The sequence below is a fragment of the Larimichthys crocea genome, chromosome X (assembly GCF_000972845.2).
Source record: "Larimichthys crocea isolate SSNF chromosome X, L_crocea_2.0, whole genome shotgun sequence".
Taxonomy (NCBI): Eukaryota; Metazoa; Chordata; class Actinopteri; family Sciaenidae; genus Larimichthys; species Larimichthys crocea.
In genome coordinates this window covers 26,394,897-26,519,133 of record NC_040020.1, presented here as the reverse complement: position 1 = coordinate 26,519,133, position 124,237 = coordinate 26,394,897, and the positions used below count along the sequence as shown (strand labels likewise).

Genomic DNA, 124,237 nt, shown 5'->3' with positions numbered 1-124,237 from the left:
AAGTCATATGGTGCAAGAATAGATGTACAGGGCAGGATTACACATCAGTGTAGCATCAACATGATTTAAAATCTGTAACTTTATGGCAGAAAAGTTACATAATGTTGCTTGCAAAAGTACAGAATTTACTGTAATGTAATGTAGTATCAGCATGTTCTTTAAGTGTCAAAAGCATGTACTGTTACATAGTGTGTCTTAACACACTACTCTGAACTACTGTCTGATAAATGTAGTGTGGAAAAAGGTACACTACAATATCCCCTTTGAAATGTGCAAAGTTATATAAAGTAGCCTTAAATACAGTACCTGAGTAAATGTACTCAGTTACTTTCCACCAGCGCTCAAACCTGATTAAATGTCCCTATAGTTCCATGAACCCACCTGAGCCTCTGATCACAGCTCGCAGCCTTGTGATTGCACCAGTGGTCACAAGCTGCGTGTGTGTCGTGCGCGCGTCCTGAGGTTTACACGTGAGCGCGCCTTGTCCACCTGGACCAATCACGTACGAGGAAGCTCACAACACCGCCGTCTGCTGCTGCTGGTGTCTGACTGTCTCTGCACTGTGTGTGCTGCAGCTCGAGCAGGACACCGGCGGCTCACCTGACCGACTGATAACCTGAAACACACACGTAGATTTTCTCCTCTGAAAAGTATCGACCCACTAACTCCAAACGGTGTCGGAGCTCAGTACGTGTCCCGACGAGCTCCTCTCATCCCTCCGGTAAGTGAAGCAGAACGGTACCGCCGCATCATGCTGTGGTGATGGTGTGTGTGTGTGTATGTGTGTGTGTGTGGGGATGTGAAATATGTAACTCTGCTGTGGAAAGTCATCGTGGCGTGAGAGTGGAGTCTGTGCATGAGTGCATGGACATTTACACAAAGCAAGGTGCATTTAACCTTCCTGCTACTGTTTGAGGCTCTGAGGTGACAACAGAAGGTGTCCTGCAATGCAGTTAATGTCCAAAAATTACATCATTATTAACATTTAGTGTAGTTTGAGGCCTGAATCTGTTGCTCTGCTGTATGTTGACAAGGAAAAAATAGCTTGTTCTTACTGTTTTAAAGATTTAATTAAAAAATCTCCATTGGATATTTCTACTAGAGAGCTCCAAATGTGACACAATGAAGATTTTTGGATAAATAGGTTTAAAATATGTATATTCAATATAAATATTAACCTTTGTGTTTGTCTGAAAACCTTTTCCTTCTCATCCAACCAACCACATTTTAATGTAAAAAGAGTAACAGCTAAAAATGTATGTTTTTTTTTTTACCACAATAATACTTTTTATAGTCAATGTACTTATATAAGTAGTTGGTTAAGTAGTAGTTATTTCATGAAGTATACCATTCATACACATAATTAAATATTTCTAGTTGTCATTTTTTGCAAATGTCTAAAGCCTTTACATTTAGCTGAATTGTCAGTTTACCTACTTGCATGCTCCTTAAATATTGTATATAGGCTGGATATAGTTTGACATTTTCTGATATTAGTGCTGCTACTCTATGTTTTCATGTTCACTAACAATCTCGTACTTTACTTGATACGTAATATAAACATGATTTCTTAAAAATACGTTGTTTCATTGAACAAAGTTAGACTTAAATTTAAAATGGCTATTAACAGAACTGTTAAAAACTTTAATTCAGGAACTCTCTTTGACCAAATAATAAGTAAACAAAACAGTTTTGTGATATGGATTTCTGGGTGCCCTGTGTATTTAGTGGACATTAGTAGATTTCAGGAGTAAGAAGCAGTGTTTGGTGGTTGTTGTGGCTTCACTAACAGAACTTGCTGCCCCATCCCCAGACCTTTTAGTTCAGCATGTATGGCTTTATAACTCTGCCCCTGTTGGTTTTGTTCTGCGCCTCAGATCCCGGCCTTCTTGGCTTTTGTACACTATTATACATGCTGAGATGAATTAGAGGGCAATCCATTCAAGTGTTGGGAACAATACCCCCACGGAAAAAAAGAGTTTCTCCCCGGGTCAGGTCAAGGGAGAGGGCGGTGTCACCCCCCGGTTGCTGTGGAAGCCGAGAGTAACATGGAAAACTCAATTCTCTGACGTCATCTTGAGGAGGAAGATGTTGGGGGGCTTGATTTATTTCTGTGGGAGCACGGAGGGGCTGAATAGTTGTTGCCAACTTGGGTCAACTCAAGTGATCTTTATTGCCTGAAAATCTGCCCTCGTTTTATAAATTCAGTTTCAGTCTGCAATGACAAACGGGTAAAAAATAAAAAACACAACAGAGGAGGAAAGAAAGGAGGAAGAAAATTAAAGCGTCCTTGTTTGCATGCCTTTCTCTTGTGTCACGCCCCAAACCCCCCACGTTACCACCCAAGTCTCTCAGCTACAATCTGTCCAATACAGAAAAACAAATCAGCAAGTTTTTTTTTAGAAAAACTGACACCTTTTCCAGGACTAAAATAACAACACATATATAACTTCTGCAGATGTTGTCTCGAAGAGTATTGTTTTGGGGATTTACGAGCATTGCTTTGTGGCTCCTGTGTTGTTTAGTGAGGGTCTGTAATGTGATCCGTGCACATGCATTGCTTGTAAGTAATGTTTCACGGGTATTAAAGTGTATTCTAATGAAGCCTGCTGTGTCTCCAGGCCCTTGGGCAAACACTTTTCCCCACTGCCATGTAAACATGTTTGCATTTCCTCCACGTTTCCCTGATGTTGTCTCTATGGTGACCTGAACACCTGCTTTATTCGTCACATTTATGTGTCATAATAACCTGCACCGTACTCAGGATCTGTTGGTTTAAGCCAGCTGTTAAGCCGAGTTTAAACTAAATCATACAGTGCGTGCGTTATTGTGCTCGAAATGCTGCGATTAATCTGTAAGCCTCTGTTGCAGACGTTGGTTTAGTGCTGCACAAGACCGTGAAAGCCAGCGAGATTTGCCTACAGCTCGTCTTGGCACCGGGATCAGATTGCTGAAGCAACAATTGGATAGCAGAGCCAGAGGTGTGAGAGAGACAGTGGTCTGCTGCAGGCCAGACACCGATCACCTGTTAACAAAAGAACAAACAGAAGTAGATTCAAAGCTCTGGTTTTGATCCATAGTACCGTAGATGGTGTATTCTGTCTCATCTCATCCCTCCTTCTTGTCATTACCTCGCCTGAGTGGGTTTAGTTTCACCTGGTTTACTTTTTCTCTGGGTGTGTAACGCCTTTGTATTTTTTATTAGGAGATTCAGTGTTTGTTTTGTGATCTGAAGTGTTGTATGCTTCTGGAAAATGCTCTCTGGAGTACGTTTGAAACTGCTTTGTCACTGTATGGGATAGTATTGTTTTATTAGAAGTTAGTTATAAGGATAAACTCCTCTATGTAACTGTCTGTCATTTTATATTCTCCACCAACTCATGATCCGGCTCTTTAGCAGCTAAATGCTTCACCGTTCTCTGTCATTTGGTTTGTTGGTTTGTTGGAGCAGCTTTAACACTCTGAAGCCAGTTAGAATAAAATATTTTTACCTCTTCTCATGATATGATTGTGATTTATTCTTGATAGATTAAGTGTATCTCTTCCAAACATATACGTTTATAAGTAAAGTAAAAATTAAACCACAATTAACCTGATGTGTATAAATAGGAATAAAAAGAGGAATGTGTCTGAAACAAAATTATTCCAACTTTATGGGCAACAGTGTACGACAGTCCTGTGATAGATTGTACGGTTTATAAGGTTGTGCAGCTCAGATTTAGTTTAAACTGTTGTAGAGAGGTGTTAGTTCAACTTTATGATCGTTTTGGAGGATGCATTACTGAATATATTAGAAACACAGCAGTTTAGTTACCAAGGTATATAGCAAAATTTCTGTCAATTTCCAAATATATGCTGTATATGCATTCTATATATCATCATGCCTAACTCAAATTTTTTTAAGGGACTAAGTAATGTTTATTTCTTTGACCTGCATATTATTATATACATCAAATAACTGAATCTGAATGAATGACAGGTGTTTCAGATGGCAGCACAACTTAAAATATAAAATGAAGCAACTCCAGCACTTACTGATGGTACATTTATGAAAAACAAGCAGTAAGCAGTAAGTGAGACATTTTTGTATTCGAGTTGTTTAGTCTATAAAATGTAATAACAAGATGATGTCTTCAAATAGCTTGTTTTGTTTGACCAACAGACCAAAACTGAAGAAAGGCAAATTGTCACATCCCACATCACATCTGAGAAGCTGTAAACAGCTAAATATTTGCATTTTTGTCTAATAAATGGCTATTTATCTATTCTATTTGATCAAAGTTGTCAATCAATTTGTCAGTTAATCCTGTAATTGTTTCCTCAGTACTGGAAATGCTCTCTGATTTGTCATTATAGCAGTCATTGTGTATATACAGTGGTCCCGCATTTATCGCGGGGGATACGTTCTAAAAATAACCCGCAATAAACGAAATCCGCAAAGTGAGTTTTACAATTATTATACATGTTTTAAGGCCGTAAAACCCCTAACCACACACTTTTATACACCTTTTTACACGCATTTTGTACAGTACTCCCTTAGTTAATCAGGACGCAGAACACATGTGCGGTTCTCCCTTAGCCAATTTAGGATGCAGAACAAAATGCGCGTTCATACTGTACAGTACGCTGTAAAAAAAAAAAAAAGCATGCAAAATTACACTAAAAAAATCCACGAAACAGCGAGATTTCTTTTTGTATCGTGTTGGATCGTATCAGTCCTGTTTCATAAACAATATGTGGCTCTGAATTATCAGCTGCTTACCAAAAATATTTTAATGAGTGGGGCGTTCAAGAACATTTTTCTGCTTGGTCAGTTGTTAAGAGGATCAGCACAGAGTCCTTGTTTATGTGAATCAGATTTAAAAGGCTCTACTGTTGGTTATATGATTAGATGAATTCCCTCTTCAGTTACAGGTTAGCTGACAGGGGTGATATAACCTGTGTTACAGATGTAGTCATTCATATTAGTCTTAGCAGAAGCCTGTTTAAACAGTCATTGACAGATCAGGCGTGCGTGCTCTGCAAACTGGCAGCTTTAATCTTCCAAATCAGAAAACCTCGATTGAGACACGGGCTGTTATTACCAGATTTATGCTAAGCTCGGGAGATGTGTTGTGTTGGGGGCTCTCGTATCTGCACACAGTCTTTATAAAATCCTTCGTTCTCTGACACTGCAGGTGTTTGCGTGACAGTAAGAGGCACAGTGAAGCGACTGCAGTGACAAGACAAATTTTCTCCATCTCTATTAGCTTGTTCTCCAGCAACAGAACAACAGTATTTATGATCTGGTGCTGCACCCTATCTCTTATGATTTAGAGCTGACGTAAGCTATAATATGATTCGTGACAGTGTTGGCAATCCTTTTGTCTTGGCAATCTCCAGCTTTTAATTCCAATATGTCCCTTATCATTAATAATTTCTGCATACTTTCAACAGAAAGTAATGATGCACTCGTACTGGCTTCTTCTAATAAATGCCCAGTTAGACATAATTTATGTCTCAGCAGTCTGCGGGCTATCACACAATGTTAAAAAAACAAAAGAGGGTTTTAATGGGCTGTGTTTTTGTTGTATAGATTTCCCTGATAGATCTGTTTGAGATCAGCCTGTTAATGATTAAAGAGGATGGTCATTCAATAACTGTGGCTGTTGGTTAAGTAAATAAAGCATCAGATAGAAAAGTGTGAGTGAGTGAGTGAGGAAATAACTTTTTCCTCACTCACATATATGTTCTTGGTAGTATACTTCTTTGAAATCGATAGCACCGTCACTCCTTTGACAGGAAGCTCAGTCAGTAGATGATACAATAGGATGCAGCTCAGTTTCATGACTCATTAAACAGGATTCAACGTGCAGCAGAACACAATGCCATAATTATTTGACGAGATCATTAATCAGTACTTAAAGTGCCCTAAATAGCCGACTAAGTATTTTGTACTTTCCGGACTGTACTACACAACCCAGAAACCCACATTGCTGTTATAAGGACTCATGGATACATGTCGGGTTCAGTCACGCTAATTGCACAAGTTAACCACAAATACTTTTGCTCTTTATATAAAGAGTGAAGTTACTGTTTCTGCCAACTTAATTAGAAAGTTATCCAGTTATCTAAAACAATAAAAAGTACCTACTGGGTAATTTGTTTTAATCCCTTCATGGAGTGAAAATGTAACACTTCAGTATTTGTCAGTCAATTGCAGAAAAAAAGCCACATAATTGGGGTTGTGAGGTTAATAATTGAGCTGCTTATAAAACTTTTTGAATTAAAAAGGCACTACTGTCACCTCCAGCTGACAGATTTCCTCTCATACTGAACGGGACATTGATGTAGAGAGACATGAAAGGGAGATTGCAATCTAATTATAGCAACGTTTGTGAATTGTGGGCCAGTTTTTGAGTCAAGCTAGAGGAACACCAGGGACAGTTTTTAAGTGGATTTAAATGCCATGCTGAAAATCAAGCAGGACTCCATTGTTTTTTTGTTTTTGTTTTTATCAAATTTAGAGGACAGTGCACTGCAGACTTTAAATAGATGATGTTTGCAGGAGACACTTCACTTTTTAGGGAACATTTCTGCTTCTTAACATCAGCAAAAATAAGAATATTAACCTGTCGGGGACCAGCAGCTGTCTTTAAACGTGATGGAAAGATCCATGTTTTCAGTATTCCTGGTTTAGTTTCACATGGCATGAGGGGCCACGAAATGTACCTTGACCTCATTAGGAATTATATTCCTCTCTCTAGACAAATAACACCATGTAATAATCTCCTTCAAACCGATTTTGCAGATTTGAGAGTGAACAGTTTTGTTCAAGCCACGTTAATCCTCCATGCAAAGCCTGCCGTGTCACACATGGCTGTTTGTTTTAAAGGTTGTTGGCTTTCATTGTGTATTAAATTAGGGATGGTTAAGAGGGAGGGGGGGGCAAAAGTTAAAAGATAAGCAGACATATTGGAGTGAGTAGAGGAACTAAAGGAGACACAGATGATGAGGATTATGTGATCTGACAACTTGTGGACAGAGTACTGACATGTTAATTGATATATTCGCTCATCCGGAGGCCAAATCTTGATCACTTTTTGTTAAGGGAGTAGAGCTGAAAATATTTGAACTCATTGATCTTTTAAAGTTGATTATCAGATGAGCTAAGTAAGCATTTTGCCTCCCACTCACAGGCCTAGAAATCACAGGTCTTGAACTTTGAATACAGGCCTTGAAAAGTCTTGAATTTGCTCAAAAACTTTACTTATTTACTTAGAGATATTTCATCTAGTCTGTTGTAGGCAGTAAAATGTTTTGTATGATTTATGTTTGTATGTGATTGCAGATCAAGTAATACTAGAATCTATTTATTTTGCCCTTCAAGAACATGTTGTCTCCTGCATTATAAATATTTAACTAAATCATAAATCTACACAGGTGACTCGCGTCTGGGTCAGCATCATTGAGTGGCTATCCGCTCAGGACCTCAGCAGTTGGGCTGGACGAGGTGTTACTTTATTCATGGGCACATGAATAATTTAATTTATCAGGTTCTGCCAAGGTTCACTCAAAAAATACAGACATAACGGTACCAAGCGCTCAATCTTTGAAAATATTTGATAAATCCAGGATTTCCTGAATAATAGGCTTATTGTTCAAAGCGTTTCCCAGCGACTTTTTCTGCTGTGTCCTGTTCCCGTGTTGTTACAAAACCACTGGCACAAGGTGATAAATGGCCTGCAGTTCATCAGATATTTGATATTTAGTTTGTAACTTAAGTGTGTTTATGTCTCAATAACACAAACTGTATATAATAGTTTTGTGTTAAAGAGATTTTTACATAGAAGTGACATAACTTTATTTGATTATGGTGCATTTTGTCTGAGGATGAGGCTGGAGGCTTTATGTAAGAGAGCAGATTTATACAGCTTGAATACATTAGCGATGCTGCTGCAGTCTATCACCTTCTGCTACATCTGAATGATGAATGCAGTCCTGCTGCTGTTGCCAAGAACCGCTGTACTGTAAATGTTTCTGTTTGCTACACGCACCTAAAAGGTGTCATTTCATATCGTCTGCCTGTGAAAAGAGCATATTTGGCAGCACGGTCCTTTTGTCTTTGGTATCTGGGCAGTAGTAGCCAGGGCAGTGTGTGTGTGTGTGTGTGTCTTTTGCTGAGGATATGCTCAACCCACAGTCTATTGTGTGTCCTCCCCATTGTACACAAGGCATGGAAATCAGAGAGATAAGCCAGCACTGAGTTCCCAAGTCATCAGGTCCTTTTCATATACAAAGTCCCAGAAAGCATACAGAGCTGCTGACACACACAATCAAAGTGGTAAAACACACTCAGTGTGTGTATATTTGTTGTACAGTTATACTTTAATCAGTTCATTTAATTTATTTGTGCCCTTTAAATACTGATTGTGATTGTGAAATGACAGCCTTGCAGAGATCCCCCTTAAGAACCATAAACAGAGCCTTGACATTTGTGTAGTGGTGGAGGGGCGAAGTGGTACGAACTCCAATGAGAGGAGACAGACAGGCAGGCACTTTAAATACCTCTCAGCCAGGATTATCATTGGTTGACAGGACAGCCCCCAAAAGCAAGAGGCTAAGGCCCAGTTATGATTTTTAAAAAAATAAAATGATTGTTTCTTGGTCGCTAAAAGCTTCATTAGTCAAGTTGATCGACAACAAATTTGATAATTGTTCAGCTCATTTCTAAAAGCAGCTCTGTGAGATTGCATAGCATGGTGCTTCAAACTAAACACTTCCATTAACCTCATAATCATAACTGTAAGCTCGGCATGTTGAAGTTTAACAGGTGTAATGTTTACCATGTCGTGCCATCTTACAAGCAATGCTAACATCCGCTACTTGGCACTGTGCACAAAGTACAGCTGAGGCTGATGGGACGGTCATGAGTTTTGCAGATATTAGGTCATAAATCAAAGTATGAGCTGGAGGATGGCGCTAGATAAACAGCCAAACAAAGTTATGGCAATTTATCTTCAGGGCATTTCATGGCAATCCATCCAATGCTTGTCAAGATGTTTCATTATGAACTACGAGAGGAAACATCAGGGGACCAACAGAGTTATTTAGGTTCATCCTCTGTGACACATTAAAGATTTTTTTCCTGTGAAGCCAATTTTTTTTGTGAGATAATGAAAATGCCCAAGATTGTTTACTGATTATGCTACAGTCATGATGAGTACAAGAAAACTGCTCCTGTCACCGACTTCCCTCTCACCACAGTTTGGACGAGTAGAGATCTAAGGTGGTCGGAGGGATCAAAAACAAACATGTCTGACAGCGACATCCCACTGAGCCCTACGCAAAACTTCCTTCTGCTAACGAGCGTTCCCATGGTAATGATGATGGAGCAGGATTCGCCAAATTCCTCGTGAACGCACTCCTTTGCCCCTACGGTGTGAGTGAAAGACCTTAGCTCTGTGGGGTGTTCACTGACCCTCAGGAAATTGAACTGGAAGTTAACAACAGGGGATTATTATAACAGGCAGTGGCGCCTTGACCTTCAGCATTACACATTTGTGACTGAGAGCGGATTTTATTTGTTTTGGACTTGGTGGCTCCCTGCGTGCTTGTTGACAGGTACCTCCGGTTGAAATCCCTTTAAGCTTTGCAGAATGGATTTTTAATAGAACAAGGGGGAAAAAAAGTCAGGGGTCTTATTATGTAACTAAAGATGGATGACAAATAAAAGAAAAACACAAAATGCTGCCATCAGTGCAATCCAAGTCTCTAGACCTCTACTGAAATCTCACATTGATGTTTGAATAAGTTGGGATCTGATGACCCTTCACGCCCTCTGTGGAAGCATCTGCGTAAACTCATTTAACTGTCTGTATGTTTCCTAAAAGACGTAAAATAAGCTTCTGGACTTCAATGGTTTCAACATTGCATAAAGTTTCTCTACGAGTTCTGACCAGCTCCACCAGAGGGGAAATAAATCTTATCCTGTTAATCAGTGTGCAACCCCAGATAAGAGGTTTTCAGAGAATTTGGACCTAGATCTAGAACATACCTAACTGAAATCAACGTGCATTAACTAATTTTCAAAAAGAAAGAGCTGTGATCCAAAAGAACAAGTTCAAAAAAGTTGTTTCCATTTTGTTTTACCACCCTTTTTCCTTTTAACTAGTTCTTCATGCAAGAACGAGACATAAACAGCTGATAACAACTCCACTTGGGTTTTAGACATATCTACATTAAAGCCGCAACGATTATTGTGCTGATCAACAGAAAACTGATATATACTGATATTAAGTAATACCATGCACTAAAAACTTTGGTTTTTCTTACTCTAATATTATAGTACTTTAACGGGATATCTTTGGGTTTTGGACTGTTGGTTGGACAGAGCAAAAGATTCAAACGCTGAACTGACTATTCAAGAAAATGGTCAGTAGATTAGTCACTAATGAAAATAACATATAATATTAGTTGCAGTCAGATCCAAGACACACACTAATAGAAAGGGACCCTACCAAGACCCAATTAGTCTGATATATTTGTCTCTAGTTTTGACCTTTGTTGAAGTCTCAGTCACTAGGGCATAAGTGGACCCATCAGAACCTCTACCTCAGATCTGTCTTGCGACCCGTTGGGAGAGGTCCCAACCCCCACTGCCTTAGAAGACCATTATTCATGTTAACTTTGACCTCTGCTGCTAACAATCAAAGACAATTACAGTGGGTGGGGTGTTCCTTGTCACTAATGAAGACTGATGGGATGCCTCAGGGTCGACGACAGGTGGACTCTGTAGATGAAGCTCCACAATCGGTCTGTGTTCTTTCATGGCAGCAGGTGGATGTGTGGAGTCTGGAAACTTTCTAACACAGTGTTCTTTCTCTCCCTCAGGTCCTCTTTGTATAGTGTTACTGTGACAGATGTGCTTCCTCCTCTGTAAATCATGTTAGGCAGCCAGTTAACAGCCTTGTTGGTTAGTTGTTGCCCCTGAAATATAATTAAATGAATGTGAAATGCCACAAATCAGTCACCGTCACAGGGGTGATTTCTTAAAAGAGGCAGGATTAATGTAGAAGAGCACACTAACATAATGCTGAAATGCTCGTTGGACTATTTCTTAACCTCTTATGGCATTGAACATAATAAATATAAGAGGAAGTGAGGCAGCAAACCGTTTAACTCCTTTTGTCCCTCAGTTTTCTTCATAGCGGTAACGTGTTAGTGTAGTCGTGTTTGAAGGAGATGACTCTGTGTGAGGTCAGTTGTTCTCACAGTCTTATGAATAAGACATGAGTGACGTGTGGTCCAGCTCTGGAGACGGGACAGCTGAGCATGCAGGGTGATGCTGGCAACATGAGGCCATTTGTGACGTCTGCTTTATTAATTAGTAATAATCTCTGGGTATCAGGTGGACAATTAAGACTGCTAACTAATGGAGTGGGGATTACCACTAAGATGTTACTAGGAAGCAGAGAGTTGATTCTAGAAATCACCTGGAAGAGATATTTCTTATTATTAGAATCTGAACAAAAGCTCTGACTGATGTTGAAGCCAATTCGCTTGCCCTGAAACCAAATTCTTTCCGCTAAGGTGCTGGAAGTAACGTATTATCACCCCCGCATCAACACGCATGCTTTTGATTTATCTCCTGTTTTTTGTCAGAAGCACCATTCATTTCTTTGTTCAGGAGAAGAAGAAGGGTATCAGATCACTGTAGCCATGTCAACTGTGGCAGTGACTGATGTGTTGTCCTGAAACACAACCAGTTTCCCTCCAGCTGAGAGCCACAGTCGATTTGACAAAGACAGAGAGAGGAGGGAAGGGGTCACGGATGTATTAGTATAACATGGAAGAGCTGGGCGACTTGAGTACTTCCTTTCCTTCTGGTCCGTGTTTTGAAGACTGGTTGGGTTTTCCCCATACTCATGTATCAGTCCATCAATAACCTCTTAGTGTACGTGTTAAATAAATTATCCTCTGGTGTTTTTCAAAGACTAGAAGTTGAAACTGACGTTTTCTCAACAATTATTCAATAGAGCTACACTGATAAATCAAAGGGGCTGATATATGCTTATAGAGATCAGCAGAAATGTGTCTTTCATGTCAATCTTGTGTAATAAAGTAATAATCAGACCACAGAGAATGTCTTTCTCCATTATCCATTTTCTGGATATCCGCTGGCTACATCACAAGCCCTGAAACACTCAACAGTTTGCCCCCAGAGGCTAAATTGTTGTCAGATGATAGCTGATAGATTCCAAGATTCTCCATCTGTCCGCCCCTCACAGTGAGCTGTCAGCTGAGTTTTGCAGGTGCTATAATGCAGTTGAAGAGCTGTAGTACTGCATTTGAGTGAATCTGAAGTCCTCCCAGGCATAAAGCAACTTAAGGACTAACCAATGCATTTGTGGAAATGTCTGTTTATGAGCTGGGTATTAAATGTCTTCTTCAGTTGAAAGTTGGATTCATTCAACTTTTTTCTGGTGTGGTGTGTTGATTTGTTAATGGTGTTGCTACACAACAGGCTCTTCCTTATGGCAACAGATGATGCCGAGCTGAATACATGAGAGACTGCCGGTTGCTTTACACAGAGCTACAGTTAGTACTGAATGCTGATCGGTCATTGGCCTCTGATTTAAATCAGGAGATCTGGATGCGTTGTTGCTTTTCGCTTGACTGGAGTTCACCTGTGAAGAGTTAAAGGTAGAGTCAGTCATACTAAAGTTAGTGACTGTTGAGTCTCATTTCCAGGGTGTGTAAGATTAAGGAGAGTATAATTGATTATAATATTCATTAGTATGTTTTCATTAGTGTATAATGACCTGAAAATAAGTATCACTGTGTTTCCGTTACCTTGAAATGAGCCCTCTATATCTAAAGAGAGAGCGTGTCCTCTTCAATGGAGGCTGCTATGTTGAACCGCCATTTTTCTACAGTAGCCCTGATCAGACAAAGCAAACACTGGCTCTAGATGTGCCTGAGTTTTACCTACATGCTGGATGGTAGGAGAGGGTGAGGCCTGGGAAAGTATTCATTGCAATCTGCAACTTCACTGCCACTAGGTGCCTCTAAATCTGACACACCGGACCTTTAAATAAGAGATAAAGGACACCACAGTTGGCGTTCATTCATTCCCAGGTCATCAAATCAAACACTTTGAGTTGGTGGCTTGAAAATAGTTGATTGTTGAGTCTCATTCCTAGCACGACCATGCCACTTTGTTGGTTCCCCATTTTTAACCGTATTTGATCCCACCTTTTGAATTAATTGAATGAAACCAGAAATAATTGAACACATTTGATTTAAATTTAACATTTTTATTTATTTGAAAAAATCTTCTATGAAATCTATGAAAAACCTTTTTCACCTTGTGGCCAATGAGTGTCCACCTGATGCAAGAGCAACTGCACCACAGGAGATGTTGAAAGTCATATGATTGTATTATATTATATTATCTTTCTTAACGGCCCTCGACATGAGAACTTCTTCCGAATGACAATGATACCAAACTGTGTAACAGAAGCTAAGCTGCGTTGGGTGTAATCTCTCTGACTGTTACACACCCCACAGCCTGACTTCAAAGACCTTCAAAAAGAGAAAAAAACAGGATTTGCCATTTCCTCATTGTGAGCCCCTTTGACTGGGTACCCCTTCTCTTTTGATCTGTCACACCCCTTAATTTCCCCTAATTTCAGATTGTCCACGACAACATGCATGACTACCTCTGTATAATCCTGTCCTGTGTTGTTTTTGTTGCTCTCGTAGCCCCATGGCCATCACCACCCGCAGCCTCCTCCCCCTGGGAGATAACCTTCAAAGCTTCTGCTCGGCACAATGGATGACCAGCTGAGTGATGGAGATGGACATGCAGAATCAAAGACATGCTCCCTTCATTGTGACTAGATGAAGGGACGTCTACCTTCTTCCAGCAGTGAGGGGACGTACACTGCAGAGTTTTGATGTTCTTCAGAGCGAAAGAAAACAAATTAGCTCTTTGGAAACCATTTTGAAAATCGGATATATTCAGTTTGCGGACCATACTCTCTCAGCATAGAGCTCATATGCTGACTGTTTATCCCTGTGATGCTTGTTATGAGTTGTCCATCCTCAACCAATGAGCCAGAGAGCTGCAGCAGCGAGGGAAGCAGCTGCACCACTTCCTCCAACATCACCTCCGACCCATCCTCTATGTCTGGACACACTCACGACACCCTACCTTCCCTCAGCGATGCCCCCGACACCTCTAAGCACCGAGCTCCCCCACCTCCTCCCCTGCCGCCCCCACCTCCAGGAGCACCCCCGCCGCCTCCGCCCCCATTTAGCAACCACAACGCGAGGAAGAAGCGCCGCGTGCGCAGCTTCTTCTGGAAGCCGATACCGGAGGAGAAGGTACGGGGAAAGCCCAACATCTGGACGCTGGCGGTGCGGCAGCAGCAGTACCAGATCGACGTTCGCTCGGTGGAGGAGTTGTTCGGGCAGCAGGAGGATGCTGGGACAGGGTTACGTGGGTCGACGCCAGCTAGTGGAAACTCATCTCGTGTTTCCAGATCCTGCTCGTTCAAGGAGAGCAGCAAGGATGAGGTGAGTCTGTTACTGACACAAGCAACACTGTAAAACTTAAGAAGATGGTGATTATACATCAATCCTCTTAAGATTAAAGTGGCCTTTTGTTTGGGGTGTCATTATATTCAACACACAGGACTTGCCAATATGAATATTTTTTCATCTGCAGTATTATGTAACCATTATTAAATCCGGTAATCTCATTGACACATGACGAACAAAGCCAGTCACACAAAAGCACTTACAAAACAGCATCAGGAACAATCAGAGGAAAGTTTAAACAGTTTAAATTCAACCAATGGAATGAGAGGAAGTTTTAAAGTCCTTTGTTGTTTGATTCATGTGGTGCAAAGCTGTGGACAGCAGCCTCCCCAAGTTCAGCGTTTCCTCGTGGGCTATCAAGATTCATCCAGATCTGATCTAGCTCTGTGATGAACTGGCAACTTGTCCAGAGTGTACCCCGCCTCTCACCCTCAGTCAACTGTGATAGGCTCCAGCCCCCAGCGATTACAGAAAATGGACGGATGGAGATCTGATCTGATGAACAGTCATTTTTAAATCTGAGAGGACATCAGATATACTGAAGCAGCTTTAGTAGGAGACATTTATGAACAAAACTTAGAAGAACTTATTTCCAGTCTACAGTTCTCTTCTTGTTGTTCGTGTGGACCAGATTACTTTTTCAATATTTATCTCCTGTAATGAACCGCAGGGCACAAAAACAAACTGCACCATGTTGTTTTAAAGCAGAAATAGCAGCTTCTAAGTGCAGGATGCCATATACTCTAAAGATGGAGATAATTCAGATCCAGAAGTGTCCTTATTTGTGTTCGATGCTGACATTTTCACAGAATTGCTGAACCTGAGGAGTCTTAATGATGGTCATTAGACAAAAAAACAGAAATCTTGCAGACTGTCATTGACAATCAGGGTTCAGGTCTGAATAGAATTCTGATGAGGATCTAAAAACTGAAACGTTTGTTGTCATTACATGCTCAGGTTCAGAAAGCTTGATTGGTAGAAATATAGAGTCTCGATGCCTGCAAACTCTTACAGCCACTGTCATTGTTTGGCAAATATGTTACCTCAAATCCTGAACACACCACAGACGGGATTAGAAAGCCCCAGATTCGTAACCAACTTACCATACATAAACTCTATGTATTAAGATATCCCTGCAGGGGCAAGTCAGGTAGCGGTGCTCAGTTACAGCTTTTCTTTGAGTGTGAAAAAATTATTTGTGTTCATAAACAGGACAAAAGCATTCTTGCATCATTACAGACTCCTGTAAAGTAACATTACCTATGTGAGGTGCAGGGGACTCATATCACAGAATATCTCACCTACGTGTCCCCACAATGAACTGACTGCAGCTGCTCAAACCTGGTCAGCCTGAGGAACGGTGCCACCATTTGTGCTCACAGGAACATACTGTATTATATATCCAGAGAAAATCAGCAAATCTTCACACCGTAGAGGTCGGAGCTAGAAAATATTGGACTTAAACAGTACATTTTTCTATCAATATTTTTACTGATTCATTTTCCGTCAGTCAACTAATCATTTAAGCTCTCTATGTGTATATCTGGGGGTTTCTTTGCTCGTGCTCCTCCACCTCGTCTGTACTCATTTGATTCAAACCACAGAAGTGTGTACTTGCTATTTAAAAGCTGTAATTAGGTCTTGTGAGGGAGCCTTTTTAAACATGTACCTGTCGCCGGTTCAAGGAAGGAGGTACAAGCCAGTTTTAATGAGGGACACGTAAACCACGTATGAGGCTCAGTGGAATTTCAGTGTCCCATAGGGTGACGGTGGTGGGTTGAGCAGGTAACCCAAGCGACAACAACAACCGGGAGCGGTTATAGGAAAGGAGGAGTGTGGGTACATGTGTGTGTTTTCATTGCACTACAGCACAGTCGTGTGTCACTCATGATGTCTTGTCTCTTCATTGTTTTTTTTTTGTTTGTTTTTTTCAGATCAGCATTCTTGACTCCAAGAGGGGGATGAATGTGGGTATTTTCCTGAAGCAGTTCAAGAAGTAAGTCTTCCGCCTGCTTCACTACTGGCTTGCATAAAGCTCAGTGGAGTCTGTGACAAATAAAAGTTGCAAAAACCAACATAAAATGTTTAGGAGAGCCGCCAGAACAGCTTTGGATGCATCTCGGTTCAGGTTATCCAAGTCCCTAGAGTCGAATAAGACTTTGGTCTGGTGTTTGGTGATGGTAATGGAGAGTGCACAGTAGCACACAGAAGCCACGTCATACAAACAGAGAAAGCAGCAGCAGTCAAGGTACTGCTGCTGTGCTGAGTCAAGCTGCAAATGTGATACAAGTTGAGTTGAGTCATGTCGATGATGGGAAATGGCACAGAGAGGTGTGTCAGATCAGAAAAATCCAGCACCCTCTGTCCTTCACTTGTCCTTACTTTATGAAAAATAAGTGACAGCACTGACATGTTGTTGATAAAGTGAGTGAACAATCAATCTGTCTGGATGCACCCGTGTTCTGTTTCCCACTTAAGCTGCTTACCCTGCTGGCATGTGGCCTTGCATAGTCCAGGTGTTTTGATGTGTGTCACCACGCTGCCAGTGTCTGCTTCTATTCACTGAGATGAGAACTGGTGGTTCACATCATTTTCATAATCATCATATAATTTTCAGTTTGTTTCTCTACTCATTTATTCGTTTATCACCCGGCTGCAGTACAGTATATTTATGATGCTTCTGTGGGACGCTGCAATGAAGTCTTACAGTCTGAATTACGAGGTCACAACAGTGAGGAATAAGCTGTCTGCACCACTGAGGAGAGATTTGGCCACAGTTTTCTCGATAGCTCTAAGTGATCCCAAGATACTTTTAAAGCTCAGGAGAGATGCGAATAACAGAAACAAATAGAAGAGTTTTTTTCTTATCCAACTTCATGTGCCAGATTTGATTATAGTGTGTTTTAGCTGTCCACACTGCTCTCCCAGAGATAGAGGCCCACACTGTTTGAGTGCCTGACTGGGGAAATATCCATTTAAAACTTTTTAAATTATTAAGAAATCTGTGTCAGCTACTCTAAAAAGGCCTCTGCAGCTCATCATTCTTTATAGTTAATTATTTTAGGAAATCTAAACGAGATGTGTTTGACCGGACTCAGCATTGTGTTAGTCGTCTGGAGCAGAGTACAAAAAGTGTGTTAGGTGTCTGTTTTGCATGACGGTGTATTTGCATGGCTCCCCACTGTATTTCAATGACATTTGACTGCCAGCCTTACAGTCGGATACGAGTATGAGCAATGACCTCATCACAGATAGTCATTATTTTTGTGTGTGTGCCTTTTTCACGTCAACGCCAGTATGTATTCATCCTCTGTCCTGTATATATTATCATAAATTAACGTGTTAATTTCAATGAATTAAACAGAAAAAAAATAACGCAGATGAATCGGGGCTGCGTAGGAAACTTAAGCCCACTCTCCAGCACAGTAGGTCACTCGTTGCCATCCGGCATTAAATAAAAAAGGAAGAATCAGGCTGCGTGGTGCCTGCTGGTGCCACCTTTGAGTCGGGAAAATGCTCCTCCCACACCTGCTCTGTAAGCATGTGGAGGCAACACCTGATGCTAGTGTTAACAGAGAACACAAATGTAATGTTTGTAACAGATACTTTCTAACACAGATGCCCGTCATCTGTGCTAAAGGTTCAGTTGAGCTAGTTTCACGTCTATCCAAGCCTTGGAAGTGTACTATAAACTGTAAATTACCTGAGATTGTCTATGCAGAAAATGAACAGGAATAAAAGACCCGTTCACTTTCTTTGTTAACAATGACGTTGACTGACAGCTGGAGCTCTTCCAAGGCTGTGATGGGCCTGAAACCATCTCAGTTTTATTTCACTTGAACACTTGAACACTAAATGTCTTATCCTCTCTTACATGGTTTGCAAATGTAATTTTATTTTATAAGCAGACATTAATCATACAGCAGTCATTAAATGTAAACATACATGAAACTTTTATATAGTGACAAACATATTTTCATGCCGTACTACCAAAAGTATTGCTTTACTGTTACAATGACCATGATCTCCGCCTGCAGTGATGCAGACAGAATTTGATCCAATTCAACAAACTGTGGCCTCAAGACTTGAATAAACATGTATCTGATACAGTCAGTTAGTAATATAAGCCTCGTAATGGTGGTATTTATTACAGGACTACTGTGCTGGGTTGCATTATATTGTAAAGTGTCAGTTTACTGGATATTGTCCACGAAGAGGAAGGTTTTCTAATAGTCGTCTTTTATAGTAGTGATGTAATTGGGAATTGTGTTGCACTACAGACACTAGAGGTGATGAGACATGATTGAGGGGAAGCAAGTATTACAAGGAGAGCACCTGTGCCATTCATCATCGAGCCTAATTGAAATAAACTGTTTATCTTCCAGGTCCAACCGCTCTATTGTTGAAGACATACGACATGGGGAAGGAAAGATTTACGGAGCGGAGCTGCTCAAGGACCTGCTGAAACTCCTGCCTGACGCAGAGGAGGTCTGTGTGGCTTTCACCAAAACTCAATGATAAATGACGGTGAACGTAGATAGTAAACAATAGAGCTTCCTCTTTCTCTTATTTTCACAACAGATCAAGAAACTTCGGGCGTTTAAAGGAGACCCAGACAAGCTGACACTGGTAGATTCCTTTATGTACCTCCTGATCCAGGTGCCCCAGTAAGTTCATTTCAATGGCGTGAACATAATGTTGTTTTAGTCAGGGAAATGTTTGACAGTCATTGAACTAAGAAATAATTTGCTCTGTCCGTGGTTTTATAACTTTGTGTGGACAAATTTGCATTTTGTGGGAGTTTTCCAACGACCTTATGCTGTTCTCCTCATTCTCACGTATTCCTATAAAAGTGTTGTGTTCATACGTATTTATTTTTCTGTGACAGTGCCCATTTACTGACGATTTAATGTACCAAAGTTTGCATAGGTTGAGTAATTGGACCTCTGCACTCTCTTTCCAAAGAGTTAACATGACCCTAAAGTAGTATTTGTGTAATAGAAAAGATACAATGACGGTGAGATTAGTATGATGGGGAAGTAATACAATGATCTGTCTAAAAAATACTACTCTCTGAGAGTATTCAATTAAAATACTTTTTAAATGAAAAGATATGTCAACTTATGCATGTGTCTGTGCATGTTGTTTCCCCATCTGTCATTTAGAACATTTAACAGTATAATATTTAGACTTCTCTGCAGTCTTAACTAGTTATTTAAAATAAGTCAGGGATTCATGATTTATGTGATCACAGATTTAACTACTCTTCTTCTTCTCTGACAGGTTTGAGATTCGGATCGAGGCCATAGTCCTCCGCGAAGAGTTCTTCCCTTCCTCTGCTGTAATGAGCCACGAGATCGATGTCGTTCGAGTCGCCACTAAAGGTAATAACACGCGGGCTCGGCTACCTCCGCACACGCACACACATACACACACATGGTCACACGTGCTTAGACAGGTGACCCGGATATTTGAGCTGTCAGCGGCGCTGAACAAAAAGTAGGAATGTGTCACCTGAGATACAGCGATGTGGGGACAGAATGGAAAGACAAGGCTGCGTCATCTTTGTATATGTGTATATATGTAAATGATACATTATTTAACTTACTATAAAAGTTTCAAATTATGGCTAATTTTGTTTCATTTCAGTGCTGCGTATTACCTCAGCTTCTATATCCATATCTATCATGCTGCTTCAGAGTTTTTTAATTTGTATTAAATATGTGCATGTGTCACTTACAGTAAAATAACAAACAGAGCACACGTGCCTGTATCCACATCCCCAAACTTATTCTGGAAGTTCTCTCTGTGCTGACCCAAGAAACTTTGAGAAATATTGAAGTGTTTTTGTCACTTGAACTTGTGTCATTTTAGCTGAGTCACACCATCTCACCTCTCTGTCCCTTATTGGATTCTTCTTTAAACCCTCTCCTACAGCACTGTGACCTTTTCACTGCATTGCAGAGGTGTCAGTTAAACACCGCATTGGACAAATTAAGTCGAACCTTTAATGACACCGTTCAATGAAAACTTTCAACAGTGTGTAACATTTATCCTGACTGTTTTTAATTTAAAAAAAAGACCACATGGTCAAAATGCAGAAAGATAATAGCTCTGTGTCCTGGTGGTAACTGGAAGTGAAGTATCGTCCTGATGGTATCTGCTTTATTCTTTAATTGAGTTCATATTGATCCTGCAGAGCTGATGAGCTGCGAGGAGCTTCATGCCATTCTGCATTTGGTGCTGCAGGCCGGAAATATCATGAACGCTGTAAGTCCAACGCTTATGTTCACTTAATACATTAATATCACTCTCTGTAATGTCTGGGTTAAAGGATTAGGCTGTACTTATATATTTAAGACAATGTTTGTGTGTGGCACCCGAGCCATTTCATTCCTATGACAAAAATCTTTAAAAAAACAAACATAATGTTATCAAAGTAATTTCCTTAACATGCTGGGCTCTGTACTTTTTGAACTATTATTTCTCAAACGCTGCGTTTGGTTGAAACATTTAGCTTAGATGGGTGTAAGGCCGGGAAACAATTAGCTTGGCTCTGTCCCAAGAAAATACAACAACCTGAACCCTAACCTGCTTTTTCTAACCTCACCCAGAGGCAGGCTAGCTGTTTCCCCCTTCCTCCAGTCGCCATGCTAAATTAAGCCAATAGGCTCCTTGCTCTTGTTTCATACTTAAGCAGCAAATAAGCATATTTATTAAATGTTGGTCTATTACTTTAAACACACAGAAGAATACTCTTTACTCGTTAGTAAATGAAATACTTGATTGATTGGTTGATTTCAGTCTTTTCATGGGATTTGTTATCAATAAAAATATATAGATACATCTATATTCACTTATGTCTATGCGGTTCTCAGGGTGGCTACGCAGGCAACGCTGTGGGCTTCAAGCTCTCATCCCTCCTCTCATTGGCTGACACTAAGGCCAACAAACCTGGGATGAACCTGCTGCACTTTGTCGCTATGGTGAGGGAATGCTTCAGTTATACAATATGATGCTCACAATACCCCGAAGACCTGTACTGTCATATGTAATCCAATACAACACAGCAAAGTGGGGCAAGAGAGTTAGATCCACCTTTTTCTGACACAGTGTCAGCATAAAATTTACTTGTTGTTGTTGAAAGCTTCACATGACTGTTTATTTGTTGAAATTATTATTATTGTTGATTGTTGTTGTTGTTGCATAAAGTCAAATTTCTCATGCATATACTTTTTATTTTATAATAATAATGATAATATAAGGTTCTCTGGTGTTTTTGAATACTAAATGCATGCTATGTCTATGAGATGCACTGAATTGAAGTAATTTACTGTGCTTGGAGACATTAATGAGGTATTACTAGCATAACTAGACAGTGATTTACTCCTGTAGTCTTTCCTGTTTACTGCAGTTAAATCACACCAAACTTAAAATGTGTGAAATAAAGTGGAGCCATTAAAGTCAGCCACAAAGCATTTTATATAAATCTTTCACAGCAGTGGTGCTTGAGTAAACTGCGTCCAGATACTAAGACCACAGGAGGGCAGGTGGACAGCAGATGGTGACAGGAAACCGAAAAGAGAGGCTGGCCAAGCACTTACATAACCAAACAAAGAGTTGTCCTTCACAGTGCAACGATGCCACTTTACTGTGCACGGTAACGAACGTTTGGATTTGTCTCTCTGCACAGGAGGCAAAGAAAAAAGACGAGAAGCTGCTCAAGTTTCCAGAGAAACTTCATGATGTGCAGAGGGCATCCAGGTAAACTGTTGACGTTTTTTAGACACAGTTGTAAATGTAGTGATGCCAAATTCCCTGAAAGAGAATGATCAGTTGCACGTTTATGATGCAAATGTGGTACTTCAGAAAGTTTCAGGTTTATTTGTCATGTGCAGGTTAGCACAGGGCCAACAATACAGTGCAGGACAAAAGGAACCAACTTTTTTGAAAACTAGTTATTCATACATTTTAAGTGTGTAGTTCATTTATGTTTTACTTTAGTGTTCTGTAAACAACCATTTGAGCTTTAATAATTTTTATTAATTGCTGAATTGACAACCACATCCAGCCTCATTACCCTAGCTGACGTCTAACTTCAGTGCAGTACTTTAAGGGGTCATTTTCAGAGCGCAGTGTGATGCTGGTAGCTGTCAGGATCTGTCAGCTTCACAAGGTCATCTCTGTGTGGAGTCAGTACAGCTCCTGCACCAGAGAGAGCCAAGATTACTCCTCCCTCCCTCCCTACCTCCCTCCCTCAGGATATGTGAATGCATTTTCTCACAGTTGTCCTATCTCCACCTTTTAACGGATGACAGTCTGACACTGCATTCAGCAAAATACTGTCAAATCTCGTCATGCTCTTTAGGATCAGTATAATTACATATGTAATCACCAAAATTGTCTCTAAGCACATTTTCTTCCTGCTGTAATGTTTTTTTTTTATGTAGAATCTCAGTGGAAAACATCGAGCTGGAGTTTTCCTCCTTATACGTTCGCATTAAAACCCTGGAGGAGAAGGTTCAAGGAGACCAGGAGCTCCTGCGGCAGCTGGAGCCCTTTCTGCAGGTGAAGCAGCAGTAGTTATGTAACACATTACACACACACACACACACACACGCACACACAGAAAGTTGGATCCAAGCCACTGTACATTTCTGCTGACTCTAGTGCTTTATAGATAATGACATCCATAAAAGTGTATACCGTTTTTATGGATAAGAAATGTGTTCTTCTGATGTCTCAGAGTTCAGCAGAGACGCTTCAGGACCTGAAGAGACGCAGGCTGGAACTGCGCAAAGAAGGAAACACCCTCATCGATTTCTTCTGTGAAGACAAGGACACTTTTAAGCTGGACGAGTGCTTCCGAATCTTTCAGGACTTCTGCATCAAGTTCAAGAAAGCTGTCAAGGTCAGTTTTAGTAAAAGGATAATTCTGGTTTATTTAAGACTTTTGGGCCTCATTGTACTCACCAAGTTGATGCTGAGATCTTGAAACTTATCACTAAAAAGAAGTCAGGCTGGGCAGGAAACACAAGACAGTTACACAGGATTTAAAGAAACGTCCAAGTTTATTTGGAAAAGAATATTAGTTGTAAAATTATTATCCAAACAGACTTCCTGATCTAATTTTGACCTGTAGTTTATTGGGAAATGAGGGATTTTGAAATTTTTAAAACATTTCGTGTGCGGCCACTTAGTGGTTTAAACACTGACTAAAGTGTTTGCTTATTTACAACCTGCTCACGTTTCTCAGCCAGTCAGACGTAGATGGAGTGATACCCAGATCACCCACACATACAACGGTCAGTGTCGGTGTAGTGCTCCTTTGTAGCTGCTTGTTTTCCGTCCGTTGGATCATAGCTGTTGAAACCGGACTGTTCACAACTAAAAGTTTGAAATAAGACAACAGGAATCCCAGTTGTAAAAAATATATTAATTTATTTATGGTTAATACTTGATGAATATAATATATCATGTCATTTTCTTCCACCCATTGCCTCCAAATTACTGGGAGAAGCTCCACTTGTTGTTGGACCACTGATCCGGAGAACCGAGCTTTCCAGTCTGGTTATGATAACTGATCTAGGCTTTCCTCCGTTTTATTTTGGTGGGTTCTGTCCATTTCTGTCAAAACACTGTGTTGTTTCGAGGATTACATCCACAAAAACATTCGACTAAAATAGGAAAGCAAGTTTTGCATGCTCCATTACTTTGGTGAATACAATGACCATAAAAATATGCTACAAAAACAAAACTACAAAAGTAAGACACACTTTGAAATATCCATTCTGATATTAGTGAATTCAGGGATAAATAACGACACTTGAAATGAAATCACCTCATCTGATTTGATATTACCATCATTTATTTGTGTCCCTGTCTCTAAACTTTTCTCCACCTTCCTCTTTTTCTCAGGACAACGCGGACCGCGAGTTAAAGGAAGCAGCCAGGCAGCGTCGTCTCAGAGAGTTGGAGGAAAAGCGTTTTGCTTGGTCCAGTGCAGATCAGAGTGCCGTATTTGGTCGGAGCAGCAGCGAGAACGACGTGGAGATGCTCACCAAGGAAGGCCTGCTTGACTTCTTCCAGCAGAGGGCTCAGAGTCCACACAGCCCGCTGGGACGCTCTTCCAGCGCCCGCCGCCACCGTCACACCATGACCTCCATAGCGGACCGAGAACTCCAAGGATATCTTGAGCTATTTGGAGGCACCGGGAATCCCACTGACTATTCCAAGTTTAACAGCCTACCTCGGTCAGGCCGCACCATCCAGCGGAAGACGACACCCTGGATCTCAGCCCAGGACGACAACCGCGAGCTGGACTGCGACAGAAAGGTGACGTCTCCACGTGCAGAAACTGAGCCAATCAGCCCGCTGGCCAGGTTTTCCTCTTCCGCGCTAAATGATAATGATCCATACAACAACAACAATATTTACTCATCTGTGTCAGAGAGCAGCACTCTGCCTCGCTCCTTTTGTGTCTTTCAGAAGCCCGCCCATCTTCCCAACCCAACAATTAGCGGCCACATGAATGTTAGTGTGGAGAAGCACACTTTAGTTCGAGGTCCTCAAGCTTTTGACCTGCCGAGTCCAAACAATAACAGTAATCATATGCACTTTGTCAACCAGGGGGATGTTGTGGTGACTGATTTGGACAGAGAGAGACGGTCACCTCCCATAAGTCTGGACAACCTCCTACATGGTAAAGATTTAGAAAGAGGAGGAACTCCTAAGGCAGCCTGGGAAGGGAAATTAGATCCTCCCACACAGGGTGGAGTCTCTCCTGAGAGAGAGAAAGAAGAAGAGGACAACAGTACAATTTCATCAACAACCTGTGACACACCCCTACCACTAGACACCTCTGTATCCAATAAGAAACCAGTGTTTTATATACTAGATTGCACAGAAACAGACTGCTCTGTCACCCTGGATTACTCTGAGGTGGAAAGCTCGTCTCTAACCAAAGAGGGACATTTCAGAATGACTGACTCCAGCAAAGATCAGGAGAGCCAGCAAGATCCAAGCTCTCTGTCCTCTAATTTGGAATCCATGTCTCCCAACGACCAGTCTGTTTCAACCAATGAGCTTTCAGCGCCGAAATCTGTGGACGCGACATCCATGACTCCGTCTGTCACGGAGGAGTGGGACACAGAGAGCTGTGACACCGCTGAGGGAAAACAAGTTGTGGAAACAGATGCACAGAGAACCAGCAGAAAACCAGTGCACGCAAAGGGCAAAGCTAACAAAGCGCCCAAGTCCACCACAGGTCGTGGTGTGCGAACGCTGACCAGCAACGAGAGCCAAGGCATGCGCAAAGTTGTGCCCATTAGTAAGCTTACAAGGACAGGTATCAGCAAGAAAACAGAGGCACATGACAGCGGAGAGTCACGCCGGCCTCTCCGTGACCAGAGCACCCCAGCGAGAGGAAGGAGCGAGAAGACCACAAGACCTCTTCGACACTCCAGTCTGCCTCCTGATGAGTCAAAAGCTCAGAAGGGAAGCGTCCTGGGCGGCATTTCCAGATGGGCACGTGATTCAATGCCGAGAAAGGCTTCCATCCACAAGCCAAGCGCCAAACCCCTGAGGAACATCCCCAAAGCTGCACCCGAGGAGAAGATGTGCCGCTCTACCATGAGAGCCCTGGCACAGGCACAGGCCCAAGCTCAGGACCAGGCTCAAGTTCAGGCCCAAGCTCAGACCGCAACTTCCTCTGAGAACAGCAGCACTCACACACTCACTGGAAAAAGCCCCTCTAGTGTCCCCGGCTTTGCTCGCAACACTGTAGCTTCAACTTCCAGGACTTCCAAGAAGGAGCTGGCCGCCCCATCTGTCCCCTCCACCCCTTCTCGTAGCCCTTCGCTTCTAGCTCGACAAACCCCGGCAAAGCAGAACAGGTTGTCACCCACAGTTCAAACTAGTGAGGAGCGGCCACAAGGAACAAACCTGCGCCGGGTGCAAAGTGTGAAAGCAGCCAGTCGCAGCGCCTACCGCAGCGAGACTCCCCCGCCACCTTCAACACGTGAAAATATCCGTAAGACTAGTAGCTTTTCTGAAAGGTCTGTCCCGTCTAGAGACTCGGCGATGCCCAGCAGAGGCGCTAAACCAGGCTGGAAATGAAACAAACCTAGTGTAGAAACAGAGACCTCCTCCCTGAGTTTGATGTAAATTGATATTTGCTCTTCTTACCTATCTACAGCGCAGACTTTTCCTCTCATATCATGCAAAAGACAGGAAAAAAAAAACTTCAAGCTATCTCACCTTGTAAGGTTCCTCCAGTAGCTGACTCTGTATCAGGTTTATGATTTGCAAAGAGCAAGATGCAATGAACTGCTCCACGTGTTCTTGTTTTGTTTATACAAAAAGCTTTTTTTCTTTTAACTAAACTGACAAATGGCAAATTTGTGTTATTTTTACACAGGAGCCCCTTTGCCTGCTTAGCTGTCTTATGTATTGTAAATGCTAGTGTCTGTGATGATGTTGACGTTGAACACGACTGACTATATGATGCTGCTAATTAGCTCTGACAATTTGAGACCGAGTTTCAGTGTCTTTTTCATTCAGGGTTACAGGTTTTGTTGTACCTTAACTTGCTGCTGTTACGGTGTCTTTTAGTTTTGTTGCATCTCTGCTCTGTTTGCTTTTTTTTTGGTTCTTTTGCTTGGTACCTCAGAGAGATCGCAGTGGCCTTGAACCAGCAGAAAAAATCGAATATGTTCATTTGGCTCTGCATGAAGAAGATGTAGACGAAATCCGAAATTTCAGTTTTCATTTCAATTGGTTTCAAACCGCAATGTCACTTTTTACAAATTCCTGATATATTAATATTACTACAATATATAAAGTCACAGATTATACGCCAGTGTATACCAACCGTGGTACTTGTTGTACCTTGTGTATGTGTCAGTAGTTTGTAGATGTGTTAGAACTCCTCCATAACGTCGTGGAGTAGACGTGCACGTAGGAAACGTTTCCTGTATACTGTAGGCTAATGCACGATCAATGCTCATGCTTTGAGAGAAAAGCATTGAACGCATCTGAAACAACACGGAAATAATCATCAGCCATGTGATTATTTTGACAGTCTGGTCTAATTTTTCTACTGTGAATGTAGCCATCTCATATTTTCTCTAGGCCTGCACCTTTCTAGACAAGGTTAAATTGCAACAATTGCTCTAACTGGTCATAATTCAGTGCCAGATTGTGCTTCTCATATATTGTCTTAATAACACTCAGTGCTGTTTTAAAGGTATTTCCAGAATCCTCAAAGACTTTCTAAACACGTGGAGAAAAAAGATTCACTCTGCTGTATGATGAAAAAGATTTTCAGCCATATTTCCTATGCAGATAGCTTGAAATTACATATGTCGTTGCTCTTTTTGTATGGCACAAGAACAAACACTCAATTTTGTATGGGAATATAAAATAAAACACCGATATGGACAAAAATAAAACAATAATATACTGTTTATAATATAATAAACAAAGTATTTACAGTAGGCTGACGCTATTCAGCCACTGACAGTTTATGCAGGAGGCAGGTTTATTCCTAACAAGAAGATTATTTACTGTTGACTGTTGTTGAATCCTCAAGATCCAGAGCTAATTTGGTGGAAAGTGGTAATCCTGATCCACACGTCTCTTCCTAATTATTCTCGTTTGGGCCCATAATTGCTGTATTTCTTATCACTCTGCCACCCAAACTATTGAAAACTAATCATAAATTACATTACAGCATAATCGTAGTTTATTTTTAATCAACCCAGATGGTTTAAAGAGTCTTTGAGGATCCTTGAAATACCTTCAAAACACCTGGAACTGTTTTTAAACGACCTTCTTTCAAAAATCACTGATTTATCACCATATATAAAAAGTGATGCGTATCTACATGACTTGAATGAAACAGGGATACATGAGAGGCACAGACTGCGGTTAAATTGAGTCCTGTTGAGTCCCGACCATTTCACACCACTTGCCTTCCAAACTGCATTGTGCCATTGCCTTGATGGCAACAACACTCACAACAGTGCATTGCCTTAAAGCTTAATGTAGCCGATCCATCACCAGTAGAAACTCCTTGATTGTAAAAGGAAAGTAGACGTTTTCCTACATTCCATCACACTGAACTGAAACAGTGACTCCGCTGGTTAGTGACTCACTTTGTACATAATGTAAAGACATAGTATTTTTCTGACTATCAATATGTTTACATAGCATTAAAAAAAATGAAGGGTAAGAGAGTGAAGTATGTGAGCACACAGACATTTTGAAATGCTCCATATGGTCTGACGTTGAGAGCTCTGACGGTGTGTTGACATGCTGTGGGTGTCTTCCTGTTCCTTGTAATGCAAATGAAGGTGATGAACAGATGACACAAAAGACCCAGTGTGACATGCAACCGTGTGTGTGGCCTGCACCAAGCCTAAATTTAGATTTTCACAAGAGTATCAAGCAAAGTAATGGAGGGGTTGCAACTAAACATGAATATTTTCTTAGTTAAATCATTTTAAAGTCAAAATTTAGTTTTTAAAAAAGTTCATCACAGAGCCAAAAATGTTTGTTTTATCCAACTATCTGTCCAGACCCAAAGATTTCCACTTAACAATCAAAAATGTGTTTTTAACACAATTGCTTACGTGAGTACTTTTGTCAAAATCAGATTGATAACCCAGTATGTCATCTAATTCACCTAGAAAGTAAAGACGTTAGGACTGGCAGGGCTATGGCTCATGAAATCTCACTCCCACACAGCCTAAAATAAAGATGTGTTTAACTTTTGAAACAATCCTTTTAACGTGATTGGAAGTTCTGGATAAAGCTGGACCTTGAGTTTTTACTTTAAGGGTTTTTACCCTTCTGTAAACTTAAAACTACAGACATTATTAAAAATCGTGTCCTCTTTTAGTATAAACCTGATAACAGACAGTCAAAAAATGTTGAATTGTTGAATCAGCTGCTGTTTATTTACATTTGCATTATTAAAAAAGGACACACCATCTTATTTTGAAACTGCAGCAGCTGTAGAGATGCTGCCCTCCCAGCCTGAACACAATTTATACAAAGTCTCAGTCTCCTGCTCTCCTGTCTGTCCTCCTTTGTGTATCCCACAATGCCCCCTGCTGCCATCTTTTTAACAACCCCCTAAGCATCACAATGGCTGGCCTTTACATTTCATCTGACCAGCCTACAGCTGAAGAGCTGCTGTGGAATTTGAATACTTCACTCGCCCGTTTCACCACAACTTCCTTGTTGCTGGGTGGTTACCGTAGTAACAGTCTAAACATCAATTACTATTACTTACTTACTTAAAAACGCCCTGTAAACTTAAAAGGTCAATGCCGTCTGTAAACTTTTGTCGCATTACAAGCCTTAGAAAAGCCTAAACTGGTATTGTTTCGTGTCACTCTACCAAACCTGCTCACGACATGTGACTTTATGTTATTTAGAGTGAATCTTGTGGCTTTTTTTTAATCATTACCTGCTGAATCTCTAGTTGTACTGTATTTATTGCATCAATTGATCTTTCACCAAATGATTAAATGAGTCTGGCATTAATTTCCCCAACAATGTCTTTTGTACACTGGAAATGAATCATCAATGTGTGCTTTTTTTTCTCTCTCTCTCTCTCTTTTTCTTTTTTACTTTGTGATGGAAATCTTGACGTGTCTGCTGTAGTTTTCAGACTTGAGGTAAATAGGTCCTCCACTGCTCTGCTTGGTCTTTTACAATTTGAAGTCTCACAATGAAAAAGGAAAAAAAGACTGATCACCACGTCGATCACCTCTGATCACTAGACCACAGGGCTGCAAATTGTGACGATAACCCTACTGCAGTTTATATTTCTGATGATGACATCTAAGAAATAAAATAAATCACATGTTGCTGTGTAAACTGAAAACTTGTTCCTGGTGTTTCATTAAACTGAGTGACTGAATGGATGCTGTTGTGTGAAGTAGCTGGTTTATTCTTGAGGCCACGATGTGGAAACTGAGTGGGTAGTGATGGCAATTTATCATTCAGATTACCATCAACTGTGTATATGATCTGAGTTTAAACAGGCACATTTTATATTTTGCAGAAAATATTAAAAGAAAGGGAACAAGGAGTATTTGACCTGAAACAAATGCACAGTTATTCATAACGAAACACTCCTGGCAGCAAATCAAAAGCTCTTTTACTGGTGAATCTGCAGACTTTAAGTGTTCCACCTCAGCCTGTAAACCACTAGAGTGCAGCAGAGTATCTCGTCCATCCTCAGCCTGTCCTCTTACTGGGTTTAATATACTATTATACTGTATGTTATGTCAAGCAAGGTTTCTATGTAACTAAAATAAGCATGATGGGATTAGCAGAGGGTCCTGTGAATGGCTACATGATTGAACATTTAGGCATTTAGTTGACGCTTTTATCCAAAGCAACTTAGAAAGAAGGGAAATAATCAAAGTACAGTGTGACGAGGACATGTTAGCACAGCAATAAGTACTACTGGCATAGAATCAAGTGACGATCTAGAAGTGGGAACGCATGTTGATGATTGCAATAAAAGTTTGATGTTGAAATGATAACTAGAGGGCCTTCCAGAGTAAAACAGTTATTAGGAAGACTGCTTTTAATCGTGTAGTGTCTTGTTTGTACAGTAACCAGGAGATTCACAGATGCTGACAGACAGATATTTACTGTGAGACACATTTGTGATCATAAAACAGCAAATATGCCTCAGACTTTTTCTTAGAGTAGGTCTTATTGTACAGAAATGTTGGCTTTGAACCTTTTGTGTATCACAATGTGGGTGCTGCATACAGCGGTAGAATGTAGGTAAGTATATTAACTCAAGTACTGTACTTAAGTACTTTACTTGATTATTTCCATGTTATGAAAAAGGTACTTTAATGATCACACACCGTGGAAAAGGCCTCCGTTTTCTTTTTTGTAGAGAAACAGACAATAGGTTCCTGGAGAAAAAAAATGTCACGTAATATAAACAATGGTTTTATGCTCAGATTTTATAGATGTGTAATCATTTGAGCCAACAACAATGAACATTTGGGCAGTCAGTAAATTTCATCAGACAGAAAGCTGAGCTCAGTTTACTCTCTTTGTCTGCTGACGACCTCCCAAGAGAAACAAAAGTGAACCTGAAGGAACATTTCCTGTCTGTTCTTATTTTATCATAACTGCTACATACACTTGGACCCACTGTTACTATAAAAGCCAGGTTTAATAGGAGAAAGATTCTTTGGAAATCACGCATACTGGAGTAAGACATGTCCAGCATGGCTAAATTCTGGATATACTCTGTCTGGCATGAGATGTCAAACCGCTCGTGACTTGGCACATTTATTTCTAGTTCAAAATTGCTGAAGCCATGTGCAAGGGATTATGCTCCTCCTCAATCCCTCCTTATCCTGCAGCTCAGCCTAACACCTGAGGAGTAGGATCTCTACTTTCACTCTGTTGCTTGCTGCAGGAGGTAGTGACGCCGGGTCTTCTTATTTTTAGATGTCATTCATGGTTAGTGAGAAAAGGTTTCATGTGTCTTTGTTTGGGATTTTTTTGATGGATCAAAGAGGAGTTTAAGGATGTTCTCCTGCTCAAATACGTCAGACACCAAAGTGGACAGGAAGGAGGTCTCTGCAACATCCCTAGAAAGAGTGAGTCACAAGTTTTTGCTTTTTATGAGCCATTTTCAGTGCATGTTTTGCTACAGCAAGTGGTTTGGAGCACATTTCAAATCTCCCAGCACTGAATGTTTGTATATTTGCAGCTGATTTTCTCTGACACCAGGCATTGAAAGCAAAAAAAATGAAACTGTAGGACGAAAATGAATCTGTGACCTTTTAAACACATGTCTTTGTCATGCAATCTTGAGTTCATGTGAGTTCTTAAGAGATGGTTTACTCTTACACCTCATCACTTTAAAGGACACAATGTCACTACCGATTGTTCTCACTGAATCCCTCTGACCTTTAACGAACGCAGTATACGCACACACATGTGTGCTACAGCCTCTGCAACACGCTGGGATTTCATTTCATCCTACTACTGTATATCTACAGGAGATTATCAGTGTGACATAAACAAAGGGCCACTGAGATTAGCAGCCAGTCCAAACACAACTGCCTCTTTGTATCCAGACTGTAGAGCAAAAAATCCAACACAAACACACACTTGGAAATGCTCAGTGTCTTTTTTTTGTGAGAACTTGAGGGTAAAACAAATAATCGTTATTTGTCAGTGTGCAGAAGAGAAAAGCTTTTCCAATGTGGCTGCTGCTGACGTCCACTTCTTCCTCCTGTCTTCAGCTCTACATGACATGAACACATGGTGAAAGTCAAACCACTGAAGTGACCTGACAGACGCAGGGAGACAAGACCGGAGAGAAAACTGGAGGAAACAGACATGGGGTGAGACACACTCTGGATTAATGTGATAAACTGCTTCCTTTTCCTGTTTGGATGTTACTTTTTATATATTAGGTCACACTTCTATGCTGAACTCTTTCTTTATGTAGCTTGCTAATATTAGAGCTGAAACAATTGATATTTTAAGCAAAAGATTAATCTGCAACTGTTTGATAACCGAGTAATCATTTTTGCTAGACAAATGTAATAATTCGATGCTTTTTGATGTCAGATCTTTAGGGTTTTATAGACTGTTTTTGCTATTTCTTTACATCATATAGGATTCAAGGATTCAAGGATTCAAGGAGTTTTATTTGTCATTACAACACATGTAAACATGGGATGAAACGAAAATTGGTTTCCCCTGGTCCCGGAGCAGCCCAATATCAAATATAAAATAAATGTAATAATTCGATGCTTTTTGATGTCAGATCTTTAGGGTTTTATAGACTGTTTTTGCTATTTCTTTACATCATATAGGATTCAAGGATTCAAGGATTCAAGGAGTTTTATTTGTCATTACAACACATGTAAACATGGGATGAAACGAAAATTGGTTTCCCCTGGTCCCGGAGCAGCCCAATATCAAATATAAAAAGTAAATTAAATATAGACCAAACAGTCATGAAAATAATCAAAAGATGAGACAATAATTGAAATAATTGCTAGCTGCAGCATTAATATTCAGATTTACAATCACATTCTGGTTGATTTAGTCCACGCGTCATCATTGCTGTTATTAAAGCAACACTTACTGCATCAAAATGGTTTCTGAAGGCACAAAGCTGCGTTCAAGCTCGACTGTTAAGTGCCAGTGTTCAGCCTGAAGACTGGGTGCTCAATTTATTCAGCTGGTTATTGGATTTTTAAAAGGTTCTGAGACACAAAAGATATTTTTAGAATTTAAAAAGCCAAGGATCATAGACATAAGCCAGGGGTGGAAGAAGTATTCAGATATTTTACTTAAGGCAACACTACACTGCAGAAATACACAATTAAGTGCTGCATTTAAAGTCTAACTTAAGCAGATGTACCATTAAGCAGAGGGTCCCATTTCAGAATTATATATTATATGTATTATTTCAGTGGATTACAAATAGAGGTGCATTAATATCTAAGCATCATTTTAATGTCACAGCTGGTAAAGGTGGAGCTAATTTGAACTACTTCATATACTAAAGGAAAGCATGCCATGAAGATATCATTTATTTATATTTTGTATCAATATTTGAAATCAAATAAATGTGGCGTGTAGTTCAATGATAAAGTTGCATAACATGGAAATACTCAAGTAAAGTACAAGTATTTCAAAATTGTATTAAAGTACAGTACCTGAGTAAAATGTGCTTAGCTACATTCCACCTCTCTGATGCTTATTTGTTGTTTTACATCCACAAACGTGTCCCACAGTAAATATCTGTCTGTCATCATCAGCGAATCTCCTGGTTGCTGTACAAACAAGACACTGAACATTTAACAGCAGCCTTCCTAATAACTGTTTCCCTCTGGAGAAGCCCTCTAATTATCACTTCCACATCAAACGTTTATTGCAATTTAGCCTTCAACATAAGTTCAATCAAAACAGAAGCATGAATGAGACAAAAGAAGTTGGTCAATTATTCAAGCAGCAATTCACAGGCCTCTCTGCTAATCCCATCATGCTCTACTGGACTAATGGCAGCAGCAGGTGCAGGCAGCTGTGACCAGTGCAGGATGAAATTATGGTAAAACTGACTAAACTAAATATTTAGGTTTTTTTATTTTTTAAGAATTAGCTCAGCGTAAGATCTGGAGATTTTCTGACTGTGTTTACATGTTTCTTCATCTAAATCGCCCCCTTGACATCTGAAGTTTGATAATGAATATTGATGTTTTTGCAGCCAACTTCATGATGTTTGTCTTTAATTCTCAAAACCACTTGTGCACTTTCTTCTTAGAGCTTTTTCGACGTGAAGTTTGAGTTTTGAAGCGTTACCTGTTTAGCTGTTTGAAAAAACAAGAGGTGGGACGCTGAAACAAACGGAAATCTTTGCAACGAGTTTGTGATTGTGCACTGCATGCTAAGCAGGTGCCCTTTGACTGTGGCACACACACACACAGTGCATTGGTTTTCTAAAATACTTGTGAGGCCTTCAGATGCATCAAGATCAACCCTGACCCTCCCCCCACATCCAATACACAGCAGACAATAAACCTCATACCGCCTTTTTTTCTATCGCACAAAATCTTTAATGGAAAAGGAATGCAAATAACTTGTTTCTGTCTTTCTTTTCTTCTTTTTTCTTTCTTTCTTTCTTTTTTTTTAATCTCAAAAGAGTCTTTCATCGGCTTCTGCATAATGTAGGGTTGTCATGGCAACATCCTCCCTCATAAGAAGGGAGGGGCCTGACTGGAAACCAGTTAATGCTCTTGCTGGGATGTCCCATCAGGAGCAGAAGCTGGTGTTACACTTAAAATATTTACAGTTTTTATCCTTTTAAAGAGGTTTTTGTTTTTCTTGTTTATAGCTGATACTCTTTAATGTCATTTATCTATTCTAAACATCAAGATGCATTTACTTAAAGCGAAAGTTGGACATTTTGGAGAAGTACAGCGTATTTGCTTTTTGAAGAATTAGATAATTAGATAGACAAATTAGATCAGCCTGTTAAATATTAGGACAGTAAAGACTGGAAATGGGGAGGACACAGCTTTAGCCTGACTAAAGAGGTAAGAGGTGAAGATCAACAGACGGAGGTCAGAGATGCAAACAAGGCTAAACATCCAACTTCAGTGGTGAAAACGGGGAAAAGAAACCTTATATCAGTATGCTGACTTTCAAAACAGCACAAGTAGGCAAAAGGAAAAACATCATAAAAGCACTCAAAGTCACATAAAAATAAAGCTTCGACTGTAAATATGATTACAATATATGACATGAATATCAAATAAAATCAATGAATTTTATCTGTACAGTAAAGAAAAGTCACCAAAAATGTACCAGAATAACAATAATGAACACAGGGCAAACATTTAGCTATCACTACTCATTAAACTTCAGTTTCCCTTATTTAATCTTATCTTATATTCATAAAAAAAATTCCTGCATCCAAAGTTTATTTAAAAACCATTTCATTTTTGAACATGGCTTCCAACATAGTTCAAGTCTTTCTTAAGTATCATCACACATGACAGGACACAAAACAGCTTGTATAACCACAGTAGGGAAAAATAGAAATAATGCATGAATACCAAGGCTATTTTTACACGTGGATGTAATATTGATGATTTTTTTTTTTTTTTTTTTTTGGACTGGTATTAACTCTAACTGCATCCGGCTGCCGTTGCCTTTCCCTTTTATTGTCGGCGGATCCCTTTAAATGAGGTGGACGTGAGCTGTAGCGGCTCTGTGTGCAGCTTTTAGTTCTGGTTTATGCAGAGCAGCAAACAGGGACGGTGCATGCAGAGGAGAAACGATCACAGCGAATCAAACAGGGGGGAAAGTCCTGCAAACATCAGCGCTCATCTGATACATCCGCATGCGTCATTGTAGTTTCCCCAAAAAATCACATTTTAGGTGAGTGAATCGGAACTTCCTGCGTGTTTTTGGCTGAGATTGAATGATTGTTCACACTTTGATTCTGTGTGAGACTTCTGGATCAAGCATGCATGCATGTAATCATATAAAGTGCATGAGTCCAGACGTGGCTGTGTGTTGATTTATGTGTGCTGTGGGAAAAAAAACTTCAGTAATCAATTTATACATAACAGCAGGTTTATTCCCAAGACAAATCTGCAGCAGGGTCATGTTTGTGTCAGCATCTTGAATCTGTAAAAAAAAAACTTGAATGGACCTCTCTGAGGAGTTATGACTCACTGCTTCATAGTTTCATGTTTATAATAAATATTCAGGCTTGCTTGTCAGTCAGAGTGCTTCGGCTCCCAGATTATATGTGGAAAGAGTGAATTTAGCTGCCGCTGTGTTTTCTTGCACTTTATACAGATATATTTAGTTCTCTGTGCATATTTTATTATTTCTAGTTGAATTCATGAGTAGGTGCAGTTAGATTTGGAACTTCTTCACAGCAAAGGTTGGACGTGTCAAACAAATGAAATAACATAATTACTTAATGCATTGCAGCCGAAATAATTGATGGAATGGAGTCATAATTAATGTGCTTTTTCTAAATATGACAGGTCAAAATATCTCTTATGAAAAAAGTCTGTGGATCTGATTTATTTGGGAACAATTAAGAAAGAAAACTAACATATAGAATACAAGCAGTACATTTATTTTTCATTTGCACAGCAGAAACTAAAGAGAAATATTCCATTCATGATCTTGATAATTCAGTAAATTCAGCTAGTCTTGTTGTTGTGGTGTGTAGGATTTAGTCGCATCTAGGGGTGTCGTTGCTGATTGCAACCCTTCGCCTCGCCCTCTCCTTCCTAGCACAAAGGAGAAACTACAGTCACCACAAAACACACAAAAAACTAAAAAGGCCCCATCGAACCAAGTTTAGTTTGTCCATCCTGGGCTGTGATAGAAACACAGTGGTTCAACGGTTGTCTCTCTTTGTCAACGGTTCAACAAGAGCCAATATTGTTTTCCTATGAAAGGATGGCGAAGGAATGACACGTCCTACTGTCTGATTGGCCTCTAATCGGCTAGTAGTCATTGTGTTGGTTGGTTGGGTTGGTCAGGTTTAGACATGAGGAGTGTGATTGGTTAGGGGTCAAGAAATAATTTGAAATTTGGGTAAATACATTTTCAACAAACGTGGATGTAACATGCGGTTTAGTGAAGTATGCGTTGTATCTCATTGTTTAAAGGAGCAGTGCGCAGGATTTAGCAGCATCGAGCATTGTAGTTCCTGATTGCATAATGTTGCCTTGCCCTCTTTTTCATAGCATAAAACTACAGTGGCTGCAAATTGCATAAAAAGACATTCCCTATCTAAAGCCAGTGTTTAGTTTGTCCATTCTGGGCAACTGTAGAAACATGGTGGACTGTGTGGAAATGGACCCACATCGTCATTATAAAAAGCTAATTTTAAGGTAACAAAACCCCAAAAATTCTTATTTTCAGGAGATTTTACACTAATGAAAAATTACAGCAATTGTATCAGCCCCCCTTGGAAGCGTCCCTGCTACATGGTCATGGCTCCATTTTTCCTCGTAGATAAACTAAGTGGATTAAAGTCTCATTACATTTGCCTGCTCTCTGTCCACCTCTTTTGATGTCTGATCTGTAGTTTTTCTTTGGCAGCTGTATTTTTTTTTCAGTCACTGTGACATTAGTTTGAATGAATGTAAGTGATTCTGGGAACATGAAGTAGAGAGTGATGCAGTAAAGGCTGCATAACTCTCCCACCACCGCAGTGCACTGTGCTGCAGCACTGCAACTGTGGAGTATTCTCATGCTAATCACAAAATAAACCACCCTGTGAGATGACTCACTGCACATGTAGATTAGATTAAATTGGACATACAGTCTTCTGATGTTTTTTCAGAATACTAGAAACATCTTTTCGTTTATATTCCAGTCGAATATAACAGTGACACCAACTGTGGTCTCAGAAATTACCTTTAGGGTTAAATCAAGACTTCTCTGACATTTGCCCACCTTCCTAATGAATATTCGATTGCAGATTAGCCCTCTGTGCTTTTATGGCACAGATGGAAATGTATTTGCAGCATTGAATATCTGTAACTGTTGAGTACTGACCAAGTGGCAACCACTGTGTCCGTGAAGTGAAGCCAACGTGGAAGTGCCAAAAACTGCAGCTCCTAACGTCCACTTGAGTCTGGCCACAGAACGAGTCAATCTCCATAAGCCTTAATATTAAAATGTTTAATTGCACAGCAGAAATAAACATGTTTACAGCCAAATACAAAAAACTGTTTTGGTCTCTGTAGCTAATTTCCCCGTTCATGACAACTGTACTAAGTCTGATTTATTTTTTATCTCACCTGTTCAAATTATATTAAGACTTAAAGTTATGCATAATTAACAGCATGGCTGCTTTGATCGACAGATGGTTGCCATTACAGTGACCAGAGTCACACAGCGTCTGTTTTATATACTGTCAGTGTCACAGAGTCAGAACTCAGATTCATATTCTTTAAACAGATCATTTCTGATTAAATTTGTTTGTTTTTGTCTAGTCAACATTAAACTTTTGAGAACTTTGCCTTCTTACAGTTTCCTGAGACCAAAAATCTTCAGAGTTTTAGGATAACCTGAAAATCAAACAGGCTACAAGTGAGCTTAAGAGGTGTTGATAACTTTCTAATGTTGTAGAAAGCCTTGTACACACTGTACTGTACTTTACCAACTAACCATCTCCTGGCTTCAGTTCTGCATTTAACACAAAGGCATGAGAGTCACATTGATCTTCTCATCTTAACGCTTAAGTATAGTTCCCAAAATGTCAAGCTATTCCTTTTAATCTATGAAATGTTCAATTGTAAAAACGTGCGCATCACATGTCGACACAGCCCATGGTAACACCTTCCAGCAGTCCGAAACAAATACTTATATTAGGTTCTTAATGAAGGATTATGGCTAATATTAACCCTCAGTGCTTTTATGGCACAGAATCACAGATGTGATAGTCCTAGGTAGTACTTATTCCAGGGCTGTCATATTAGATTGCTTTAGATTGTACGGATATATCAAATAAACTTCTAACTCAGTGTATAAAGTTACTGAATATTTGTGACACATAGATCTGTATTTCAATGTTACTGTATCTCCTGTAATCCAGTCGATGTTGTTTATGTTTGTATTCTAAGTTGAGCATGATTATTTGATTACTCGGCTAAAAAACAGATATCTTTTCCCATTGCAAATGTCGACCTGTGGTGGCATTGATGTTTTCCACCAGCTTGTACCGTAACTGAAGGCCCTGCAGGCTGAACTGTTGCCCCGTGACACTTTAACCTCCCACGATCAGTGAGCTCTGCTGAGGCTCCACAGCAAAGTCTGTCTGGTTAAAGCTAATTGATTAACATTGGACATCAGCCAGCTCAGTGACTCTTAACTGCGTAGTAGCTCTGAATGTCTGAGTGGATTTGGAGAAGTCACGGTGTGTTTGTGTGTTAAGGGTCATTTACTACAAAATGACAGTAACAAGAGGCACTAAGACAGCTATTTAATCAGTAGATGCTGCACAAGCAAAGCAGAGCTCACAGTGCATGTGCATTGATACAATTTTAGGGTTTGTTTTCTTATTTTACTTTTTGTCTTTATTGATATTATTCAGCTGTTACCTTGTATGGCATAATGTAATGGCATTAATGCTGCGATTAACAACTGTTTTCATTCTTTAATCTATCAGTTGTCTTTTGATTAATTCACCGAATAAATTTCTTCTGGTTCTGTTATCTATACACAAACCAAGGGGGAATTACGTGTTGGAACTATTTCTTGGCAAATAATTGCCGGACACAGTGACTTCCCCTGTTTCTTATTCCTGCAGCCCGTGGTTGCAGCCCCAAACCCCCAAATATTCTGAATTCAATTATATAAACAGAGAAAAGCAGGAAATCCTCACATTTAAGAAGGTAGATGCAGCGAATATTTAGCATTTCTGCTTGATGACTTGAAAGGTCCTGCACACCTCCACAGGTGTTTTCGTTTATTCTGGCTTATTCTAGTCAGACTTCTGCTTGGGATGATGTCGGGCATTGCTGTTATGAGAATTTCAGCAGGTCACTAAACGTTATGTAGAGATACAACAAACAGGAAAGTCTGGAAGCTGTCAATCGATCAGGCTTTACCTCCTCCTCTGGAGTAGGAGTGTGAATTAAGTTGATTAAGTGACAACACTTGGACATGACTTTGAGGCGATTTTTCAACACTACTCACACTCTGTCAGTCTGTGTGAACTACAGTATCTGCACTCAAGACATAAAGTGCATATCATGCTGCAGCCAGCAGGGGATATCAGCGTTGCACAAAAGGAACACTCAAATAATCGCCATAAGCATAAAAATGGACTTGTGCTTCTTAAAATGTACACAGTCAGTGTGCCTGCCTAAAATAGTCCAATCTGCTCTATGCACATGAAAGTAAAAGACTTAGTATTATAGATCAGTGGTTGATAAATCTTTCCCTTCTTGTTTCAACTAAGTGATCTTAAAAATCTGTTAGTTCACAGTGACCAGTCATTGTTGTCCACACTCACCTCTCTTTGTCATTCAGGCTGTTTGCATTTCAGATTATCCTGTGCTCTCTGGCTGGCTGTTTTTGCATGTAGGTCATACAAGCTGACTTTGTTTTCTTCACTTAAGGTAACAAGAGCAGCAATGGTCAAAATAACAAACAATCCAGCATTCTTGTTTTTACCCTTTTTTTTGGGCTAATGTCTAATTTTCTGCACAGTGGGTTGTAGTTAATCACTGGACTCCCTTAAATTTTCTTTTGACACAGACAGTCAAACTGGTAATTAGTCAGCCTAGAAGGAATCCAGTTTTTCTGTTAGTCTTTTTATGTTTTTCTGCATTTTTGACCACCGGTTCATACCTATTTTGTACTCTCAGGGATCAAAGTGGCTTTAGCAGTTAAGTTGATAGTTGTGGATTCAAATGATTCTGGATTTTTAAGAGATATATTAAGCTGTTTTTTCCATTTAGTTGGTGTGGCACAGTCATGTCATATAAAGATAAGATGAAAATGTATAGAATCATAGTATTCCTGTGTCTGCACAGAGCCATTTTCTAGAAGTAATCCAGTTAAGTGGGAGTGGATGTTCAGGGGGAAAACAGATGCATTTGGATAATTACTGCAAACATTGTTTGTGGCCTGCCAATAAGATTAAAGCTTTCAAGAAATGGGGGAAGTCTCTAGAGGCATACATGTCTGTGTTATGTGACGTTTGTGTGTTCGTGTGTGTTCCTGTGTGTGTGTGTGTGTGTGTGTGTGTGTGCGCATGTGTGCGTGCAGCTTAAAAAAGACCGCATGAGTGATTTTGTTGTTGTGGAACCGCCAATGTTTATCTGCCAAGATGGAAGTATAAAACCTGTGGTAACAATGACGGGAAGGGTGCCCTCTTGATGTCAGAACAGGATACTCGTATTGCTATCGTGTTTTGGGAACGATAGTGGAACTGACGTCTCGAAAGATTTAGTAACAAAATGCATGTTATGTGTAATACAAACACTACGTACTGCAAAGGGAGAATATCAAAAGTCAGTACTCCACTTTGTGGTGAGATTGTTTGCTCAGCTGCTGTTTCCAATTTTGAAATTCATAATTTTGCCTTTGTTTTATTTAGAAAACCTTGTACATGGCTGCTTTAAAGACTACAATTAATACTGGAGAAATCTGGTTAGGAGTCTGCAGCAGCAAGCTATGCTCATGTTGGTAGTTCTGCCTCTGCCAGATCTTTGCCAATCTAAAAATCGTCAAAGATGTGGATCATCGGTGGTCTGAATGACGCCTGGGTGCTCAAACAAGCCATCTGTAACAGTACTTACCTGTCAGTCAAAGCGGCTACACCCTTAATTATGCATAACTTTCAGCCTTAATATAATTTGAACAGGTGAGTTCTATATAAATTTAGCCTCAGTACAGTTTTCATGAACATGGATATAAGCTATAGAGACCAAAACTGTTTTTTGTACCAGGCTGTAAACATGTTTCTGCTGTGAAGTTAGACATTTTACCATGGAGCCTTATGGAGATTGACTCGTTCTGTAGCCAGCCTGAACCTGGACCTTCGACATTCATTTTTAAGATATGTCACTTAAAAAAGCAGAAATGTTAACATCATGGAGACACTCTCTGAAAGGTCGGTGCATCAAAGTTATCAGGATCATCATTCAGGAATGTTAAGACAAGATTTCCTGGCAATCCTTCAAATAGAGACATTTCAGTCTGGACCACAGCAGTGGACTGACTGACAGAAAGCAGTTCTCGTCCTCTTGTCTTGTAGTCTTTGGTTCTGTTGCATCACCACTGTCTTGTTTACCAGCTCGAGTCCCCCGAGGCAAATGAGGCACATAGTAACATGCTTGTTCAGCTGGCGAATAACTGCAGTGTCACTCTTTTGAAACTATCATGTTCAGTATATGACTGCTCTGTGATCATTATTGAGAGGATGTTTTAATGGTTATTGTGGCTTTCTGTCACCATTTCTGAACCATCTTGTTTCAATTACCGCGACTCTCGCCAGCTTGAGCTCTTACGTCAGGGATGGCAACGGTAACGTTAGGATTGTTTTACACTCTGCAGTCGATACAGTCATTTGGGTTCGTGTCCTTAAAGAATGATGTCATTCCAGCTTGCTAAAGAGGAAAAGTAGAGCACATGCACACTTGGGACCTTTCTTTTAAAAAAAAAAAAGGAGATAAAATTATATGCATGGAAACAAGATCCAACTTCATCTCCCAAAAAGAGCCATGCAGTACTGTGCTGTGCTCGAATCTTTGAATGATTAAATAATTGACTTCCTGTTGAAATGTTTAGTTTCCCTTTCTCTTCTCTTTCTGTCAGACGTCCCATCCTACGTCATCCCTTATCTGTCTCTCTAGTCATGCTTCTGGGACTCTTGCCCTCACCGAGGTTAAAGAGCAACACAAGCTTAAAGCCCAACCTCCCACAGCGCCTGTAAACTCTCTGATTGGTCTCTGCTTTCCCTCTACACCGCCAAACCCCCCCCCTCCACCTCTGTCTGCGCTCGCCCTGTCAGTCTGTTTGGATTATTGTAACAGCTCAGGCCTTTTACATGCACTCCTCTCTCTGCCCACTGCACAAACTACAGTATATCAGAGATGAGACGGATTAGGTGACAGAGAGCAGCGTTTGTTTTCACCCCCCTAGAGAAGAGAGTGGACAAGAGAGCAGCCATGGAGTTGAAGTAAGTGGGATGTTTTGGATTTAAAGCTGAGGAGGAGGAGGAGGAGGGGGATTGGAAAGAGTGAGTAAATGATGGGAAAATGACATGAGGACAGAAAAAGGGAAAGATTTATGTTTAAAGAAAGGAGGAAACAGTACCGGCGACGTTTTTAGAGAATCGTAAGACAGATTAACTGTCTGTATGTGTCTGTTGTGGTTTGTGTAACAGGAAAAGAAAATGATTAAAACATAACTCTATAATTCCTGTTTATTACCCTGGAAGTCTAGAAGCCAATACTAGAAATACAGGTTCCAGGAACGGTTGACATGTTCTCAAGTGTTCACATAGCAAAATGCACATTGTTTACTTATTTACTGTATGTATGTACTGCAAGAAAATATTGACTCTCATTTCCTTTTCCTGTTCATGTTTGTGTTCAGAGGCCTCAGCTCAACCGTCTCGAAACCAGGTGCACATAACATGTCCGTAATAATTTGTATTACCCAAATGTATCTGTCTCCAAGGGTTTTACGATCTGAACATGACCTCATCGTTCTCTTGTTTTGGTTAAAAGACACTTATTTGATTCGTTACATATAATCAAAAGTATTTGTAGGTGGGCAAGCTGCAGGATGAAATCAACAATACAAAAGCAGGCAGCGTATCTGCTGCTGATGTGATGAAATATGACATGAACAACATCAAACTGTCTCAGCAATAGGAATTTAATGTTGGCATGCAGGTTACTCATTTACTGTAAATTATTTATTGCATTACAGCTATTAAAAAGCACACAAACTGATTTTTCATAATGACAATGATGGGGGAGGCTTGGCTCTGTTCAACAATTGTAGCAAAATTTGCCTACAGGAGTACACCTAAAGCAAATGAATTACCTGGTTATATCTCATTTGTTTAATCCTGGAGCCTCTCCTGGTTGTCTGGAAAATGCGAGATCACTAAATCAGGCAGGAATCCATCTTTATCTTAAAGTCTGTTCAGGCTATGGGTCTGTGACTGGGTGGACCAGTCAGTGTCCTATAAGGAACTACTGGCAGCTACGGATTGAACTACAGGTGCGGTTTAATGCTATGTGTGTGTGAGAAGAGACTGTTCGACAAATGGCATCTGCTGAAGACGTTAGTGTAGCAGTTGCTAACATTTATCAGTTATCGGTATTTCTTTATTGAAACAAGAGCAAGGTAGGTGATAGGATTCTTCTGATTGGCTCTGATCGGTCAGAGTTTGGTACATTATATGATCTGTTGATCTAATTAGTTGAAGTTTGCTGCTGCTCAACGGTGATAGACAAATGGTTCATCCAATCACCTGGCATGTATTTTCCTATTTCTTTAATTTGTTTAATTTCCAGAACAAGGGAGGTTAAATAGGCAAAATAAACATTTATTATAACATTATATGATGGATTGCATTATACTTACAACATAAACCCTAAATGGATTTTATACATATGATTATTTTTGTTTGCTAGTATAGCTACAGGAAGTCTACATCTACTAAACCGTTTTCTTTTGGTGCATTTTGTCTGGACACTGAGCCGCAATGTTTCAGCCTCACTGAATCCTGGTTGACAGATGTGCAGCTTGGACAGTTTCCAATGGCCTTACGCTAGCACATCTGCAGGCCTCAATTTGAGGTCAGTAGTTAACATCCATGCCCTAACGCACACGACATTGTCTTATCTTGTGCCACCAGAATGCATGGTCGGACAGATATATAACCCAGTGGCGCGCTGATATGAGGTTTCCTCATTCACTCAGCGTACAGCCCATTTCTATGAAACATGTAAGTTATGACCTGACAAACCCTGAAAGGTAGAGACTTCAGGTTTTCAACAGGAGTATGACGCAACTCTCAGAAGAAATCAAAGGTTTTATAGTTTAGTAATCACAAAAATGTCTTGAAGCTGCCTGAAGAAAGCCTCTAAAATATTGCGAGCACGCTTTCATCTGTGGTTTTCAAAGATGCTTCTGGTCGCTGGGACTTTTCAAAGAAATAGGGTGGATGAGGAGCTGATTAAACAAGGGGGTGTTCAGACTGAAGGCGTGCTCTGCCGCTGTAATCTCTCATCAGTCTGTCCCCAGTGGATGCTTCAGATTAGCATGAGAGTCTTCTTGTAATTCAGGGTTTGGGCTCAGGTCACCCTTTCCACCATTAAAGGCATGTGAAGCCCCTGATTCCACTTAAAATGAAATGGCGCAATATAAAGATGTGGCAACATCCTGGAAATGCTGCATCTTGGGTATGGTGTTCTCAAAACTGAAGTATTTTGTTTTAAAACAGTTGCAGCGTTAAGTGAAATGGTGCCATGGACGTACGCCTAATAATCAGATCTGTCTTTAGGTGGTGAAAGGATTTAAAATACAACAACTGCTGAAAACAAACTGCAGCATCAGTTACGATGATATATTGTGTTTTATAGTCTTTAGAGTCAACACAGTAAAGGTAGCATTCAGTCCACCGTAGCCATAACTCTTATCTTGTGTCCCCAGCTAAGTGACGCGTTGGCATATGCAGTACAGCCTTTTTCTCTAAAGCATGTAAAATGTGATGAGACAGTCGAGCAGTTTGATGATTGATTGCGCTGAACTATTGAGCTAGAGCGAGGATGGAAACAGCCTAACAGCAGAAAACTCCCCCTAAAACCAAATATTTAGTTGTTAATCATGCTAACGGCATGGTCTGAGGAATGGCATTGGTCTGTGGGACTGAAATGTTGGTCCAGACCACTGATATATATAAAGAATAGATGCTGTATCCGTGATGTCACCCATATGTTTCTGAAGATCTGTTTTGAAGCTCAGAGTGTGGTGGCTCTGACTGCTGCCATGTTGGTAGAACTGCCTCTTCTACCTTACTGGTTAATCTAAAAATCAGCAAAGACATAGATTATTGGTGGACCTGAGGCGGGCTGAATGATGCCTGAGTGCTCAAACAAGCCATCTGTAACAGCACCTAGAAACTCAGACTCAGTACAGTTGTCATGAACGTGGAAATGAGATATAGAGAAATATTTTTTGTACTGAAGATATTTCGAAAAGACTTAAGATTTTGTCTTCATCGTAAGAGCTATCTGCCTCAAGCCTTGTTATATTGGTTTAACTTTCAACTGAATTGTAGCCCAAAGTCCTTCACAGAGCAGAGCAAAAACAGAAAAAGACAGTAAACAATAAACAGAGCAGTTGCATGAAAAACTAGAAATTGAAAGAAAAGTAAAAACATAGAACTACAACAATGAAACAAATAGGTTTGTTAGGTTAGTTTAGGTAATAATCAGTGGAGTGTATATATAAGTACATATAAGTATAATATTGTAGTTATTATTTTAATTGTGGTGAAAGCTGGAACCATTTAGTGTTTTATCCATCGTAAACAATCCCAGACAAACTGGAATATCTGGTTACTTCCAGCACAGACATGAGAGCGGTATGAATTTTCTCATCTAACTTTGTTGTGGAGAATATTATTCATCGATGATCAGTTCAGTCAATGGGGGGAAAATGCACAGGAGTCGGAGATTTCTTATGCTGTAAGATTTATTGAAGATCGGTCAAAGAGGATGGAGGATAATGATCAGCATGGCACCCGCTTTCCTGAACACAAACAGATGACATACAGCTGCTCTGTATCTCAAGGAGAGAAGTCACTGTCTCCTAACCTAAGATAACAAGACATATGCTTGACCCTGTGTAACCCCTCACAAACTTGAATATACATATTGCATCTTACATCTTGCGCCGTATTGTGGTTACTGACTGCAGTTAACATAACAAACATATTGTCCTGCTCTGGCTTCGCACAAGCTCTTTAATAAGAAAACATTCCTATATTTTTAGAGGAGATTTTCAAGGATTCAAGGATTCAAGGAGTTTTATTGTCATTACAACACATGTAAACATGGGATGAAACGAAAATTGGTTTCCCCTGGTCCCGGAGCAGCCCAATATCAAATATAAAATAAAAAATAAAATTAAAAAAAAATTATTATTATTCACTCTGCTAAGATGTGCAGAACATAACAGTATTTGTAACAGCGTTAACACCAAGTTTTTAACCCTGTTAAAAAACAATTACAAGACAATAAAATCTGACATCAAATTGCTGGCTCTGCTTCAAAACAGAAGTGATAAAAAAGTCCTGTGATCCAACTCTCAGCTGACACCAACATGGTAGCATATTACTGAACCTGTATATGACTGCACTTTTGGACTTCTGACCTTACAAACAAATTAGCCTTGCATCATCAAACATTATAAAACGTTTAATAAAGTGCAAGTGAAGTGAGACTTCATCACACGTACACCTGTCCCTGTACAAATCCACCTGTTTGTTTTCGCCCTGGCTGTTTGCCTTTTGGAAAGCGGCCGTTCTGATTTGAGCAGTGTGATTATTGTGCAGGGTGACATGGCATTTTGTGTGTTTAGAAAGGCAGGCAGATGATGAAAACAGCTGACGTCAGTGCTCTAGAAAGAGCTGTGGGATAGACAGCAGAGGGAGACCCAGAGTAACATACAAGCCACTGTAGCCACGATGAAAACCAAAACCTAAAACATACCTAAAAGAAACGTTTTGAAAAAGTTTTCTCTTCATACCGGTGAGTGGAAAGTTGCAGCTTACAGCTGGGTTCTACACATAAAGCAGTTAAAGTTTAACGTTAGTTAAAGTTGTGTTTTCTTTATTGGAGGATGTGTTGACAGAGCAGCAGATGTTGTTTTTTTCTATTACAGCGAAGTCAGTTTGAAATACTGTTTATTGCTTTACGGTGTCTTAATGTATCAGGAAGAAGCAACAAAAACAGGTTAAGTGACATGTTTACTCCTCAGTGTGTGTGTGTGTGTGTTAATGTGTTTGTGCCCCTGAGCTATTAGTGTCTCGACTTTCTGTTGCTTTCATACCAGCCTTCTTGCGATATAATGGTCCTGCTGGCTTCTCTGAAAGGGGCCGAGAGCCCTAATCTTTCATTTTTAGCCGTACTTGTGGCTTGAGGAGTAGTAATGTGAGTCTGTGAGTTGGTCTGTTGACCACTTGAGATCAGACTGAAATATCTCAATTACTACTGGATGGATTGCCATGAGAGTGTGTACAAACATGCATGATCCCCAGAGGATGAATCCTAATGATTTTGGTGAACCCAGGACTTCTAGTGTCACAATCACGGTGATGTTCTTTGTGGTTTTGATGGATTTCCATGAAACGTGGTACAGACATTCATGTCTCCATAATAATAAATTGATGATCATTCATTAGGCACAATCAGATTATGATTTTAATTTGTACAATAGTAGACTTTCCCATCAGTGAATTAGAAAAATTGGCTCAAAGCACCACTGTGCAGCTTTACAGAGGCTATAGCATGGTTGAAAGCTCTTAGTCTTGGGTATATTTACATACATAAGAAAAGAGTTTGACTGGCTGTCAAAAAATCAGCAGTTTGTGTTGTGATGTGTGTGATCATAACTTAAAAAAATGACATACATTGTTGATGTAATAAAACCTTAAAAGTGTCAGAAAGCACTTCTAACTTTGATTTAGCTGCTTTTTAATCCCTGTCGGTCCATTTGAAGTCAAAGCAGCTTCAGGTTTAGTCTAGTTTACATTCAGATTGCCTTTTAACAAATCAGAATCAAAGAGGTGTGTTTATTTCATCATGGAAACTGCTGGCTGCAAAGATGTGAGCATAGAAACTAAGTTTGCATAACCAAATTGGAGGCAGCTTTTACAACCACGCATTAAAGGGATCCTCTGGAGTTTCGGCCACTAGGTGGGGCTATGGAGCAATGTTTTTTTGGTTTGTGTATAAAGGTACCCTAAACGCATAAGGCTCGTAATATATTATATATTTCTGATTGTTCATATACCACAAAAAGGCCCAAACCAGACAGTATCTGTCTGTACTTTCAGCCTTATTCTTTAGAATATTGAATCTACGTTGTTGGTTAATGCTGCACACACATACACACACTTGCCCATTCAGCCATCATGTTTTCATCTTTCCACCGGAGTTGCATTAGTTTCTCTTGTTGTTGTCCCACTCCCCTGGCTGACTCAGAGCTCACTGACTTTGGCAGAGGCTGAGATGAGATCACTGGAACAGCCAGGCAAAGGCATAATGAAATGTGTGAAAGCCCTGTCAGGATCAGCTCATGTTAGTGAAATGGGAAGGTAGAAAAGCTACAAACGAATTTGTAGCTTTGTATGTTATTTTGTTAGTCGCTGGTAGATGAAGAGCAGCATATGGAAGGAAAAGGATCAAATCAAATCAAATCAAGCAATAGTCTTGGGAAATATGTTCAAAATTCCTATTTACTGCTTTTATATTAAAATGTCAAGATTAAGGTGTATGTCAACATGATGAAGGAAATGAAGAACAGTGGTAATCTCCCCTCAATTGTTGGTGTCTTTCCTTAAGAAAACCTGTTTTGATCTTGAACTGACTTCAAATGTTATTATTTGAAGACATTTCCAAGAAAAAGGGCATTTCCCTTCACAGTTAAAGTCATTCATGTGACTTAAATAGACTCATTCTCCCATTCCTCCCATAAATGTTTCCATCCAGTGTTCTTTCATCATGTGTTTGCGCATGCAAACAAGATACCTAATGCAAATACTCTTATTATCTATCTTTCTTTCCCTTCATTCACTGAAGCCGATGTTGTGTTAACAGATTTCTTGTAGTGGGGGGGTGTCATGCTTTGGTTGTGGACGCTGATCTTAAATTTGACAGCCAGATTAAAGCTGTGGTGAAGGCAGCTGACAAAAATAAAACCAGTCCTTCAGAGACAGCACTTTGAGACAGTAATCCACGCCTTTGTGACCATTCGGCTTGATTACTGCAATGCACTTTATTTGGGGGTTAGTGGGTCCTCGATTAGTCGTCTTCAGCTGGTACAAAATGCCGCTGCACGTCTTTTAACTGGCACAAGCAAGTATGAGCACATTTCACCGATTTTAGCTTCACTCCACTGGCTGCCCGTCCATTTTAGGATTCATTTTAAAGTTCTTTTATTTACTTTTAAGGCCTTGAATGGCCTTTCCCCACCGTACCTCTCTGAGCTGCTGCACCCCTACACTCCTAGCCGTTCTCTCAGATCAGCTGACCAGCTGCTCCTTACAGTGCCTAAAGCTAGACTTAAGCTCAGAGGGGATCGAGCGTTTGCCGTTGCAGCCCCGAAGCTATGGAACGAATTGCCGCTGCACGTGAGACAGGCCTCTTCTCTGTCTCATTTTAAAACCCTTCTTAAAACCCACCTCTTCTCTTTGGCTTTTAACACCATGTAGATGGTTGATTTTATGTGCATACATGCATTTTGTTATTTACGTATTTATTTTGTCTGTTTTTATTTATTTTATCTAGTGCCTTTTATTCATTTTATTTTTATTGTTTTCTATCTTTCTATTATCTACTTGATGTTTTGTTGTGTTTCTATATTGTTATTCATTGTGTTCTATCATACTGTGCAGCACTTTGGAAACCCTGTGTTTCCTAAAATCGTGCTATATAAGTAAAGTGGATTGGATTGGATTTGGTTCAACATAACAAATAGGTGATGAGGTACGTCTTCATCTCGCTGATGTCACTGACAATGACACAGATGCTTTGGTGCAGAGTTTGAGAGTTGTTATTTCCGTATGTGCACTAACGGCAACTTGTGCAATCTCAGACATTTTCAATGTAGCGAAGGAGCTCCCCTGGTTATGCAGGACAATAACATTGATAACTACGTGGGCAGCAATTCAGAGGTCAGGAACCACGCTAAAAACAATTATGTTTAATGTGCAAACTGAACAAAGACCATTCTTCTCTCTCTGTGGCACTTCCACACTACTCTGCTTGTGTGTGACACAGTGCACAGTGTGCTGGCATGATGCAAAACAGTATTAGCTCCATTCAGTAGGTCAGTTTCCTCCTCTCACACAGACAGCAGTGCAGTGATTGAGATCCTTGCCTCCGAAAGCACATGTGCCCTCAGCGGCTTTCATATTTTCTCAAAACAAAAGACTTTCACCCCTGAGTCATACTTTCATTACCTCATCCTTGATATATACTCTTTCACATTTTGCCTCTCTTACCAGTTTTCTTGCTCTGCCTCTGCATGTACAGTGAGTCAGCAGCATGCACACACCCACACACATATGCAATCAGAAAAAGATCCCTTTGGCTTTAAGTCTATTGGCCGTGGAGGGGACCTATAACTGCTGCACCCCCGGCCCCCTCCAACCCCATCCCGTCTTTATTTGTTAGATCACAAGCTGCCGGCCAGTAGTCGCTCACATACTCCTGATGCTGCACATGCTCGCTGCACTGCAGTGAGCCAGCATTTAGAGAGAGGGATGAATGGATGAGACCGTCTGAGCCAAGAATGCCTGTGATGGGAGGAGAGGAAGTGATGAGGGAGAGTAAAGTAGGGAGGGGAGGGGAAGAGATGAGGTAAAAACTGAAATACAATCTGGCTGAATCGCCCCTCCTCAACTTCAACTCACGTGTGTGTGCACACCCATAAACACACGGAGGAGCTGTCTCACACACACACACACACACACATCCTGTCGTCTTCTGTTTGGCTCGTCGCTGTTACCTGGAGGGACGCATCATTTCACGTGAGGGCTGACATGACGTGAAGGCAGGCGTAGAGGGATTTTAAGTGCACAGATTCTGCCTGTTTCACTCACATGGAGCTCGTGTTTCGGTCTGTGTGTTGGAGTGGATGACGCCTGTTGATCGGCCCATAGATGCAGCACTGTAAGTCTTCCTGTTTTTAATAATGTTATGAGGCTTTTGGAATGGCTTGTGTCGTTTTCAAGCTCATATATCTGCACGATTATCACTCTGTTCTCTTGGAGTCACTACATGTGGGGAGGAAAGAGAGGTCAAATTCCTCTGATTTGAGTGTAATATTTCCCCCCTTTTTTTTTTTCATGTGTACTCTCTGCTGCGTATCGGATGACGGCTCAATCCAGCAGGAATTATTCCGCTTAGCTGGTGCGGATCTGATTATGTAAGAGTGGAGCGTTTGTGTGGTTGCTGCGACCTTGTGCACTGTCAGCACGGGGCTGCTTCTGTTGTCCTTCTGTGGCAGTCTGCAGGATTTAGGAAATTTTAGTTTATAGCCAGTGCCATATTTGATGCTCTGTTAAATCTGCTTAATCCGGTCTGTGGAGCTGATGGTAAGTTATTAACACACAGTCTGAAACCTGAGTGTCTGTGCATGCATATAGTGTTTATATTGTCATTCATATCTCACAGATGCAAATAGTTCCTTTATTTCTTAATATATGAATGAAAAATATGGCCCCTGAAGATAGTTTTATTATTATTCTGCTTCTACAGTAACTTACCGCTTCTTCTGCGTTGTGAATCTGAACTGTGCCGCTCAACACGTAACTCCTGTATTACAGCACATTACACACTAACCATGTAACATATTGGAAACGTTGGCAGTAACCCACTAACAGCATGGCAGCTTCATTATGACAGTAATTTTATCCGCCGCTCTCCATTTTCAGGCTTACCAAATCACCACATTGTAGTTACAGGATCTGCTTTCAGGGAAAGGAAAGAGAGGAGGAGGAGGAGGAAGAGGAGGAGGAGGAGAAAATAGACGAGCAAAGAGGAGAAAGAGAGCATGCACTGTAGAAAGAAGTACAGTCCCTCAGGGTTTCCTCTCAGCAGCAGAGGTGGCCTGTTTCTGTGCCTGTCTTGAATGTGAAGAGACAATAAAAGCACTGACACACTTTCTGTGTTTAAGTTAACTGCCGGATAACGTTACAGAAAAGTGAGATATTAAAATAACGGATGCAGCGAAAGGGTAAAACTCATTGTAAATATTGTGTTAATGTGTTTTTTTTTTTTTATAGAGTCAGTGTTCTTTCTCTCTGATGAGTGCTGAACACAGAGTTCCTTGCTTTTACTTTATAATCAAATATTTATCACTCAAAGTGCCTTTCATAACAAACACGGAGGCAGCAACGGATTCAAGCTCCGCTCTGAAAATCTGCTACTGCGGTGGTTTCTGACATGGAGGTCAGCAAACCCCAGAAGAGGCACCGGTTAATTCTGTAATGTTTATTTTGTCAGACATTTCTCTAATCATGTGGGATAGTTTTAGTTATTTAGGAATTTAACGACTAGACCAAAAATCAATTCTGGTATCTCAACACAGAATATCTGCTGATATCATGTACAAGTAGAGCAGAGACAATTTTTATGCAAGGCCATGACTGAATGAATGTACAGTATGTGAGAAACTGAATTTTATAATGACGCAAAGAAACTGTGTGCATGATCCACTTAGTAAGGTCAGTACAGGTGCTGATACGTATAGGGTGGATCATATCAGTGAATACATGAAAGCTATTCAAATGAAACAATCTGAGAAGGTGACATCAGTCTTTGTTCACAACCTGTATGAAGAGAGCTGGAATCATGATTTCCCTGAAGCCCAGAGGACACCTGTCAGCTTTGTCTGATTGGTAATCCATCCATCCATTTGCTTCCGCTTATACTTGGTCGGGTCGCGGTAGCAGCAGGTTTAGCTGGGCATTACAGACAACAACAACGCATTCCTGGGGGATCCTGAGGCGTTCCCAGGCGTTCCTCTCAGTTGAACGTGCCAGGAACACCTTTCAAAGGAAGGCACCCAGGGGGCATCCTAATCAGACGACCAAACCACCTCAGCTCGCTCATTTCGAGGCGAAGAAGCAGCAGCTCTAATCCAGTCAAATTGTTCACAACTCCTGGACATAGGCAGCTTGTGGTGTGCATGAAAGTGCTATAGGACTGGATGTCAGACTCAAAGATGACGTCCACTCACACTCTGGTTCATAAGCCAGAAGATTTTCTAACTTCTGAGTTATGCGGCCTACTGAAGCTGTGCATTAGTGTGTTTGCTGCTGGAGGACGTAGGCTTCACAGTGTTAAGCAAAAACCTTTTCTACACTCCAGGAGAGTTTTACAAATATTAAACATCCATGGTCTCGTCATAAAAAGAATAAAGGCCTTCTTCAGTTGAAAGTGTCCTCTCAGTTTTACAGATGTCTCTTTTTATATTTGTGGTCAATGGGGGAAATGCCTTTTAAGCTTCAGGGAAATCATGTATCCAGCTTTCTTCATACATACATGATGACAAGTAGAGGTCACAAGTAGACATTGCTTTGGGGGGTTATGAGCTCAAAAAGATTGAACAACTGTTGTACTGCTTTTGCGGTCGAAAGAGCTCCCATCTCTGGACACAATGGACAAAGACATAGTTTCAGTCTGATTCTTAAGCAAATATTGACTGAAAGTCCTTAAAGATCTCAGAAGAAGAAATTCAAACACCTACATTTCAATGACAATTGGTCAGCCTCCATCTGCTGTGTGATTTGATTTTAAAAGCTACTAAAAAGAGATGTGGTGACACTGCTGTCTCCAAAGGTTATCTAATTAGAGCTAGAGGTTTTGAACAGCCATGATACTGCAAATGTTTTGTTCCTCTGTTAGTTGGCAATCATTTGATGTTTGACCACTCGCCCTCTTCACAACCTCCTCAGACGTTCTCTCTGTCCCCAGATTTTTGGGTCCATAAAAATAATTATTCCACTGAACAAAAGGTCAAAAAGACAGCTAGCAGTTGTTTTTATCTTGGTGACCTGCTGACTGAAACCTGCAACGTTTTCAGTCAGTGTTTGTAATCTTAATACTGCCTTTATGAGTTAAAGCCTGCAGGCACAGGGCACAGATTGGTGTGCCTATTTGTGCATTTTGTGCCATTTCCTGTCTCAGCGAGGAGGATGGAAGGAAGAAGACATTTTAGCTCTAATCTTTGATCTTTACAACCCAGAGATTTCCACCTACCTCTGCGGGTCATCGCTGTGTGTTTGATCACATGTGGCATCTTGTTTTCTGTGTTCTCAATTGTCCCATCCTCCCTCTGTTTCACTCTGCAGGGTGCAGGGTAAGAGGAAGGGGGACTCCTATGTCAGAGTTTTAGGATGGCCAGTGAAGGCTCCACTATTCCCAGCCCTGTGGTCCGCCAGATTGACAAACAGTTCTTGATCTGCAGCATATGTCTGGACCGCTACGAAAACCCCAAAGTACTGCCCTGCCTGCACACCTTCTGTGAGAGGTGAGTTACTGTGTTGTTTTTCTATGTTATGATGTGTTAAACCTGAAAGTGATTCTGCATGCACTCTCACATGGGACGCTGCATCTCTGCTGCCGACTTTGGTGTGTTGATGTCAATGTCTCTGACAGCTAGCCTTTGTTTCTGACACAAAAGAGAAACTGTGGACTGTGCCTGTCTCTCCCTTTGCTCCGGGGGCTTCTGTAGAGTCATGAAAACAAGCCAGTTGTTTTCTCTTTTTAATATATTAATTTATGTATGTGGTAAAAGAAAATGTACTTGTAGATGTAGGAAAGCAGTTGAATACTTTACTTTTTTTTTATTTGATGGATCAAGTTACAGTATTTTAGTATTTTACACATTTTTTATCTGCCAGACAGCACATACTTAAACTGTATTTGATCATCATTCATGATTGTGAAACCTAATCATTTAGGTTTCACAATCATGAATGATGTTTAAAGCATGATGTCACTCCAAATCCTCAGTAGTAGAAAGACATTATTGGACAGTCCTCTGTGCATGTTGAAAGCCTCCATTTACACTAATGTATTTCTGACCAAAACCCACATGATGATAAGTGTAGTCGATGGAGTGACCACACTCATCAGTGACGTAATTTTGCTCAACGCTGAGTTACTGCTTTATCCAATACACATGTACAATACAAGTGTGAAAGATTTGCACGGACAATATATAGCATGAACCAACGCCACATACTGCAGCATTTATAGCCTAAATAACCTCATATTTCTCTACAGACACATCCGCTGTTACTGAGCCAAAAAACCTGAACCACCAGGTCATTAAAGCACCAGAGGAGCCTGTTTATTTAGGCATTGTGTGCTTTAAACATTAGCAGTTAGTTAGCAAATTATCAAAACTTAACACATTTCTTTTTTCTTTTTTTTGACAGTGGTGAGGCTATGTCAGCTTCCTGTTCAAAATTTGAATTGCATGATTATATGTCATCTTAAGAGGCTCGATTGTTGAAGTGTAACTTCCTTGCTCACAAACAGAATCTACAACTGAAGTGTTGTTTATCTTTAGTAAAGATTATAATAATTAGTTTGGTGGTGGTAGTGCTGCATTGATTGAAAGTTCATATTAAATTTTTTAAAATGTTTTCTCTATTACTGTGCATGCAAAGTCGTGGAAAGTAACTAAGAACATTTACTCAAGTACTTAAATCCAATTTATGCGACTTCATACTTCTGCACCACTACATTTCAGGAGGGAAATATAAAACATATGATCAACCTATAAAATTGAATGCATTATTAAAAGATTAAAGGCCCCATGTACCATCATAGGTGTTTGTTTGTTTTTCAGTTATGTGGCTGATTAGACTTGCTCATATTGGGATTTACATGAGCTCATCATGCACTTATAAGAATGATGAAGCTGTAAGAAAAGTAACAGGAGAGTCCCTGAAGTCGTGGAAAACTCTCTTATCTTGTTATTATCTTGAGTGTACAAATTATTATCTTAGGATAATAACAATAATTAAAATCTTTCAGGACCTTGAAGGCTCTGTAATTTAACACTGAAAGGAGCAATTTTGCAAAGGTTAACACACGCATGCCATCTCTGACATGGTGTCAACAAAGCTGAACATTATAGGATTCACAGTGACAGTGGATTTATGGGATTATGGCAGCGCTATTGTATTTGATAGCACCTCAGTTTGTACTGCTATTGTAAATCACTTTTGGGCTGTAAATAATATAACCACTAGATGTCATCAAAGGATTTTCTCTGTTCACCAAGCTTAAAGGTCAAATAACTGGTAAAATAACTAATTAACGGGTAAATTATATTTGTTGGATTTCTTGTTAATTTCTTTTTTAATTTATAGGTGGTTTATAGGCAGAAATAAGACTGAATCTTCACAGAAAAATGTTTTTACAGTAATACCTACCCACCTACACTATTTCTCCAGTTGCTCTTTGATACAACTTTCTCCAGGATACTCCCACTCACAATCAATAGTCCCTCTACTCTCCTCCTCCTCCAGGTGCCTGCAGAATTACATCCCGGCCCACAGCCTCACACTGTCTTGCCCTGTGTGCCGCCAAACCTCGATCCTGCCGGAGAAGGGTGTGGCGGCATTGCAGAATAACTTCTTCATCACCAACCTGATGGACGTTTTGCAGCGGGCGCCGGACAGCTGCAGCCAGGAGGCCGCCGCTCTCAACAACATCACCAACGTGGCTACAGGCCAACTGCTCTCCTGCCCCAACCATGGAGGCAACGTAAGACTCATACACACTGCCAGTTTGTCTGCTTGTTTCTGTCTTTTCATTTCACCTCTCACTTCCACACACAAAAAATATTGTTCTACTGACAAATAATGCATGAAACATTTGTAGACATTATTAGACCTTAGCCCACCATCTGAACATTCAGCTGTTCCTTTAAAGGGATTTCAACTGAACATTAATTATTACTCATCTTCTATGATTACTTTAAACATAGTAGCACAGCATGTACTTGTGTGCAGTGTTAATAATTAATAATTAGTGTCTAACAAATCTGATAAAGACTTGATAATGAACTGCTCAGATGTCAAGTTCATTGGCCACTGGTTCAGGTTTTGATCATTCTTTTAAAGGTTCACTGTCAGCCTAACATAAACGATATTCTATCAATCAAAATGCTAAAGTTATGCAAACACGCTCACAATGACAACATGCAGTTCAGAAAATATATATAAGAATATATAAAGTGCTACTGAGGCTAATGGGAATGCCATTAGTTTTGCAGGTATTTAGTCATAATCACCAAAGTTTATTGAATTAATCATGAGGGATACATAAATAGATCCTGACTGTGTTTAGACATTTCACTAGCGGCACTAGAGGAAAGGTCGGGAGATCATCAAAGTTAAGAGGCTTCATCCACTGGGGACCATGAATGTCTGTTCAAAACCTCATAGTTATTGTGGATTCAGTCTGCCATTGGCCATGCTGCAAAACACTTTGTACTAAACCCCATATTTAAGTCTAATCTCTCCTTTTTCCTGTCGCTTAGGTCATGGAGTTTTACTGTCCACCTTGTGAGACAGCCATGTGTCAGGAGTGTACAAGTGGCGAACACGGAGAACACCCCACTGTGCCTCTTAAAGACGTAGTGGAGCAACACAAGGCCTCATTACAGGACCAGCTTGACTCTGTCAAGAAGAGGTACAACAGCAGCATTCTTCGGGCACTACAGACTTTATGCATATTACTCACAGAATGAAGCAAACACAATCCTCCTTTATGGGCTCCCTCTGTCATATGACTGTTTACTCGCTATATGAAAACCGTTCTCCGGTCCCTCTTGTTGCACACAGGTTGCCAGAGATTGACTCAGCCCTGCAGACGCTGTCAGAAATCCTACAGCAGCTGACCAATCAAAAGAGCTCCATTGAGGATGACATCCATACTACCTTTGATGAGCTGCAGAAGACTCTGAATGTCCGCAAGAGCGTTTTACTTATGGAGCTGGAGGTCAACTACGGCCTCAAGCAGAAGGTGACGTAATAAAGTACTGTCTTTTATGGCTGTGGTCACAATAATGGTTGTATTGTTTGAGTTTTATAATTAGCACAAAACACATTACAGTCTTTGTCTACTGGGGGATTATCACAGAAGAATATAATACAGAAAGAAACTGTTACAATTAACACAACATTGACCTAATTACACTCTATTTTTGGAAAGAGTTTAACCTATCACAGGCTACTCATGAGGCTTTTTTGCTGATCTATGTGTCCGGGGCTCAGCTGGTCTGATAGGTGATTAACAGACAGAAAGAGGGGGGCAGGAGAGCTGGTGCACCACCCCAATCCAGACACCAATCACTCAGTCCGCTTAGGCGCCTGATGCCACCCCCCCTCAGGGAGCTCCATCACATGGGTTGTTAATGATTTGCAATTCACTGGCTGGTGTCTAGCGAAAACACTGGAGCCAAAGGGAATCGCCAGATATGTAACTCTGAGCTGTGTTGTTGCCTGTAGCTAGATGGAGCCAGTGTACTCTCTGCATACTTGGATTGGTTTGGGTGTGTCATGTGCAGTGAGGGAGCACAGTAGAGCTTTGCCCTTCATGCTGTAAACACTTCAGCCTCTTACTCTGCAGCTTGGTCTCTATTCTGACAGTATGTGTGGACAGTGCCTTTAGTTTTCAGAGCTGAATTAGTAGAAAGAGAAAGGAGAGTTTGGATAAAACATTTGACTCCAGTCTGAGATAAATGGCTTAATGGCCTCTCTTGTTGAAGAAGAAGAGTGTGATGATCAGATGAGGGTGAGTCTGTTTTGGTTCTTTCATCAGGACACAGTGATGTCCTGCCAATCTAAGTACATTAGCAACAAAGAATGTCTCTTTTCTATCTTTCGGGAAGAAATAGAATATAATATTCATACATTAGCATGTAATGAGCATAAAAATAAGAATCATTGTGTTATCTTTAGCTTAGAATAAGTCCTTTATATCTACCGTGTTGCACTGCCATGTTTCTACAGTAGCCCAGAACAGACAAACCAAAGAGTGGCTCTAGAGAGGGCATTTTTGCAAGTTTTGCAGCCACTGTAAGTTTTACCTACATGCTAGGAAGGAAAGCGTGAGGTGAGGGGTATTCAGCTGGCTGCAATCTGCAATCTCACCCCTAGATACCACTAAATCCTACACACCGGCCCTTTAAATAATGCATAACTAATGCATGACTCGTGAAAATTTAATGCATGAATCGCAGCAGGATGTATCGTGAATTCAGCCTGGAGTTTGTGTTGTTAACACTTAATGAATCATCAGTTGTACGTTCATTTATATGTGACCAAAGTCTATTCCAATATAAATATGAAGCTGCTTTCTCAAACATCTACATAATGAACATTGCTGCATACACATTTATAAGCTAAGGGGTGGCACATGTGCTTTTTTTATTTATTATCTAATGATTTTTTTGGGGGGGTTGATTTTGACCAGAAACATCTCACACATGTGAGCTGTCCACACAGACAAGTCAAGTTAAGCATATCTTAATGGTTTAATAAAGTAAAAAGAACAACTGAATACTAATGTTGTGTCAGGAATCAAATTCTGATGTCAACATCACTAAAGGTTGTTTGGTTTTGTCAGTAACTGTAAAAGTAAGTTCACAGACAGACGTGTGTCATCACAGGATCGTCATTGCAGCAAACCTGCAGCCGTGTGTGAGGACTATTGTTGGTTTGCATATTAAGGAATCACAAGAATAACAATGTTTTTTGCCAACATGCACTTAATAAGCTGAGGTTGAGGTTTTATTTTCACACCAATCTTAACACTCATTGATGTTTCACTTGCCTTGCTGCACACAGTTTTGATGGATGGAAAAACAGTCTCTCTCTCAGTGGTCCCCAACCCAAGAGATCACAATAAATCTGTGGTTTTGTGAGCTCAATGAAGGAATAAGAAAGAAGCAGACACATTTTTGATATTCACTGGGGTGTTAATATCCTCATATCTTTTCTCCAATCCAATTTTTCTTGTAAGATACTGAATAATTTACCTCTCCTGGTGCCTGGAACGTCTCAGAATGAATAACTATAAGAAAGGAAAGTCAATTTTTAGATGACCTGCTCATAACTTGTAGATGTGCAAACTGTGACGGGCCCCAAAGGCTATAAAGTTTGGGTACCACGCTTCTAACTAACCACAAAGTAACCCTGCTGCCCCCTTGTGTATCTATGTGTAGGTGCTCCAAGCTCAGCTGGACACCCTGTTGCAGGGCCAGGAAGGCATCAACAGCAGCTGTAACTTCACAGAGCAGGCGCTGAGCCACGGCACCGAGGCCGAGGTGCTGCTGGTGAAGAAACAGATGAGCGAGCGTCTCATTGAACTCGCCAGCCAGGAGCTTCCTCTGCAGCCCGGGGAGAACGACCAGCTGGACTTTCTTGTGGAGACAGACGGACTAAAGAAGTCCATCCACAACCTGGGGACTATTGTGACCACCAACGCCGTGGCCTCTGAGACTGTGGCTACTGGTGAAGGGCTACGGCATTGTGTGGTGGGTGTACCCACTTCCATCACCATAACCACTAAGGACAAAGACAGAGAGCTGTGCAAGATGGGTAACGCAGTCATCACTGCTGAAATCTCCTCACCTGATGGCAGCAAAGGTGAAGGAGATATACTGGACAACAAGAATGGCACTTATGAGTATCTATTCACAGCTCCTAAAGAGGGGACTTTTAATTTGTCGCTGCGTTTATATGACCAACATATCAAAGGAAGCCCCTTTAAGATAAAGGCCACCAAGTCTATAGATGTGTCGCTAGCTTCAGACGGCATGAAGAAGAGACTCAAGTCTCCAGGCAGCAGTCACATCAAGCAGAAAGCCATCAAAAGACCGGCCAGTATGTACAGCACAGGGAGGAGGAAAGAGAACCCCATCGAGGACGACCTGATCTTCAGAATCGGTAAGAAAGCATATATTATGCCAGCAGGACGACTGGGTGTCAAATCTTTTTATACTTTTTCAGTACTGACAGAAGTGTGCCACCTGGAATAAGTTCTCGTGCAGCTGCTTAACTTCAGATGACATTTAACAATGTGGATTCATTAAATACCAGGTGTAGTACTGACATAGCATATATACATTTTGAACAATATTCACCCTCAAGCTGTAGATCAGCATCTTGTTTCTTCAGCATCTTGCTCAAAACATCAGGTCAGGTCAGGTTTCTTTATTTGTCTCCACCAGGGAGAAATGTGTTTTAGAGATAGAGAAGGTTACAGCACCATAAAACACATAAACATACCACAAACAGTAAAGACGTAGCAACCTACAATATACACATATCAGCATGACATGAAATAAAAAGATAGATATTCACAATACATATACCAGTAATATTCATCCTGCCATAAACATTTGCTTGTATGGTAAAAATCTATCTTTATTGTATCAAATAAGAATAAAGAAACTAGTGTGTTTCATGTTTCCCAGGCACAAAAGGAAGAAACAAAGGGGAGTTCACCAATCTGCAGGGAGTGGCTGCCTCCTCTTTGGGCAAGGTGCTGATAGCAGACAGCAACAACCAGTGTGTGCAGGTAAAAATAGCTTCCTGCGCTCTCAGCCTACAGAAATAGCAAATGTTAAGGTGTGTGATAAGAAGTCATTGGTGGAGCACTGTAACTTTTCACAGTTCACTTATCTGGAACAATGCTGCCTCTGCAATCTGTCATCTCCTTTGAACTTTGCAGTGTGTATTTATGGACATTTTGTTAATGAAAGTTTTTTTTATGTGCTGCAGATTTTCTCAAATGATGGTCAGTTCAAAAGTCGTTTTGGTGTCCGGGGCAGGACTCCAGGTCAGCTGCAGAGGCCTACGGGTGTGGCTGTCCACCCCAACGGTGACATCATCATTGCTGACTATGACAACAAATGGGTCAGCATCTTTTCAAGTGAAGGCAAGTTTAAGGTAAGATGAGCTGTAATCTGTTTATTATCTGTCTGTGGGAGAAAATAATATGTGATTTTCACTGAGAACGATTCTATTACCATGGAGGTTGTTTCCATAAATATTGGCCCCCTTACCACGACTGTACTTTTAAAGAGACTCTTACAATTGTGAACTCATTTAAGTGTGACTATTTTAGTCATACATGCAGGTGCAATGTGTGCCCCACCCTGGGTCATTTTACAATCTTCACACATCATTTGCACATTTCTGTTGTGTTTAGAGATGCAATCATGCAGATTTTCACTTCCTCCTTCAGTCTATTTTCAGTGCTGAAATCTAAAAGAAACAGCACATTTTGAAGAGTGAAAATAAGTTTGTTTAGCCTTTCTGAGTTTGCTAAAGTTGTCCTACTTTCTTACTTACAGTTATAGCAGAGTTTAATAGCACGATAGAAAAGAAAGATACGCCCATGTCTCACATAGAGCAGCCTGCAGCTCATTCCCTGAATGCAGGCCTTCTCTCAGACAGTGTCACAACAATATTTGGTACATTATTGACATCTTTGTGCATTCATGGGATCTTATTTTGCACTCTGTTTAACTGTGAGTCACATATGATACGATTTTAAAGAGACTCTGCTATTGCTCTGATATTACTCTACTAACATTAATGTTTGTCTAAGTATGTGATTAAAAACTTCTTCTTCTTTGACTACTCCAGAACAAGATTGGCTCAGGGAAGCTGATGGGCCCCAAAGGCGTGTCTGTGGACAGAAACGGCCACATCATCGTGGTCGACAACAAGTCGTGCTGCGTCTTCATCTTTCAGCTCAACGGCAAGCTGGTCACCAAGTTCGGTAACCGTGGCAACGGTGATAGGCAGTTTGCAGGTACACTCAATGGTAATATGTGCACTGCCCCCTACCGTCTCTGTCTCTCTGTCCAACCAGCTCACATCTGCATGTGGAATGAAGACGTATGCCAAACCAGGAACCATAAAGATCCCATTTATCCTTTGACTTCAGAGGTTTTTTTCCATCATAATAGATAAAGATAAATATCAGTTTAAAACATAAAAAAATGATATACATTTTTTCATGAATCAATTGGTGGATTACCTCAACTGTTTTAAAGCAGCATGTCACACCAGTGGTTATGGTATAAATCTTTTTGTACAATCTTCATTTTTTTTGTCATTAAATACATTTGTCTACTTAATAACTTGCATGTCATCTAAAAGCACCTGCCATAAACTGAACTGCTTACGTCTGGATTTGAAAACGGCACCTATCTGAAACCTTCTTGTTGTGTTTTTTTATTTTTTATTAAAAGGCCCTCACTTTGCTGCTGTCAACAATAACAATGAAATCATTGTGACAGATTTCCACAACCACTCGGTCAAGGTACGTGCAATAACAGAGCAGTGGAAATGTACTACAGGTATACAAAATCAAAAGCTAAAATAAACAATGATACAGTCCAGAATTTAGTATAATTTTATTCATTTATTCTTTCTCTTTTATTTAGTATTTTAAGTAGTTTTTCTCCTCTGAGCATATATTCAGTTGCATTAATAAAAACTACTTTGTGTGTTTAGGTTATTGTTTGCATCTAGTTTTTTTATTTTTTAGTAATTGCAGATTATTTTCTCCATGCTGTCGCCCCCCTGAAAACCAAAATGTAGGTGTTCAACACAGAAGGAGAATTCTTGCTGAAGTTTGGGTCTAACGGCGAAGGCAACGGCCAGTTCAACGCCCCCACAGGAGTGGCAGTGGATGTCAATGGAAACATCATAGTAGCAGACTGGGGCAACAGCAGGATACAGGTCAGTACACAAAATCTCACCTTAACAAGTCTTTAAAAAAACAAACAAACAAAAAGAAAAAGACATTTATCCCGTGCCGCATTTATTTCAGACTACAGGCTTATTTCCACCGTGACATTCTTGTGTCAGACACATTTTATTTGAATTTGGATGTTTCTAATCAAGTGCCATGTCATCTTCTGGCTCACATATAACTGATATATCTCATTGTGTACATCACTTTTAAGAGGTCTAAACCTCATACAAAATTAAAAAGATGTTCTCTTCTTAAGTTCACATAATACTCTGAAATAATTAACACATTTTTAAAAGTCCTGTTTTCAAGCAACAGCCATAATTGTGAATCAACCTTATTCATAAATGATTTATAAAACTAACCAGAGGGTCAAATATTATGTTTTAAATATGCAACTTTTATTAAAGTAAATATACTCAGTTTAACAATAAGTGTGTCGAGTTGTTTACTGCAAACATTGCAGTATAAAAATTCAAACAGATGTCATAAGTGAGTTTTCAACATTGAATTTCCACACTATACTCAGCAAATTTATGATTCATTTGAACATATTAGGAAATTTTATCCTAAATACAAATATAAACAGAACACTGTTTTTTATATTTCTCTCTCTCAGGTGTTTGACGGCAGTGGTTCTTTCCTGTCCTACATCAACACATCAGCAGATCCGCTGTACGGCCCGCAGGGACTGGCTCTCACCTCTGACGGACATGTGGTGGTTGCAGATTCTGGCAACCACTGCTTCAAAATCTACCGCTACCTGCAGTAGTAGCTCTCCTTAGCTCACTCAGCGCACAAACTGTACAGAGTGTAAATATATCCTCTGACGTAGACTCAATACAGAGCGACTGGAAGAATTGTTCTCATCCGCTCACCCATTCATCCTTGAACCGTGCTGTCATTGTGCCATCTGTTTGACTGTTCACCTCTGACACTGAAAAACAACACACAGAGAGTTGTTTGTGGTTTGAATGAAGTGTGAGGATCTATGATATTCAGACGGATGCTGCTGATTGGTCATCCATAACCTTGTTCACATTCCATCATAACTAAGCTGATTTCGAAAAAAAAAACTTTAGTATTGTACATATGTTAGACCGTTTTGATTTGTTGAGTGGGGAAAACTGGAAAATAACTATTGCACTTATTCCTGAACTGCTGGTTGGATACTGTGTCGAGTAAATAAGTACCTTAGTCGCCTGAAAAATAATGAATTCTCTTTATAGTTCCAGTATTTGCAGCTTCCTGTTGAATGCTCTTAAGAGTCATCTCTTTTTGCCTGTTCAATATAAAATACAAAAATCTCCCACCAACGTAGGTAGCAGGGTATTTTAGAGCATGATTAAGCATCTCTGTGCATGCTGTTTTTCATAATAAATACCAGAAAAGCGACTGTGCACTATATAGAAATCTATTTCAGGCTGATACTTAAGAACATCACCAAAAGAAACTTTAAATCAAAGCACTATTTCAATAATACTTCTTACCTGTATGTGAAAATGACTTGTCGGTGTATGTCATCATTTTAAATTATAATAACACACAGTGTGTTTGTGCGTGTAAGACAAGTGTGAGTGTTTAGTGATCAATTAAGGTACCAAAAGCCACTTGATGTGTTGACTTGTGTGTGTGTGTGTGCACGCATGTGTGCTTGGGTGTGTTGCGTATGAAGCCTCTTGACATTTCCACTTACAACCTGCTGTGATTATGTGCAAACATCTTAGGATCTGTTGCTGAAAACAAACTCAGTAGGGTGCATCAATCAGGTTTGTCCATCAATCTGACGCAGAGCTGCAGAACTGTGATCACATTCACTCCTTTCCATGTGCTCTTGTCTTTCAAAACAAATCTGTAGAACTACTAACAAGTTGTATTTTAGTAAAACAATTTCCTTCAAAAGAAAAAAAGATGCAAAATGTAGTTCAACAGTTGAGGTGTATGCTGTGAAAATGCACTGTGCTCCTTTTTAGAAAAACCTTAGAGAAAATCTGTATCCAAGCACACCGTTTTCATTCCTTTTTCAGTATGTTGAATTTGGCCATCCATTTTCTACACAATCTGTTTCTAATTAAATTATTTGTTTTCCATTGTCTTGTTTGTATTTGTCATGCCAAATGGAATTAAAGTGCCCATAGGAAAGAATATTGTGGTTGCATTTGATTTCTGTGTTGTACATACTGTATATTGTAATAAAATCAATGTATTATTAACAACATAGCTGCTGAGATAATGATATTAAATTGTTTTTTATTAAAATAGCATAGCAATTATTACTTTTCAGACACCAGTCATGTCAGAAATCTGTGTTTATGATTCAACAAATCTGTTCACACGGGTATATTATTCATCAGTATGATTGGAGATAAAGCACACAATAACTGATGTCTTTTAATTTTTCAAATGCCTCCCAGTAAAACAGCTGACCTGCTCAGGTGAGCACAAAAACAAACCGTCCCTTACTTAAACAATGTGTTTTATTTGACAACAGAGGGCGCCAGAAAAACACGAGCGCAAGTTAAACAACATCACTCCTCCCCTGTAAGGGTGCTGCTTTCACTTACAGTCGGAAATAATAAAAACTGCAGCCAATAAGACACTACAAACCCACAGAACAGCGCCAAACATGATGTAAATACGTAAAGTATTTGTTCAGAAACATGACATGGAAACATGTAAGAAACAAAACGCATTTTTATTGCTTTACAGTATGATATAATATCGATTAAAGTGTCGTTTACGAGGAGACATGAAGGCAGCAGAAGTCGGTGTCAGCCTTCCGCGGGAAATTTCGTCCTGCCTTGGATTTACAAACCTAACAGCGCCGTATAACATCTTACACCACAAGCGCCTCGAAGCTTCATGTTAGTGGCAGCTTCTGGCACAGGCAACATAAGAAAATGGTAAGTAGATTCTCACCTTTCACCTGCAGTTGATGTGCTTCCGAGGCGCTTGTATACACAGGCTCGCAATACGAAGCTAGCTCCCAGAGCTAACACCGGTGTTTCGATTTAACGAGTGACCGTGTTAACTGGTGACCGTTAGCCGCCTGTCGTAGTTAGGAGAATTGTTGAACTCTGGAAAGAGACGTACGTAGCTGTCAAACAAATCACGAAAGTCGAATTGTTTTTTTTTTTTTACACTGTGACGTTAATAAGAAAAAAATAAATAAACAAAGAAGACATTGACGAGGGCAGCTACGCGTCGTAAATAGGGCAACCAAGCCGCAGACGCATTCGGCTAACGGTCACCAGTTAACATGGTCACTCGTTAAACCGAAACACCAGCTTGAGCTACCAAACGCCGGTAATGTCACCTAACTACAGCTCGTATAAACTATTTTTTAGCGGTATAGACTAAGTGAAATGTTAACTGTTTATATGTCAACTTTAGTCTTAATTCAGAACCTGCGCATTATGTGTTATTCATGTAATCAGCGGTCATTATGTTGTTTTATGGGGGGCAGATGAATACAGGAACACGCTGGAGTGACGGTGACTTTCTCTGTTAACTATCAGGAGAGCAGTAGGTCATGTCAGGCGAGTGGAAAATAATAATAAGAATTAAAATAAATAAATAAAGACGATGTACTCTAATGTAGTTTGGTTGTTCGTGTTGCTCAGTGCTGCCCCTGGTGGCCGGAGGCTGAATTACAACAACACTAATAACAGAAGTGTGCTGCAGAGCAGCCACAGGGAGCAGTAACAGCCTGTGTTCAACATGCATAGTTCAAATGGTGCAAATACTTATAGATGTTTATTACATGATCATGTTCTGTGCGCATTGCAAAAATACTACAAATGCAACCAAGCCCTCATGCAGCTTTTTACTACCGTTTGCATATTATTTTATTGCTGTGTAATGTTGTAGTATATTAGCTGCTGTTAGCGAAATGATCCAAATTAAACTGAATCTAACTAAATCTGTTGCAGTCGAAGAAGAAAGGACTGAGTTTGGAGGAGAAGAGAACTCGCATGATGGAGATTTTCTTTGAATCGGTGAGTTTTCAACCATCGCAGGTAATCACGTGATGGTTTAAAGTAGGAACCATGTCAGTATAATATATCTCTCTATGATTACACTATGACTGCAAGGACTAAAAGCTAAAGTTACTGTTATTGTTATGTCTTTTATTCCTTTTTAACACTTTGAAAACAAAGACATTTTTGTGCAGGAGGAGGGCCTGTGAACACTTGATACTCGAGTGACGCTGAGGAGGTCTTTTGTTCTAATTATAAAAACCTGCAATAGATACAGAACAAGTTATTTTTGAGAAGAAACACATCATGTTGTGGTTTTCTCTCGCTCTTCTTTTTCTTCTTTTTTTCCCCACTGATACACATAATCTGCATTACTAAACTGACCCTGCAAAGTGAGATCAGACCATGTTGAAATGGTTTAATGCAAAATCAGAAAATAGAAACGTTTCATATAATTCTCTTTCCGAGGTTAAACATGTTAATTCACAGTTTACAGTTAATTACTATTCCGTAATTATCTTAAATGGGTAAAGAATGAATAAGAATACATATTTTAAAAACAGTGATGAATCTAATAATAAATATAGCAGTTAAATTAATTCCTATGAAGCTCAAATAAAATGCAGCCAAACACCTAGATACTGATACTGATGTTTTCTCATTCTCTTTGTAGAAAGATGTTTTCCAGCTGAAAGACATTGAGAAGATCGCCCCAAAGACAAAAGGCATAGGTGAGTAACGATCATCTCTAAAAACCGGTCTGTCAAAATGTGTCCGGCTGATCGAGTGCACACATTGCAGGCTTTTTTTCTGTTTTTGTTTTTGTTTCTCCTGCTGGTTTCTAACTAAATAAATGAAACAAATCTAAAGGTTAGCAGAGGCGTCACTTTATTTTTAGGAAAGACAAACATGAAAGTGGGAGTTGAGGTAAAACACAATGCACAAAAATTCTTCTAACACTCGCCATGTTTTAGAACTCATATTTTCATGTGCTGCATGTTTTAGCCCATTTATTACACTGACCTCATATTTCATCCAGTTAATCAGCAGAGTGTTTTGGTTTAGACAATTATTATTAGAAGTGTAGTGTGTCCGAAGAGCACTAAATAAGATCAAACACACATGAACACCAGCTAAGCTCTTTTAAGTAAAATGCCATCAGTTCATTTATTTAAGACCATACAGTCGGTGTCAACAGGTAATTTGCACCCTTGTACATTCTTGCGAAATCACCATGGGCAACCAGGACTAGCTGTTGCCATCTTAACTGTATTTAGTCTGTATAAGCAGAAGCAGACCTATCAATGGCAGTAATCTTATGGCGCAGAGAACCGTTGAAAGCTTTTGGTTTTTAAATAAAACATAGTCCCTCAATGTCAGCATGGAGCCTGGGAGTGTGAGTGCAGTGAGGGGAAATTTATGAAAACACAAACTTGGCTTTTAAGTGCTACACTTCGCAGAGGAACAAAAAAAAAACTGTAATGTATATTTGGCTGAACGGAGGAGGGTGGCTTGTTTTAAAGTGGACATCAATCTGGAGAAACTGGATCGTGTTGCTGTGATTAAAAGCACATGTTTTTGTGACCCCCTTACTTGGGCATGATGTAGTTACAGAGTGATGGGGGAAGGGGGCAACAAAAGATTATGGGCACATGTTCCTGTAGAAGAGGAGGAAATGTGAGAAAAAGGGGCCAAGGGAGTGATCTCAGCTATACTGAAGAAAAGAATGGTAATAACACACTGGTTACTATTAAAAAGGAAGAAAAGTTTGAAGTTGAAAAGGTTCACATGGACAGAAAAGGCTGCTTTGAATTCATGCACATGCAGAGTTTGGTCGATCCATCCGGCGATCTTTTCATTTTCGATCCATGTTTTTATTTTTGCTGCCGTTCTCTCAGGACTCGCCGCCGCTCAGTCCTAAACGCAGCAGATAAGCTCTTTTAGTTTCACAGTGGACCGGCTGAGCAAACGTGTGGGAGTATCACATTTCACCACTGACACTCTTCAAGATGGAGCTCCGGCTCTATTACATCCTCTCATGCAATGTTCTTGCACACAAGTATAAAACAGCCAGATAGGCTGCAGATGTGTGGGTTTAGTTTTTTTGAACATTGTGGTGGGAAGTCTTGCCAGCAGTAGAAATGAGACCTGATGCTGACTTGTACTTTTTAAACCCTTTGTAGACGCAATATTATACCCAATATCAGATACACTTTATACCACCTAAAGTCTTCTAAGCTTGTAACAATCATACCTCTACCATGAACCAGTCATCCTTAAATCAAATCAGCAATCCACAAATAGCATCAACGCTGTTAGGAAGGCAGTGTAATGATAGAAAATGGAGGATTGTGGATCTTTTAAAGTGTTTATAAGATTTTTCTCCCGCCAATCTCCGCTGCTTTAAGCTCCCATGACTGTGAAGGACGTGCTGCAGAGCCTGGTGGATGACAACATGGTGGACTGTGAAAGAGTGGGTACATCCAACTACTACTGGGCCTTTCCCAGCAAGACCCTGCATGCTTGCAAGCACAAACTGGAGGAACTGCAAAAACAGGTGAGGGGGACTCAGTTTTAGTCTGAACACAGTGACCTCAAAAGCTGCAGATGTTACAATGGATGCAGCGATTGCATGATTTCACGATAACCACAAAACGTGGCAGTTTTGTAACTGTAAAGGCTAAAAGCTACACTGAGTGTTGAGTCTTTCAGTGTAACATAAACCAATGGAAACAAAGCAGGAAAAGCACACTGCACTGTTCCCCCTCAAGGGTTTAACATCTGCACAGGAGATGTTCTCAATTGACTTCTTTCATTTTGACTAAAATTGCAGAAAACCAACAAATAAAAAATATGCTCATGTGATTTTTATGCATCCGCACTGTTAAATCAATTTCAAATACTTAATAAATACATTATTGTGAAACCATGATTTTTTTCTTCACACTGTAGTCACACACATCAAAATCTATAATTCATGCATCCCTAGATGTTACTAAACAAAACACAACAAATACAGAACAACCTGCTCTATACAGCAGACAGGCTGTGATGGACAGCATCTCTTCAGTTTTCCAAATAACAAAAACATAATTCACGAAAAGAGAAAAGTGGATTTAGACATTTCAAGGTTGATGTGTTTGCTGCTCACAGTACGGGAAATGTAAATGTTTACTGTAAATGAGGTCCGCATATGACGAGCATGGTACAGGAAACACTTCCCCAAGTTCCCTTTTAGTAGTTAAATGAGATTATTCTAAGTTTTCTCTTTTTAAATATTCAAGATAATTTAAAAACAAACAAAACAATGAGCCCTGTTTATATCTTAGAACTGAGAAACAGACCGTAACACTGTTGCTTGTCTTTGAATTTCTCGGGGTCTGCTGTGTCCCACTTCCCTCTCCTGTTGTACGGCAGACAGATGGCGTGAGGGAGGTGACTCCTCGGAGAAAGTTGGCGACCAGATTTCTGGGACAAAAGTTAAATGCTGTAGAGCAGCAATCTGTCACAACATAATGACGTGTGATTATACCGTAAGGATTACAATCTATAGCTATCTGTTGCAGTATGCTTGATGACGAAAAGAACATGGAAATATTGAATATTGGCTGTATGAAGTACACATGCCATTCTTTCTGAGCATGGTTTCACAGTAAACTTTACAGCGCTGTAATTAGTGATTAATGCTAATTAACCACTAACCTCTAATGCACTGGTGAGCAGTCATGTTCAGATTTTAAGAGAGCCTACGTAACCGTTAAAAGGTCTGAAGGTGAACTTAGCTTCTGATAACAACACAAAGATCCCTGCTCCTTCCTTTTGTTGTCAAATGTGCCTAATGTGAGACCCTTCTATGTTCAAGACTTCTCAAGCCAAACAGCGGAAAGTATCTCTCGAGCAAGCGGTGGAAAAGGCAAAAGTGGGACGTCAAGATACAGTAAGAATATTTTCATATGCTTCCGCACCTTGTATGGAGAAATACATGTATCTATTTCTAATGAAAAGTGATGAAATAAAACACATAACCCATGTTTACGAGGCCTCACACAAGTGCTCTGTGTCTGTGTGTGCAGAAGGAGAGAAGCTCTATGCTGAAGCAGTTGAAGGCTCTGAGAGAGGAGCGAACTCAGCTGCAGGCCGAGTTGGAAAAATACAGGGAATGTGACCCAGAAGTCATTGAGCAGATGAGTGAGTACAGATGCAATATTAGACGGTCAGTTTGAAGCATGAGCATCAGTGAAATCACCTCAGATCATCGACCAGAGAAATTTAGTAGCTTCTCTAATGTAAAACAATCCGGTAAATTATAAATAAAAAGGAATTGTCTAAATGCTTGAGACAAGGTCAGAGTGTATGTAGTGTGTCATGTCATTTGTAATGTCACTAAACAGCAAGCATGAGAAAGCTTTGGGTGATCTCTTTTTTTGTTCTAAGACATATATTCGCCAGAGAATAAGACGAAGCACTGGATTCCAACATCAGGTGACTCATCAAGGCAGATGGTGCTATTTTTGCATCCGGTGAGAATTGGGCTGCGTCCAAGAAGCGAACCATTCGAGGTGGTGAAGTCTGGTCTCACTCCAGATAATGAACGCAGCTTTGTGCATTAGGAGCTGGATTATTTAAGTGCAGCCTCCTACGAATTGTCAAATATTGGGGTGATTAAAAAAATAAGACCTTGCTACAGTTGGCAGCTATTTTAGCTGTTTGGCACATCAGCCATTTAACAGAGATAGGTGCATTAATGGCATTGATACCACCTCACAATAACGAGTGCTGCAGTGAACTTGGCCACCAATCAAAATCACCTACTCACAGTTATAAAAACACACAAGCAGGATGTAGAAAAGAATACTTCACACCCTCGAATTCCCTCCTTACACATTTCACTGAACGCTATCTTGGATGTTCTGCTCGAAATAAGGTGTGAATGCATCCAAATGCATCACAGAGATGCCTGGATCCAGTTACTTTATTCAAATTCAACCACATTAATAAGTGTAGCAGGCCGCCATACATCATTAAAGTATGTATGTATACAACAACAATCCACCCGAATAGAGTTTGTTTGCCTGTGTCACACAACTTGAGACATTATTTCGAGGTGCAGGCACTTCTTCTGAGGAGTTCACGCCTGTAATTGTGCTGCCGAGAACAAACCTACTCTAGAGTCAGTTTCACATGGTTAAAATAAAGTGCGAGCACGGAAGTGAAAACCGATCACAAGTGGTCACTGGACATGAAAAGAAGCACTCTTATGTCAATTTGAAACTGACAGCTCGAACCACAGCCTGGTTAAACTTTGACACAAGACTGTAAGAAGAAGTCCTGCTGAAACTTAAGACTAGCATAGCAGTTTTAATTGCAGCCTAAATGAACCTTGTAACCTCTGATCTCTCAGCCTGAAGGGTTTGGAGTTAAAAGCTTTTAAAAGCACCACCGGCCTTGACATATTTACCGGCTGCACCTCCACACAATGCACACAACTATTAGTGGTATTACAGAAATCTTCACCTGCCCGTTCGTGTGTGTTGCTTTGTGTGCACACGTGACATGTGTGGTGTCATAAAAATATCTGGTCTGTTTACCTTTACCTCCCAATGTTTCACTGGGCGTGCATTTAGCCGGCGCACAGCTCTGCTGTTTTTTTCCACTCCAACATGACAATATTGTCTTATCTATAAACAATCGCGTGGATGTGCAGGCAGATTGAATTCAAGTGATACACTTTGATGTTTTTGAAATGAGTTGGGTGCTCAGTTAAAGGTAAATGTTAGAACGATCTTACAGTCATTGTAATCACATTTGCTCATAGCCAAACATGTCTATGTAGGCTCTTGGCCTTTATGTCAAAAAATAATTTATTGTTTAGGATGAATCTCCATTCTATTGAGTATTTGACACAGCACATCTGTATAATCAAGGCTGGACTGGGGAGTAAATGGAAAGTGAACTAATACAACAGAGGAGCTTAAGTAACCCAGAAAAGATAACATGATGTTTGTTTTTTTTACTAGAGCCGCTGCCACGTAGTGTACAAGATAAATATTCTCTACACAGTTTGGTTTTTTAACTTTATGCCAAAACAAGCAAAAATCCAAATTGCCCTGTAACATTTTTATTTGGATCCCAGAGAAATAACTTCATGAGCACATTGTTAGATCACTCTGCAGAATCTCTTGTGCCTGTGATAAACTCTTTGCCAAGCTTAATCTGTGCAACAGCTGTTGGAGTCTCAATCCAAACCCCAGGAAAGTTTTCTTGTTTGTTTGCGTTTTTTTGAACACAGTCTTGAAATATTGACAACATAATAAACCATGGCATTGAATTATAAAATGCTAAGCCATACTGGTCATATGATCTTGTTTGAAAATGAAACAGAGATATTCAGTGTTTATGTTTATTGCCTCAGGGTATTTGATCTATTAACCGACATCGGTGTGAACTCTTGTGTGTTCTTGTGTTGCTCTCTGACATGTGGCAGTATTTTGTGTTCTGGTTAAAAAGTAGAAGCCACAGCACTCACTGATTCTGCCTCTCTCAACTAGTTATGGCTAAATCTTTAAATCATGTAGATGTTTCAACTTGTATGTGTATGATAGAGAGTTATATACAGATAATACACAACGCAACTCAGGCAATAGGAGAAACTTTCTCTACTTTCGGTTTCTTGTGCTTTATTTTCACATTTATCAATGTCTCCTATTACCTGCCGTTTCTTCTCTTTTAACCACATACGCACACACACGTTCGTTAGAGATAACCATCTCCCCTCAGTGAAACCTGAATTGTGCTCTAAGAGCTGCGTGCAGCTAAGTACAGAGTGTACATGACACAATGTTATGTCTACAGCTGACTGAATTTGCAGAACGGGCTCTGACCTGTTCATGCAGATGTGGTTCAGAAGGCATCTTCACAGCAAAAGTCTTGTGTGGAGGAGTGTAACTAAGTATATTTACTCAATTAAAATACTAAAACAATAAAATGCTACTTGCACATTTATGCATTAGGAATAATAATCCAATAATAGTTGAGCTTTCAGAAATGAGTCATTAAGTCATGAGTTCAAGCCCCCTTTAATTAGCCTAAGTAAGTAAGTATACTTTTAGACCAATAATAAATATACATAAATGATTTTAAATTACTCTGAATCACTCAAAAACAACCTAGTTTGGGTCAATATAGCAAGCAATGGATTGTTTTGACTCATTGTTGGTGTTTTTCTTTTGCTGTTTAAATTAAAAGCACAAATTTTACCTTAAACTGACACAGATGTATTGGTAGTTGTACAAAATGACATGCATAAGACATTCACAACTGTAAAGGATACACACATTATTAACAATAAGTAACAAATTGTGACATTGTGGGTGATTTTTCTATCCATAGGTACTACATAAGTAATCAAAGTTAAATATCCTTAATCTAAAAAATTAAATAATAACCATCATGTTTAAGTTTTTAAATGTAGAATGGAGTTAATATCCCCCCATGTTGATACAAGCTAAATAAAAAAATTAAGAGACCCCAGTTTAACACTGAATTAACAGTACTTTTACTGTGAAGTACATTTTGTTGACTAAGCACTTTTTTTTCAACCACTGGCTGAGACACTTCTGCAACATTATCGCACATACGTTTGTACATTTTTATAAAAGGGATTTTGAATGATGAATGAACAGTAATTTTATCAAATAAACAATATAAATGACTTTGTGGTGGTTGGAAAAACACTTTTAATAGGTAACAGAGTTTTTTTTCCTAACAGCTGTGTCAGTACTAAACAGTCAAGAATCAAAAAAGGAACCTTTGCATGGCTTAGTTCCTTAACTTTTACCTCTGTCCACATGAAACCAGACCAACACTACTATTTATTATGCAATAACTATTGCGTGTCAGATTGCTTTGAGACATCTTCTGCTCTGAGCATGTTTGACAGTGGTTGCCACACCCATGGATAACCATAAGTTGTTACGGCACCAGGTGGGAGTAAAACCACCACCAATAAAAACACCAGGAGTCAGTATATAAATTTTAATCTTATCATTAGATCAGAAAGCACAATTAGGAGTACACCCATGCTCACTTTGCTTACCACTGAAAATATTTGTGGTGGCACTTGAGTGGACAAACAAGATTTTGATTTCAATTCATCAGCTGGGAATGTTTGACAATGGTTCCCACGCCCATACAGTAGTCAGCTTCCTCCACCAAACATGGGAAGGGCAAAAAACGCCTCAATGGTCACAGCGTGCAAGGTTTGACACTATTTGAGGAAGCACAAAGTAAAAAAGTTCCACATAGATTCGCACGTTATTTACAACCATATTAAAAATAACATATCAACGATTTATCGACTGTTTTTGGAATTGTTTCAAATTCTTAAATTACTTGTTTATCAAAGGAACATTGTTTTGTGGCATCTTTTATTGGTGGATGTGTATTATGTTGTATGTATTATTTTTATATGATGTATCATTTTAGTTCAGTGTTTTGGGTTTTAACATCATCTTCTGAAAAGTCAAAGCTCAGTGGGCCATGAAAGCTGCAGGATCTATTTGATGGTGGTTGAGACGTTTGTCTGCGTATGTACCTCCACAGTTTTTGTTTCTTTTGGCTTCTAAATTTTCATCTAAAATGTGAAATCGCAATATTTTCAGGTCCATAAGTCAGAAGTTATTTAACTCCACTTGCCGCTGCTATGTATTTTTGTGGGTATAGTTTGTTTTCACCGTGTCATTATCAATGAATGCTGAAATGGTGAGAGGAATGAGAATGAAAATTTCACGTTTAGGCTCACGCAGCATATGCCACTAATTGTGACAACGTAGCGGATATTTCTGCTGAACTTTAGTATTGATCAGTTCCTTGGACCAGACCGCTCTTCTGATTTTCTCGAAGGACAAATCAGGGAGAAATCAACCAGAGCTGCTGTAAAATGAGCCTGGCCTAAAATAGAATATATTGGCTGTATATTTTAGGATGCCGCAGCCTCAGCACAGCAGCCAAATCAGTGTCTGTCTGATAGTTTCTATGGATATATTTTAACCACTGCTGAAAGGTAAAGCAATTATTCCAGGTGCCTAGCAACTTAATGTTGTTATTTGAGGATTCACCAAATGTGTTTCTGAAAACGTGAGAGCTATGCAGTTAGAGCACATTGTTCAGCTCTGTTTCAGGTTTCTGGATGTCCTCCTTCCAGCTACAGCTACAGCTGCAGGGGAGCTGCAGGCCAAAGTATCCATCCACTTTAATTAAATAGTAAATCAGTGATTGTTCATACAGTATGACTGTAGGCAGCTATCCAACCATCACATCACTGACTGTACTTTTCTCCATAAAGGACATTGTTTGTTGCAGACGTTCATTTATGTCTGAGTGTCTCATAAATTTCATAAAACATACGGATACTGAGTGTATGAATTTTCAACACAAAATAGACGATGATATTCTGTTTATCTGGTCTGTAACATGACTCTTTACACACAGTTTAATTGTGTATAATGTAATTCATCATTTACTGGTAATCTCTGGCTTTGTTGTGTGTCTGAGTTTCAGTCACAGATCTGAGGTGATTTTCAGCAATAATGCAAAACTGACTTGTAACTGATTGCATGTCATCTTTTCCTTCCTTTGGTATAAATCATTGCAAATGATAATTCCTCTCTCGTTGCAGATATAATCTATAATGCATGTACTGATCATACATTTTGTTTTGCAGGAAAGTCAAATGTTGTAGCAAAAGATGCCGTTACCAGGTGGACAGGTGAGGTTTTTTTTTTAATACATGCACATGTTAGTCTGTAATCAAAAACTCAGTTAATTCAAAAACTTAATTCATCAGTTAGTTGCTGAACAGAAAAAAATAATTGGCAGTTATTTTAAATACTGAATAACAAATACTCACACTTGAGAAGTTGTAATAAAAAAACAATTCAGCATTTCTGTTTGAGAAAGAGCCAAAATGTTTCTTTGATTTTTCCAAATATTCAGCTAAATGATGAAATGGCCTTGATTCAACCAGTTATTGCCGAAGGCTGCCTCTAAATATTCAGTTCAAGAATCACCGTGACAGGAGTTATTCAATGAATTACTCTTTAAATCTCTCAAATTCACAAAGTGCAAGCTGTAAGGGCACTTTGTGTTCAGCATGTCACCTCCCAGGCGTCAACACTTAGACTCTCTGTGTGCATTCGTTGACCTAACTGGTAACCTTGGAGAGAGCTGACCTGCAGGGATCATGGTAACCAGCTAGGCTTGTGCTGTTTTGACTCTTTAGGTCAACAAAGTCACGTTGTCAGTTTTGGTTGGCAGATTTTTTTGCTTTACTTCCTTACAGTTATTTTCATTTTAAGAAACTGTGAGTCATACGTCTTCCATGACTTGTACTTCCCTCATCTGGGGTGGACACTACTACACAAATACATATGAAGTAGCATAAAAGTGTCCTCACAGTACATATGTGTGTGTAACTGCTGCCTTAGAGCAAGTACAATACATGTTTTCACTACAAGCTGTAATTTTCTCAGCTGTCCTGTCGCAACTTATTATTAAAACCAAATCTTCTAGACTTGGTTGTAGTGACTGCATCTTTTTTTTTAAACAAAAAAAAACAAAACATGAAACATGCTATACTAACCTGTAGCCTTGTCACACTAAGACACACTCACAAGTAATGACTGACACAGTTCAAGCACTTCAACTGCATGCTGTCATATCTTAAGTTGAAGGCATTACTAATGGCATCATTCAGAGTTTATTGACTTTGGCTCTTGATAAAAATCTACAAGATTTACTTTCAGCCTCTCTTGTAAATCAGCTCTAAAAGGCACGTTCCTTTAATTCATAGAAACTGCAATAGAGGGAACATAAAATAATTGTCATGTCTAATTACAGCCATGTTGAAGTTTGTCCAGGCCACTTCTAAGATATGATATGTGCAGTCAGATTAATTGTGCATTTGGTTATGTACAGTTTGGGTATTTTAAAGTGGGGTTGGATGACTTAGTTTAGAGATTTAGACGGGGACAGAAGCAGAGCTATGCATTGGGTGGACAGGATCGGCAGAAAAACACATTTTAGTTAAGTGTACACTATATTAAGATTTCCATTACCTTGCTGTCAGACAGCATTTTGCTTTGGCTCTAACTGTAGAACTTCCAACTGCGTCACGTATAGTATTACGCCACAGATCAGCTGCCAGAAAGTTGCAAGATTGGACTGAAATCAAACTAAACGTTCCTAAAGATTTCAAAGATGGAGTGTGCTTGTGTTTTTCTGGCTTGTAATTCTGACCAACCACTGATCTGCTCAGTGGGGCTTATGCACAGGAATATAGATGTCCTACAGTCAGTGCCAAAGAGAGGCCGTCTGACGGCAAGATAAAGTGCTCAAATTATTCTTAATATAGTGTACACACAGATATTGATCACAGCAATGGATCGCTCTTCTTCTGTGCCATGATTCCTGTCTGTTTCTCCAAACTTGGGACTAAGCTATCTCATACAACCACTTCAAAATACCCAAGTTTTGGATTTCTACACTTGTTTGACTTCTATCCAAAAAAGTACCATGCTAACATTAGACTATCATGGTAAATTCACTAATGCATCATGCATGAATCAATCAACAAGTATTTTATTCTAAAAGATCTGCTTTGATAACATTTCTTCTTACAGTCAACAGAGTACATTTTAACTAAGAGTTAAATAGAAATAGACTGGGATTCTGTTCATCTGTCATCAAGGATCATCAGAGAATTTGCAAAGATTAGATTGAAGTTAATAAAGTGCCAGTTCAAATATTCCAACTCCTCTTGATGGTTGAGGGAAGAAATTAATCAAGATGAATAAATAAACAAACTTAAAGGAAACACAGCTCTATGTGGCAGATATACAGTTTGGTTATCAAATCTGCACTTTGCAAGTTTTGGCATAGAGTTCCCCCACCCTTGTTGTGACCCAAAACATTCACCCTAATTGCCCAAATTATTTTCAGCTGTGGGAGATTGTCACTAGTGGGAAATGTTATGTGTTCAGGAAGTAATAATCAAATCCGCAGCCAAAATAACTCAACTTTCGCCAAAGCGGCATCAAGCAAGTGCTTCAGAGCAGTGAGACAGATGGTTTGTTCTTGGACTCAACCGTCATTGTCAAGTCCAAGAATATTCTCCAGACTGACTGTGCGATCTATCATACTATATAACACTGGAGGGGGAAGGGCATGAATGTGTTTCAGTTCATTAAATGATTTCTGATTTCTATTTACAGACAATGTTTTCTCCATCAAGTCTTGGACAAAGAAGAAGTTTGCCTTTGATGACAGCCGCATTAATAAAGCTTTCGGGATCCCGGAGGACTTTGACTACATGGACTGATCGCCAGCTTTTCTACCAGAGGTCACGGTCACAATAAGGGAAGAATAAGTGTTCAAGCTTCCGTTTGAAGGCAGTCTCCTGGTCTCAGCAGTTCTAGTTCATGTTCTCTGTATTAGAGTGAAAATAAATGCACCATATTCACACTTATGGCCTGTGGTGGCCTTTGAATAGGGGCTGATATCAGTCATTTTGCTGTGGCAGATCATCGGCGAATATATGTCGCTTTGGTGCAACCAGAGAAGAGGAGCACCCACCGTTAGTAGCTGTAAGGGGTGACGGGGGGTTCTGTGATGAACACAACCGAGCAGCCTGACTTTTGGGACACCTGTTTGCTTGAAAACTGAGAAGTCCAAGTTGATGATGGAAAGGAATCAACACTTAACACATCTGTGCAGCCAATGATCTAATTTATATGGTTTAAACAGATGGTTTGGAATCAAATGCTTGTGCACTTTTTCCCTGTTTTTTTTCCCCCTGTTTTATTTTTGCCACGGGCGGAAAAAGGAAAATTTCCTTGTCCTTCATTTATAGTGCGCTGGTACTGAATGGAGAGAATTAAATTACAGAGTTATGTTATGTCTACAAGTGCTGTAAATATTTCAAGCATGTTCACCTCTTTTCTCGCGTTGCAAAACATAAAATGTCCCTCTGAGTTTTACAAACTGTTTTCTGCAGTATTCCCCCCAAAGCTTCGTGAGCAGTGTACAAATATATTTACCGTGTATAGGGTCATCACATATTCACTTTCTGTACGAACCAAAAAAAGAACACGGTTGTCACAACACGTCTCAGACAACTATTCCCCTCGCTTCTTTTCCTCCCTTTTTCTCTGTCAAACCAGATGCAAAACAGGTAGTTTTGTGTTTACTCAATGCCCCAGTTGCCAATGTGTCTTGTTGATTTACATTTCTAATGTGCATGTTTGTTTTAGTCATCTGTTTAGTCTTCTTTGCTGTGGATGGAATTATATGCAGACATATTGTTGGTTAATGACTTTTTGTTTCTTAATGGAAGTAATTTTTTTTATCTGTAAGCTGTTAAAGAACATTAAGAAGTGGATTTTATGTGAAATATATCCTTGCAAACATACTGCGGCCCACTGATTAAAAGTGTTTCCTATTTATAATACTTAATGCACAAGTACTGTTATTTATACTGATTGCTACTATGATGCAAATGACACTGCTCTTACATGTTGTGTATTTATTGTGGCAACAATTGCACAAGTGTACTGGTGTCTTTAGCAACACTAATCCAGCAGAGAAATAGGGTCTAAATGCTTAGCTGCAGTTTTTTTGTTTGTTGGAGCTGACACACCCACCAAAGAGTAACCTGAGTTTATGTTCATGTGCGTACCTGCCCAACCTGTCCTAACTATGATTCACGAGTCTGACATGCTGAATGTCAAAGCTCTCCTAGGAGGCAGTGCATAGTTTTACCTCGCGGTCACTAAGTTAATTACAGCTTCTTTGGTTTAACATGTCTTCTCCTCACAGGAGAGGAACAGTGAAATAATTATGCTGACTAAAGACTTTCACTTAACCTAAAGTAGAGGTCTTATTATACTATACTATCAGACTAAACTGATGCATAAATAGCTTTCATTGCATTGTAAGATGTGCTAAAAGTTCCTATAAAGTAAGGTAAGTACATATTTTCACCAAGTCCTGCATGAAAAACAACAGTTAAAGGTTAAAATAGTATCCAAAGTCAAAGTACCGCTCTTGCATAAAAAAATGTCCCAGTAACTACTGAGTTAGAAATGACATTATTGGATTGTTAATACAGATATATCAATCCACAAATATTCTTTTACTGATATAGTTGCTTGAGGTGGTGCTAGTTTTCACTACTTTATATATAGAGTTTGATTTGTCTAGATATTCCTAGTTTAAGGCTGGGCCCCTCTGAATGGTCACAAAAGAAATGTGCAGGGTCATGAGATGATGAATGGTAGAGGAAGGTACTTTTTCTCTCTTTTTTTTGTGTAAAGCATTTGATCATTTCACCTTTTGAGCCTCAAACACATTTTAATAAAGCAATCTGAGAGATTTGGAAGAAAAAAACTCTTAAACATCGAGCCAGAAAAGATCACAAACCAGTGGTTTGATCTTTAATGATGCATTGGTATAATTGGTAACTGTAATCATTAGCTATAACAGATAGTGGAGTAAAACGTATTACATTCTCCCCTGAAATACTGGAGCAAAACTAATTTCCACCATTGAGTAGTGTGTACACGTCTGTGGGATACTGGTGTATTAATTAAAAAATCCTGCTTCAATAAAAGTGTGACTTAAATTAAAGTATGCATAATGCCTCACGGAGTCCACATTATTAGATTAATAGTAATGCGTGCATGGCATTTTATTGTTGTAGTCGGTTGAGGTGAAGATCATTCTAACTTATTTTTGTAACAATGCATCATAGTTGATAAACTGATTATATATTTTCAAGAAATTTGACTCCAGTTTCACTTTGTTCTCAATGTATATAAACAGATAATGACATAAATAATCAGAATCAGAAATACTTTAATAATCCCAGGGGGAAATTATTCTTTGTTACAATACTCCAGTATAGAAACAAACAAAAACAACATATGTAATATATAAACTATATAATGCATTATATAAACTATATATAGATATAATAAAGGTATATAATATAATACAGCTAGAAAACACTTTTTACCTATCTGTTCTTCTCAGAATATCTCTATCTATCTATCTATCTATCTATCTATCTATCTATCTATCTATCTATCTATCTATCTATCTATCTATCTGTCTGTCTGTCTGTCTGTCTGTCTGTCTGTCTGTCTGTCTTGTGTATGAGTGATATTTACATGTTTAAAGAACATAAACTGAATTTAAAACAGTGAGAATAAACAACTTAATGGCACAGTGAGTGAGTTTTAATATAATCTGCAAACTAACCAGTGACTATATCTGTCAAAAATATATAGTGGAGTAAAAGTATAAGGTACTTTACTCAAGTAAAGTATAAGTTCCCTTTAATTTGTGTGTGTTGTTTTTTTTTAAGTGCAGTGCTTGAGTGAGTGTATTTAGTTTTTATTCCACCACTGTAGGGTTTGGTTTACCTTGAGCAACAGACACGTAAACAGCGTTGTTGTAAGTGACAGTGCTGTGTTTCTGTGTGTGTGTGTGTGTACTGTACAATGTGTTTGAGGAGGCGGGGAGGGACAGACAGGAGGAGGAGGGAGCTGCTGCTGCTGCTGCTGCTGCTGCTGGTGAGAGAAAGAAAGACCAACACAGCGAAACACACGGCAGGCTGCTAGCTGAGAGGGCAGCATGGCGGGGCTACAGGACTTTCAACAAGGCAGCCACTGTCACAGGAAAACGTGGATCAATATACTACTAGGAATACTACAATTACTTTTACCCTGCGTGCAGCACGGAGGGGCACAGCTGCAAGGTTTGTACTGTGGCTTTTTTTTTGTTATTCTCCGTCTGAGAGGAGGTGTAAACACGGCCGTGCACAAAAAAATGTACCAGAAAAAAAAAAATGTTAAGTTAGCCACACTGACATGACAGCAGACGGTAAACGGGGAGGGACGATAGGGAGATAGGTGATGAGATAAATCATCCAAACAGCATTTTAAAAAATGTTTAAAAATATATTTAAATATTAACTAACAGGAGAGAGGCTGGTAGCTAATGTTTTGTCAGCCTGCTAGTTCGTGCTAGCGGTTCTTCCTATTGCTGTTTTTGGTTGATAACTTGTGCAGACGGGGAAGTATCGTATTAAAAAGGGGACTTTTAAAATGGATATTTAAGTGTCGTCACTGTATTCAAGGTTAGAAAATTAAACCTAAACTAACCTTCCCCCTCCTTTTTAAAAAAACAAAAACGTCCACACAGTGTTTGCTGCAGCAGCAGGAGATGTTTCCCCCTCAAGTTCGTTAGCCGCCGTGCTAAGCGAGCAGCTAGCCTTTGTCAAGAAGGCGAAGTCATTTCCTCACTTGTCTGTGTGATTATCATCAACCCCGCTGCACTTTTTATTCACAGGTTATAACCTATTTTTTTAATTAAGAAGAGTTGGCTTCAATGTGGCTCCTTTCCAGCCGCTTGTCTTTTTTATTTTCTCTCCCCATGCTGACTAAACATCTTCACTGTTTCATTTTTATTTCTTGCTCCCACAAAAAAAAAAAAAGCTCTGAGTCAGATGTCCACCAGCGTGGTCGAGGTCTGGCAACCAGAAGATGCAGATCCATTAGTCCCACTTCAGGTATGTTTTCTTTTCTTTTATGAGTGTGTGTGTATATATATATGTATGTATATGAAGGAGGAATTGAGAGTATGCACATGCAAAACACAGCTCAGCTTTCAAATGCAGACAGATGCATGAGCACGTGTGTGGTTTAGTTATTTAGTGCATCCCCCCATTGTGTGTCCACTTTGCAACCAGCTGTGTTGTTCATTTGTTCATTGCATTGATCATGCACGACTTTTGTCACCATACTACTGTGCAGCATTTTTTTCTTTTTTTACAGTTATAGTGTGCATGGTTAAATACTGAAATGAAACCAGAGCGGGAGGCCACCTGCCATGTGGCTCCTCCTTTATTTTCTTTTGTACATAGTGTCCATTGTGGAGTTCAGTCAGTAGTACATACCGAGAGCATGCTACTTTCTGCAATTATGCCCTGCTTCTGTAGTTTAAAATTTAAATGTTTGCTGTTGTGCAAGATTTTATTTTATTTTAAGGGGAAGCAAATTATAATTTCTTAAACATGTCCAAGTAGTCGTGTATGTATGTATGTATGTATGTATGTGTGTGTGTAATGGTTATGTAATCCCGGTGCAGAAACAGCACAAGCAGCAGGAGTTGTGTGTTTGCTGATAACCTGTCATGAGGTCACCAGCTGACTGTCATGTTACCTGAGGGTGGGTGTGGCATTTTCCACAGGCCTTTTGTTTAACAGATGTGAATGGCATTGATAATTTAGTTGCCCTGAAGGTGATGGATAATTATATGGCACGTTGCACGAAAAGCAGCTGTGCTGCATTACAAGGGCTTTTGTTTTTTATTTTTATACATATAGTAAATAAATAAATAAAAAATATGTTTCAAAAAAGTTTTTAAAATCTTTATTTTGTCACCTGCACAGTGCAGTAATGACTATAGGCGTGCTCAGGATTCATTCAATATTGAAGGTTGTTGGATTATTATTATTTAGTTTTTTTTTTTTTTTAAATAAAGTGAAGAATGAGTGTGTGTGGTGAGTTTTTCCACTCATCCCTTACCTTGCAGACCCATTGGCAGATGGCAGAATTGTTGACATTGTTAGGTGTCATGTTTAGATAGGCACCGGTGAATGGAGCGACTGTCTCAGTTACACGGACTATGTGAATTAGAGCGTGGCATGGGTCTCTCTTCTATATTCCCGTGCTACTGGTGGTCAGCTGGTTAAGTAGCACACTGTGTGTTGCTGCGGGGGCACATTGAAGTGGCGATGCAGGTCATTCAGTGTCATGTGCCTTGACGCATAATACAAATCAATTCCGGTGTCACATTTGGCCAGCGGATAGTGTTATGCGCATAACTAGGGCTTGTAATTGTTTGTGTCTTCATCTCATGCCTCTTTGTAAACATTACTCCTGTTTTGGGTCACGTGTTTGGATTGGTTGCAAGTCTTAAATAGTGATTGTTAGATTAGTTCAGGTTTAGCTCTCCTTTATCTGCCTACATTAGTTCTGTGTTGTGTAAACAGATCATTGTCAGAAATGTTTTAAATCCCTGAGTACATCTTAAAATCCCTGCATCTGCAATCCAGATCATCCACACAGGATGCTGCTCTACTCGAATATTCTTTGTGTTTTAATAACTCACACAGAAGAATGTGGTGTTGTCGTGCTTGATCAGATGGAAATCTGTTTTTCACTCACTTAAGCCATTAATTTGCCAGGCTTCAAAGACACTGGAGGCATTGTAGGATATAATGCAGAATAAAACAAGGATACATGAATTGGTAGTTGTCAAGCTGCACCCTGTAATTTTATGCCATGTTCAGACAACAGATGTGCAATTATGGATAGAATCAGTATATCACATTTTACAAGTCTTTAAATTTACTTGAGAAACTGTTAAAAGAGTAAAAATATAGTTCGAAATGTCTGTTTTTGCTTATCCTGCAAATTAAATGCCTGATAAATTATGATACCACACCACAATAATGAAAAAAAAAATCCTATTAAAAATGCTGTAAATTCAATATCGCCATAAACAAGTCCTGCTCTTTAATTTGCGGCATTGCCTGCAAAGCCATTTAAACGGTAGTTGCTACCTCTGTAGAAACAATACAGCACAATCTTTACTGGCTGAGAAATCTTTATCGTCTCACAGTATATTGTGGCTTACCTCGTTCAGACTACAGAAAAGATTATCGATCATTTGTTGTTGTGCTTGTAAAGATATCACTGTATTATGATCTTTTAAAGTGTGTTTAAACTATAGTAGTAGAGAGCAGGTGAAAAGATGGGAGTAAATATATCTGACAGATGAGGATTTACGGTCGTGTTTGAAGAGTCTCTGTTTTATGTCACTCTATTGGTTGTTGTTTTGTGGTTTGATCATGAAGCCATGATGTTGCCACACGGCCCCAGATTGTTCCTATGGAAACTGTATGTTCTGCATTTGAAGAGACCAAAGCTTATCTCAGTAGTCCATGCGTGGTTCACATAACCTACTACGGTGTAGTTAACGGTGTTTGAAATGCTTTAAATGTAAAAATGGCTTGAAATGTATGCTTCGTATGTGTATTTTAAAATGTTCTGCTGTGTCTAAACAAAGCCTCATTTTGCAGATTACACACCATTATCACACCAATTAGGGTTTGATCCAAGCCACGCCATTGTGACAGTGATCAGTCAGTTGCCAATAATCTACCAAGTGTACTGCTGGTCAACTTTCCCATCAAGAACAATAAACTCACTACATGCATCATGTTGACATGCACAGTGTAATCCAGTTAGGCAATCATTTGAAGTGTGCACATGGTTCAGCCTAACTTGATTTTCTCAATTTATATGATTGATGATAATTGTGTCAATGCCTGTAAAGATGTTCTGTACTGGAGGAAATATACTATCAGTGCTGCAAAGTAAGAAAGAAACATTGAGAGATGTTATTGCCATCACAGCATCATAACTAACACCAAACTATATAATTAACTAAGGACTAAGTATGTAGAATATGCTGCTCTCTCTTTAGATGAAAAGCCCAATTTCAGCAGTCATATTAACATTATCTAGGGCTGTATCAAATTATTTCGTTTACCTTCTCATCTTCAGAAATGCTGTATTCATTCAGCAATCCTGAACGCTCAGTGAGAACATGTAAAGGGCAACAAACTGGACGTTCATTGTTTAGTTCGAAGAGCCACAGCACGCTCTGCCAACGCTGGCAGAAATCGCTAACCCTCGGAGTCAGGGTGTAAAAGATGTAATGCCAGTTTGAGTTTCCCAAGGCCGTTCAGGTTTCCTGCCTGGATTTCCTCGTTTATTTACAGTGAAATCACATTTAATGCGAAACACAACCTCTTGACATTTCAAGAAATAAAACACAGATGTATGGCGTAGTATAGTGTGAGGGGTCGTTGGCGCATCAATGTGCATCAAACCTCCTTGTTTATAAAAAATTATCATAAAAGCCAGAAGGCTGTTTGGCATACCAGTAGATTTACATCCCACAGAGCCTGCTGATATGGTTCTTTCTTGGCCACAGTTGAGTAAATGGGTTTCTGTATCAACTGTATTTTTGCTTTTATTCTCAGGTGGAGAAGGAACGAAGAAAAGATGGTCTTCCGCTGGAAGATGGGTAAGCTTTCTATCCCACATAAGTTTATCTTCTGTGGGAACAGCATCTAACTGAAACCCTTGTTTGTGTGTGTGTATGTTGTTGCACATTTATAATGTATTACACGCTCATGACAGTCAGAAAAACCCCAGATGAGAAGGTGTGACAGACATTTAAACCATCCTACTTTGCTAGTTCAAACATTGGTCAGAGAAAGTCACACATACATTCAGCAATTTTAGGAGAACATTTACAGCTGAATGAGGTTTGATGAAAGGTTTCCACCTGCTCATGAGTACCACTTGGGAATATGTTTGAGACTTTCCACCAAGCCACATAATTACTAACAACCCCCCGAACAAACACACAGATTGCATCAGACTGAAGTGTTTTCTCCTGTGTAGTGTAGACTAGAATTATACTGTAAGACACAGGAGGAAAGCTGGGCTGTGGCGTGGGTTTGGTTTGTGAACAGCCCAACGGAAAAACAAGCCTACCTCTACATTAAAAAAAAAGGGCTTCAATTTGATGTGAGCATATTCAACAAACTATAAATTTTAGTAGAGCTCTGTTAATGGAGTATTTAATATGCAGAATACATGTGGGGTGACGTGTTTTTGTATTCACACACACAAACGATGTGGTGTGGTTTGAGTGTAATAGGACTGAAGGTTTCTAAAAAGGCTTTTTAAAAGTCCTCCCCTGTATGCAGGCTATGTTGTTTATATTGGTGAGTGAGGGTGTGTGTGTGACGGACACAGAGTTTGGGGGCGTGCGTTAGAGAGGCCAAACCAGAACCGAATTCCTGACTAATTTTAGAACTCCTTGAAAGAAAAACAGAGGGGAGGTCTGTCTTTCCCAGCTGTTTCTGATCCTGCAGAAATGTTTTCAGCAAAATATCAACAATTAATGGTGTTATTTAGTAATTGCTTGCTCGGGAACACATCTTCAGGCTTGTTTATCCCTCTAATTGAGGTTAAATACATATTTAGTCACACATATATCCTAGTGTGTGCGCTTGCTTCTGCTTCTTGTTTATCTTTCCAGTGAGGCAGCGTAATATAAAGAGCCCAGCCCGTCATATACATGACCTGGCAAAGTATGTTCCCCACACTCAAATGTTCCTCACAAATGACGTGTGCAGTTTGGCTTGACTTGTCTCTGCAAGATTTTTGCATTGCTCTGCATGATCTTAAATGGCATCCTACCTCCTGAGTTATTTAATTGCCATGATGATATATAACCCAACATGACAGTGTCACACAGTTTTGCTGATGAAAGTGTGAAAGTTCAGAGAGTTTGGCTAATGCAGCCTTTGCAAAAAAACATGTCAGCTCCTACAACTGGATGTAGGAGCCGCCCCAGAGAGTAAATAATGATGGACAAACAATGGAATATGAAAGAGCTGGAGTGCTACTTAACTTTCAGTTTTGATTTAAAGTTTGTGGGGTTTACATGCAGCTAACTGCTGCTAAACAGTGTGGGAATATGGCTATTTTTAGGTCAGGAGAGGTGACAGGCTTCGTAGTGCTGGTTGAACCGGAGACCTCCAGAGCTGTGGGCCGTGAGGCCTCTCGTGCCTGGGTTATCAGGTACTTGGCAGACCTGCCATCACTCTTCCAGGCTAGAGAGCAAAGCAGGCTGCAGATACAGAGGTCAATGATATCGCTTTCTCCGAGTCTAGTCTTGTGTCAAAATGTCTCAGTTCTCCTCTTGGGTTTTTATTTCTTATAATACCCTTCATTTAAACCTTCTCTTCACTGCAGTGTGTGTGGCACAAGTATTGCTGTGGCATGTGCTTTTAATTTCACTGTTCATTGTTCCCCTGCCTTCTACAAACACCTGTGAACACCAGTTGACCCAAACTCTCCACTGGTCCTAACCTCTCCCCTGGAGCATGGCTGAGGTCACTGCTAACATTGACTTTATTTGAGTTCGATCCAGGGGATCAAATAGCGCCAAACATAACTTGTTATTTTTGTACTGTGGCGGTAGACAGAACGCTTGGTCTACAGCTCGGCTGTACGCATGTTGAGTTTTTCCTTAAGGGCAGCAGCTGTTGAATTCAGAGTAAATACTGAGTTACAAATACATATGACAAGATAAACGCCCTCCTCCACCCTTAAGGAAATGCATAGAAACCAGACACTACACTACTAACCACAAATGAGAGTGCAGCATGTTTTTAAGCCTGAATCTTGATTTTGAATATTAAAACTAGTTTTACACCTGCATTAATGAACATATGTAATTAGGCAGTGCTTTCCTAAATATTACTTTTTACAGTTTTAATCAGCACGATCTATATCAATCGTCTCAAGCTTCTTCTTTTCTGCAGATAACCTCATTTCACCTTCACATTTGACCCCTCATGCACGCCCACTCGCTCACTCGCTCACACACACACACACAGCTTTTCCGCTCTGACTAACACAGTTTGAAGCTATACAGTAGGACAAGTTATGAATTAACAAACGATGAGACGAGAGAGAAGCGCAGACGACACACTGGGAACAAGTCAAACTCGAACTGCCAGCTTATTTATTGTTCTTTTATGGTGAAGCATTGTATTTGTTATTATGGGTTGATTCCACAGAAGCGAGAAAGAAAGTGAAATATTGTAATGTCACAGGTAGTCAAGCATGAAGCAGCGTGTTGGTTTAGTCCTCGAGCAGGTGGATGAATGGCTGTAACCGGTTGAAAGAGTAGGTGTGTCTGAAAGGCAGAAACTATTGGTTATAATAGCTGTCTGCTGTCTGTCTGTAAGTGGTTTTCCAAGTAAATGCAAAGTTCCTGAACAATGAAGACTAATTTGACAGCAAACACTGACCGATCACCTGCTATTGTGCTCACATCTCACAAGCTGCTAGCCCGCAGTGAAAAGGAAATGAAGAGATTTGATTGTTTTGCGTCTGTTGAATGCGTCTGGGTCGCTTTGTGGCCTCTCTGACTCAATCTCGGATTACAAACCATGTAAAGAGGTCAGGCTGGGATGTACACTGACTGACTGTAGACGCCTTGGTTATTTTAAAAAGATTGATGTTGCATTGCATTCAATTGGCAGCCGCTTTTCTCCAAAGCAACTTAACAGTAAGTGCATTCAGCCTTAACAGGGCTAAGCAGAGCATAAGAGCTGCACGTCGTCAAAAAGTGGAAGTACATCCCTCTCAAGCATTCAAATAAAAACAAGCGCTGGTGTGATCTATCCTGTGATAGTCAGGTTATGCTTACACTGAAATTTCTTTCAAAGGTTGGGGTGCATATTTTTACACTTCCTGCCATGTCTATTCTACCAAGTTGCAGTTTTCCATTACCTGTTTCATTGCCCATTTCACTTCTATCATCATGACATCGGTAGCTGCAAAGGGAAATTGCAGTCTTGCAGTGCAGTTAATTTCTTGGTGTGCACATTGTTGTGTGTTGCAAGCGACTTTCACCCATTACGGATATTTATGCCTATTTGGTGTAGCCTGAAGTAAACTGTTGTTTTTCTATATGTCAACCGAGCAGATCCTCCTGTTGTTGTTTTTTTTCAAATTCCTTATCTTGATGCTCGTTGCAGCACGACACAAGATTGATTGTCTAGGGCGGAAGGAAGATAAAGAGTTGCTAGGGGGTTGCCAGTCTTGTCAGTGCTCTTTTTTTTTTTTTCCTGTTGTCTCAGCATCGACCCCTTTTTTTCGTCTTTGCCTTCTTTACAACTGACTACACACGCTGAGCCGCTGCTCGGAAAGTGATCGAGGTCAGGCGAGCTTTGGCACAGGTGGCAAGACTCTGTATGTGGAACTCGATGTAAAACACCTGATGCTATTTTGGGCAAAAATGACTCTTCTCTGAGACCTATGTCACCACTAGTTGCTACTATTTCTTCACCAGTGGTAGTTTACAGATTGGTACATGAGTAACTGTGCTTGATGCATCTAACTTTTTAATATTTTGTAACCACCACTAGATTAGAAACACTCTGATTTTTAAACACAAAATAGATGATACTTGTCTTTACAACGCCCCTTTCTGCAAACTGACAGATCAGATCAGATCAGTGTCAGATCACTGTCTAAAGCTGCACACTTAATCAAAATATTATCAAAATCATCATATGTCAACATTTAAAAAAAGCTGATCAAATGTGTGACAATCGTGATATCTGTCAAAATAATCATAGTATGATTTTTATTTTTTTGTGCAGCCCTACTCGTGCTCTTACCAAGCTGTGTCTTTAATGTAATTTCTACAAACAGGCTATTATGTGTAGAAATGTTTGTTTTTAGGGGAAAAGGGTGGAGAACCACTACAGATATTATAAGTAAGATGGCACATCAGATTGCTGCCTTAAGAGGAAACTATCCACTCAGACCATTTCCTAACATTTGCATTCATTACATACTGTACTTTTCCATGTCCTGTATGCTTGTTCCTCATTTGAAGTATATACACAGCACTGCCTTTTATTTCTTATTCTCTCTATAACATATTTAAAAGACTGCTTTGGACATAAAACTAAATTCACTAATCCTTACAGGGGGCAGGCTACTTCAGCGCGCATCTTACTTAATATTTTTTAAGTTTTTCACCAAAGGCAAACTGTCATAAATAATTATTTTTAGTGGTAAACAGTTCCCAGTTCCTCTTTTAAAGTGAGATGTTAAAGCAGTTTGACAGTGGAGTCATGGCGTTTTCACTCGATCCATAAACAGATTAATTGTTTCAGACTCGTGCAAATCCCACTGCTGCTTTCTTCCACTTATTGAGAGTCGCTTTATGAGACAAGTCCCAGCAGCGTGAGAATGTGTCAGCAATCATTTATAGTGATACTATCTCACCACATAACAATAATAAAGTTTAGTTATTTATGACATCATCGCAATTGCAAATGAAAGATTGCAACACAAACATAAATTCTCAGGTGCCTAGCTCCAGACAACTTGTACGTTTGTTTGCAGACGGGCAGATTTCAAAGTGACCAGAAGGAAGAAATGTGATTGATAATCTGCACTGCAGAGATGAATGGAAAAAACCTGAGTAGTTAATTAAAAACTGACTTTATAGCAATACACTTTTGGATAATAAACAAAGGCAGAGCTGGTTTGATGATGAACAATCAGGAAAGTGTTAACATCAAGAAGAATGAAGACTTAATAAAGCTTGTTGCGAAGAGAGATGCCTTAGGGCGAGCTTTGTATTTCTTAAGAAATTCTTTATTGCTAACCGTCACCGTGTTTTGAAACTGTGCAAACATGCAAGACTAAGCCTGCACATTGTACATTTTGTGTCACTAAATTACCACACACACATTTTGTGTTTACATTTTAAAGTTACTCAACCCTCAGGCCACTTTTTTTCAGATGAAAACCAATATATGTTTAGGTATTAGTGTTGTTGATGACAGTTTAGTGCAAAGGATTTGAACCCTACATATTGAGTCATTAATTTGCACAGTGACCTCTATCTTTCTGCTGGCTGAAACACATCTATTGCAATTGAATTTCTGTTGGCTGACCTGGAGGCAGCTTTTGTCACCAAACACCCCCAATTCCCCATCCCATCCTATAAACCTAATGTGTCCTGACTCTACAGACTGTGGCCAGCTACATAGACTGACACTCCTGGACAGACAACACTGGAAACATAGCCCCTCTGAGCTGATCGTTTAGCTAATGTTACAAGACATTTACCACACAGAAACTTTTACAAACTGCTTCTGTCAAAACTCCAGCAGACTCAGCGTGCCCAGCACAGAGAGTCTGATAGCAGCTGCTCATATTAGCTCTGCCTCGCTGAGCCATTAGCTCTCAGTTAACAATACAAGACTGCTACCACACAGACATTTTTACAAGTGGCCTTGAATAGGCTTCGAGTGACTGTCAAAGCTCCAGACTCTGTGTGTCCAGCACAGAGAGTCTGATAGCAGCTGCTCATAACAGATAAGCTTGGTTAGCTCTGACTACTGGCAGCTGTAGTCCTGCAACACCAAGCGGTGGTCAGTTACCTCCCATGTCACACACTACATAACCACGATACTAATGCAAACACCACTTTCTATAATATTGGACCCAAACAGCTGTGATCAGAACCTGCTTTTAAATGTAATACTGACAGGAGTCCTGATCACTTCAAAGTCTGAATGCGATGTTAAAGGTGTGTTGAAACTGAATTTGACTGTCCTCGTTCAAAGTCCTTACACCATCTTTGCTGCCAGCAATGGGTTGGTGCTAGTGGTATTTTCTCAGCTTCCTGTCTGTTCACTTATGTTCTATGTCCTCTGGTTATTTTTATTGTGCTGCTAGAAGCAGAGGCCAACAACAGTGCCGGTTGATATGTCAGTCTGTCCATCTGTTTATTGTATATTCATGCGGTTTGCAATTATTTACACAGTTCAGCCTTTTAATAAATGCCAAAAATGGCAACAACAGCTTCAGGCTAGTTGTGTGTCAATGCTGGTTGGTGCGCTGCATTAAAAAAAGAGAAGATCAGTTGATTAATTAATTAGTTGATCAACCAAAAATTAAATGGTAGTTATTTTGCTAATTTTTTTAGTTAGGGTTAGAATGGACAAGAAGCAATTTGAATTATTTCAAGATGAGGTCTTGGTGAGTTAAAAAGCACAAAAGACTCTTGAATCCAGTGCAGCAGTCACAAAAACATACAGAAAAGAAAGTGACTTCCTATAAGATGCCGCCTCAACCTTCAGTCCTAACACATTACACATTGCATGCTCCTATAGGTCAACAGCTGTGTAAGTGTTGTCTGTCAACCGGGTTCAGTGTGTTTTTGTTTTTATATATACACATATATATATATATGCACAACCCCAAATCAGCTGCTGTTTCCCCGCTTCAAGACGCCTATTCCCAGAGCTCATTAACACAGGATGTCACACGCACCTTCAGTAGGAGAAAAGAGTTTCCTGTTTTAACCGTGACTTGTGGTTGCTTGTATTCAAACATCGCTTACATGCTGTGCAAAGCCACATATATTCTATATACACCTGCTGCGTTGGTCTATAGTGGGAAGTCTTTATGTGATATTGATATGGGTCTGTTGAGGGATAAGTACAATCAGGTGATAAAAATAACAGTTTTAAAAATAGCAGGGCTTTTCTATAGAACACTTCACGCATCACTCTTTACACCATACAGTGTGTGAGGTTTAATTGATTTGCTGTTGCAAGTAGAGTCAGTGGTACCTGTACTGTACTTGTACTTGTGAGCATTATACATTTCCTGCCTTATTTACATATGTTTTAACTCTGTAAATGTTTGCTTTTCTGGCTGTTGGCCTTTTTAAAAAGAAGTCCTAGCTTTCATACAAGTTATGAGTGTGACCTTTACAACCACACAAAGTTTAGGAAGTGTGCAACTTCTAAAATACCCTAATTACATGGAGAACTTTGTAATGTTGTATTTTTGTGGTTCTTGGTTTGATAGAAGTCAATATTTTATCATATGAACTATAATCAAACACAATTAAAGCTCCAGTGTGTACGATTTATGGGATTTCATTCATAGAATATGGCAGGAATTGAATATAATATGCATACATGTTTTCATTAGTGTGTAATCACATGAAAAGATTTTTTAGTTGCTTTTTTAATATGGGCGTTTTATATCTACAGATGCCTCCACCATCTTCCACAGAGTCGGACATTTTGAACCACCTTTGACATTTCTTGTCAGGTTCGCAGCCACCAAAGTTTCTCCTCCAAGGAGAGGATGAGACAAAGGGATTGCAATCAGCAGCTACACTAAATCCCACACCCTTTTTAAGCCATGTGTTTTCTAGTTGCACTCTTTAGTGGAGTGTGAGATCATTGTCATGTGCAGGCTTTATTTAAATTGTGATCTATGACCTTTAGTCCTTGCTTCCGCTCTCTTTGTGTCATTGTGATCTAATTTCTGTGCTGGCGTGATGCTGGTCCCTTTGTTAGGTAGGAAAATAAGTGGTTTGTGGAGAAGCCTGGTGCAGTAATGGTTTTCAATTAAACGTCATCCTGTCACATGTTCTGCTGTCTCAAGGTGTTAGATACATAAGAAACATACTAAAATAGATGTGTTTCTTCTTGTGTTGAAATGTAATTTATGAAATTTATGTACTGTGCTTTGGTCTCACATGTTTTTTTTGTTTTTTCTCTTGTGATTTTCTTCTCTCCACCAGTTCCTCTCCATATACACGGGAGAATGGGAGGCCGTTGCATTTTCAGCCCCCAGCGTTGGAGTTTGGGACGCAGTAAGTACTGCTCTCACTTCCCAGTTTGATTTGACGTGTCCTAACAAGAATGGATGTTGTTCATTTCGAAAATGATGAAACCCTTTATTACACATGCAGTTACAAAGTGTACTTCATTTCACCATCTCACATTCTTTGGAAATTTCCATAGGTTCATTTTGACCTGAGGTAATATAAGACAGTGGTGTCATAGCTGGTGACCTGTCACCGTGATGAATGCTACAGAAAGGGAAGATTTCATAAAGCAAGGGGCCTTTCAACCATAAAGAACAGACAGGATATCCAAGTATGGCACTAAGCTCCCGTTCCCAGCATCCAGACACATACTGCAGAGGGTTGACCCAGCCAGAAGGGATAAGTACTTTATAGTCCCAAAACGGCCAGAATATCAGATGTAATGTTGTATTTGGACAGCGGTCAGCATTGCTCCCGTTCAAAGCAAACATTCACAAGCTGTATCTATTTTGTAGCATTTATATCATGTGTTTGGAATCCAGAAAGTTTAATAGTATTGGATAAATATTTGGACACTGAAATATTTCTTCAGGAAATTTGTAGAGGTCAGAACAGTAATGTGAGGCCAAAGTCTCACACAACAGCTTGTGGTTTCCAGTCTGTTCAGATACACCAGAAATAACAACTAGTACGTCATCCTGAATGTGACTAAAGAAAATTAGAGTTGAAAAGCGCTTTGGCAAAATCAGTGACACAGACATAGGATTGTTGAATAGATGTTAAAAGACGTGCAATGATTCAGCTGATGTGACTGAAACCTGTATGAAAGGACCGTTAATTAGACTGAACAGCAAATTACCAGACTCAGTACTTTGTTTGTGTTCAAGCGTTCTTGGCTTTCTGGCTCTGTGGAGCTTACTGATGATTTTACAGCCCATATCGGCAGCAGACTGCATTTTGATGTGGTTAAGAGGATCCTGTTTGCCCATGTGCAGAAATACGTTTGTGCTTATTAGGCAAAACACAATGTGATATTATTCCAAAAAAACACTGCACACCAGGTTCATCACTGGAAAGAAAAAGCAGAAAACTCTTAAATTAGACGCCGAAATTCTGTCGAGCACGTGTTTTTTTTTGCTTAAAAATGAAAGTGAAGTCGAACTCTCAGACAAACAGGAAGTGAAACATGTTTCAGTTGAGGCTTGAATTAACATCTCAAACGAAAATGGCGAAGAGCATAGTATGATACTTGGTAGAATGGATAGAAAGGTGACACTCCTATATCCTAAAGAGTGACTTATTTTGGTATTCAAAAAATAAAGTAATGAAATTAAGCTGAAGTTTAGACTTCATTTCCACCTATGATACAGTTCAGGTATTATCTCTGTACCTTCATGCAATATAATTATATTCCACAGTGCCCATATTGTGAATAACTTTACATAGATCTACAAACTGACTCACAGCCATTACGTGCTGAACAAACTGCTGCTGTTTAGCGTTTTGTCTGCATCACCATTGACCCCGCACTAATTACATCAAGGTTTCTCCTCAACCAGATTACACTTGCTGCTTGGTGTGTCCACCTCTGTTAAAGCACAACACTGACTGTTGACCCCTATCTTGCGGTTGTCTTCTTAGCATCAGCCAAATTAAGAAGGAAGACTGTGTGGGTATAGGTTAATCTGCAGAGCCACAAGTCTTCTAAGATACAAAAACCCATAGCAAGGAAGACACTTGACTGACGTGTTAAAAAGCTATTATCCTTAAGTATATATCTGCTCGCCAAATATGTGTACTGAATTGCGTTGCAAAGACTAATGCATGCAGGCACTTAGTCAACAATGTATTGTCAGACCTGCTGTGGATCTGCTCTTCTAAAAGGACTCGAGTAGTTTGTTGTTACATTCCAAAAATAATTCCTGCTGCAGCGCTGCCAATTTTGTGTTGTGACAGCAGCGTCCGTGAAGCATTTTCAGGCTCTAGTCTCACTGTGTAGGTGGTTCATTCATTCAGTGTAGTGTTCACCACATATCCACATAAAAATCCCAGTTACCTTCAAAATGGTCTGCATGTTTTGTGGATTGTATATTTCAGGTGCAGTGCAGCAGTCCAACTACTGCCTGAAGAATAACATTATCTGCAGTCTGTAGCTGTGTGTTAGAGTTCATTTATTTTACCTTTAATTAAATTTGTCATCATTTGTTTGACAAAATATTAAAGCATGGACATGTTAAACCCATAAATATCGTTAAATGGCCTTGTTATGTGAGAATACATGGTCAGATTTGTTTTTTAATTAAACTGGAAATATAAATAAATGATCAGTTTGATTAACTTGAGTAGCTTTTAGAAAGGCTGGGGTATAAGTCGTATTAATTAGCAGCCTTAGGATGTCATCATGCACAAAATGTTGAGTGGTAGCATTCCATTATATTAGTTCATAGCAGAAAGGGCCAAACCTGCAGAGCTAATGCTGATGCAACCCATAGCCTTTCATAGGCTTCCTCATGTCCTTATTTGTATATGCGGTTTAACTTCTGACGCTGGGGCCCTTCATAGATTAAACATGATGAGCTCATACTTGTTATCATCTGTTGACAAAGAGGCAAACAGCTTCTTTTTTTTTTTTATCTACTCATAACTTCTCATATTGACGGAATGCAAAACATTAGTTATTCAATGACTCCCATGACTTATTCCACTAACTCAATTACCATGCTGATCACTAACTTGTAAACACTGACACGTTGTGGATTAAAGTTTCATCTAACCCTTTACATAAATACAAATGAACATAAGTGAACCTGTTTCCAAGTTTTGCTCATATACGTTTTAAATGCTCAGTATAAGAAGAAGAATACAATATTCTTGTTTTTTAGAAATTCTTAAATTGACACCAACAACCACAAACACTCGAGTCCTAATGAGCAGCAGAAGGATCTAACCTAATAGAGGCTCCTTGGAGGTCTCATGAATAAGCGAACTCAGAGATAATTTGGGCACCAAATTTCTCAGCTGGCCGCGGTGCTCCATGTGTAAAGGTGTCGTTGAGAGCTTCTTATTTATGACGCTGTCCTGTTTTTTTCTTCACAGGCCGCTGGGGCTGGCAAGAGCTGAAACCATATATATACACAACCCCAGCCAGGAAGTTCCTGTGACACTGCTGTCAATGTTTACATCCAGCAGGCATTTTTACATACCTTTCTTTCACAGAAGAGTAAGTTTGTCTTCAGCTTCACAAGAAATTCACAAGTAGCGATGTTAAGTATTGATTCTGTTCTCAGTTGTGTGTCTTTGTAGAAATAACTTCATGTGTCTTCTCTGTTTTAGGTGATCCCACCCAGAGGGAAGGCATCTTTTAAACTAATTTTCCTCCCGTCTGAGGAGGGCAATGTAGAAAACACATTATTTATAAACACATCGGCCCATGGGCTCCTGTCATACCAGGTCAGTTCCATTAATACACCTCCTGATGTATAGTCTGAGATCACGTTATGTTGGGATAATTCTGCAAGTGGCCCTTCTTTTCCTTTATTCTCCAGATCGTAGAGTGAAAGATGCTCACATGTTGGTTTTGTTAACACAATGTCTCTGTAGAGTTTACAAATCAAACTTTACTCATATGAGACTTTGTTTTTCTTTCAAACATTGTGATCCGAAATAGCAACAGATCGGACTGCTGCTCAGTTATAGCTGGCATCAGTCATGTTTTTACTCTTTATCCCACATGCACATGCTCATAAACATTGCTCATTGTTTACGCTAATAGAAAATAATGTTGGACTTATTTTAAATTAACTGTCTTGATCAGGACCTGTATGTAAAAAGTGTCACAGATAGCTGACAGAAACTAGTAGACACTAGGCTAGAATGTTGTTGCTTTGACCAGTGAAAATCTATTTATTCACTAAAAAACACCCTAGTTTCACACAACTGGTGCTTTTGTTCTCCCAGCTTTTATTATCACATCGTAAATGTCTGCTTTACCTTAGTACATGTATGTTCACTTTGTTGCTATCATATTAGATTCTAATCTGGAAATGTGCACATCTTCACATGCTCCACACTGTTGTTCTGCCACTCCAGGCTTTAATTATGCCTTTAAGTTTTAAATGCTTTAAATGCTTTCTGCAATAGAAATGTCTCTTATGTTGTACTTGTGAATTTTCCCTTTGTCACACTAAACCTGCAGCACAGCGTTTCTCACATGTAGCTTATTAATGTCAAACAAACATGCCCAAACACGCAGAAGCTTGGACTCACACGCAACAGTGCCACTCCCCACACATGCTTCAAAGACATGCAAATGTTTTTCAAGAGAATGTCCTTCACTTGTGTTTTTTTTTTCTTAGCCCGACAACACAAATCTTTGATGTAGAAACAAACTTTTCATACGCTCGCTGTTTGTACAGTGTCAGTCATTGGAAAAAATGCTGCCATAAACCTTTTTTTTTTGTTATAGCTAAAAAATATATGCTTTGTGCTTAGTACTATTTCGGGACACATGCAAATGACTGTGCGAAGATTAACTGATAACTGAATAGTTTGCATTTGTTTTATGTCGTAATGTCTACTGTGTATATTATAGGCAGCTCAAATGCAGGACCTGTTAATATCTTGAATAAAGGTCATTTTGTCACCATGTTATTATAGGCTAGTGGTACAGTGTGCTTTTTTCTATATTACTGGGCCAAACACAGTTTGACTTCATACTGGTGGAGTTTTTTTTTTTTTTATACGTGTTGTTTTTTGCCCATTCATAGATTCAGAACCTTCATTGGCTATATTTAGTCTTTAGCTGGTAATAACTCTATTTCGTTGTTGCATTTAGAAGTCCTCTGTAAACTGCGTCCTTTATTTATGCAACAGTGTAAATATTCGTGGAAAATGCTACATCCTTTGTGGTGCTATAACTTCTTTCTTTATTCATGCTCACAAAACATCAACTTCCATGTTGCACACAGCTGCAGAGGTTCAGTTTAGTCCCATAAAATGACACTACTTCTTTGTTAGGTTGTTCACTGCCTGCTCTTAATATAATGTGCATAGTGTGTTTTGAATCCTTTTATTAAATGTGAACTGTTCCTTTTCCAGGTTTTTGGTGTGGGAGTTCACCGGGGTTCATTAAAGTCTGTCCAAAGAAAGGACAGTCTGCTAATATTCCCTCACATCCAGAGCATTAAGCTGACCCAAACTCAGGTTTGTGTTTTAATTGTCAGTGTGTGTTTGTGCAAGCCTTGCATAGTAGTGAGTCAGAGCTCATCATTGGAAACAGCTGATTTCCCCTTTTTCCTGCCAGCCCTGATAAACAGATGGCTGCATACAGACTATACACACTGACAAGCTTTTGCTGTCAAGAAATTATTCTAATCATGAATGTGTGTGCAGTCAGCTCAGCCTGAAGGATCACCAATCAGTCTTTTTTTTTTCTTGCATGAAATGAAAATGTTTGCTTTCAGAGTTTAACCACAAACACTCAATGTAAAATGACACATGCTTTGCACAATTGTTCATGTGTACATGTCTTAAAGCCATGCAGAGACTAAAAACCAATGACAAATTAGTGTACGCTTTTAGAAGCAAGTGTGTGAGAAGCTATCTGAAAGGAGTTCTCGCCCCCACAACAGGAAGTGGAGTGGTAGTTGCAAAATGTCAGCCTGGCCAAGTGCAGCGAGACTTTAGCTCTCGTAATCACTCAGACTGCTGCTTGGGTTAAATGCTGACTCCCCGTGTTTCAACATATGGTTAACAAACATTTTCTACCCATACCCACTACCCATTACTTCATAAGGTTCATAATCAAGTTGAATTTCTTTGTATTTCTGCCTCAGTTTGTTCCATAAAGCCGAGGCCACACAATACTGAATGTCATGTGCAGTGCATGGACAGCACCACTAGAGTTCAGTCAAGAGTGGCATTGTTGAAGCCATAATCACTCAAATGATCTATGTATTGTGCATATAAAAGACACAAACTCTCACTTGTGTTTCTATATATTCTTACATGGCCTGTCATGTTTCTTCCATGCAGGAAGATGCCTCCAACATCACTATACTGGGTCTACTCCTGGAGTGCAGCTTACCGAAGAGTTTGTTAAACAATCCTCAGGTACTTATTTATCTGATATTTACTTGAAGATCCTCTCTGGAAATGTTCTAAGACAGAGCAGAGTGCTCTGCTTGGGCCAAACATTTGTGTATTCAACAAAAATGGGGAAAAAAAAAAAATTCAAATCATTTGAAATGTTTGACTGCTGAACATAAGCTGCTTTACTGTAAAATCAATTTTCAGTGTTTGCACTCAGAGTTTCAAGTTTCCACACTTGACAACAAAGTGTAGTCAGGGTCACAACAAAATCATTTTCTTAAACTAATATTGAAGTCGAGCACCTTCAGCAGGTAAAAGTAAAAAAAAAAAAACGTGTCAAACAAACATGAAACATGCACAAACATGATTCTACATAGTTATAAGATCAAACATCCAAGACAGTTTTGACTGCAGGGGGAAGTAGTTGATATAATATATTCACATCGTCAATTTATTATTTTGATTTAACTTAAAATTTCATCAGCTGTTGCGGTCAGCTCTGATCTGAATCAGTTCTGAATAATTCAAAACTTAAATGTGGTTGTTTGATTCAAAGAGATGCACAGAAGTGAAGTATTTTATGATACCCAACAACATGAATTTTAGTGATTTCCCTGAATTACACTTGTTCATAGAACATTCTTGAATTTGCATACAGTCAGAGCATGAGTAGGGAGGGTATTGGGTTTTTCGAGAAAAAACTATTTTAAATTGATCGAGTCTTTTGTTATGCGCTTCGACACTCCAACTCTAAGTTTTAGACTAGCTGGTCTTCTGCTCAGACAGACAGCCGGCCTCATCATCTGAGCGCCTGTTTTCCTCCAGAACCCCTGAGGAGGGTGAGATCTCTTGCCAGACTTTTAATTGCTTTCTCAAGAGACCATAATTGACATGTGGCTCCCAGTGCTCATGTGGTGCAATACACAGACATCCCTAACTATATCGTCATAACTCTCCATCCTGAAATCATCCTTACGTCCTGTTGCACGAGTGTGCCGGCTGTGACCTTCGGCTCGTATCCAAGATCAACACCTGCTACTTTTTAAGACTTCGCTAACAAAATCGAGAACTGGCCTTTGGTCAGTGTCAATGCTGCTCACACATTAAATGAGATTTGCAGGAAGTTAGCAGTAGCCTTGGTTTCAAGGGATTAGTTTTGCTATTGCATCCTTGAGCCCCCGTGGCACCAAGCCAGGGCATCTGTCTGCAGGTCGCCAAGTGCTGATTCACCCTCTGAGACATGCCCCGGTTTGTAGAGAGATTTGCACTCTCCCAGTACTGATTTGGCAGCTTCACTAAAGGGGTTAGTCACAGGGTGGGGAGTAGTAGTAGGTTTCTGCCAGCTTGTTTCTGCCTGTCAGTATAGCCTGTATCTGTCTGTCATGGCAAAAAAAGAAATAAACATCTGAATTGCCCTTAATTTTGTTTTATCTCCCTTAGTTTATGTGCAGATTTGAATTGCTTAATTCTCAAAGTACTCCTCATTGTTTTCATGCCTCTTCTTCTGCTCGGTGCGTGACTGGTATGCTTTTCCTGTCCCGTCCCAGGGGTCCTGCCTCCAGAGTGAGGAGCGCCTCAGTCTGCAGATTAATCTGTCGGCGCATGGTGACCGGCCGGCTGACCTGGACAAGCTCAAGCCTTACGTCATTGAGCACATTTTGGTGCTGCTGGTGGCCTCTGCTGCTGGACCGGCTGCAATAGGTGGGTTTGTTTGGCTTGTCTGGCCCAATGTCTGGAGGCAGATTAGCTGTGGGAATGTGGTGTGTGCAGTGTCACTGCTTCCTCAGCCTCTTCTGAAGTGACCACAGAAAGTTTGTTTTATCATTTAGACCACTTTCTGTGGTGGACCTCTATCAGAACAAAGGGTAGTATAGTGTTTACATTTTGAAAACAGAGGTAATGAAGCTCTTTGAAATCTCACATGGCTGCTTTTCCATTTCTACTGAATCTTTACTTTTAAAAACTTAATATAGATAATGTTAAATGTTAAATTTGACTGCTGTTATGAAGAAAACTTTCAGATGAAAGAAAATATAAAAGTTTAATAAATAAATCAGCTGCAGATGCCGACACAGTATTTGTATTGATGTGTAATTACTGTTTAATAGTTTTTATTATGATTGCTGTTTATCAGCAAACCAATATTGTGTTTTTGAAAACTTAAAGTGTGTCAAAGTTCTAACATAGACTATTTCTGCCATCACTTTGCTGCAAGCAGAAGTTCTCTTAAATGATATATAAAGAATGGAAGTGAGACCTTACCATAGCAGGAAATGTAGATTTGTTCATACATCAGGTCCTCTATAAGTTTATACATATATTTAGTATGGTTTCCTGTAAATGTACAATTTTTATGTCTGTTCTTCTTTTTTACAGGGGAACCAAAAATAGGAGTTTATATGATAAATTCTGGAAGCAAGAAGCTCTACGTAAAGGTACGGTGTTTTTCTTTCTTCTGATTTTTATAGGTAGCTATTTATAGACTTTGACTACATGATTTATATCCACAGGACATGCAGGTGCTATCAAAAGTGGAGGCCAGCCTGGATTTCAATCAAGTTCTGCTGAGACCAGAAGCAAAAAACTTCACTGAAGTGGCTGCACTTGCCTGCAGAGGTTAAATTTCAATTCAAATTTCAGTTTCAAAAAATCTCTTCTCCATTTATTTAATCTTGTTTAAGTGTAAATTCATTCAACCCAAATGTCCTTGAATATTTCCTCAGTAACAATTTTAAATGTATCTTGTGTTAGGTTCATTGCCAGGTCACGGGAGGAAATGCATAAGTCATATCAGTTTAAAAATCCTGGGAAACCGGACAACCCATAGTTTCCCTGGACTCCATATCAAACACAGGTAACATTGAGAATTTTTTCACACTCATTAGAGTTAAAGCTCAGTTGTAATCAGTTTGAAAACACTGAAGTGTGTTGTGAAGATGTGCAGTTGGTGTAGAAAGTGTGATGAACATGTGATACTGAGTGTTATTTTGTTGTTTCCTTCTGCAGACGGGCTGAGGACGATTTGTTCAACCTGTTCCAGGTGAAACAAAGAGATGCAGACAAGGTGGATCTGTGGCTGACAAACTCTCACCTTCTGCCCTTCGCTGTGATGAATGCCACTCTCTCACAGAAGCTGCAGGGAGTGATGAAGGTACACATCACTACAGATCTGAATACAGAAAATGTTCTCTCAGTTTAAACCAATTGAAGTTCCTAGTGTTATCCTTAAGACCGGTTCAGGACAGGATTTGACACGAATGCCTCTGCTGCCCCCTGTCTGTCAGGTCATGAACTTCAGCGGTCCGGTAACAGTTCGCCAGGGCTGCTGGCGTGTCCTCTCCCTCCAGCTGCTTAGCAGAGCTTTGCCTGTCAACCAGCTGTCCACTCTGACTCTGGATACCAGCCTGGGAACGGCCCTGCACATCCCCCTTTACTTTCACTCTACTCCTTTCAAGGTAAATCACGAGCTGTTGTGGCTAGTTGGTAATGTGTTGAGTTGGGGATCAGTACAGGATCAGAGGTGGTAACAGATGATGTGTCTGTCAGCAGGGAGAAGTGGTGTTTGAGGCAGAACGAGAGTGCGGACGACCTTGCCCACTCAGATTGTCTGAAATAGGTGAGACATGGTCAAGTCATAATAAAGGTTTTTTTTTATTTTTATTATTGTCCATTTATTAATTATTTTCTCTAATATCTCATCAGGTCGTTCGGAGTGGCAGCGTTCGCTCCTTCCAGACTTTTCCTCCTCGTCCTGGCATGTTGACAGCAAACTGTCCGCTGAGCTCTGCTCTCGATGGCAGAGCCACAAAGACAAGCTGCCTTGCAGGTCAGTCCTAAATGCATCGCACAGCTTTGTTTTTCATGGCACTGTATGTCTAAGACATGATTACGTTAACATCTTTAATCATGTAAATCTTTTTGTCCTTTCAGGTGGCCAAGACTCCCTGTAGAGACGTCCCTTCCTCTAGACTTTGGTGCTACACCTGTCAATGAGAGCAAGGTGGGGCGACAATCAAAGACTCATGTATTTGTGAGATTTATCTGCAGCAAAAAGTAAACATTTAGTTTTTTATTTGTTTCAGGTGAAAACATTCATGCTGAAGAATCCTTCTTCTTCAGTGGTTTCTGTAGAAATTCGCATCCTCGCCCTGTACCCTGCTCCCCTGGAGGCCCTGGACCTCCTAACCAACTGGTACGCTGTCGACAGTATACGTCTGATATCGCAAAGAATGATTCAACTAGACACTCCAGTACTTTCCTCTTGTTGATCAAATAGTTTTCTCTGTTTTGATTGGCAGGTTTAATATCAGCCCCATTTCTGTCAACATCAGCACTACAGAGTTTTCTCTGTTGGCGTCTCCCCCAAAGGTAAATTCAGAGAAAACTCCTTGGAAATAAACTAGAAATGCATTTAATAATGTTTTATATTAAACACATGGACAACATCGCTATTTAGTATTGTCCATGTTGCCTCCTCTCCAAGCCTTTTTTTACACATCTTCTTCTCTGTCTGTGTGCAGGCGGGTGAGAATGTGGAGGACATAACAGGTGGAGGTGTCCTGCGACTGCTGCTGCAGCCCTGGGAGGCCAGAGAAGTTGCTGTGGTCTTTACTCCCTCTGACCACAAACCCACCACTACCATTCTCATCATCAGGTACGGCTTCATAGAGCAGCAGAGTTTGTCCTTCTTAGTACATGTATTCAGGTTTTTTGCTTCGCCGTAAGACATGTTATTAGAAAAAAATACAAAAAATATTCAAACTGCAAAGTCTTGAGCACCATCCTTGTCTTTGTAACTTCTTTCAGGAACAACCTGACAGTGTTTGACATGATGACGGTGCAGGGCCACGGCGCCAAAGAGCTGCTCAGAGTCGGCGGGAAAATGCCCGGCCCAGGAGCCTCTCTGCGCTTCAATGTTCCCCAGTCAACTCTAATGGAGTGTCGAGATGGTGAGAAAATAATGTTTACGCTTTATATCGCCAGATGACTGTTAAGTAATAAAGTTTAGTGGTGCATCATCAACTCTGAACAGGAACATAAGGCACTGAAACAAATACGTGGCGTAACGTTACTGCTCGTCACTCGCAGGTCTGCGCACAAACAAGCCACTCTTCGCAATCAGAAAGAGTTTCAAGGTGGAGAATGCAGGAGAGCTTCCCCTGACGGTCATGTCAATGAATATAAATGGATATACGTGTCAGGGTTTTGGCTTCGAGGTCCTGCAGTGTCGTCCCTTCAGCCTCGACCACAACACCTCCTCTGAGATCACTATCGCGTAAGTGCAATTTTTGCCTGTTTTGTAGGTTTACAGCTGATTTCTTTTTTTCACTGTTGTCACTAAATATTTAGACTGGTGCAGTTGAGACATATTCTGTGGTACTGTCCACATCTGTTGACTGATTTTCTACTCTCTTCCTCTTGCAGTTTATCTTAATTTTTACCTCCCTCTTTCTTTTTAATCTTTCTCTTCCTGTTCTCTCCTTCACTCTTTCTGTGTCCCATTCTCTTGTCCCTCATTGTCTCTACCTGCTTGTGTCCTCAGGTTCACTCCAGACTTCACCTCATCCTGGGTGATCCGGGACCTCACCTTGGTGACATCACGTGGCACTTCTTTCCCTTTCACCCTCAATGTGACGCTGCCTCACCACATGTTGCCCCTCTGCGCTCAGGTGGTTCCTGGTCCCAGCTGGGAGGACACTTTCTGGGTGGTAACACTCATCTTCACATGGTGAGTATGTTTAAGTAATTGTCAAATCAATCCAATCAATACCAAATATTTGAGTAAATGACTTTAAAAAGCTCAAAATCTTTACTAACATTAGTTGAAGTATTAAGTCATTGTTTTCTAGTCACTGAGTGCGTATCGGAGATGTAACACATTGTCAGATGCTCTTATAATATCTGTTGTTCCTGTTTGTGTTTCAGCTTCTCCCTGTTCGGTGTGTGTCTGATGGCCTTCCATCAGGCCCAGTACATCCTGAATGAGTTCTCCACACCCACCATCAGGAGCAACCACAACTCTGTCCTGTCCCGCGATAACGGCCCCGTCAATAATATCACACCAAACGGAGTGAAGTATGTCCAGAGTTTCTCAGAGTAGTCACTATTGGCGTTGTTTCTGGTGTTAAAATATTTTTAATTTGCTAATTTTGTGTTTTTTGTTTTGCAGTAAAGCGAAAGGCAGCTGTAAGAGCTATGTGGACACCTGTCACACCTCAGACAAAGGAAAGGGCCGTGGCTCTCCAGCTCTTGCCAACAGCACCGCCCCGCGTCCTCAATCCTCAAAGAAAGGGTCCTCCATCACCCCGTCCCAGTCTCAAAAGAAACACAAGGTTTCACTCTATTACAGCAAATACAAGCCCAGCTTGTCCACAGCAGCGGCTGGTGCTGTGACGATGGATGAAGAGCAAGAGGACCTGACCCCGGACCCTACCCTGACTGCAGACCCTGACCTCTGCAACAACAACGAACCAGCTTTCATCAGTGAGCTGGATAAAAAGACGTCTGCAGACTTTAAAGAAGACCCCCACTGCACTATAGAAGATAGAGTGCCAGCAGCAGTTATATTTCCTATGGAAATCCCTGCTGGTTTCCCAGATAACGTCACACTGAGTCCAGGACCTAGACCAGGCCTATTAGTGTGCAGCCCTGTGGAGAAGAGCTGCACTGAGCACTATGCAGAGAAGATCGACTCTGAGAAAAGGGACAGTGCTGAAATGGAGGTAAGGAAGGCGCTGAAACGTTATGCCAGCACATATTCAATTAAATTTAATGTATGACTGATTGATTGATACTCATTTTTCTCTCTCCAGCTGAGAGAAGATGGGAAAGGCCAGAAAAAGAAAGCACAGAATGCGGAGACCGGTGCTGCTGCAGGAAATAATAAGGGAAAGAGGAGCCGCAGGAAGACAGAAAATGTCTCCAGGTAAACATAATTTATCTTTTATGTTCATCTACGATGAATCTAATGGTTAAAGAGCTACATCAAACAGTGACAGACAGATAAGATGAAGAAGAAGATTCTCATTGTCTCTGTCCTAGCGCTCCTGAGCACAATGTGGTAGTGATGCCAGAGAGAGAGAAAGAACCTGATTGGAAAACAGGCGACCGCAACGTCAGTGGAACCCGAAACAGGAACCGCTGCTGCAACGGTGCCAAGCCAGAAGCACCGAAGCCCGGACAGAACGCTGAAAGCCCCCTCAAACAGAACGGTGAGCATCCAGTCACAGTTCCCCGCAGCTTTATTAAACTCAACACTTTGATTTTAAATCTCACTGGCCTGGTTGATGTCCAGCAGGTGTGTGTCCTGCTCGTGCTCGGCGGAAGTGCACTACGGAGCGCCGTGGTGGTGGAGTGTGTGAGTCAGGATCGGATTCAGGCAGCTCGTCAGGCAGTGTGAGGGCCAGCAGAGGGAGCTGGGGCAGCTGGAGCAGCGCCAGCAGTATGGAGGGAGACAAAGACCCCAGTGCTCGAACCCACGCCTGCACTACCTCAACTAGAAAAAGTAAAGAACACTTGTGCACTAACTCATCTCAGAAAATTATATTAAGTTAAGTGTTTTATCACAGAAGAGGGTGGTGAAATACAATATTTTGACAATGGTTTGGTATCTTGTTTTTTTACAGGGGACATGCAGTACGGTGTCTACCCAGTAGAGCGAGACTGCTATCAGACAATGAATACAAACTACAAGGCTCACAGGTAAACACACATTTAACTGGATACACAAGCTGGCTCTGCTAGTACAAGCCTCGAGTCGAGTAAAATCTGATGTTTGTTTCTTTGCAGAAATTTTTCAGATAACAATTTATATTATTTGAAGAGAGCCTAAGGAAAATGTACAAATGTGTTTGCATCCGTACCCTGTTTGGCTTGTTAACTTTGCCTTCTCCCTGTGCAGCATGAACAGCTTGTACCGTAAAGACCCGTGCCAAAGCCCAGAGCCCACAGTGCCCAGCTTAGCCCCCAGTTTCGCTGATGTTGCTGCACGAACAGTGGACAGGAACATGGATAAAGACATTCATAGTAAGTTTGTGCTTGCAGCACAGTCTAAAATCAACATCTCTGCATGTCTTCAACAAAATAACTCTTGTGTATTAACTCTGGTTTTTAATGGAAAGTTGTTGTGTGCTCTCTCAGACCTGGCAGGTCAGTATTTGCCTGAAGAGACGTGGTCAGCTCCATCCATCCCTCTCACCAATGAGTTCAGATACAACACCACCGAAGCTCTGCCCTACATACCTCAGCCAGCAACCACCGCATCATACAATGGGTAGGTTCGTTAAAACTGTATTACTGTATACTATTTTTATATTAAAATGAATCAAAGAGGATGTATAATGTGAAATGGGTCACCTTTAATCATGAACCCAGCACCAAACAGCAGACAGATTCAATAAAGTGAGTTATTCAAACAAGTTGGTGGAGAATATGACTCAAATTAGTCAAAAACAAGACTCCAAATGAATGTTGAATCCAGTTTTGTCTGCTGGATGTGAAAGTAGGAAATTAATTCCTGACATTAGCCACAACAACATTATATAAGACGCTATAAATGTCCACTTTTTAGGGCGTTCCACTCCCTCAAAGCGCCCCAAAAAAAACAGCGTTAAGTCTACATTTACCTATTTCTCTTTTTTCTTTTCTTTTTTGCATTTCATACATCATGGGGGGGAAAATGAGTTGCTGTCCAAAAACTGGAAACAGAAAATTGTTGCACCTTTTGTGATTAAAATTGGTAAAGGAATTCACACGAATAACACGTTGCTATGTTAAATGTGTGTATTCATCTAAAAGCTCCATTACATTTATGCTTCTTCACCCCTCTATGTAAACAGCAGCATGTTAGTGTTACTGGTTCACGATTTCAATATTTGACCTCCCAGTGCTGCAGTAATCCGTCCTCGTTTAAACCGTTGAATTAAATGTTTTCTTGTTTCCTGCAGGTTTACTTGGACTAGTGCCAACAGCCAATGCAACAGTCCCTACACCTACTGTGAGGAAGCCAACTACATAGGTACAGTTTTCTTAGACCTTACTCCAGTTATATACATGCGTATTGCTCTGTGCTTTTAAGAAAATGAAATCACTGAAGCAAACGCTGACTCTGCCTTATTAAAGTTCAGCATTTGTTTGTGCCAATCGTCTTAGGTAATGGAACATTTCCGAGTGGTTTTCCCGTTCAAGAGAGCCAGAATGCACACTGCAGTCAGACGAGCTGGAGTGAGGAACAGCCTCAGGAATCGCCCTCAACCTGGGAGACAGCAGCCTGTGTGGGCAGCAAGGTGGAGTCACAATATGAAACTCAAAAGAGTCAGGAGGAGAAAATCTACAGCTATGCTGCAGATTATTTTCATCATCGATTACATCTGCAGATTATTTTCATCATCGATTACATCTGCAGATTATTTTCTTGATTAGTTGGTTTTCCTATAAAATGTAATTTCCCAGAGCCCAATGTGATGTCTTCAAATGTTGTTGTTGTTGTTGTTGTTGTTGTTGTTGTTATTATTTATTAATATTAAATGATGATAATAATAATAATAATAACTTTATTTCGGACACATTTAAGGATAAAAGGTCTATAGCACATTAGATAAAAAAGAAACATAATATAATAATTCACACTTGTTTTGTCCGATCAAATATTAATTTTATTATAAAACTAAAACTATTAATGAAAAGTGTGTTTTATGAAATCTTACTATTGGCTGGTTTCAGGCACATAACTAACCAAGAAAAGTGAACGTGAGAAGTGAAGTCACTCGCACGGCACACATTTGTACCTAAAATAGACAATACAGGATCAGTAGGTTTCTGTAAAATCATGAAGGAGCATGATGTAAAAATACAACAATACATCTACAGTGTAAGTAAATAAGTGCTCCCACAACAGAGTACACTATAACCATAGTAGCACTTTTGTTGTTGGATTACAAGAATTTGAAGAAGTTTTAGAAATTGCATGCAACTATGAATTTGTCACGAGAAAGAGGCCAAGCAGATTGTGATGTGTGGTGTATAGTCATGGTTGAGTCATTTTAAGCAGCAGTGCGGACGTTAAGGAAACCAGTGGCTTCTCTGTTGTGACTCATTTAGAGGAAGTGATCAGCCCTTCACGTTCATCACTCTGCTCTCCATGTCTGAGCAGAAATAAGGAACAAGAGCGTTTAGTGTTGGTGTGTTTTATAGACTTCTCTTTCGTTTGCTGCTTCTCCTTTTGTCGTACAGTGTGCAGAGTTTCTCCTGTTTGCTGCTTCTCCTTTTGTCGTACAGTGTGCAGAGTTTCTCCTGTTGTTCAAATGTCCATGCATTATCAGTCCATATTGATTCAACATTACATTTATTGTTATATTTTACTTGAAGTTTTAATTTTTATACTTAAATATTAGTTTAATTTTAAAAAATCTATTATCTGTCAGGGTTAATCCAAATGTTACTCTAATAACTAGTAAAAGTGTAATGACTAATGAAAAGTCTTATGACTGCACAGCAGAATGTTTCAAGCATCATGTTACTTTGACTTGAAGTAGTCTTGACAACAGACGTGAAAACAATATTATTGCATGGCAAGGCGACGCGCTGGCATCAAACAGGGACGTTGCGGTTACACGGCATGCATCTTAAACACTACTCTTTGCTACACCCGGAAAGATGACATTTCTGCTGATGGGGAGAAACTTTCCCATCTTTACTCGTGGGGTAATTTTAGTTTAGCTGGAAAGGAGAGATGATTAAAAATCAGAAAAGTGACAGTTTATCTCTGCAGGGAACAATGGTAGCAAAGTGAGCGGCAGGTATGGTTAGAAAATGTCTAATAAAGGGATATAACTTTGGATAGCACGCAAACCAGCTCAGAAAACTCATGTCACATTTTCTTTCTCTCCGTCCTCCGCAGCCATACTTCTCGGGTACCCGCAGCCTCTCCCCCATGTCCAGTCTGTTTGGATCCATCTGGACCCCCCAGAGCGAGCCCTACCAGAGCCATTTCCAACCTGAGCGATCAGCCCCGATGTCCCCCGTGTCCCCCATCACCCCGCCTCATTCTCCCTTCAGCCGGGAGCCAGAAGGGAGGTGCGCACCCATCCAGTACTCCAGCTTCAACCCGTTCGGCCCGCACATGAACCTCGACATATGGAACTCTTCCTCCAACCGCAGCTCCAACTCACAGCTCTCCAACGACTCCGGCTACTGTGGAGATGTTTAAAATATAAAGATGAAACAAAATGGCAGACCTTAATAATAATTGCAAACATATAAAAAAACATTGATATGTAAAAGAAAGGAAATAAAAATGAATGTTCTTTTATCATTAATGGGGAAAATGTGAATATTCCTTTTCTTTTATGTTCCCATTTTCAAATGTTAAATGTTGTGAAAGGTTAAGCATTTGTTGTATATTTTTCTAGATGTTTTGCAGTTTTGATCATAGAAAATTAAAAAAAAAAGGTTTTGTACTTGAACATCTTCCGAGTCTTTCTTTAATTTCACAATGTGGAATTTAACTTTATCTGTCTACATGTCTGTTTTTCTTTAGGTCTTGGTTTTAATCACTTGTCAGAAGTGGGCATACTATATTTATGTTTCAAATTATTATTTTTTTAATTGGCCCGTCCACCACATATAAACAGCCCGTGTCATTGGTATCATGTAAACTATTCTCTCTACTCTTGCATATTTAGCTCACAAAAATGGCCCAGTAGTATTTGTCATTTAACTTATGCTGCCCAACTTCATGGAGTCAAGATTGTTATTAAATGAACATTAGTCACAGAAGAGGTGCAGATTTAGCAATAAACTCTGCCCCACAAATGGGTGAGACATCTACAGTATGTCTTTTGAGTGAAGTATACCTTAATCCTTACTTCATCCATTTGTGTAAACTGTTCAACTGAGGAATAGAAACATTACAGGTGAGCTTGCAGAAGTTGGTATACCCAATGCTGACTGAAAATTAAGTAGATATACTCAATATATTCGTGTATTCCCTGCACTAAAGCACTGCTTATCAGAGCCCACAAGCCATGTTTCATCCTCTGCTTTATTTTCCACAGAACACAGGTTCATGTAGCTATCACCTCCTGTGATGCCTGCGTTAATATCAACTACATGTAGATCAAAAGCTAAATATGAAAATATAGTCTTGTCTACGGAAATGCCTCTGCCTTGTGTAATTTGTCCTGTAAATTTGGGGAAATTGTTCCTTGTGTAGTTCCCCTTATATGTCAATGATTTAATTAAATGATTATGGTGGAAGTTAAGTTAAACATTGGAAATAATCATCATCACTGTATCTTGTTTGAACAAATAGACTATGCTGTTAGGAAAAAAGGAAAACGAGATATAAAATAATCACAACAAATACTATTAGTTAGTGTTAGTCATTACATATTTCAATGCTGTACACATCCATACATCACTTTCCCTGTTCAAAGTTCAAAGGCAGCTGCAACCAGTGCAGGTGCTGATCTATGTCAAACTTCCTGCTTTTCTTCTGGTTCTGTCAGCTCTCTATGGAAATGTGACACCAAACTGACCAACTGTTGTTCGTGAGATCCCAGACATTTCTTTTTCTAAAGCTCTGCTGGGAAACGCTTGTTTAACTTCTGATTTACTACTTCCTAATTTGGCAGGATATAGACGTTTGCAAACGTTTGATTCAGTGGACACATCTTTCTGTGACTGAGAAGAAAAAGGACGAAACATTCCAGCTGTAAGACACAGAGACGCATCAAGGTATTTTATTTTATTATTTTATTTATTACTTTAATTTCACCCTCTGTCGTGCTTCGTGGAGTGCCCTGTTAGAAATTATAAACGTATTCTGGGTTTAATTATACATTCAAAATAAACTGTACAAATAGAAAAAGCTATTACAAATTGATTCATTGAATATTTTTATTAAAATATTTAAAAACTAAAACAAAAGCTGTAACATTAATGCTCAACATGCACATATAAGGAGCACACATTTCAAATAAAATATATAAAAAAAAAACTTTCAACAATTTCTTCAGTTCCATTTGAAATTCATCATTTTGATACAGACAGTAGAAATATTAAATGCAAATTTAAATAATGTATAAATGTTTTTTTTCTTTATTTATGAATTTATTTTATAACCAACAATTATACTTTTTATTCTCAGATTGCTTTGCACAGCAATTTACAGTGACTGGTTCTTGGCTTTTCTTGACTTTTGTGTTTTACAGGGATTCAAGATGTCAGTCCTGATGTTCCTCATGTTTGTCCTTCTGCAAACGCATCAAAGCTTCTCACAGTGTCTGAGCTGTGAACAAACATCCTGTGACTGCTCGCAACAAAACCTGAGGCAAGTCCCTGCAGCCCCTTCAAAGCCCATCACTGCACTGGATCTGTCATTCAACCGACTGAAGAAGATAAATAAAAATGACTTTGTTGCATACTCCAGTTTATGGTCTTTGATCATTAATAACAACATAATCAAAATGATCCAGGAGCAAGCATTTGTCCCGCTGACTAATTTGGTAAAACTGGACCTGTCCTCAAACAGACTGGAAACGTTGTCTGCTGAATGGTTTAAGAAACTTTTGTCTTTACAGCACTTGAATCTTTTGGGGAACAAATACAAAATTTTGGGTCAAGGCAATCTTTTCCAGCCACTGAAGAGATTAAAGACTCTACATTTGGGAGGACCTTACCTTGAATCTGTCAGAAATGGTGACTTTTCTGGCCTCAGTGCTCTTGACGAAGTTATTTTTGATGGAAAGAATTTGAGGATCTACGCAGAGGGAAGTTTAAAAGAAATCGGGCCAATTAAACATGTAGCACTCAGTCTGAATGGTCCATTTCAGAGAAATCAAGAGCTTGTAGAAGCTATACTGTCCGATGTTGTACACCCAAACTCAACCCTGACATTCACTGACACATTTTTCACAACAGAGAGTCAAATGTCCCCATTTAAAGTGGTCAATGACGGCGGAACAAGACGTTTTACTTTTAAAAATGTTAGCCTTACAATTGGAGCTTGTATTGCAGTTTTGAATTCCCTCTCGGAATCGAATATAACTATGCTGGGACTTGAAGATACAAAATTCTTTTTAAGTCATTTCAGTGGCTCTAGAGATCCCCCAAGAATGAAGCATTTGCACGAGATTGTCTGGAAAAACATCGACATCCCTCAGTTCTACCGTTTCCCGGCCCTCCTTTTCCTCCAACCTCTGCTAAAGGAGGCGCGAAGGGTGTCTGCGATAAACTGTAAGTTGTTTGCCTATCCTTGTGAATTCTCTGTCGGTCTGTCAAAAGTGCAGTATATGGACATCAGTGCCAACATTTTAAATGATATGTCCTTTAGCAACATGATGTGCTATGGCGAGGGCGGCCTTTGGAGTCTGCGAACCATCAATATCAGCAGAAATTACCTCAGGTCAATCAACAGCAAGCTCTTCACCAAACTAGATAAGCTTGAAAACATCGACATGAGTATGAATGTGTTTCAAAGCATGCCTGAGATTTGTTACTGGCCGCCGAGGCTCAAATTCTTAAACCTTTCATCAGCACATTTAAGAATAGTGACCACGTGTTTGCCGATGAGTTTACAAGTCCTTGATCTGTCAGATAATGCCTTGACCGTGTTCAACGTCACGCTACCTTCTCTCACAGAGTTATACATCTCTGGCAACAAGCTCAGCACTTTGCCAGAAGGCCGTTTACATCCTCATCTTACATTTCTCTCCATCAAAAACAACAATTTACAGACGCTTAGCAGTAAAAATCTAAATAATTATAATGATCTGAGTCTAGAGGCTGGCACTGACACATATGTCTGTTCATGTGACTTTGTAGCATTCATGACACGTGACCTGATGTATCACAGAGTCACAATTGGAGATAAATCCAAGTCGTACATCTGTGACTCCCCTGACTCCGTGAGAGGAAAGAGCGTGGAGGACGCGAGGTTGTCAGTGTTTGAGTGCCACACAGCTATAGCGTTTTCTTTACTCTGTTTAGGCATCCTCGCAGTATTTCTGCTCGTTGCAGGCTTGTGTCACAAATTCAGCTTTTTGTGGTACATCAAGATGACTTGGGCCTGGGTGAGAGCTAAGAGGAAGCCAAAGTTAAAAAAGGGAGAGCTTGAGTATGATGCCTTTGTGTCCTACAGTGAAATGGACTCTGGTTGGGTGGAAGCATATCTGGTCCCAGAGCTGGAGCAGGGCCGTCCTCCTCTGCAGCTCTGCCTCCACAAGAGAGACTTTATACCCGGAGGCTGGATCTTGGACAACATCATAGACGCCATAGAGAAGAGTCACAAAACCCTGTTTGTCCTTTCTGAGCATTTTGTTAGGAGTGAATGGTGCAAATACGAGCTGGATTACACCCATTTTAGACTGTTTGACCAAAACGACGACGCAGTCGTGCTGATTCTGTTGGAGTCCATCGACACAGAGACGATCCCCAAAAAGTTCTGCAAGCTGCGAAGATTCATGAACTCCAGGACGTACCTGAAGTGGTCTGATGATGACAACCAGATCCCCAGGTTTTGGAAAAATTTGAGAACAGCTATCAAAAGACCTGGAACTGATGATGGAAACTATGTAAATGGCATTGAGGACTTACAGTTGCAGGAATTTTAAACCTGTAACATTGGAAAGCCTTCCATGTTATCTTCAGTTTGATGCAAATTCAAAGAAATGTATATTTTTGTGATTTAGCTCCCTCAGATTCAGAATGTAAAACCACTGTCCTAAACAGTTGTACATGTGTATTTGTTATGATGGTAAGACAAAGCAGCCAGCTAATATTACTTATGCCAGAAGTCCAGCTCAGCGTCCGTCTTTCAGCCTTGTATTTCAGGAAACTCTCGCCAAAGACTTAAAGTCAGTCCTAGATTTACTCGTCCGGTGGCCTCTCCCCTTTTCTCTTCTTAGCTTCCTCCATCAAAGTTCTCTTGAGTCTTTCACTCACTTCGAAGTTAGGTATAATTGAGTTTTTAATTGAGTAATTGACTATTTTCCTGATGACAGTAGAAGGCATCACAGCTACATTGTAAAACTTTTTCTGTACATATACGTTACCCTTCATGTCAGAGAAACGGATGTATTAATTTCACATAAAACTATATTCAATGTTTATATTCATATAAACTGTTGAAATATTTTTCTATGTGTGTGTTAATTTCTTTCAACTTTAAAGAAAACTGTTCATTAAAAAAAAGGATAGGGAAAGGTTTGAAGATAAATTTAACATATGAGATACATTTGTGTGTGTGTGTGTGTGTGTGTGTGTGTGTGTGTGTGTGTGTGTGTGTGTGTGTGTGTGTGTGTGTGTGTGTGTGTCCATGTGCTTGTGTGCCTAAAAGCGTGTGTAATTCATTGTCAGGCTCTTGAGAGATGACATATTGCTGCTATTGATCTTTAGTCCTAAAATCAACACAGAAGCCTGGATACTGATGACAGGCAGGCCAGGGGAGTCAGGGTGTCCTGATAACACACACACACACACACACACACACACACACACACACACACACGCACACACACACACATGCGAATGCTCAACATGCACATATAAACAGAAGCACACGCACATATTTACAGAGTTACAGATGTCTGTGAGGTCAGTTAAGTGCAGGACTTAATCTATGAGGTTTAAAACCATCAAATGACTGACATGTTATTTACATGCTTTACATATATGATGTCTAATACATACATGTTGTATGTACAGAAACAGATTACGAGCTGGTATTAGTAAAGTACACTGGCTTGTCCTTATCTGACAAAAGCAACATAAAGCAGCACTTACATATTGTGCTATTTAACATTGTTCAAATTAAACTTCGATACAGTACTCGTATTAAAAAATGTTACTCTATACCGTGCAGTACAGCAACCAAAAATAAAGTTCTCAGCTCACAAACCAGGATCACTTGCTTCTTTTTTTCATTGACAGCCTGCACATCATGCTGGTACAGGCAAAGTCACTAAACAAAGATATATTTGTAATAATGTAAATAATTAATTAACATGAATATTACTACTTAATCAATTGGTCCTTAACAGTTGAAGGCCAGTTGATTGAAGAGATGAGTTTATTTATTTATATATGATGCCTTGGTCTGAAAATCTGATTGTAGATTTGTTTTTGTTTTTTTGGTACTCCGGTACTTTTGATTTTATTGACTGATAGTATCGTATACCTCCTTCGGATGGATCCTGAGGCATTCTCAGGCCAGATGGGCTATTCACTCTGGGTTCTCTTACCAGTTAGACTTGCCCAATAAACACCTCCAAAGGAAGGCACCCACGAGGCACAAACCATCTGAGTCATATTTTTGGAAAATCAAGTGTGTTAAGACTGTACAACTCTGAAAAGATAAGAGTGATCTTCTTTTTAAGACCAAAGTCTACAATAAACCTGTATATCTGCAGTCCGATATATGCTACCTCTCTATCTTAAGTCCAAAAACTATAGGAACTATTGTTCCTTCGTTAAGATGAACACGGGGGCCGTAGTTTGAATCAATCCTACATACACAGTTCTGCTGCCATCAACACTCATTAGAGCACGGCTGAAAGTAGTCCCCAGTAAATGCACAATAATAGCACTGTTTGAGTAACATTTACTAAAAAACTACAGTGCCCAGCTGTTTTAGGAGTCTTTTCTAAAAATGAATTTATATTTTGTATTTTGTTTTTAAGGTGAACTAACTGGTTTCAGGCCACAGACAGGGTGGGGAAGTAGCGAGAGATGGACAAACACAGTTTTGGTTTTAGTCTTTTGATAATAACAAAAATAAACAATAATATAAACCTTATCCTTTAACCTTTGTGGTTTATTCAGCTCTACCAGCTGACCTATTGTCACTCAAACAAAAGATGTTCAAGCCCATCAACAGTCACAGGTCACAATCATCTTCATGGTCAGTCTGTCTGGGAGGTTGACATGGGCGACTCTTTTGAGTTTGATGTCACGTCCCGATTAAAAAACATTATAGTACGTCATGTTTTGAAGAGAGCGAGGTTTGTATCTCAGTCTGCTGATGTTGGTTCAGAGTGTTCCCCTTTAGAAGTCAAAACAGCATATGATTTGATTTCATGCTCTTTTATCCTTTAACTAGCCTGATAACGGGAACGGAAAAAAGCAATGATGGTGTGTGCATGTGTGTGCATGTGTGTGTGTGTGTGTGTATAACAGCTCTCCATCATCCCCTAGCAAAGGATCCATTAGCCTTGGACCCCCTCCCCGGTTGCCCAGTGATAAAGTAAACAAAGTCTGTTTGGCCAATCCGGCATGCAAATATTTGTTCTGGAAGCTGCCTCATCCGCCGGGAGAGACACGTCTGCAGCCGCGTGCTGAGGTATATATACAGTGACGATCCTGACGGGCCAGTATTACATTATGCACACACATACAGAAAAGTGGATCCATCAGTGACCCAGGCCAAACCTTTCTTCAGACACTGATTCATCTGAACCTGGCAGCTGGTTTGCACTTCACAAGGTGATAAAACTTTAACTTTTTTCAACAATTTAACATTTTTATCCTGTCAACAACCTGCTTCTCTATTCCATTCTTGTTTTTTTTCTGACTGGCTCTGCAGATTTAATGAATCAACATGGCGGCGGGCATCATCAGAAACTTCCTCGTCCAGGCCCCGGCTCCAGCCTACTTCCCTCTGATGTTCCAGCACTCTCCATGCAGGGAAGACGAAGAGGAGATGCTGGAAGAAAAGCCAGAGGTGAGGGAAGACGAGGAAGAAAGAGAGGCTGAGGAGGAGGAAGAGGAGGAAGAGGAAGAGGAGGATGAAGAATCCGAAGCTCAGGAGGAAGAGGAGGAATGTTTGGAGGAGGTTTTCTTAAACCCGGCCCACTACACGTTGGATGTGACCAAGCAGCTGCTGAGGTTTGCAGATCTCATCAGCCGTGACGTCCAGCGGTATTTTGGCCGCTGCTCTGGTGATCAAGAAGCTTGTGACATCTATAGCGACTCGGTCTCTATGACAACCAGCGGGCGCCTGCGTTACTATGACGACCTGCTGAAAATTGCAAGAGCAGGAAGTCCAGAGGAGCAAGAAAGCAGCTTTGTGACTCGTGCTGATGATCAAGGAGTCGGAGCCGCTAAAGGCAACAGTGGTTTGGGGCCCCTGGCTGACCTGTTCAACCACAGGGGCCCGAGTCAGAGCCGCAGCCAGCCCATGATCAAACGTCACCTCCCGCTCAGTTTCTGGACTGAGCCGATGCCCTGCTGCTCTCTGGTCAGCTTCAGTAACACACCTGATGGCACACACACAAACAGTGACACACCTTCACAGGACGACACACACTCAGACGCTGACGCACACATGCACTACAACCTGCTGCCGCACCACAACACACACGGCCTCGACAGCACTCAGCCGGACTTCAGTGACTTGCTGGCAAACTGGGATCAAAACCCGGAGCTCACACACACACACACACTGACGGAGAACACACACACATGAACACAACAGCATGTTTGTGGAAAAAAGGTTCATTAATGTTATTTTAAATTTTGATAGATATTTGTAAAATGTTTAATAAAAAAGGAAAATACAGAAACAAATCAATGTGTGCACAGTTTTTTTTCTCATTTATGTGATGTTTGTATTAATTCATTAAATTAACAGCAATAGACCTAACAGGGAACTTTTTTCAGCAGTGTTTAAGGAAGAAAAAAAATAAATAAATAACTGCTGACAGTGATAGTGTCTACATCTACATTAACTGAGACTTTGTTCCTACAAAGATACACAGTTACTATGCAAAAAAGGTTTTTTTATTGCAGTCTGTAATTAAGTCCTTTATTTCTGTTTAATTAGTAACCTAATGAGAGTGCAATACCACTGTTGTAAATATGGACACCTGTACATGTGTATTTTGTTTTGATTGTGTTACTTACGATCAAAAACTTGCTGACAACTTTGCTAAGAGACAAAAACACTAGCAGTCAGCTAATATTACTTACTATTCCAACAGAAAGAAGTCCAGCCTTTTATTTCACAAAGCTCTCACCAGCGACTAAAAGTCAATCCCGGATTTTCTCTTGTCTGGAAGTTTTTCTTCTTTGCTTTGTCACTCTCTGCTTTTCTCTTTTTACCATCTTCCGTCAATGTCTTTTTGCCTCTACCATTTTGTCCACAGAGGCTGCTGAGGCCTGGTTGTATTGCACGCCAGCCCAACTCCGGCTGGCACGAGACTAGCTCCACTCCCCCGTCAGCGGCCTGTTAACCGACTCTTCTGGGCGGTGCTCTGAGCTCACACAGTCTGAGCTAACAAACTGAGCTAACATTAGCTAACAGCAGCTACAGTTTGCAGTAGTTTACTTTTCTGTCCATCAATAAACTTTCTAAGTCACAGAGAGTTGAGAGTATGATCCAGTTTCACCAAAAACAGTGAAATAGTTGGCGGTGTGTGACTCAGTGCAGAAACAGTGGTTACAAGTGGTAACGACAGAGACACCATTCACCTGATTATACATCAGTGTAGCATCAAAATGATTTGAAATCTGTTATTTCATGGTAGAAAAGTTACACAATGTTGCTTTAATGCTGTGAAAATATTTCAACCTTGTTCATGACGAATAGTTTCAGAA

General features: G+C 39.9%; 5 protein-coding genes across 15 annotated transcripts; all 5 read left to right on the top strand.

Moving 5' to 3' along the window:
* Positions 1 to 495: 495 nt before the first annotated feature.
* Positions 496 to 29,885, top strand: fhdc1 (FH2 domain containing 1). Of its 2 annotated transcripts, XM_010729668.3 has the most exons (12): positions 496 to 721; positions 13,747 to 14,562; positions 16,521 to 16,582; positions 18,972 to 19,074; positions 19,168 to 19,253; positions 19,870 to 19,970; positions 20,786 to 20,856; positions 21,465 to 21,572; positions 22,280 to 22,350; positions 23,037 to 23,154; positions 23,333 to 23,497; positions 24,505 to 29,885. In XM_010729668.3, exons 2-12 carry the CDS (start codon positions 14,065 to 14,067, stop codon positions 26,701 to 26,703), a joined length of 3,582 nt encoding a protein of 1,193 aa, XP_010727970.3. In that variant the 5' UTR covers positions 496 to 721; positions 13,747 to 14,064; the 3' UTR covers positions 26,704 to 29,885. The 2 variants fall into 2 exon arrangements, with proteins under 2 accessions (XP_010727970.3, XP_019130431.2); XM_019274886.2 differs by lacking the exons at positions 496 to 721; positions 16,521 to 16,582 and having other exon boundaries at positions 14,218 to 14,562.
* A 2,197-nt stretch (positions 29,886 to 32,082) lies between these two features.
* Positions 32,083 to 67,343, top strand: trim2a (tripartite motif containing 2a). 8 transcript variants are annotated; one of them, XM_019274911.2, is made up of 13 exons: positions 32,083 to 32,234; positions 32,886 to 32,987; positions 55,754 to 55,932; positions 57,947 to 58,184; positions 58,963 to 59,114; positions 59,267 to 59,447; positions 61,651 to 62,374; positions 62,905 to 63,008; positions 63,212 to 63,379; positions 64,082 to 64,262; positions 64,693 to 64,763; positions 65,045 to 65,185; positions 65,818 to 67,343. In XM_019274911.2, exons 3-13 carry the CDS (start codon positions 55,799 to 55,801, stop codon positions 65,968 to 65,970), a joined length of 2,247 nt encoding a protein of 748 aa, XP_019130456.1. In that variant the 5' UTR covers positions 32,083 to 32,234; positions 32,886 to 32,987; positions 55,754 to 55,798; the 3' UTR covers positions 65,971 to 67,343. The 8 variants fall into 8 exon arrangements, with proteins under 8 accessions (XP_019130456.1, XP_019130458.1, XP_027139019.1 ...); XM_027283218.1 differs by lacking the exons at positions 32,083 to 32,234; positions 32,886 to 32,987 and adding exons at positions 43,648 to 43,828; positions 44,248 to 44,276; XM_019274913.2 differs by lacking the exons at positions 32,083 to 32,234; positions 32,886 to 32,987 and adding an exon at positions 36,313 to 36,540.
* A 600-nt stretch (positions 67,344 to 67,943) lies between these two features.
* Positions 67,944 to 82,643, top strand: mnd1 (meiotic nuclear divisions 1 homolog (S. cerevisiae)). Its single transcript, XM_010729541.3, has 8 exons — positions 67,944 to 68,101; positions 69,131 to 69,196; positions 69,852 to 69,909; positions 71,587 to 71,735; positions 73,041 to 73,115; positions 73,252 to 73,366; positions 78,900 to 78,944; positions 81,448 to 82,643. Exons 1-8 carry the CDS (start codon positions 68,099 to 68,101, stop codon positions 81,552 to 81,554), a joined length of 618 nt encoding a protein of 205 aa, XP_010727843.3. The 5' UTR covers positions 67,944 to 68,098; the 3' UTR covers positions 81,555 to 82,643.
* A 2,139-nt stretch (positions 82,644 to 84,782) lies between these two features.
* tmem131l (transmembrane 131 like) lies at positions 84,783 to 115,099 on the top strand. 3 transcript variants are annotated; one of them, XM_019274919.2, is made up of 34 exons: positions 84,783 to 84,992; positions 85,732 to 85,805; positions 89,352 to 89,395; positions 97,529 to 97,600; positions 100,652 to 100,775; positions 100,889 to 101,005; positions 102,653 to 102,757; positions 103,589 to 103,666; positions 105,193 to 105,346; positions 106,022 to 106,080; positions 106,156 to 106,261; positions 106,397 to 106,499; positions 106,652 to 106,796; positions 106,930 to 107,100; positions 107,195 to 107,261; positions 107,348 to 107,471; positions 107,576 to 107,645; positions 107,728 to 107,837; positions 107,944 to 108,013; positions 108,166 to 108,299; positions 108,452 to 108,594; positions 108,734 to 108,920; positions 109,188 to 109,373; positions 109,571 to 109,720; positions 109,815 to 110,367; positions 110,458 to 110,570; positions 110,687 to 110,856; positions 110,940 to 111,149; positions 111,271 to 111,346; positions 111,546 to 111,670; positions 111,785 to 111,917; positions 112,591 to 112,661; positions 112,796 to 112,929; positions 114,543 to 115,099. In XM_019274919.2, exons 1-34 carry the CDS (start codon positions 84,869 to 84,871, stop codon positions 114,849 to 114,851), a joined length of 4,611 nt encoding a protein of 1,536 aa, XP_019130464.2. In that variant the 5' UTR covers positions 84,783 to 84,868; the 3' UTR covers positions 114,852 to 115,099. The 3 variants fall into 3 exon arrangements, with proteins under 3 accessions (XP_019130464.2, XP_010748768.3, XP_010748769.3); XM_010750466.3 differs by having other exon boundaries at positions 84,784 to 84,992; positions 107,192 to 107,261; XM_010750467.3 differs by having other exon boundaries at positions 84,785 to 84,992; positions 107,192 to 107,261; positions 110,943 to 111,149.
* A 2,660-nt stretch (positions 115,100 to 117,759) lies between these two features.
* LOC104934739 (toll-like receptor 2) lies at positions 117,760 to 119,256 on the top strand. Its single transcript, XM_027282648.1, has 3 exons — positions 117,760 to 117,880; positions 117,929 to 118,076; positions 118,206 to 119,256. The coding sequence occupies exons 1-3, from the start codon at positions 117,760 to 117,762 to the stop codon at positions 119,254 to 119,256; spliced, it is 1,320 nt and encodes a 439-aa protein (XP_027138449.1).
* Positions 119,257 to 124,237: the final 4,981 nt, after the last annotated feature.

Coding starts and splice junctions, on each gene's coding strand:
- mnd1 (XM_010729541.3), top strand. Junction 73,367..78,899: donor AGAAGTCATTGAGCAGATGA/GTGAGTACAGAT, acceptor TTTGTTTTGCAG/GAAAGTCAAATGTTGTAGCA. Junction 78,945..81,447: donor TGCCGTTACCAGGTGGACAG/GTGAGGTTTTTT, acceptor TTCTATTTACAG/ACAATGTTTTCTCCATCAAG.
- tmem131l (XM_010750466.3), top strand. CDS start 84,869: ATGGCGGGGCTACAGGACTTTCAACAAGGCAGCCACTGTCACAGGAAA. Junction 106,081..106,155: donor GCAAGAAGCTCTACGTAAAG/GTACGGTGTTTT, acceptor TTATATCCACAG/GACATGCAGGTGCTATCAAA. Junction 108,595..108,733: donor TCTAATGGAGTGTCGAGATG/GTGAGAAAATAA, acceptor CGTCACTCGCAG/GTCTGCGCACAAACAAGCCA.
- trim2a (XM_019274911.2), top strand. CDS start 55,799: ATGGCCAGTGAAGGCTCCACTATTCCCAGCCCTGTGGTCCGCCAGATT. Junction 62,375..62,904: donor CGACCTGATCTTCAGAATCG/GTAAGAAAGCAT, acceptor CATGTTTCCCAG/GCACAAAAGGAAGAAACAAA. Junction 63,009..63,211: donor GCAACAACCAGTGTGTGCAG/GTAAAAATAGCT, acceptor TATGTGCTGCAG/ATTTTCTCAAATGATGGTCA.
- fhdc1 (XM_010729668.3), top strand. CDS start 14,065: ATGCTTGTTATGAGTTGTCCATCCTCAACCAATGAGCCAGAGAGCTGC. Junction 14,563..16,520: donor AGGAGAGCAGCAAGGATGAG/GTGAGTCTGTTA, acceptor TGTTTTTTTCAG/ATCAGCATTCTTGACTCCAA. Junction 23,498..24,504: donor AGTTCAAGAAAGCTGTCAAG/GTCAGTTTTAGT, acceptor TCTTTTTCTCAG/GACAACGCGGACCGCGAGTT.
- LOC104934739 (XM_027282648.1), top strand. CDS start 117,760: ATGAAGCATTTGCACGAGATTGTCTGGAAAAACATCGACATCCCTCAG. Junction 117,881..117,928: donor AAGGGTGTCTGCGATAAACT/GTAAGTTGTTTG, acceptor GTCTGTCAAAAG/TGCAGTATATGGACATCAGT. Junction 118,077..118,205: donor AACAGCAAGCTCTTCACCAA/ACTAGATAAGCT, acceptor AGTGACCACGTG/TTTGCCGATGAGTTTACAAG.